This window comes from Talpa europaea (genome assembly GCF_964194135.1).
Source record: "Talpa europaea genome assembly, chromosome: 12".
Classification (NCBI taxonomy): Eukaryota; Metazoa; Chordata; class Mammalia; order Eulipotyphla; family Talpidae; genus Talpa; species Talpa europaea.
In genome coordinates this window covers 78,686,252-78,830,430 of record NC_140079.1, presented here as the reverse complement: position 1 = coordinate 78,830,430, position 144,179 = coordinate 78,686,252, and the positions used below count along the sequence as shown (strand labels likewise).

At 44.6% G+C, this 144,179-nt stretch overlaps 3 protein-coding genes across 4 annotated transcripts; 1 reads left to right on the top strand and 2 right to left on the bottom strand.

Moving 5' to 3' along the window:
• Positions 1-33,014: 33,014 nt before the first annotated feature.
• FZD9 (frizzled class receptor 9) lies at positions 33,015-34,790 on the top strand (the record flags this gene model as incomplete). Its single annotated transcript, XM_084250880.1, has 1 exon — positions 33,015-34,790. One exon carries the CDS (start codon positions 33,015-33,017, stop codon positions 34,788-34,790), a length of 1,776 nt encoding a protein of 591 aa, XP_084107006.1.
• Positions 34,791-39,054: 4,264 nt separating this feature from the next.
• BAZ1B (bromodomain adjacent to zinc finger domain 1B) lies at positions 39,055-109,139 on the bottom strand (the record flags this gene model as incomplete). Its single annotated transcript, XM_084250488.1, has 20 exons — positions 39,055-39,380; positions 39,836-40,206; positions 40,489-40,592; positions 41,688-41,833; positions 43,948-44,063; positions 46,441-46,588; positions 49,007-49,154; positions 57,134-57,316; positions 59,195-59,372; positions 63,832-63,930; positions 64,667-64,763; positions 65,448-65,581; positions 66,330-66,468; positions 74,398-76,096; positions 84,652-84,849; positions 86,934-87,055; positions 88,937-89,138; positions 94,896-95,040; positions 97,833-97,949; positions 109,033-109,139. 19 exons carry the CDS (start codon positions 109,137-109,139, stop codon positions 39,849-39,851), a joined length of 4,440 nt encoding a protein of 1,479 aa, XP_084106614.1. The 3' UTR covers positions 39,055-39,380; positions 39,836-39,848.
• A 7,847-nt stretch (positions 109,140-116,986) lies between these two features.
• BCL7B (BAF chromatin remodeling complex subunit BCL7B) lies at positions 116,987-133,604 on the bottom strand (the record flags this gene model as incomplete). 2 transcript variants are annotated; one of them, XM_084250878.1, is made up of 6 exons in its annotated part: positions 116,987-117,079; positions 117,344-117,423; positions 117,956-118,126; positions 120,328-120,424; positions 129,663-129,738; positions 133,513-133,604. In XM_084250878.1, the coding sequence occupies 6 exons, from the start codon at positions 133,602-133,604 to the stop codon at positions 116,987-116,989; spliced, it is 609 nt and encodes a 202-aa protein (XP_084107004.1). The 2 variants fall into 2 exon arrangements, with proteins under 2 accessions (XP_084107004.1, XP_084107005.1); XM_084250879.1 differs by lacking the exon at positions 117,956-118,126.
• Between the last annotated feature and the right edge of the window lie 10,575 nt (positions 133,605-144,179).

Genomic DNA, 144,179 nt, shown 5'->3' with positions numbered 1-144,179 from the left:
AGGACTCTCTCCTTTACCTTGTCTACTCGGATCATAGATATCCTGCATCTGTCCTTCCTGCTGTTACAGCTGTCACCCCTACAGTGCACACCATCCCTTTGAGAGGAAGTCGTGGGGACCCAAGGGAGGAGGCCGCACCCAGGTCACACACTGGAGCTGAGCTGGGACCAGGTTCTCCCGAATGGGCTCTTTCTACTAGGTCGTCAAGGACCTCCCCACTCTGCTGCCATTTTCTCAGAGGATTTGAGCTCCCCTCTTCCTCTCCAGGAAGGCCAGAAGGCCCTAGCTGCCTTTTGCTGAGAAAACTGGGCAATAGGTGGCGACATAACCCACTTTTTGCTGTCCTGGAAGGCCGGGTGGGCGTCTGTGTCTTCCTGTAGAGGCGGTGGTGACTTGGTGAGGCTGGCACTCAGCCTCTCCCCCCTCCCTACCGCACAGCATGACCATTCAGTAAGGACTGGCCTTTACTGGTTGTCAGGACCCTCGGGGAAAGGCAACAGTGTGCTCCATCCTGGCACGCGGCAGAGGTTAGGGAGGCTGCGGAGGCTGCAGTGACTAAAGCAGCTGGAAGAAGGGGCCAGGTACAGTGCCCAGGAGCAGGGGCCCAGCCGGACCCTGCCTGCATATTTGAGCAAGTGTGGCCCACGTGTGGACAGAGGGACCAGACCCCCAGAGGGCTGTGCGAGTTGGGGAGAAAGTTGGACCCTCCTGCTGCAATGAGGAGCCCAGAAGACCCTTGCCCCAAGGAAAAGCTGACCTGCAGGGCTGGCTGCAGGGGCTGCACCTTCCGTTGGCCCTTCCTCTCATCTGACCTTACAGAGCTCATTCATGTTCACCTCCCCGGCAGCTGAGGGCAGTTCTGTCATGATCACGATATGAAGCTGAGCAATCAGACTTAATCCAAAGTATTAAGTATTAGATCAGGGCCTCCCTGGTGACGGAAGGGTTTAAGTCTCAGCACTATGAAGCTTTCGCCAGCCACTGCGGCATGAGTTCGATCCCCAGCCAGGGAGCTGACCCATTTAGTGCAGCAGACTTCTCCTGTCTCATACAATGCTGCTCCCCTCAGCAGTGTATTTCAGTAGATCTGCCTGTTCCGCACTCTGTCTCTACTGAGTCCTCTCACCCCCCACACCTCTAGCCTACACCCCAGCTCTTGTATGCATAAATAAATAAAAATATAAAAACAAATCTTTAGGGCCTCCCCTCGTGGTGCAGCGGTTGAGCGCTGGGCTGCAAAGTTGCCTGCAGCCTCGGCAGCACCGGCTGGATCCCCGGCCACCGGCGAGGGTCCCACGTGGCACCTCTCCTGCCGCCCGCTGCTCCCCTCAGCAGTGTACTTCGGTCCTTCTGCCTGCTCTGCTCCCCGCTCTGGCTCTGGTGAATTCTCTCACCCTCCCGCGCTTCTGACTGTACCCAGTGCTTGTATAAATAAATAATCTTTAAAAAAAAAAGAAAAAAAGACCTACAGTAAAATATTTAAAAAAATAAAAATAAACCCTTAAAAAAACCAAAGTATCAGATCAGTGAAGCAAAAATGCCTCTGTGTGTATGTGTACACTCCTCTTTGTGTCCTAGTAGGCAGACACTCTACAAAGAGACCTATGTCAACAGATCACAATACCATACAAACATTGTGAAAGACCAGTGTTTTGCCTTTCTTGTAAACGTGATATTCTTAAGCACAACCCTTCAAGCCCGCAGTGGCAGCAAGGCGGGGAGGGCCAGGAGTCCAATCTCCATCTGCCCACCACTCCCTTTGTCCAAGCTGAGCTGCTGAGCTTGCCCTCCCCGCTCAGATCCAGGTAGAGACACCCTCGCAGGAAGAATAAGCTTTCAGACCCAGGAAATTCACCATCCCAAAAGAGAGTTTGGGGAGTTAATGTGGACTTTATAACTGCTCTTTTTGAGAAATCCCAAGAAACAATGGCACCAGGAGACAGACTCTGGCTAACGACAAATGACTACTTGGGAAAAGTTAGATCTTGGAAAAAGGGTCCCATGACACCCCAGAAAGAGCCCAAACTTACTCCAACCAAGTGACTCGGTCACTGCAGTGCCCTGTGGGCGCCCGTGCCAGGAGGACGCTTCTGTGGAGGTGGGTGGGCGTTCACCAGGGGCGGCTGAATCTGACTCCCTATTTCTGAAGTGATACTCAGGTCGGTTTCTAAGGCCCTTTTGAGAGAAATTGAGATGGATAAGTAAGTGGAGATGGTCTGCTCTTGAATAGGCTTGTCAAGCCCATGTTTGTTTTGTTTTTTATTTGCTTGGTATTGAAAGGACACCTGTTGTAGCCCGGAGACTCTCTCCCCACATATAGAGGACCTGAAAGCCCTCGAGTGAGGCAAACCAGTCATTGCCCTCAACCTGCTCTGCTCCCCCACCCAGGCCCCTGTGCCAGTCTCTAAGGGGTCCTGCTGCCCCCCTCCTCTACTCAGCCTCAACCCCCTGCATCATCCCCTCCTCTTCCTCTCTCTCTGGATCAGGTGCTAATAACTTCTCACCTTGATCAACTCAACACCTCCCAGCAGCCTCCCCAACGCCAGGCTGGCTCCACCACGCCTCCTCACCTGCCAGCCCTGTCTTGCCCCATCTGAAATCCTCTCATAACTCCCAGCAGCCTTGGAGATAAAGTTCAAACACCTTAAATTAGCCCAGAAGTCTGGTCCCCCTCCAGACACTCTACCCCGTTCCCTGCTTCCAGCCACTGAGCCACTTGTGGCTGCTTAGTGCCCACAGCATCCACACCGCCGCGCCTCCCCCTCCACGCGGCTCCCAGGCAGGACTTCATGGCCGCTCCCTCCCCCAAGCTGAGCTTGACACAGGGTCCTGAGGGGAAGCCCCCGAGCCTCAGAGCCTACAGCGGCAGAACTGGGAGTCAAGGTGCGTGTGCCCAGCTAACCTCCAACTAACAATCATGGAAAAGGGGACACTCGGCGCAAGAGTGAATTTCACCATCCCCAATTCAGCAAATCACGCCTCACCTGCTTTCCTCTTTACTTGGTTTTCAAATATTTTTCTCGTTTTTAAAAAAAATTAATTTTTTTAAAAAAAACTCACACATGAGCACGCATGAACCTGAAGAGAGCAAAAGAACTTAAGCTCCATCTCCTCCAGGCAGCCTTCCCTGGCCACCCTGACATAGCTGCCTCTCAGCAGCTGTCAGCGGCTCAAGGGCAGGGACAGTATTTCACAAGCTTTAGTTCTCCATGCCTGGCCCGGGATGACAGATAGGAGTCCCAGTTTGTTGAATGAATAATGCATCTTACTTAAGAGGTATGTCCACACGTGTCATGAAATTCTTATGGACATGCCAGAAAGATAATGTGGAAATAGGTGGCTTGGGGTGAGGTCTTCCTTCGTCTGGCATGTGAAGGAAATCTTGATGAGGGCTCAGGACCCTTGATGAAAAAAATAAAAGCTGAGCCCCAGGGTGAGACTGAGCTCTGCGTGAACTGAGTGTGTGTGTGTGTGTGTGTGTGTGTGTGTGTGTGTGCTTGCGCGTGCGCACACACACATGCATGTACTGCTTGCTATAAAGACAAGGCAGGTGCTGGTGGGAATAATTTGGGGGACAGCATGCATCAAAGCAGGTGGGGGTCTATGGTTTCTGCTGGCTCACACCCCAGTCATGTGACCTTACGTCTTCAGGCTGCAAATCTGAGGACAGTCACTAACCCAGAGACAGGCCAAGGACACGTGGCCAAAACTGTATACAATGGGGCTACCTCCTTCCATGCTGGTTGTGAAAGCCAAATCCAGTGACACCCTTGGGTGCACCCTGAACATGGCCGGATGCACAGTGGGTGCTGGGAGAGCCCTAGCGGCACAGCTGTCAGCAACTAATTGACCAGAAACACAGTGAGGGTTTCAAACTCAGCTGTGAATAGTTGAGAAACTTGGAGTCGACCAGGCGGACAGAAGGTGACAGCAGTGGCAGCCACTTCTTCTCATGGCCTGACCCAGTTCCATCCCCACCTCGGAGATGTGCAACTCCCAGGCCGGGGATCAGTCCCCAGGACCCATACACCCATCCTCTGCCAGGTGTGCCCTCCACCCCGCTTCTGGCACACCCCACAAGGTACCTGGCCCCACACACTCCCTGGGGGCATTGGAAGGCCCACTGACCCCACTCAGGCTTTTGGAGCGCAGAGCAGGCGCTGAGGTGGGCCAGCCCCTGCAGGGCCACAGCCTATAGCTAGCAGCCATCAATAACACAGTGTCCCCCGGAGCACAAAGAGCCTCACTCAATCTCCAAGGTGTGTTTCCAACCTCAGAATTACTCAGCAGCCCTTTCATGCGTCACTGGTGCCTTTTTTGATTCCACGAAGAGGCCCTTTCCAACCTTGCCCTTCACGCTCAGCTCCTTCCCGTCCATACTCCCCTCTCCCCATTCCTTTCCCCAGGTCCTGTGACCTAAACTCCTCCGCTACAGAGAAAAATAAAGACCACTGGGCAGGAAATAGGCCTCCTTTCCTCTCGCCCCACCTCTCTGTATCTTTGTCCACCCTGCCTCTTTCCCTGGGCCCTGGGGGGTAGAGTTGTCCAGCCCTTTGTCTGCATTCTTCCTCTGGGCAGGTGGTCCTGGTGCCCGGCTCATCAGCTCATCATGACTTAACATTTCTTCCTTTTGCCTCCAAACCTGGCCTGTCTCTATGCTCTGATGTAACACTCCTGTCCTGCCCCCTCCTTATACCCATAACCAACCTCTTTTATTCCTTATTTACTTCTTTTTTTTTTTAAGATTTATTTATCTATGCATACAAGAGCTGGGGTGCAGTCCAGAGATGCGGGGAGTAAGAGGACTCATCAGAGACAGAGTGGGGAAAAGAACAGGCAGACTGATTGAAATACACTGCTGAGGGGAGCAGCAGGCGGGCAAGACAAGAGAGGTCTGCTGCGCCATGTGAGTAACAACCTGGCAGGCGGGGGATCGAATTCGTGCTGCAGAGGCTGCGGCCTGCTTCACAGTGCAGTGCTTAACATCTTGCGCCAACAGGGAGACCCTCCATCTTTCTTTTTTTTTTTTTCAAAGATTTATTTATACAAGAACAGGGGTACAGGCCAGATGCGCGGGAGGGTGAGAGGATTCACCAGAGACAGAGCGGGGAACAGAACATGCAGACCGATGAAATACACTGCTGAGGGGAGCAGCGGGTGGCAGGAGAGGTCTGCTGCGCCATGTGGGACCCTCGCCAGCCACCGGGATCAAACCGGCGCTGCAGAGGCTACAGACAGCTTCACAGCGCAGCGCCCAACCTCCTGCGCCACCAGGGGAGGCCCCATCTTTCATTTTTTAAGGAACAGTCCATACTGTTTCCACAGTGGCTGCCCCATGTTACATTCCCACCAGACATGTGTGAGCGTTCTAATTTCTCCACTCCTCACTAACACTCATGATTTTCTTTCTTATAGCCTTATAGCCGTGCTAGTGCGTGTGGGGTGGGATCCCATCATGGTGTTGATTTGCATTGCCCTATAACAATGGAAGTCAAGCATCTTTTCACATACTCACTGGCCACTTGAATAGCATCGTTGAAGCAATGTCTAGTTAGCTCTTTTTTTTTTTTTTAAGATTTATTTATTTATTTATACAAGCACTGGGTGCAGTCAGAAGTGCGGGAGGGTGAGAGAATTCACCAGAGCCAGAGCGGGGAGCAGAGCAGGCAGAAGGACTGAAGTACACTGCTGAGGGGAGCAGCGGGCGGCAGGAGAGGTCTGCGCGCCATGCGGGACCCTCCTCCGGTGGCCGGGGAGCAGCCGGGGATCGAACCGGGCGCTGCAGAGGCTGCAGGCAGCTTTGCAACCCAGCGCTCTACCGCTGCGCCACCGGGGAGGCCCTAGTTAGCTCTTTTGGCCATTTTTTTAAACCGTCTCATTTGGGTGGTAAGAGTTCTTTATATGTCCTGAAACGACATCCCATCTCAGATTTATGATTTGCAGAATTTCCTCCCATTCTGTAGCTTGCCTCTTGGCTTTCTTGATGGGGTTCTTTGAAACACAAATGTTTTGATGAAATCCTGTTGCCTCGCAGTGCGGCAGCATTGGGAGCTGCATGGGTCGAGGGAAAGATTACTCAAAGCCCATGTGGAGCAATGAAAGGCCGAGAGGGGCTGCACAGGGATGTAATGAGCAGCCCTGGTCCAAAGGCAGTCTCGTAATTATTAGCATCAAGTACAAAGGTGGGGCAAGTACGTAGGGAGTGTACGTGCATTATTGGGGATGAAGCTGGGTGGAGTGACCAGGAGCTATTTCCTGGGGGGCTCTATTGCTCCTGCTGGTCAAAGCATATTGTCTGTCCGCCTGCTGTTTTCAGCAGATCCTGGTTTCCCAGTATGTTCCTCATACCAGAACTTTTGCCCTTGGCGAGAGGCCCCCTGCATGACCCTCGCTAACAAGCATTCTGGGCACCAAGACAATATCCCTGAGAAGAGGGCCTGGGGATCCCACAAAATCTGATTTTAACTAACTTTTTTGTTGTTGCTTATGCTATTGATGTCCCATATAAGAAACCATTGGCAAATCCAAGGTCATGAAGAATTACCCATGTTTTCTTTTAAGAATTTTGTGGCTTTAATTCATAGTTTTGATTATTGATCCATTTCAAGTTAATTTTATATACTTCCCCAGCACTGTTTGTAGGGTAGACTATTCAAGACCCACTGAATGGTCTTGGCACCCTTGTCAGATATTAGTTGACATAAATACATGCAGTTGTTTCAAAGACCTATGTGTCTACCCTTATGCCACTGCTACTCTGTCTTGATTACTATCACTTGTAATCACTTTTATAATCAGGAACCATGGGTCCTTCAACTGCTTCTTCTTTTTCAATTTTGTTTTAGCTGTTCTGGGTTCCTTGCATTTTTCCACATGGGTTTTTGAGACGTTCCGCTAAGCTAAGAAGGCAGCTGTGGGGGGAATTATGGTAAGCACTGACTTGACTCTGTGGACACATTTGGGGAGTATTGTCATGTTCACAATATTGAATCTAATCCATGAACATGAATGTCTTTCCAGCCATCTAAGTCTTTAACTTCTTTCAATGATGTTTCAGAGTTTTCAGCGTATCACCTCCTTTTTGGCAAACCCATGTTTGCCAGGCTTTTGGCAGAGTTTTCTGCCCTTGCTTCCTGCAGTCTCCACCGCCGGTTGCCCCTTGGCTCATTACTGCCACCACACTGTGGACACCACGCCGCTGTAGTCCTCAGTGATGGCCTAGTCGACTGCCTTGAGCAACTTCCTTCCGAATGCAGGCGTTATCCTGCGACCTCCAAGATCATGGCCATTTTGGAACGCTCCTCTCTTAAACTTCCTTCTCGTGTGGCCCTAACAAAGCACTCTCCTCTTTCTGTTTCCTCCCCTGACTCTCCTCCTCTTCCCCCTTCCTCTTCCTCTGTCAGTCCCTTAAATGTTGGGGTTCTGTTCTTGATCTTTTCTTCTACACGAATGAGTCCATTTAGGGTAAACTGACTCCCAAGGCCTCCGCCTCTGTCTTTCCACCAGAGCCTCCTGATCCTCCTCCTCCAGCCCCACCGTCTCCGAATCTTCAGCTCTGTACCCAGGAGCCTCTCCACCATCCTCTCTGGTCACTCCTAGGTAAACTTGGCCCCCTCTCATGTTCCTGCGGTTGATTAATGATCACACCCCAACCAGCAGCAAACCTGGGGTCACAGTGCTTGACTCTCTTCTCACCCTCACTTCCCAAATCTTATCCATCATCACATCCTGGGGCTTCTGCCCCCTGCATATTCCAAAGGCCTCTGTAAAGAGGGTAGGCGCCTGTCATTGGCCCCTGACTGCACCACGTGGGCAAGGGAAAGATGCAGCAGCCCAGCCCATGGCTTCCAAGATGCAAGTGACGACATGAGTGTGGGAGTGGGAGGTGAGGGCGGTGCGGGATGCGGGCACACTGAGCTGTGAAGAACTCAGGTCAGCAGAATGGAGGAGAGATGCCCGCCCAGTGTGGGGCTAGGAGCAGCCAGTCTCAGGCGAGTGGGAGGGAGGACACAGGAGGGCAGAGGGAGTAGTGTGGGTGCGGTTGGCCACGGTTCTGAGATGACTCAGCTGCAACTCATCCGTACCACTTATACCTATGTGACCTTGGACACAATACTTGATAGTGGAGCCTCAGTTTCCTTTTCTGACACTGGCTTGTGATCGGTGTCACCGCTGGTCATGCTTAATAAATGGAAAAGTGGGGCTTCCCTTGTGGCACAAGGCTTAAAGTCTCAGTGCTGTCAAGCTATCACCAGACACTGTGGACTCAGTTTGATCCCCGGCCAGGGAGCTACCCACATGGTGCAGCAGACCTCTCCTGACTCGCCCGCTGCTCCCCTCAGCAGTGTACTTCAGTCACTCCGCCTGTTCTGCTCCTCACTCTGTCTCTGGTGAATCCTCTCTCTCTCTCTCTCTCACACACACACACACACACACACACACACACACGCACGCACCTCTGGCCTAGACCCCAGTTCTTGTATGCATAAATAAATAAAATAAATCATTTTTTTTAAAAAATGGGACGTGTTGGGCAAGCATAAGGAGCAAGGCCAGAAAGGAAGGCGGGTCGCCCGTCGTGAGGGCCACGAATACCAAGTGCAAGGGCTCAAGCGTCACGTCTCGGATGCGGTGAAGGCATTAGGTGGACGTGTTCCATTCTAACTGACAAAAGTGCTACTTAACTGTTCCAGACAAAAAGACGAGTTGGCTGTTGTCATGGGTGGTCCAGGCGTGGCTGCCCAGCGGGACCCTGGGGTCCCAGGATGTCTTCCCTGTCTGTCTCTCTGGGTTTTCATCTTTCTCGCTCGCCTCCTCACTCACTGCAGCTGTCACTTACATTTCCTTGGGGGTGCTGGGAGGGGTAGGGGAGGTGCAGCAGCCCCAATCCCACCCCTTCCAGACACCGAAATCCAGAGCCTCACTGGGTCTCACAGGAAAGGCTGATTGCCTTAGTGCGGGTGGCCGGGTCTTCAGAGGTCAAGCTGTGGGTCAACATCATTTCTGCTACAGGGAGTCCGGGAGCTTCTGAACACAGATTAATCCTCCTGTGAGGTGTAGGAGGCAGCCCGTGGAGAGGGCTGAGGAGGGCAGATCCAGGCAGTGACCAGCAGGGGCTCACAGAGAAAGGCCCTGGGCCCCCCTCATCTCTCTCCTGCCTCTTCCTCTCCCCAGGCGTCCTGAGAAGGGGAGATGACGGCCCGTTTTCCAGAGGGGAGTGAAAGCCTTTCCCAATATGAGTGGGAGCTGGTCACCAATTCCCAAACCAACAAAGGATCCTGCCGGGAGGGCTTCCCTGGGGGGCCGCTTTTTTCGGTCCTCCCTCACGCCCCGGGGGTGGAGCCGATGGCTCTGCCTGAGGAACAAGGACGCCCAGGCAGGCCCGTGGAGCACAGCGCGGGGCTAACCCAGGCAGGCTTCACGGAGAAGGCCGCCTTCGGCCCACTGGGCGCCCGCGTCGAGCGGGGCCTGGGGCGAGGATAAGCTGCTCAAGGGCAGCGGGACCTGCCCTGCAACGGGCGGCGACGGGGAGGCGGCCCCAGCGCGGCCGGGGAGACTCCGGGTCGCGCTCCGCTCAGGGGAAGCCCGCGCCGGCCCCGCCCGGCCCCGCCAGGGGCGCTCTCCCCGCGCGGCGCTCGGGATCCCCGCCGCCCCGCGATTTCGGCGCGTCAGCAGAGCGGAAACGGGGAGCGGCGCCAGCCCGGGAACGGGGGACACGGCCTGGCAGCGCGGCCTGCGGCTCCGCAGTTTCTGTTCCGCCCGCGTTTGTGTTGGCAGCGGCCCGCGGCGCGCGGCCGGGCGCCATGAAAGGGCCTTCTGTCTGCGCCCGAGCGGCCCCGCTCGACTTTCATTCTTAATATAATCTTCACTTCATTTTTAACCGAGCAGAGGTTCTTTTGGAATTTTTCCCCTTCTTCCAAAAATACATGTGCGTGTGTGTTTGCAAAAGGCCCTTCACGGTGAAGGTCGGGATTGTCCTGGAGAAGGGAAGTGCGAAACCCGAGGCCGATGCAGAGCCAGACAGAAATGCCTTTCTTCCCGCGCGGGGGCCGCCCTGGGGGTCGCGCCTCCCGCCGCCCGGGTGTCCCCCATCCGGGCCTGGGTTTGGGAGACGCGGAGGGGGATCCTTCTCCGCTCACCCCAGGGTGAAGGGGTTGTTTGGAAATAGAGGTCAGTGGGGAGCGGAGGAGGTGCCTTCTCAAGGGGTCTCTGTCAGAGGTGATCAGAGCGCACTGTCATCAGGTGTGGAACCCCTGGCTGTCCCCCCCAAAATGGACAGAAAATGACCCCAGGGTCCCAGGTTCTGCTTGGGGAAACCATAGTTTGTCCTGATGCCCGCAAGCAGGCTTAAAACCACCAGCAACAGTGCCTGTCTCCAGCCAGCCCTCCACCCAACTGACTGGCAGAAAGATGTTCCAGGTGAGGGAATTTTCCAGATAATACTACAAACGTGCTTTTGAGAGACTCCCACCTCAAGTATCAGGGCTTTCCATACATATTCCCAGGCAAGCCTCTGTGTGGCGGGTGAGTGAGGTATGCTTACCAAACAGAAGGGGAAAGGCAGGCTCTGCCTGTTAAGTAACTTGCTGGGCATCCCAGGGTTTGAGGGGGTTAGGGCTGGAACTGTGGGAGCAGGTGGCAGGAAGCTGAGTTCTCCCTACTGTATGAGCAGCTCTCAAATTGCCTTGTGCAGGATTCCTCCCAACTGTGAGGACCCTGAAAATCTGATAACGATTCTTATAAAATTTAATTTGTGTTTATATTTGGACTTGTTTTGAGCAGTATACATTAGATAGCATGAAAACCAGCCTCATCTAGGAAAGCTTGGTTGAAAAAACAAAATCAAAAACCAACGAACAAACAAAAGGGTTGAAAATGAAGATGACAGAGATCTATTGACACAGCTGCCCTAATTGGGGCAAAAAGGAATAGTGCAGGCACAGGTAGAAAGTGGGGGCATCCATCCTAGGATGCACTAAAGTGGGGATTAAAACAGACACCCAACAATAGATGTTCAGCAAAATAATGAGCCAGAGGTGTGGGCGGAGGAAGAAAGAAAAGACCTGTAGGCACAGAAAAATGGAAATTTGTCTCTACTTGAATTTTTTTTAATCCCTCCTGAGGGCTTGTTGCTATGAGCCAGTGCTCACTCAAGTTTTAGATTAAAATTGACCCTGTAACCCTAAAGCTGAGAGATTAACATAAATAATGGCCCCAGGCTTAGTAATATCTGTGCGTATATAGTTAACAAACTCAAAACTTACACTCTAATGGAACAGGTCCTCATCTGAGGTCATGCAGGACTCCCACAGATTAAGCCCTTCTGAAGATAAATTCACAGTGCACAGAAGAAAACCATCAACACAAAAGGCAAGATTAAGCAGCTGAGAACAATCTGATAGTGACTATAAAATAAGTATGTTTAATATGATAAAGGAAGGAATGAAGACATGAGAAATAATGCATTGAAGAAATAGATGTGGGAAAAATCAAGTAGAACTTCTTCAAATGAAAAATTTAATGAAGAAATTGAAATTTGAGTGGATGGTTAAATAGTAATTAACCATTGCTAGAGAGAGATTTATTTTTTCTAAAAGATTTATTTATTTATGCATACAAGAGCAAGAACTGGGGTACAGGCCAGAGATGTGGGGGGTGAGGATTCACCAGAGACGGAGTGGGGAACAGAACAGACAGACTGACCGAAGTACACTGCTGAGGGGAACAGCGGGCGAGCCTAGAGAGAGATTTAATGATTTAGTTTATCCACAGAGAATTAGATCTGAGAATTTCTCCAGAGGAGTACATTAAAAAAAAAGTAACCATGACAGAAAATATTATAGGTTGCTTATAAAAATGGTCAAAAGTATTCTACTCTTATCCCAGTTTATTATCTGGAATAGTGGCTTATTCTCTAAAACACAATCATGCACAGGCCACAAATATAGGAGTATAATAAACATCACTTTAATGAAATTCATTTTCTTCCATGTGATTCTGTAGCTATAGCTTCTACCACTGAGAAGTGGAGTTTCCCCCATATCCCTTGCATCAAGGCTGCCTTTGCAGCTTCCTTTGACCAGAAGTGATGTTGATTCCGGGCTATAGCCTCGAGTGAGGCCTTGTGCACATCCATTCACTCTCTTAAAATCCTTAAAGAATAAGCCCAGATTAATCTGCTGCAGAAAGTGCACCCTTCACCAGTCTTGACCAGCCAGCCCCAGGCTGACCACATATACATGAGTGACCTCAGTCAGGACTAGAAGAACCATCCAGCTGAACCTAGTCCAAATCAGTGATGCACAGGAGATAAACAGTTATCTCAAGCCAGCACATTTTGGAAAACCAAGGCTTAGGGAACTTGAAATTCTCCCCTAGGGCCTCCCTGGTGGTGCAAGGGGTTAAGTCACAACCTGTGAAGCTGGCCATAGCCACTGCAGCCCAAGTTCGATCCCCGACCAGGAAGCTACCCACATGGCGCAGCAGACCTCTCCTGTCTCGCCCGCTGCTCCCCTTAGCAGTGTAATTCAGTCAGTCTGCCTGTTCTGTTCCCCACTCTGTCTCTGGTGAATCCTCTTGCCCCCTGCAACTCTGGCCTGTACCCCAGTTCCTGTATGTATAAATAAATCTTAAAGAAAGACTCCCCCAGATTCACCAGGTTATTCCAAGCTTTTGCCTAAGGTCTGATTTCTAGGATTGATTACCTCAGATTCTGCCCCATGAACCTACCATCATTCCTACTCAAAGGAGCACTGGGAAATGGATGTGGGTAGGCACATGTAGTGGCAGGAATGGGCCACTGATCAGGTTTTCTGATCCAGCAGACTGGGTAAAGAGGGAGTTCTAGAGCCCTCAGTGGCTTTTTAGGGTTTTATTGGGCTTTACCAGCTACACAGCTGCCAGGCCTCCCAGCCCCCAGCAAGTCTTCACTCTGGGCTCTCCGGCATTCTCCGGTGGCCTTGTTCTCTGCTGCTCTTGTGGTTCTGCTTGTGGTTCTGCTTCTATTTGTTCTGCTTCTCTGCTAGCGTCCCCATGATGCCGCCCTTATAAGCCCAGTCTTAGCCCAGGTGAATCCAATCTACCTATGCCCACACCCTACTCCAGGTGCCCGCCATCAGGCATGCATTCAGGACCACAGGGTTCCGTCATCTATCCTAATGGCAGGAGGGCAGAAAAGCCTGATGCTTTTTACCTTACCCTACGGCATATTAGGTGGGCACAGTGGGGAGGACACCTGGCAGCTGGTAAACAAATCTTCTAGGTGCTACTGAGCAGGACAATCCATCCAGCACAGTAGAGAATTGTTTCACCCCAAATAGGAAGGGAAATTCACAGAAAATATTTAGTGTTTAAATAAGTAAATAAATACAAACTCCCTTTTTGATAAATACATTTCTATATGTTATAAGCATAAGATATATACATATTTGTTATCTACTATTGCTTTTAAATCAGTTTACAGAAGAAATGAGAAGATATTTGCATTTACACTGCTTCCTGTTTATTCATGTGAATTATTGTCATTTATTGTGAGGTTACTCACTTTCAGCCTGAAAAACTTCCTTTAGTGCTTACAAATCACTAAATTATCTCAGTTTTTGTTCGTTGCGAATGTCTTAATTTTGCCTTGATTGTTGATAGTTTTGCTGAATATGTGCTTCTTAGTTGACCCCTTTTTAAAAAAATCATTAGAATACAGATTTTGGAGACTTACCCCTGAAGTTCTGACTCAGCAGGTCTGGGTTCAGGCCAGAGAATTCACATTTACAACAAGCTCCTAGGGAAAGGCGATGCTGCTGATCCAGGGACCACACTTTGAGAACCTCTGCTCCAGCTCTGTTCTACTGGGGACAAATACTAGTACAACAGCATTTACCTCATTAAAGAGTAGTAAGAATTATTGCATTAACATTTGGAAAGCACTTAGAACAGTGTGTGGCAGACAGCATGATGATGATGAAGGTGAAGATGATGATGATGTTGTTCCAAGGTTTGCTTACTATAAAGACACTCTCAGGTGTTTAAACTTTAATACTATTTGACCTTTTACTCTGATAATCCAGATGACAAGACTGTCCAGCATTTTCAGCTGTGTCTTTTTATTACTTCTTGATCCACTTATAGTTCATACCAATTGCTGAGGAATCCAGGCAGGAATGTTAACTGGACCCCATAATCTTACCACCTGTCTGAGTCAGCACACTCACTGCCAGAGATCTAGAGTGGCTTCACCTCCGTGTACAAACATGCTTTGCACTTTGTGGCTGCAGTTCCTCTCTGTGCCCATCAGGACAGGGGTAGGTGTCCCCCTTTTTGATGAACTAGCAGCACCCACTACAAAACCTTGAAGTGAAGCTAATGGGAAGGGAGAAGAAGATAAACAAATGGCTGCTTCATTTCCTTGTGAGCAGATTGAGGAAAGAGGAAAGACACCAGCTAAACAAATCAGGGAGAAGTGTTGGGGGTCCCTGTTTTCTGCCACTTCCTCTATGCCCTTCTTCAGTGGCATGAGGCTGTGGCTCAAGGGGAAACAACTATAGGAGAAGGCAAGTGTGGGGGCCCTTTCAACTCGTAAGAGAGAAAGAAGGCTGGGCTGCCACAGGTGAAATCACTCATACTCGATGCCTCATATCTGATCATCAACCTCCCAAGCTCCCTATGAGGTCCTCGGGTCAGGCACGGACTCCGACAGCAGCCAACCTTCTATGTCATGTGCCATTGACTCACTTAACCCTCCCAACAGCAAGGCAGGTCAGATTATTACTCCACATTACAGATGGGGGTACCTGAAGCACAAAGAGGTTAAGTTTTTTTCAAGGTCACTTAGTTAGTCGAGAGTCAGAGGCAGGATCCAAACCCAGATGGCGCTAGAGTTTCTCTCCTGTGACTGTGGCACTATCATAGTGCCATGTAAGAGCCATGTGGACAGGCTTGTCCTGTCTTGTCCCTACTGTAGCCCCAGCCTTGCCCTGGGAGGTGTTCTATAAACATTTGTGGAATGAATGAAGCGCCCCCTGTTTGGAGTTGGTAAGCAGTAAGTGCTCATCCAGCATTCGTTGTACAAAGGCAGCTCAGAGAAGAGGGACTCCTCTGAGGTCTCCTGGGGCGTGGTGTGGCCGGAACCACTGCCCTCATCTAATTAGGTGAATTAAGTGACTGCAGCCAGTGCCAGAGTGAGAGACTCTGCCCTCAGTGCAGGGCATGGAGAAGTTCTGCCAGGCAGAGGCTCCTGCCCAGGAAGAAGGGCCAGGCTCCAGGGAGGCAGTGCCCAATGAAGGGGGGGCACAGGGGAGGTCACCCTCAGGGGTGCTGGACACCCATATCCTGGGCATCACGGGAGAGAGACACTGAAGGAAGCCTTGCGACAATGCTAAACTTGGACACAAGAAAGAATTGGGGGTTTCCATGGGTTGTGGTTAGAGACATCCCAGTGCAAATCCCAGCTGCCACCTCCTCATTTATAAAACCAGAAACCTTCTGGGAAAGCTTGTTATGCAGATTGATGGGTGTGATGGTGACTAGCATGAAGCAGCTCCTTCCCTGGAGATCTGGCCCCCAACCCTCATCCCCAGGAAGGCTGTTGCCCCCTACCAGCTCTGAGTGGGTTTCCCAGAGAGACCCGTGACCTGGTAGGGTGTAATGGTGCCTCAAACAGTGCACTTTTCCAGCCGGTCACTTTTTTCCTCTGTTGCATGCAGCTGGAGACTGGCCTGCACACGGAAGAGAGGCAGGGCAGTGGGGAGAGTCCTGGCCTGCACCCTGGCCTGCCTCCTACCCCCCAGGCACTGGTCTGTGGTGAGGGTGCATCTTAGTGGGGGGGGCTGGGGCTTAAAAACAGGGTCAATGAGGCCCAGGAATGGGGCCTTGTTGAAAATGCAGTGCAGCCTCACGCTGTGAAGCCATGTCCTGAAATCTCCACTGTGAGGAGCTCCCCAAATTTCTCTGTTGAGAACTCAGACTGACCTTTGGGACCTCCCAGCTGAGGTGTCTTCCCACATTCCCAGTTCCAACCCCAGGTCAGGATCACCCTAAGTTCCTTCTTCCCATGCCACCTCAGTTTCACCCGGTGTCCAATAATAGAAGGTCTAATGATGCATAGGATGCTTTTCTAGGGTTCTTACATGCCCCTTGCCCTGTCCCTTTGTCCTCAGCCGCTGCCTGGCTGAGCCCTTCCCTGCCTTGACTTGGCAGAGGTTGCACACTGGCCCCTCTGTGGCGAGCCTAAGGCAGCGGGAGAACCAGCCTCCTCACCCTGGTGGACAGGGCTGCAGGGGGCCCAGCCAGCATCTCCGTGTGGGGGACACTCCCCTCCAAGGAGATGAGGGGAAGGCGGCAAGCCTGGTGTCTGGTGGGGAGGAAGAGGTGGAAACTTCGCCTGATGGTCAGATGAGACACAGCTGGGGCGGGGCCTGGAATGGGGGCTGGCGGCAGCTTGGTTCCATGTACAAGCATGTGCAGGATGCCATGAGGCTATTTTTACTCCTGCCAAGGAAACAGTGTGATTTATGTGAGGCCTGGTCCCCTTTGGGGCTATGTTATAAATACACCTGGCCACGCACTCTGGCTCACTTGGAGAGGAGGCTCAGGTCCTCCCCTGTGTGGTGTCCCTCCTGCTTCCCTCCCTGCTTCTTAGTCATGTCCACAGGTGGACTTTTGGGGTGTCCCCTTCCTCTCTGTAGCTGTCTTCCTGTAGAGACATCAGCTGTCCCTCGTCATCAGGGTCCTGTGTGAGTTCATCAGCTGTTTTCAGGAGTGACAGTTTGGGAGCTGGCCCTGATGAGGGGATAACAGGAGAGAGGCTTTGAATTTGGGGTTCACACTTCCTTTAAGGGCAGGCCTGGAGAAGGACAGGGAACACAGGCAGTGTCCCTCTTGGAAAGACTTCCTGCAAGATGGCAGTGTGACTGTAGGCCGTGCTGCAGGGCCTCTGGGAGCCCAGGACTTGTCCCTGCCGGCAGCCCCATCCCACAGGGCCAGGCAGTCCTTGTCATGGAAACGTGCAGCTCGGGCTGGGCTGTTCCACTTGACAGCTACATGGTCTTGGCTGAGTCCCTCGATTTCTCTGACCACCAATTTTTTTCTTCTGAAAATGGGCATAAGGAGGCCTGCCTTCTCGCTCGCTGTGTGTGGAATTCAGGTCGGGCTGGACTGACCAGGGAGCCATTCCGGCAGACAGTGCCTGTCTGCTATCATCCAAGGAACTCTGGCCTCTCCCACTGTGAATCAGGCAAAAGCCCAGCACTGATCAGGGGATCCCACCTCTGCTCTACCCCAGAGGGAGATCCGGAAGCCTCTCACTTCCTGGGACCCTTAGATCCTTTGCCTGTGGGAGGTAGCAATCATTCATGGGTGTCCTAACCTGGCTGATCCGGGCCAGGACCAGCCCCCTCCATGCACTCTGAGCCACAAGGGCTTCCGAGTTCACCTAATAGCACAGGTCAGCGATGGCCACAGTAAGGCTAACAACCTTCTCGAAAACCCAGCAGCTTCGAAAACCCACATATTTCTTGCTCATGCTTCTGCCTGGCAGCTCAGGGCTCCACGCCCAGCTGGGGCCAGGACTGCTCCATCTCTCAAGCTCCTTGACCAGGAGGAACGTGTTTCCTGTGGCTAAGGCAGGAGCCCAGCAAGGGCAAGCCCGATCCGCAAACACTTCCAAACGTCTGCTCACCTCACATCTACATCCCACTGGCCAAAGCAAGTCCCACGGCCAAGCCCAGCCTAGGGGGGTGGGGACACACGCCTGCGGAAGGGAGTGGGAGGGGAGGGAGACACCACTGCAGACCAGCTTGCTAGTTTACCAACAGTCTCGTGAACTGTGTCTCCAGCTCTGCCCTGCACAATTGTAGGGGAGCCTGGAGATATGTTGGGGCAGGGGAGGGAAAGGAGCGGGTAGGCTACGACATCCCCATGCAGATCCGTCCAGAGTTGAGGCCTTTGTCCTGAAGGTGGGGAACAAAGGAAAGGCTTAGCGACTCTTCTGAGCGGGGTCCTTTGTCTGGTCAGTCTAGGGGAGACTAGGATTATGTCCCCGAGCCACACAAACCAGAACAGGAGCCACGAGGGGTCCGTCCCCCTATGTCCAAACGTGCAATTCTGCCATCTTTGAAGAAGCATGAACTTAACGACAATATCTCCCACTGCAACTTACCAGGGTCTGGGCTTGGTGAATTCTGGATGGTCGGGTTCCTTGTAAGTAAATAAGCCAGACCAGAAGAAGTGGGCGGAGTCCTCTGAGACCTCAAGCCAGAGCGTTGTGGGAGAGGTGGAAGAGGCAGCAACCAACTGGATTGGGGGTCCTGATCTCCTCTTCCTGCAGTAGTGGTGAGGCATAAATGGGAAGGAGCTCAGGGACTGGGTCTACCTGCATATCACTATCTGGAATGTGGGGTGACCGCTGGGATGCCTGGGTTTTGGCTGGCCATGTAGCCACCTAGAAAAAACTCTTGGTTCTCCTTGCAGCAAGGGGGTTCCAAACCAAGTTCTAGTTATAAACTGTCACCTTCAGCTCCTGAAAGCTTCCTTCAACACATTCGCTTCTATGCTTTGCCCGCTCCTCGCCTCTACCTGCATACCATTATCTGGAATGTGGGCGTGATGGCGGGGCTGTTTGGGGTCAAGAGGTCAAAAACCATATCCAGGGGTATGTGGTAGAAGGTGTGATGAGCTGGGAAAAGCCTTGGTCCTTGAGGCGTGCATGGAGCTGAGAGGACATCCACCCTGATGATGACAGGGAGGGTGGGGCAGAAGCTCCCGTGCGGCTGAAGCGCTGTCGTCACACGTCTCTGTGACTAACATATTGGAGTTTTCGTCTTTCCAGCATGTGCCATATTCATTCACACCTGCAGGCCTTTGTACTTGTTGGTCTCTTTTTGCAATGTATTTCCCCTCTCCCCACCATTGGCGGGATGTAGGCGACACCCTTACAAGCTGAGAAATGTATCTCAGCCATCATCATCCCTGAAAGTCTTCCCAAAGTCACAGAATTAGCTGTTTCTGGCTGTGGGTCCCTGACTCAGGCTCACCCAGCCGTCAGAGGCCGGCCTAAGGGTACCCCTCCTGATCCTTCATGGAGATCCATTCAGACGTGGGATCCGGTGGGTAAGATGCAGGTAGGGGTGATTCTGAGCCCCAATCCCAGCCCTTTTCTAACCACCCTGTCCCCCTCACACCATCCCCAGCTGACAGGAAAGTGAGGGGAGAACCCAGGCTCAGCTGTGCGGAGCATGCACAGTGGGAGGGGAGGGAGCTTCATTCTGTCCTCAGGCGGCCACAGAAGGGGTTCTGGACAGAGAGGACCAAGACCAAGGACGAGGGCTGTAGGTGATGGGCCCAGCTGTCAGGGCTGCTGGGGAAGAAAAGGCCCCGGGACTGTGGGTTCCCTTCCCCAGAACCTTACACTGCCGAGCCTGGCAGAGAGGAGCTGTTGCTCCAGCTGCGGGAGGGTCTCCACTCCCAACACTCCTGGGCCTTGACCAACAAGTGCCCTCTTCGTGGTCAGTCTTCTTCGTAGCGGGGACACTGGGCACTGGGTCCCTCCCGGCCCCCCAGCTTCCCTGCCTCTTCCTTGCTCTGGGCCCAGGAAGTGCCCCAGCCTGGGGCAGGGGAGGGCCTGGCTATCTCAGTGGGCCCCCAGCGTCTGGTTTCCCAGGCAAGTCTTGAGAACAAAGCCCCCACTTCAGATTGAGCCCTGCTAGCCCAAACATGTCTGGGGGCGGGGTGGGGGGGGGCAACAGCTAAGGGTCTGATACTCCCTCCTTTCTAGATGAGAGAGCCAGGAGAAGAACTGACTGGGCAGCTCAGCCCCATCCCAATGGCAGGGAGTGTACCGGCTCTTGTGAAAAGGGAATGTTCCTATTTTAAAGCTGTGGAAACTAAGGCCCAGGGAGCTTCAGCAACAAGTCCAGGCCAGGCAGCTGCAGAGAGGGCCACGCAGCCCCTCCCCCGCCCTCCCTTTTGCAGCTGGCCGCTGTTTCCCTCCCCTAGGTCTGAGGTCGTGGCCCTCGAAGGTGGCACAACTGGGATGGGGGGCCCTGGAATCACATCCACCCCAGTCTGCTGCTATCTCCTCTGCCTCGGGTTCCCTGCCAGGGGTCGGGGGTCATGACTCCTGGGCTTCCTCTCTGGGGGCAGCCCCTGACAGAGGGCAGGATGGGCTGTACAGACTGGCCCAAACCAGGGGTCAATAAAACTCGGGCATGGGGGAGACCGAGCTTCTACATCCCACCCCTGTGGCCACACAGCACTGTGGCTATGGGGTTGGGGTGGGGGGGGAAAAAACCCTAACACCCCGCTTTCCACCCCAGGCCCCAATTTCTCTGTATTTGTTTATTTACCTTGGAAAAGGCCCCATGGCCCAGGCAGGAAATGGGCCAATTCCAGGAGGCTTGGCCGGGCTGGGGAACAAGGAGCCACATTGTGCTCCGTGCAGGCTGCTCCCCACCCTGGGCCTGCCGCAGGAGCCCGGAGAGGGGGATCTGCGTGGGGGCCAAGGCAGGAAGGAGGCCAGGGGCCGAGGGGCTGCCAGCACTCCCGGCCAACCTGCCCATGAAAGGGCTTCTGTGCGGGGGCGGGTTGGGGGGCTGCACCCCACTCCATCCTGGGCATGGTGGAGGGACACCAGGTGGGGGATGGCCCCTCATCATGGCCTGGAACTCACCTGGCACTGACCTACCAGCCTAGGGAAGAGCTACCTGATTTGGGCACCCCCAAATTCTCAGGGACAAATGCCCCCCTTGAAGGGAGGACATCCTGGCTTCAGCCTCCCCTCTGGGTCCCAACTCCTGCCAGTCAGCTTACAGCCCTCAGGCCTCCCTGTGGTCAGAGCCCTGCCCTGGCTGATGAGGCCCAGGCTGGCATGGGGCTTGATGCCGTCATGGGGGCACTTGAGGAGTACTGACCCCTCCCTAACGCTGGCCTCTTCCGTAGAACAGGCTGAGTCCACACAGTCTGGTCTTTTATTCATCTCTTCATTCACTCATCTATTCAGCACATGGCGCCCTGTCTGTCACACACACACTCCCTCCCTCTGTGTTCTGTTGCCCTGACTTACTGCAACAGCCTCTTCCAATCCCCCCCACTCACACCCCCAACCCTGTTCCCAGGGTGCCATTTGAGAAATGCAGATCCAATTACGTCACTCCTGTCTCTGCAGGTCCTCAAAGATTTCCTACTGCCTTTTGGGTAAAGACCTCATAGGCTCTGCAGGCTCAGCCCCACCAGCCCCTCACACCCCAGAGCACCAATGCCTGGGCATGGGGATGGGCAGTTAGAGGAGAAATGGATTGCTCCTACCTCGCACTGAGCGGGGCTTCAGGCTAGACATGTCCTTCCAGATGAGAGAACAGCGTCTGAGGGAGCTCCATCCCAGGGGTGGAGACCTGGGGGTGAGTTTCAGAGTCCTCCCAGCACAGCCCCTCCCAGCTGAGCCACCTCCTCCCATCCCTGCTGTCCTCCCCACCACTGGATCATCCACTGCGGGACCAGCTCTGTCTCCTTCACCATCCTGAGCGCGGGTCATCAGTGACTACAGCAAGGCCTCGAATAACATCACTTCATTCGTTACAACACTGATGAGAAAAATAAAATCAGCTCCTGGGTGGGGCCGCTGTTGGCACCTTCTCCCATGTCTGCATGGGTTTCCCCGGGGACTCGGTTTCCCCCCCCCACATCCCAGGGATGGGCACGCTGGATTCACTCAATTGTCCCAGTTTGAATGTGTGCATGTGACTGCCCCTGTGATGGAGGGCGCCTGCCAGACTAGGGGTCCACCTCTTGCCCTGAGCTGCCTGGTGAGCTCTAGTCATCTAGTCTCGACCCTAAATTGGAGCAAGCAGGTTGGAAAATGAATGAATGAATATAAATGATTTTTCCATATTAGAAGTGCTTGAGATCTTTATTTGGAAATTTGGTGATGTTTTTGTGGCCAGAATATGCCATAGAAAATTAGTCTTGTGTATATCAATTAGTTTCTGATGTTAGGGTCTCCCTGGTGATGCAGGGGTTAAAGCCACAGCACTATCAAGCTATTGCCAGCCACCATGGCATGAGTTCAATCCCCAGCCAGGGAGATGCCAACATGTCTCGCCCACTGCTCCCCTCAGCAGTGTATTTCAGTCAGTCTGCCTGTTCTGTTTCCCACTTTGTCTCTGGTGAATCCTCTCACCTCCTGCATCTCTGCCCTTTACCCCAGTTCTTGTATGCATAAATAAATCTGAAAAAAAAAAAAAAGAAGGAATTATCTTATCTGCTTCCATTGCCAGAGGGCTCAATGTGTTGAAGATGTCAGTTTTTCCCAAACTAATCTATTACATCAACAAATTAATGTCTAAATCCAATAGGATTATATCTGGACCCCAACAGCACTAGAGAAAAAGTGAGGAAGGAGAGTCAAGACCATCAAAATAAAAAACAGAGGGCGTCTACCCTCCAGGCGTTAGAGCGAAAAGGGCCAGTCTACTGCAGTTGTACGAGCGGCCCTGCACACTCAGCCCTGTCATGGCAAGCCGTGTGCACCTGCACACATCAGGCCCTGCTGGGCACACACATGTCCTGTGTTGACCCATCTGAACCCCGCATGAATCCCATTTTATAGCTACTGTCACTTCCAGATACGGAAACTGAGGCACAAAGGAGCTGAATAGCTGAAGGCGAGAAGACCCGGGGTTAGCGCTGCAGCAGGAGAGAGGTGAGGCTCTGACTGCCTCACACACTTCATGTGCCTTTCCCCCCAGATGTAGTAAAATATAACACAGAAAGATGCACAAAATATAAGTGTTCACATTTAGACGTGTTATCAAATGAACACCCACGTCATTCCACCCGGCCAAGAAGCAGAACGTCAGAGGGCTTGGGGGATAAGTCTCCCACCGCCCAGGTCAGATAGATTATTTGTGTGTGAATGTGTCTGACTTCCTGGAGTATTTGAGAAGAATTAGCCATACCATTGAAAACATTTAAGCCAATGATTGTATGTGGGGGGCAGAGAGGACACCATAGTTATTAAGTTCAGAAGAAACAGAAGTTACCTAAGACATCTAATGCTATACCAGCCTGCCTCCTGCCTCAGAGACCACCAGCTTCTCACTGCACCTTCACAAGGTGGAAGCAGGAGGGAGCTCTGTGGGGCCTCTTTAGAGGGGGCTAGTCCCACTCATGAGGCTCCATGCTTACGACCTAATCACCCCCCCATAGACCCCACCTTCTAACACTATCACCTTGGAAATTGGGTTTCAACGTATAAATTTGGGGGTGGGGGAGAGGACCCAAATATTCAGTCTATAGAAAACCACAAAAGGAAATAACCTAAATGTTCATCAACAAAAGGAATAACCAAACTGTGCTGTGTGGGTACAATGGAATGTGTCTTAGCAATGAGCACGAAGAAGCCAGATACACCCAACAACACGGGTGAGTCCCATGGGTGACGAGGAGCCAAAGAAGCCGGGCACAGAGTTAATATCACAGGATTGCATTTATACAACTCTTGAGAGCAGGTGCAGCTGGTCCAGATGGAGCAGGGGGAACAGTGGGGCTGGAAAGGGACAGAGGTGCCTTCTGGGGGCCCAATCCATGTCTCCATCTGAATGGTGGTTATACAAGCTTGTCACTTTATTAATAATTCATCCAGCTGAACACCCAAACTCCCAAGACTTGTGCATTTTAATAAATTATATCTCAATTAAAAGATGCATGTTTTAACCCAAATGCCCAAAAATAGATGGCTGGATCAAGAAGATGTGGTACATATACACAATGGGATATTACTCAGCAATCAAAAAAGATAAACTCATGCAATTTGCAGCAACATGGATGGAGCCTGAAGGGATCATGCTCAGCGAAGTAAGCCAGAAAGAAAAAGAAATATACTGGATGGGGCCTCCCCGGTGTCGCAGCGGTTGAGCAATGGGTTGTGAAGCTGCCCGCAGCCTCTGCAGCGCTGGTTCAATCCCCGGCTGCTCCCCGGCCACCAGAGGAGGGTCCCACATGGTGCGCAGACCTCTCCTGCCGCCCGCTGCTCCCCTCAGCAGTGTACCTCGGTCCTTCTGCCTGCTCTGCTCCCTGCTTTGGCTCTGGTGAATTCTCTCACCTTCCTGCGCTTCTGACTGTACCCACTGCTTGTATAAATAAATAAATAAATAAATAAATAAATAAATAAATAAATAAATAAATAAATCTTTAAAAAAAAAAAAAAGAAAAAGAAATATACCAGATGGTCTCACTCATAGAAGGAATTTAGAAAACCTAAATAAGGGACCAGGAAAAAGACTATTTATAATAAAGAAAAAATCAAAATCAACAAGCAACTATAAACCAGAGACACACAATGAGAGGAGGGGGGAGAGAAGAGGGATTAGGGTCAAAATAAGGGGGGGTGCAATTGTATGGGGAATATAACCAAAATGAAAATGCCTACATTGTGCAAAAATGAAAAATGATGTAAGAAAATGATGAAAAAATGATGAAAAAGATGATATATTTTAACATAAAATAAAATATATTAAACATAAAAACAAAAGATTCATGTTGTACTTTAGTTACAAAATTAAATTACAAAAAAAGCACCCCAGTTTTACTCATTTATAATTGAACTTGTGAGTCTTATTGGTAAAGGTCTGGAGGGGTACACCCCCAACAGCCAATGGAGGCCCCTCCTAGAGATGGAAGGGAGGGACAAGGAATATAGAATTTCATTTTTTATTACTTAAGCTCATGTATAGTTTATTTATTTATTTTTAAAGATTTATTTATTTATGCATAGAAGAACTGGAGTGTAGGCTAGACATGTGGTGGGGGTGAGAGGATCCACCAGTGACAGAGTGGGGAGCAGAAGAGGCCAATCCACTGATACACACTGCCAAGAGGTCTGCTGCACCATGTGGGTCAGCTCCCTGGCCAGGGATCGAACTCAGGCTACAGCGCTGAGACTTAAGCTCCATGCCACCAGGGAGGCCCTCATATATAGTTCAATGTTTGCATGGAATATAATGCTTCTTATCCTAAGACATGTGATTATAAGTGTGTGTGTGTGTGTGTGTGTGTGTGTGTGTATACTCTTTCTCTTTAAAGCAAGGGTTATAAAGGGTACACAGAGGGACTCTCTTGAGCAAAGGATTTCGGAGTATATTTGGGGCCTGTGAAGAGCAGAGTGTTCCCTGAATGTGAAGCTGAGTCAGGAAGGCTCACCAGGCTGAGTCACTTGGGTCAGCAGAAGGTGGGAGGCAGCGAAGGCTCTGGAGCAGAGTAGATGTACTGTGTCAGAAAGCGCTGGCCTCTCCTCAGGGAAGCTGCTTGGGGTCAGGAGACGGGGAGGGGACTGCAGCAACATAGGCTGGAGTTGCCCCCAGAGAGGAAGGAGGCCCTGAGCAAGCAATGGTGGAGGGCTGCCATCTGCAGAGACCTGCGGAGGTTGCTGAGGCTCTCCCATGCGACGAAGAAGGAAGGGAATTCCAGGAAAGAGAAGAAGAAAGACAAGCCCCTGTCAGTGTGTCTGCCCATCCCAGGGAAGCACATGGCTGTGCAGACAGGAAACTGGGCCAGATGACCAGCAGGGACAACATCAGGCCGAGTGGGGCACCAGGCCTGTCACTCTGCAGGGGCCAGCAAGATGCTTTCTCTCTTCAGAAGAAAAAATAAGCTTTTCAGTGAAAAAGAGTTTTTGTATATAACATCACTACATCCATCTCTATGTTAATATAGTCATAAAACAATTTTTCAATCTTTATTTTGAAAAAAGGAAGGCCCAGAAGGCACACGTGCCGAAGGAGCACGGAAGTGAAAGCACAGCCTGGACAACAGGGCTCCCGTGATAACTGGAGGAGGCGGCTTACCCCCAGTCCTGGCGACCCTGAATGAAGGTGTGAGAGGTGAGGAGACAGGGCAGGGAGTTTGGGAGTGAGGAAATGTGACCTTGCAATTAGGGGCATCCTGGACCAGCTTTGAACAGATTGTCAAGCTCTCCGAAGCCCTGAAGACGGGCCTCAGTGGTGTTCCTTCAGCTGGTGAGAGGACCAACCCAGCGGTCCCCGGGACCATCTCGGATGAGGGCGGCAGGGCAAGATTGAACCCACAGGGCCTCTCCTGGTGGCACAGCGGTTGAGCGCTGGGCTGCAAAGCTGCCCGCAGCCTCTGCAGCACTGGTTCAATCCCCAGCCACCTGCGAGGGTCCCACATGGCGCGCAGACCTCTCCTGCCGCCCGCTGCTCCCCTCAGCAGTGTACTTCGGTCCTTCTGTCTGCTCTGCTCCCTGCTCTGGCTCTGGTGAATTCTCTCACCCTCCCGTGCTTCTGACTGTACCCAGTGCTTGTATAAATAATTAAATAAATCTTATTTAAAAAAAAAAAAAAGATTGAACCCACAAGCTGAACGCAGAGCTCTGTGTTCTGAACTGTCGTGTGACTTCTCCTCCCAGGTCCTGAGCCACTCGGATACACTGGAGGTTTTCCCTGTGGTGCAACAACAGAAAAGACCAAGATAAACTCCCCCTTGCCTGTCCCCACAGCACACCCAGGACAGGCCAGAACCGCCGCAAAGACTGGGGGTGGCCGAGACCAATGGACACGGCCTCTGCCAGTGGCGCTCCTGTGAGCCCTGTGGGAGAGAGGAAGGAGATCTCAGACATGCTGACAGGCAGGGGCGGGGGGGTGGGGGGGTCAGGTCCCCAGGCTCAGCCAGGCCAGCCAGGCCACCCTCTCAGTGGATAGTGTGACGCCCACAACTGTTCCGAGAACCTGGGAGTCTCGCTCAGAGGCCTTTCACTGGGCTAGGTAGGGTGACGAGGATGCAGAGGGCCAGGCAGGGGCCAAGCAGGGGCCTCTTTCCTCCTTGCTCAGCGGCAGCTGAGGTTATTTTTTTCCTCTCGGCTGCTGCTGAGTTTCCCTTCGAGTTGGATAAATAAGCAGCAGGTTCCAACGTCAACGAAACAGGAGCTTGAGCTGCTGCACAAAAGCGGCTTTCAACAGTGGCAGGCGCCTCGGGGCCTGTCCTGGGCTGCAGGGCGGCCCCAGCAGGGCTAGGGCTGGACACAGGATGGGGGCTCCCTGGAGACGGGATGTCCCTTTGCCCCAGCAAACACAGATGCCACACCCCTTCCCGGGAGCTCACCAGTCCTCCACTGAAAGGGCCTGGAGTGTCAGCTCTGCTGCCCCTCCACCTCAGATGCCCTCCCTCCCTCTTTGCTGAAAGCACCTCCCTCTCCAGAACTCACACTTGTCACCTCTTCCAATCCCTGCCTGTCCCTGGCAGAGCCCACACTTCTCCTTGGCCTTCCACAATGCTCTGCAGGATGGTATAAATCTCTCCTGCTCTTAAAACTGCCTATGGCTCCCCCTTGCGGGGGGGTGAGGGGTGGGGGTGTGGAGGGATGGGGGAATCCTTCACTCTGGCCTCTGGCCCAGGTTGTTCCCATTTTCTCTCCAAAGTTTTACATAGACTGTTCCCTCCATCTAGACTACCCTTCTCTCTCTTCTACGTGGCTCATCCTATTTTGACACCACTCTTACATCTCCTTGTCTGACACCCGCCCTCAACTTCTCAAATCACAGACACCTGCTGACACTATGGTGGTCTGTTCTGCCACTTCGGCTGACCATGAGCAGCCAGAGGGTAGGTGCCCTGTCTTACTCATTTTGTGTGTCTTCCATTCCCAAGGGGGGACATAAGTCTGTGCTGTGTTCTACAGGAGGACATAAAAGAGGCAGGACCAGGTGCAGAATAAGTACATTCCAAAATTCCCCATTAATGTTTGCTCCCCAAAATTCCCATAAAAATCACACAAACATGGTAACTAAATGCACATTAAGCAACAGCAACATTAATTAAGTGGTCTCCTGGGGAGTAAAGAGAAGGTACAAGAAAAGTTTGGTAGAAGAATATATTTTTTAAAAAATTCTGGTCCTATCTCTTGCCCTTAGTTGCTTAAAGTCACTCAAAGCCTATGTCCTCAACTGAAAATTCGAATAAACAATAACCATCTCATAAGATATTATGAGGATTAAATGAGAAATAAATTATAATTATTACTAAGCTCATTTGAACTATATTGACCAGTTATTAAATATGCCAGTTATATAGATACCAGTTATTAACATTTTAAAGTGCTATTTCCCACTAAGATACTTGCATTTTACCTAAAAGATATTCATTATCTGGATAATGTGAGATTTCACAAGCATATACATATGTCAAAACTAGTTGAATGTACATTTTAAATACATGCAGGCTTATTGTACATCAATAATGTATCCCAATACTGTACTGCTGTAAAAAATATCAAGTGTCCATTGACCCAGCAACCCAAGATCTCTGATTTAGGTGCTATAGAAACAAAACCATAAATATACTCAGGGGTAATATAAAACACCATGATTTATAAATCATGTAAACGACCACAGGGTCTCTGTCACCACTGCTCAGATCTGCCTGGTAGCTGGAGATGCTATGGTAACGAATGAACATGTCTGTGTTTCAATAAAACTTTATTTACAAAATCAGGCAGGATTTAGGTCAGATTTGGCCTATGGACTGTCAGGGTAGCAGAGTAGCATTTAATAAGGTTTAAAAGCAAGCCCCCACTCCTTGCCCAGCAGCCAAGGTTGGGAGTCTTGAATAGATAAGGGAATCGATAAGGCTGCCATGGGAACTGACCTGAAAAAACAGCCCAGCTCCAGGAATACTGAAGCAGGGCCAGGACGCAAAGGCCAGCCCCAGCAAGTAACTGGTACAAAACAGCGGCCCAAGTCAGAAAGTGCGCAGAAAAAAAATATATATATAAAAGAAAACCTCAAGTCTTTCCCATGCTGACATCCCCCATTTCAGCCCTTGCTCCCTTGCAGGGTAATCAATAAATCCAACTTTTCTGTTCTCCACTCTGTCTCTGGTGAATTCTTTCACCCCCACACCTCCTCAAACCACAGTCTGAGATCCCAAACATGGAGCCAAATACCCATGGATCTTCAGGGGGGATGTAAGTCCTAACAGATACCACCTAAATGTCTCTCCACAGGGTACTAGCTGAATAATTTATAATAAATCCATATTGTAAACTTGAAGAGTGATATTTCAAAGAACAATTAGGACCTGTGTGTTCACATGGAAAGACATTCATGAGAACTATTTTCCAAATACTTTATTTTGAAAATATAATCAAAATTTATAGTCAACACCTGAACATCCATCATATAGATTCTATCACTCACTGCACTGATTTTTATCGCCTACCTTGATCAATTTTGAGATGTAAAAGGTGCTATATTGATTATCTTTTAACAAAAGACATACGTTACCTGTGTATGTGTTTGTAAAGTCTAGAAAAAAAGCATGAAAAGAGATACCTGAGCTTTTAATATGGATGCCCCGAGAGCTAGGATCATAAGGAGAGGGGAAATGATTATGCTCATTTCTAATGTTGAATTAGTTGTGACAGTTGCAAAAACCCTAATAAGCAATTTTGGAAATACTTTTCTTTCACAGCATGAAACAGTCTAGTCCAGCCTGTGATGTGCCCGTCAAGGGAAACGAAGTCAGAACCAAGCTGTGGGGATGTGAGCCCAGGCCTTGAGCCCCACCACGGGGCTCACCAAGCCCTGCCTGACACAGGGGCACATGTGCACACACGCAGGAGTAACCAGGCCCCTGCATGGCTTTCTGTGTTCACACACACTGAACGCACTTCATACTCCCCCACTCCCACCCCCCCCCCCACACACACACACAGAGCCCACAAGCCACTGCTTACCTGCCAGGCGGCAGGGTCCCTCCACACCTGCCCTGCCAAAAGTAGGTGTGTCGGTGCACCTTCTGGGTCCCCATCACCACCACACCCCTCCTGAGGACTGTCTTCCTTCTGGTTCCTGTCTTCCCAGACACCTCAGTCCCCCAGTGTCCAATCAATACCCCAACCCCAGGCCCCACTTGCATTCAGCTTCTTCCAGAAGGCTCTATGACTCCCTCCTCAGGACACTCTTTTCATTCAACAAACATTTACAGGCGCCTCCTCCAGCCAGCACTGGGCACACTCGGAGGAGCGCAGCCTGTCTGTCCCCTGACCTCCAGAAGCTCCCACGCTTGTGCAGGGACAGGCACAGAGGTGGGCCCGGGGACCCCAAGAGGGGTCATACTGGAGGTGAGGGCAGGAGGGACAGGGCCAGTTTTGAGGGGCAGCCCGTCTGGTGGGGTGAGTAGTGGCTATCATCAGGGAGGACGTTGTAAGAAAGGCCTCTGGGAGTGTGGGGACGGAGGAGACGAGAGGGTGGTGAGTGACACAGGTCAGGAGGTGTCCCTTCCCACTCGTACAGGACAACTTGTCCACCGCCACGGCTCCAGGAAGGAGGACTCCCCCCTGGGAGGAGTTGTTGAGAGGGGTTCTGTTCCCAGCTCACCCATCTCAGACCCCTCTGCCCAGTGGAGCAGGAAGGGGGGTGTGTGTGGCATTGATGGTAATCTCCTCCTCCAACCCCCTCCGGTCCTCCTCATAGTCTCCCTTTCAGTGAGGCCTCCGGTATTGTTCCGCCTTTGTAAAGAGGGGGATCGAGTGACAAAGCCCGGTGGGTGGGCAGGCGGCCCAAGAGGCCTCTTCTCTCCCAGGCAGCATCTGCATGGGGGAGGGGCTGCTCCATACCCCCCAACTTTGGCTTCCCAGGAGCAGCTGTTGCCAAGGTGACAGGCCTGGCATCCTGGGCTCCTAGGGCAGCAGCCCCACTGTGGCTGCCAGAGGAAGGCCCCCAGTTCTTCCCATCCTGGCTGCGGAGGCAGGGGCAAAAAAATCCTGGTTCCTAGGCCCATCCATCCTAGCAGTGGGAAGCCTGCACAGCCTGAGCCTCTCAATCTGGCTGCCTGGAGAGGGGGCAGCCTGGGAGCCTCCCTCCACCTCCTGTCCTCCATTGGCATCCATGCACCTCTGCTCACTTGGAACAAGTTACAGAGACATCAAGTGATCTCCTTAACCTTGATGCCTACTGGTAGTGATGTCCCCAGCTCACCCACCTCAGGTCCCCAGGGAGGGAACAGACAAATGGCTAACAATGTGAGTGCTCAGTTGGGAAACAGGGGGGCAAGAACTCTGGGCCCACAGAGCAGAGCCTCCTGCCAGGATAGTGGGGAGTAGTCCTGGCGGCTCATCTGCCAGAGCAGAAGAGGAGGCCAGGAGCAGAAGAGAAGGCTAGGGAGCTTGGAGACCTGGTATCTCCAAAGAATAAGGGTGTGGCTGATCAGCCTTTTCAGGAAATAAAGAGGTGAGTAGAGTGGGGGGCTTTGCACAAAAAGGGCTTCTGCTTCCATTCCCAGGGGCATGAGCTTCGCCATGGGTAAGAGGAAGCAGCCGCTGGCATTTTGGAACCATCTGTCAAAGCCAGGACCTTTACCCGAAGGTGCCCTACTCCTGTGCTACCTCCTTGGAAAGCCAGGCACTTGCCATCCCAGCCCCCTCAGCTCACACGGACCAGGTGTGTGTCATGTGTGGGGCACAGGACTCGCTGCCTCGACACCAAAGCCCAGGGGGTCAGGGCTTCTTGGAGTGCCAGAGGCTGCATGCACACCCATAGCCAGCTGTCCCCCTTATCAGCTCCAGCATACTCCAAGGGCATGAGTACCCATCTCAGGGTGCCACAACTCCTTCCTTCCTGACCCTCCCCAGCCCCTCGCATGCACACACACACGCATGCACACATACACATGCTCTACCACAGGCTAGTTTTGGCTGAGCTGGGCAGTGTCCTTCCTCTGGTGAGACAGGCAGCTTCCTATGGTAGAAGAAACTGAATGTCAGCCCTTATCCCTTGCTGTGTAAACCTGGGCAAGTATCTGGAGTTTTCTGAGCCCCAATGTCTCATCTGTAAAATGGGCACAGATTTCCATGGAGGGTAATAATCGTAATAATCCAGCTTCAGCCTGACAGCATGGTGCGAGGGTATGAGGTGAACTCCTGAAAAGCTCCATGGGATATCACTGTACTCAGGCCCTCAGTTCTGCAGGCAGGGGCTCTCTGGGGCCCTGGCAGGAGGGTGGTGTTGGTGTGAGCAGCTCCAGAGAGCTGTGGATTCCCAGCTTGAGAGGAATTCTTGGGGCACGAAGCCCTGTGCCAAGGGAGCTCAGTGGAGAGGTGGGGAGAGGTGTGGAGGGTGAGCCCTAGCTAGCAGGGCCTGGGGGCTGATACAGTGGCGCACAAGCGCCCTTTGCAAGGAATATGGGGTCTGGAGTCAGACCCTCACAAATGCAACGCTTCATAGCTCTGTCTTGGATATGTACTACTCTCTGCGCCTCCGTTTCCCCACCAGGGAAAGGGAGAGGCACCATTCCTGATGGACAGAGAGGATGCACGTGTGTGGTGTGACTGATAAGCAGCACGTGCACAACAAATCGTTCATTTTCACAAGCTCGTCAGCCTGTTTGACGGTAAACGAAACAGCCAGAATCACACCCAACGAGTGACAGGTAGAGGCTGCCCCTGACCTCTGTTGCTGAGTATCAGGCCGAGGGAGGCTCCTCCCGCATGGAAGCTTTAAAAGCGGTCTCCCTCCCCGCGGGCTAAAAAGCAGAGCCCCAGCATGGGGTGCTCGGGGGCAACCTTCCCGTTTGGCGAGGCCAGGATGCGCAGCAGGGTTGGGGGCAGAAGGAGCGCGCGCGGGCCGACGGTCGCACCTCCACGCGCGGGTGGCGTCCCAGCGCGGCTTCAGGACGCGGCTCCTTTAAAGCCGGGCGGGAGGCGTGTCGGGCGCGGGCCCCGCCCCTGGGCGTGGCCTCCCGGAGCCCCGCCCCGAGGCTAGTAGCGGCGGCCCCGGGAGGCGGCGCCGGCTCTGGCTCAGCGGCCGCTGGAGCGGCTGCGGCGGTGGCGACTCGGCGGGCTCGGCGCCTCCTGCCCCTCGGGCGACCTGCCGGCGCGCTGCCCAGGGCGCCCGGCCGCCGGCGGGCGGCTCGGCGATGGCTCGCGCCCCGCGACGTGGCGGGCAGGCGCCCGGGCGCGGGACCGCGCGGCCGGAGTGAGCCGGGGCCGCCCTCTGCCCTGGCCGGGGCCGCCCGGGATGGCCGTGCGGCCGCTGCGCGGGGCGCTGCTGCTGTGGCAGCTGCTGGCGGCGGGCGGCGCGGCGCTGGAGATCGGCCGCTTCGACCCCGAGCGCGGGCGCGGGCCGGCGCCGTGCCAGGCGGTGGAGATCCCCATGTGCCGCGGCATCGGCTACAACCTGACCCGCATGCCCAACATCCTGGGCCACGCGTCGCAGGGCGAGGCGGCCGCCGAGCTGGCCGAGTTCGCGCCGCTGGTGCAGTACGGCTGCCACAGCCACCTGCGCTTCTTCCTGTGCTCGCTCTACGCGCCCATGTGCACCGACCAGGTCTCGACGCCCATCCCCGCCTGCCGGCCCATGTGCGAGCAGGCGCGCCTGCGCTGCGCGCCCATCATGGAGCAGTTCAACTTCGGGTGGCCGGACTCGCTGGACTGCGCCCGGCTGCCCACGCGCAACGACCCGCACGCCCTCTGCATGGAGGCCCCCGAGAACGCCACGGTCGGCCCCGCCGAGCCCCACAAGGGCCTGGGCATGTTGCCCGTGGCGCCGCGGCCCGCGAGGCCCCCCGGGGACGCAGCCCTGGGCCCGGCGGCGGGGGGCACCTGCGAGAACCCCGAGAAGTTCCAGTACGTGGAGAAGAGTCGCTCGTGCGCGCCGCGCTGCGGCCCCGGCGTCGAGGTGTTCTGGTCCCGGCGCGACAAGGACTTCGCGCTCATCTGGATGGCTGTGTGGTCAGCGCTGTGCTTCTTCTCCACGGCCTTCACTGTGCTCACCTTCCTGCTGGAGCCTCACCGTTTCCAGTACCCCGAGCGCCCCATCATCTTCTTGTCCATGTGCTACAACGTCTACTCGCTGGCCTTCCTCATCCGCGCGGTGGCTGGGGCCCAGAGCGTGGCCTGCGACCAGGAGGCTGGCACGCTCTATGTGATCCAGGAGGGCCTGGAGAACACGGGCTGCACCCTGGTCTTCCTGCTGCTCTACTACTTCGGCATGGCTAGTTCGCTCTGGTGGGTGGTCCTGACACTCACCTGGTTCCTGGCCGCGGGCAAGAAATGGGGCCACGAGGCCATTGAGGCCCATGGCAGCTACTTCCACCTGGCCGCGTGGGGGCTGCCAGCCCTCAAGACCATCATCATCCTGACCCTGCGCAAGGTGGCGGGGGATGAGCTGACTGGGCTCTGCTACGTAGCCAGCATGGATGCAGCTGCGCTCACGGGCTTCGTGCTGGTGCCCCTCTCCTGCTACCTGGTGCTGGGCACCAGCTTCCTCCTGACTGGCTTTGTGGCCCTCTTTCATATCCGCAAGATCATGAAGACAGGCGGCACCAACACAGAGAAGCTGGAGAAGCTCATGGTCAAGATCGGGGTCTTCTCCATCCTCTACACTGTGCCTGCCACCTGTGTCATTGTTTGCTACGTCTATGAACGCCTCAACATGGACTTCTGGCGCCTTCGGGCCACAGAGCAGCCGTGCACAGCAGCCAGCGTGCCAGGGGGGCGGAGGGACTGCTCACTGCAAGGGGGCTCGGTGCCCACTGTGGCTGTGTTTATGCTCAAAATCTTCATGTCGCTGGTGGTGGGCATCACCAGTGGCGTCTGGGTGTGGAGCTCCAAGACTTTCCAGACCTGGCAAAGCCTGTGCCACCGCAAGATGACAGCAGGACGGGCACGGGTAAAGGCCTACCGGGCACCTGGGGGCTATGGCCGTGGCACCCACTGCCACTATAAGGCCCCCACTGTGGTCTTGCACATGACTAAGACAGATCCCTCTCTAGAGAACCCCACACACCTCTAGGGACACAAGCCTGTGCAGGGCGGCTGTTGCCCCGCCTCACCTCTCCCCCTCCTGAGGAGACAGCTGACTAGCAGCTGCCCAGCTGTCAAGGTCAGGCAAGTGAGTGTGAGGGGGCCCGACGACCAGGGTGGGGAGACGCCTTCCACCCTTGTCAGAAGCCAGTGAGGCTCACTCCCCTATTGCCCAGTGCAGGGAGTGAGCCTGGCTGATTCCCCATGGGTCTTGGGGGAGCATGTGAGAGGAGGAGGGGGCAGGCGGGTGCATGGTCCAGCAGGGAGTTTATTTAATGATGTAATTTATTGTTGCGTTTCTCTGGAAGCTGTGACTGGAATAAACCCCCCATGTGGCACTGCTGAGTCCTGTCTGGGCTGGGAAGGGAGTCTCGGTAGGAGGGTAAGGGCCCTGCAGGAGCCTCCCGGTGAGCAGAGCTGGGTGTAGATGCCAGGCTTGTACCCTCGCCCAGCCCCATTCTCTGGCTCCCCACCAGTCACTGAGCAGCTCTGTTTTGCAAGAGTCCCAGATTCTGTGTTTTTCTCTGGCCTGTCTTTGCTCCCTTTGGCAACTGAAGCCGTGGTTCTTGCTTTCCACAGGAATGCCTGTGGGGGCTCACAGGGGATTCCCTGGGAGGACACCCCCACCTCTAGCCTGTTTAGGGGCTGCAGGTAAACCTTCCCTTTCTTAGACTGCTTTCCTCACTTGTGTAGAAAATAGGAGATGCTGGCTCAGTCCACTCCAGGGAGTGTGTGGCCAGCAACTTGTGGTTAGACACCTAGGGCCAGGCTGTTCTCTGCTTTGGGCACGGTGGCTCTAGCCAGTTGAGAAGTCCCTTGCTTACTGTTCCTGATGCATAATGCACACGCCCAGCAGTGATATTGTCACAGCCAGGTGGTCCCGAGGGTCCAGCCCCACTGCCAACCTCATTTAGAGCCCTGGGGAAGCCCCACAGACGACGGCTTCATTTATCGGCAGTGGGGCTGAACCTCGAGCCCAGGGCCTCCCCGGTCAGAGCTCTGTGCCCTGCGTCAACCACCAACCTCACAAACCTGATGAAAGTCGAGTATGTTGAGTCAAATTCCCAGAAGGTAACTCCATCTGCAGTTGAGGGGGTTTAGGATCCCTCACAAGGAAGTGTACCCACACCCCGTGGAGTTTTGCAACACTTGCACCTTTGCTTATGCAGTTTCTTGCAAGCAGAGTGTGCTCCCCATCTCTTCTCTTCTCCGTAGGCACACGGTGCCCCCAGGCCTTGCAATGAAGTCAAGTGACCCTATCACCTCTCTCCCTAGAAGGATCCTTGTGTGAGAAACAGATGAACTTATTGAAGGTGGCAGTGGCCCAAGCTGGGAAGGGGAGGAGCAGAAGCAGCACTGAGCTGGGCTGACAGGCCAGGCTTACAGAGAGCAGAGCTGGAACTAAGGACCTGCCCCAGGGCAGTGGACAGCCCAGACAAATCAATGTTCTAGAGCGATCTGGAGACCGAGGAAGAGAAGGGCAAGCAAGGTGTGGAGGGGAAGGTGAACACCATGGGAAGATGGCCCGGTTCACCCTTTTCCTAGCCAGTAGGTGGGTGGGGGAAGGGGTTGCCGGGCTGTGTCCAGCTGGTAGGGAAAAGGCTGGCTTTTGGGACAACCGGGACGGGAGGCAGGAGGTGAGGAAAGACAGTGCAGTTAAGATGGCCCTCAACAGGGCCCTGCATTCGAGGTGGGGAGGGTTCACATAGACCAGAACCTGGGAGGGAGAGCAGGTGGAGGGAGCGGCTTGCCAGCGAGGGCTTCTCAGCCTAGAAGACACTATGGAAAAGCCCCAGACCCTGGAGGAAGAAAACATTCACCGAAGACCTTTCAGGGGTCCTCCACTTGCTCTCCTCCCCATTTTAAAGACGGGGAAGTGCTCAGTCTGTAGTCCCCACTGCTTCAGTAACTTCCGTACCGTGGATTCTATCAGTCAGCAGGGGGACAGCAGGTGTTACAACCTAGTGTTTTTTTTCCAGAGAACCCCTCCCACAGTAGAAGTTCCCACACCCCCAAAAGAAATTTTAGACTCAGCAACAATTGTCTGAGAAAGCAACACCTGCTGAGCACTGTGCGCCCAGCCCTCCCCTCACTGGCCCTGGTGACGCGGCAATGTGGACCTTCGGAGCAGCGTGTCCCCAGGGGCTGGGCCTGTCCACATGGTCTGAGGTGGTGGGTGGCAGGCTGGGGCCAGAGGAACTTCTCAAGAGCACAGGGGTGCTCTTGACCGAGGTCAGATGGGGAAGTGGGAAGGAGTCAGAAGCTGCTCAGTCCAACCCTGAAGGAGGCAGCCGCAATACTCAGCAGGGCTCTCTGAGGTGTACAAAGGCCTCAAGGCCACGAGCAAGGGTAATAACGTAAGGGTGACCGAAGGGCAACCCTCTCTTCCTACCTGGCTTCTCACTGAACATCCTAAGGAGACTGGCTCCCCAGCAAGCAGGAGACGTGGTTTCTCAGTAGAAGGGGCGAGGTAGCACAGCTGCCTTCTCTGGAGCTTGAGGTCTGCTCAAATAGTTTGACCTAGGGACAAACCACTTCCTCCCCGGCAGGACTGAAAAACGCCATGTGCATGCTCGGCGTAGCCTGGCTTGAAGCCCTCGCGCACCAGGCCCACAAAGCAGGTCAGTGACAGCGCCCTCACCCAGGGCTTTGGTTTCTCAATTCTTTCTGCTTCCCCTTCTGCTGTCCACGGCCCCAGTGGTAAGGAGCCGGCAGTTTCATTTCTTAGCAAATGGGATCCTACCAGTGGCTGCCTCCACGCAGCGACAACCCGTGCCTTGATTAAAAACTCCCAGATTAAAAAAAGCATACATAAAACATGACGCGGCAGAACTGTTGAAGCTGAGCGTACATGGGAATGCATCGCAGTTTTCACTTTTTTGTGTATGTTTGAAATTTTCTTAAAAGTGTCAGGAGTTTTCTCAAGTCTGACGTTTAGGATTATATAAATCTGTACAGCGGAGCCTTAAAAAGTACTTTCCCCTAGTTCCTGGACATTTCAAATGAAATTTTGGGGGGTTTTAGACAAGACAGGCCAGGAGCGGCCTGAAGGTGATGCTTCGATTATCCAAGGCCTCACTAACACTCCTGTAAGAAGCCCTGCAGTGTTGGCCTGCAGCATCCCTGGCTGGTCAGCATCCCCCCCAACAGAACTGGTTCAGGAGTAGATGTGGAAACAGTGCTCAGGACATCACTGCCCACCACCAAGAGCATTGAGAAAGATTCACCAGAGTTATTTCTTCTTTATAAACACATAATGTTTATTTGAAATTCCAATTTATTACAAGTTTACCCTTTAATGGGGCCCTTCCTCCTTAAAGACAATTAAAAAAAAAAAAACAACAAACAATTCAGGTGTCACTGAAGTGGGGACACAGGATTCTCACTGTTAACAAGAACAGACTGGCTCTAGGATGAGAGGCAGGGGAGGTGTCAGCAGCCGGGATTATGAACTTGTCCTATCAGTGCTAACGCCAAACCTGTGGGGGAGGGGACGGTGCACCTATCCACCAACCACTGGCGCAAATTCCCTGTCCTCGGGCGAAGAGGACAGGGGAGAGTAGGGACCACACCTTGAAGTTTAATATTAAGAGGCTTTATTCTCAAGGTCTGTGAGTTGCAATCCCCTTGGTGGACTTCTTTTCCCTTAATTTAAATAGGTACGTAAGAGCTCAGGTGCTCAAATTTCCAAATTCAAAGTTGATAGAAAAGAAAATTAAACCCTGTTTTGTATTTTTATCAAAATCTGCCATAAAAGGCAAAGACTACACGTTTTGCCTAAATGTAACTACTAGCGCTAGACTCCTTGTGGGTCGGGGCTTTCAGTTTCTCCTCCTGTCCCTCCTTCCGCCCCCGCCTGCCCCAGCCCCTCCCTGCCCCGGCACCCGAGAGGCAGGTGCTTGGGAGTCCCAAGGCTGATGCAGAAATGCGATGGGAGGCGGCTGTACACGGAGGAGATGCAGACAGCCACCAGGGCAGGCAGGGTGACGCCTCTTCCCTACCAAATCCCACTGCTGGCCCCGAAGAGCCTCCAACCCCACTTCTTGAAGGAGAATGGCCCGAGGGAGAAGATGGGGCAAAGTAAAGCAAACACGTTATCATATAAATTGTACTGTACATGTGCCAAAGCAAGATGACAAATATTTTACAAGATGTTCTTTATACAATATCACTGCTGAAACAAGCAACTTTTAATAACTAGAAAAGTCAATTAAAAAAATTAAACATTTAAATTCTTCCTGCTTTTCTTCTGCTCCCTAAGAGCTTGTCTGGTATGTGGGTGGGCTGGGCTCCAACACCCCTCTGGCCAGATCCATCAAAGGAAAGGTTATATGCATGATTATAAGCAGGACTCCAGTCTCTAAGTGAAGTGCCTTAGTTTTTTTTTTTTTTTTTCCTTTTTCTTTTTTAGGGGGTGAGGTGGAGCAGGACCGGGGAGAGTTGTCACAAAGAAGGGGAGGGTATTCAGGAATGGCTCCAGGACATGTCCCTTTACTCTGCCAAGATCAACTCAAGACCACAACTGTTTCATGATGCTGGTGAATACAGAATTCTGTATGGCACTCACTGATACCGTCACCTGAGGGAGAGGAAGAGACAGAGTGCGGGTTTAAAGAAATAAAATGAAATATCACCCTGATCCTTCCATGGAACACAGTAACCCCTCCCCTGGAGACCAGAGGGCTTGGCCCTGTTGTGATAGGCAAAGTGGGAGGGATCCTAGGAAGGATGAAAGTAAAGGAGCTGGGCTCGCAGGAAAGTCCTATCCTTGGACTCTTCCTGGAAACTCAGAAGGGGGTTAAGGCCATCTATGGCCCATAATATTTCTGCGTGGAGACTACCCAACCAATACCAGGCTTTCCAAAGAGTTCTGCTGGAAGGTGGCCTTATGGAAAGTTTGTAACAGCAGCACGGGGCTTGGGGTGACAGGGGTCTCTGTGGTCTCCCTTCCACATTCTACAACTTTCTCTCTCCACCACCTCCCACCTCCCTCCTTTATTCTCTCCCTCAATGACCCAACCTCAGCTCCCTTACCAGGGCCCTGCCTCTATTTCTTCTGTCTTCGTCCCCTAGACTGTCCAATGGGCTCTGACTCACTGTCCCCTTCATCTTCAGCAAGCCGATCAGGAAACTTCTTGCGTTTCCTACGGACATATGGGTGGCCAGGAAGGTGTTTATGCAACAGAGCCACCAGACACTGTTCTGTCTTCACCATGCAGTTCAGCACATGGCTGCCTCGACAGTTGTAAAGCTCAGCATTGGTAAACACTTGCTTCATGTCGGTGAGAAACTCCTGCACAGAGCGATAGCTCCCACAGGAACATTTGTTCTGCATTGTCTGAAAGTCCATGGGGTGAGTGATCACATCATAGTAGTCCTCAGCCTCGTCTCTGGTCACAGGCTCCCTGTAGAGAAGAACCACATGGAGATATTAGCACAGGCTTGAATGCAACTGACATTGTTCTCAAACCGCCTGCCTCAGAATACCCAGTCCTGCTGAGATCAGCCAGTGGCAGGCAATGGAGGAAAGCGAATTCCTCCACCACTGAGAAACATCCTGAAAGGAAAGGGAGCAGGGTAGCTCCTAAGCGCTCAGCTTAGACTCCCTTTCCCACTGTCATACTTGGATGTTCTTAGGACATACAAAGTTGGTCCTAGGCCTCTGTGCTGGAGGACACCAAGCTCACCTGAAGGGCCAGCTGAAGCGGTACTTCACAATCTTGTGGAGGATCTCTTCACACTTATGTAACTCCAGGCTTTGCCTCCGGGAGCTCCGCTTGGTCTGAAGTACCTGGTGCCAAAGGAAAGATGACATGTTATTACAGGCCAAGAGAGGACTGGGCAGAAAATGCATATATCTGCTTTAAAAAAGGGGGGAAAAAGAGTTCAACCTTTTCTTGGAGCAGAGACAAATTCATGGGACATTTGAGTCAGAGTGTGTACTCGGCCAGGAGGCAGGTGCTCAGCCCACTTGCCCTGGCTCCTCATGGATGACGATCAAAGTAGCAGAGGGCAGGGCGGTTACCATATTACAGTCCTGCTAGAGGTCGGGGAGGGAGGGCCACTGTCAACAGGACACTAGCCCTCTGATGGCAGATGGACCTGGGATTATGCTAAGACCGTGGATGAGTATTATAAAAAGCAATTGCGGAAAGCCGGCTAGGTTACAGGGACCACCACATTTGTGGGGGCGGGGAATGTCAGGGAAGAAAAGCAGGAATTCTCTTCCTGGCTCTCCCACAGCACAAATGTGGGAGCTGAGTGGCCTCCTTCACAGGCTCTAGGCTGCGCTACAGCCAGAGGTGAAGTATGAGGGCTGAGCAAGTGGGTAGATCTCAGTGCCCTGTGATCCCCCAATGCTTTGCTTTATACCCCCAACCCAATTTAATCTGTCAAAACAAGGAAATTTTCAATAGCCTCTTTTTATTCCTGATCACTCAAGTGAAATCTAAGGCAAGACCACTAATACACTGGCAAGGAGGTGGGGAGAGGGCAAAGGGGAGAAAATATGTCCCTCCCATAACAACTGTGGGCAAAAGACCCAGCAGTGAGACGCCAACATAGCTGACATTCCCACAACAGAGACCCAGCCCCTCGGAGGCCACTGGAAACACATGAGGACTATTTTAAAATCCTTCACAAGTTGCAGGCTGCCTATTAACTAGAGGAGACGATGTCTGCAGGCTCCAGCAGGGGAATGCCGGACATAGCTGTTCCTGGAGGGCCTGCTGGCTTGTCCATCTCCAGGACAACCCATCTGCTTCATCAGTCTCCCAAGTCAGGGAGGAGAGAGGGAGGTTCCCACCTGTTGCCCGATAAATTCCTAATGCTGGTGTGGGGGGGGGCAAGAAATAGAAACGTTAGAGGGAGGACACATAATTCTTACCAGCTCATCCACCTCAACATCATCCACAGGTGGTGCCTTCGGCCTCGACCTCCTGGTAGGATGCGGCTTCTTACCTGGTCGTCGGCCTGGTCTTGCTGCAGGGGGAATGACACCCTGCTTGCCTCTGACAGTCTTCCGAGGTCTCACTGAAATAAGAAATTTGAACTCAGAGCAGAGAAACTGAAGGTGAAGGAAGCATATCTGTGGCATGGGGAGTTATCAGGACAGGCAAAGCAATGGTCTCTGTTGGCTATAAGGGACTCTTGCAGTCTCTCTCTTACCTTAATAGGAGACGGTAAATGGATATCTTTCATCAACTGCCAAAGACCTCTGAAGAGTCTTCAGAAGGTCTGCATTTGAGAACTTCTATTCTGCCCCCACCCTGCTCAGTTACTCCAGCAATGAGGCCCTTTGAGGGAGTCCACTGTAAACTCACTAACTCTGGAGAAACCATTTGCTAACAGGTCTGCCTGGAATTCCTACAGTCTAAACTCTGCCTGAGTGTATATAATTTACATATAAGGTAGAACTTGATTGCAGAATTATCAATTATCCTATATTCACCACCACAATCGTTTTAGAGAAAAGCTGTTACTTATGTGAAGTTTTCCTTGAATTAATTTGAAAGCTAGCGCAGTCCTGTTTCCTGGTTTTCACTTCTGAAAACCAGACAGTGAGCTAGGTCACATCCATAAGAGTTCTGCCCAGAATGCCCAAAAGAAGATAAACAATACAAGAGTATCCAGCTACTTATGTTTATAACAGGTACTCAATGTCAGACAAACCAACCCTCCTCAGCATGTCCTTAGGGTGCAATGTTCCATAGCTCAAGGTTTCTCCACTGAACTAGTTTCCTTGGGAAATGGAGAGGTAACAATTTGGACAGAGATAGCAGTATACAGAGAACAAAGAGTTTTATGGTCTACTTCAGGACCAAGACAACTTTTCATTGGCTATTTTAAGGTGTAGCCAAGACCAGGCTAGTATGAGAGAAACTAGCTAAAGGCAAGGATGAATCTTGGGACACTAGTGACAGTCACCAACCCAGGGTCTTGAGCTGAACAAGGGAATTACAACTTTAGTGGCCAAAATGGCAGAGCGAAGGGCTCTGAACACCAAATACTTCCTAGAGTCTTTTGGAAGGCAGGCAGACAAGAGAGTGAGTAATTCCAGAGAGTGAATAATTCCTCGGAAAGAGAGTAATAGCTCAGAAGTGGAAAGCCACCACTAGTTTGAATATAAACAAAATCATGACATGGCTATATTAACAGCTGCTCTCAAAGTGCATCCAAATCATGATTCTCCAATTAGTAGAACAACAGTCTCTAGAATGGTTAATAGATTACTTTGTCTCCTCACCTGGATATACGGAAAATCATGTCTAGTGAACAAAAGACGCCTATGGGAAAGGGGGAAATTAAGGTGCCCCAAATTAAAACCCCATGATTGGGGAGATGGGAGCGGTATGCAAGCCCTCAGGTTTCAGCAGCAGCACTGAAAAGAATGATCAAGGCAAACATCCTCGCTCTCTCTCCTTATGTCAAGTACTATAGTTCAGAGCGCTACAATCTTCTGACCATTTCTTTAAAAGTTTATTAGTCCTGATGTGCTCTCTTTACTATTATCCTATAAAAAAGGGTCTATTTTGTAAAGAGGAAGGCTGGTAGACTAGGTTTAATCATGAAAATAACAAGACTCAAGAAAAATGAACATGAGATGAAATGAGTGCAAATAATGAGGACTTCCTCCCTCTACTGGTACCGAATGAGAATCAAATCAAATGATCTAACTTTATACTTAAGTCAGAGAAAACCAGCCTTCTCTTCTCAACTAGCTACATAGGCCTGCACACTAGAGGAAAGAAAATCATTGTAACCAGAGAATCGATAGCCTTTCTGGAAGCAGCACTGTAGTAGAGGCCAAAGAATTGTTTGGAGATGGCAGAGGACCTAGACCTTCCTTCCTTCTTATCCCCCTGCACTGACAGGTTCAGAACCAGCAGACCTGTCCCAAACATCCCTCGGTCCTGAAGTCCACTAAATTTTAGACCAAATGGATCAATCATAGGTTGATGTTCTTGAGACTAAGACCCAACCACCTACATCTTCAAAACCCACTTAAACCATGGCAGAATTCCAAAGCTACTATACGTGAGAAAGGATGATGGCCTGAAAGCAACCCTGTGTCTACTGGCCACACAGTCTGTGCACCTCAGTGTGGTAGACTGTAAGATTAACTAGAGAAGGCAAACGATACTTACATCGCAAACCAGCCACCTCATAATCTTCTTCCTCCTCCTCTTCCTCTTCCTCCTCTTCCTCTTCATCACTCTCATCATCTTCACTGTCTTCAGAGGCAGACTCCTCAGTATAATTCCTGTGAGGAGGAAAAGCACGCAGGGAACACAGTTTTAGGCTAAAGTAGTCCTAAAAAGAAAGTCTCTCAGGGACATTTCTTCTTCACAGACTAGCTGAGTTTGTCGGTGAGGAGAGGGGACACAGGACACAGGAAACAGTGAAAAGCTAAGCTTCAGCAGCATGCCTCCTTCACCAGGCCCCAAACACCTTGATAAGACACCAAAAGCAACAGACATAAAGACCAAAATTCAACCCCATCCCCCCCTTCACAAACCTATACCCCTGCATACTACAGGGGAAATAACTGAAACCAGAGGAAAAAAATATGGAATATTTGGAACACAGAGGGACAACTAATTCTAAAGATATAAAAATGTTTCTATTCCTTTTGTCTCATAAAATCAGTCTGATAATGTAACATTTCAGGTATTAAAAACTGTCCCCAACTCTGGGGTGGACTATAAGGAGATCAACAGTCCAGACAGGTGTTACTCCACCTTGATGGCCCCCTTCCAGGAGCTGAAACAGCTTGCAGATGACCATTAACATCAAAGCAATAGTAATCCCAGCTCAGAGCAGCTGGTCCAAGCCCCACCACCCCAGAGTAGCATGCCTCATCTCTTCAAGTGGAGCTGGAAATAACCAGAGTGAGAAATAACCAAGTAATACTGTTAGATGGGGTCAGGATCAAACAGCTCTGCCCTTTCAAAGAGAGATCAAGCCAGAGTGTCTTTAAGCTACCCTTTTACAACCTCAAATTTCAACATGGAAAACAACGGTATTAAGTTGGCAAATATTAGGCAGCTCCACTTTACAAGGCACTATGTTGGGCCTGTTTGGCCTTACTGGGTGGGACTGAGTGAAGAACAAAGCACCACCTCTACTCTCAGGGCACTACCAATCTCATGGAAAGACAGTCATGCATAAAACTAACCATAAAGGCAAAATACTATTTTAGAAATCAAAAGCTCAATTGGAACACAGAGGAACAACTAATTCTAAAGATATAAAAATGCTTCAACAAGCAGTGCAATTTTAGGTAGGCAGGGGCATTATACCCAGGTGGGAGATCTGCAGGACTGGAAAAATTCCCAGCTGGGAGGAAAGCAAAAAGGGGAGGATGAACAATGAACAGTCTGTAACAAGCACACAAATATGGGAACAAAGATTCATAAAAACATGGGTGAGTATTATATAAGAGTCTCAAAAAGCCAGATTAGGGAGTTTGAACTTCACCCTAGAAGCAAGGGTACACTGGAAGTTTTGAACAGGAAAAGTAACATAAGCAGATCTTTGCCTTATGTAAATCACAAAAGCTGAATGGGGCAGGGGGGAAGATAGGAGGTAAGGGAGAAGAGTTTAGAAGCCACTGAAGGACCCCATATAAGAAATGAAGGAAGGACAAGGGATAGCAGGGGCCACTGAGAATGGACCGCAGAAGTTTGACTGGTAAGATGTGGACATCAAACTGGTAACACCTGGCAACTAATGACTATGGAAAATGAGGGGAAGATGTCCCGTTGACACCAAAGTTCTAATCATGAAAAGGGGGCCTCCCTGGCGGCGCAGCAGTTGAGCGCTGGGTTGCGAAGCTGCCCGCAGCCTCTGCAGCGCCGGTTCGATCCCCAGCTGCTCCCTGGCCACCGGAGGAGGGTCCTGCATGGCGCGCAGACCTCTCCTGCCCGCCCGCTGCTCCCCTCAGCAGTGTACTTCGGTCCTTCTGCCTGCTCTGCTCCCTGCTCTGGCTCTGGTGAATTCTCTCACCCTCCTGTGCTTCTGACTGTACCCAGTGCTTGTATGTATGTATGTATGTATGTATGTATGTATAAATAAATAAATCTTTAAAAATATATAAAAAATTAAAAAAAATAAAATAAAAGGAAGAATAGCAATAGGTATGAGTAAGCTAATGAATAAGAATTTTTAGCAGTAGGTAGTTGCAAAAGTAATCATGAACTAAGTGGGAAAGGTGTCTTGTCTGCCTATGACTCTGCAGGTGTTTCTTTCACAAACTCTTTCCTTTTGCAAAGCAGCAGTTCTCCTGCCCACCTGTGACTATGCAGGTGCCTCACTTTTTCTCCTTTTCCTAATATGCATGTCCTTTTAAAATGTTCAAAAAAAAAGAAGTGGAGAGAGTGGAAGTAAATGGCAGAAACAGATATATTGTTATCCGAGGAGAAGGTACAGATAATGGCTGGTAGTGAAAGTCAGAAATGTTACCACTGAGCTGAAAGTAAATCAGAGCCCTTTGAGCTGTACTGTAATACCTTAAATAACCAGGTTCTGTACCCCTATGATGAACTTTAAGTTTCTTAAAATCATTCAGCCTGAATAAGTAAAGCTTAATCTTAATAGCTATTTATTAATTTATTTGCTTAAAAAAAAAAAATTCTCACCTGCCACGGGAGTTACGCCTGGCAGTAGCAGGCTGGCAAGCTGGGCACTGCCACTCACCATCTGGTACTTCATAGAGGGCCGGCCTCAGACAAAACAGGTGGAAGGCTTTATTACACTCGTCACACAAGATTAGTTTGTCATCCTCACCTGTAAGGAGATAAACTTGTATAGCATTGTCGGGAGCATGGCAACAATCAGTGAGTTGTAAGAAAGAGCCGCTCACCTTCAATTAGCACCATGGAAGAACAAACATTCTACTATACTGCTACTCCATTTAAAAAGGAAAAAAAGCCTTTCTCTGAAAAGAAAGGTAGTGTAAACGAGACTACAGGTTAACTTAAGGATCAAGTCTTATGACTTACATCCCAAAAACCTACCCAGGGTTAGGACAGGACAGTTTACATTTACTAAAAGGTAGTAAATATCAAGTGAGCAAGAAGTTTTGCTGCTCCTCTCTTACTAAGAAGTGAATCCACCATGAAGCATTACATTTTCTGCCCTTTCTCATTCCTGACCCTCCAACTCATATCTGATTTTTTCTTAAACTAATAGGTTTCCCTACATTTGAAATATAGCAAACCAACTTAACCTGGTCAATTTCCCTTGCCAACCTTCATTCTAAATCAGTTTTTAGGGCAAGTGAATGGCTTTTATACAGGTCTTTCTGTCTTTGGAAATGAAATTCTAACCTAATTCACAAAATTACTTGAGCCAATGAGAATCAGTGGGAAGTTTTAAGCCATGAAGTTGCTTTTGCACATATGAACTCCGAAAGTTCTCAGTTTTAAACAGTCCCAAATGCCTTGCTCTACTGGACTCTGCTAAAGCCATGGACCAGCGGTAGTCTTCACAATGAGCAAATATTGCCCTCTGCTGGTACTACCTGCCTTACTTCACAGATGAGTCAAATTCAGGCAATAAAAAGATTTCAAAACAATAGTAACTAATTTTGTTCCCTGTAGAAAATTTAACTGAAGAGGGCAAACACTCCCATTTTATACTTGGAGTTAAGGAGCAAAGGGTCTGCTCTGATTTGCTGTTATATGATTTCAAAGACTAGCATTTTATAAATCTCTAGGAGGTAATTCTTATCACATTTAAACATTATGTACACAGCTTTTATTTTTAGACTGAACGCTGTACTTAAAAAAATACTTTTTCGGGGCTCCCTAGTGGCGCAGGCGGTTGAGCGCCACTCTGTGAAGCTGTCCGCAGCCTGTGCAGTGCCGGTTCAATCCCCGCTGGCCTTGGAGCAACCCACATGGCAAGCAGACCTCTCCTGTCTCGCCCGCTGCTCCCCTCAGCAGTGTATTTCGTCAGTCTGCCTGTTCTGTTCGCCACTCTGTCTGGTGAATCCTCTCACCCTCCCGCACCTCTGGCCTGTGCCCCAGCTCTTGTATAAATAAATCTTTAAAAAAAAAAGGGGGGGGGAACTTGAGTAATTTATGAATTCTGTACCTTATTAAATATAACCTTACTAAAAAAATTGTATGTGACAAAACAGAGCGACATTTACAGAATGTTAATACTGTAGCAAAAATACTGAGGTTAAATACTGTCAATCCCCGGCCAGGGAGATAGCCCACATGACCCAGCAGACCTCTCCTGATTCGCCCGCTACTCCCCTCAGCAGTGCATTTCGGTCAATTTGCCTGTTCTGTTTCCCACTCTGTCTCTGGTGAATCCTCTCACCCCTCCCCCCACACCTTTGGCCTGTGCCCCAGCTCCTGTATGCATAAATAAAACTTTAAAAAAAAAAAAAAGAATATTGAGGTTGACTGTTAAGAGACATATTTAAATTGTGTATTAAGTGGTTATAGCCTAATTATTTATATAGAACACTCATTTGTAACATAGAGAACAATAGATGAAAATTTATCTCATTCGATGTTCAGAGATAAAAGGGTAAATCATTCTTCCCATTATTTTCTGTAGGTAAGTTTTTTTATATCGAAGCTGATGGCAATTAAATTCTAGCATTTTTGCCAAGCTGTGCAAGGAGAATGCTGAAGGTTATCACTATACATCACATTGCTATATAAGGATTCTTCTGGAGCCTTGCTGGTGGCACAAGGGATTAAGTCTCAGCATTACGAAGCTATCCACAGCCACTGCAGCATGAGTTTGATCCCCGGCCAGGGAGCCTCATCGTGCAGCAGACCTCTCCTGTCTCACCCACTGCTCCCCTCAGCAGTGTATTTGTCAATCCGCCTGTTCTGCTCCCCACTCTGTTGCTGGTGAATCCTCTCTCCCCTCTCTGGCCTATACAACAATTCTTCTATTCACTAATTCTAGCATATTTCCAAAATATATCCAACAATCGAGTTTTATTTCTGTTCTGGTGGCAGGAAGCCAAGGATCAGATACAAGCACAGGTGTATATATAAAAGCAGCAAGATTACAGTCAACAGATTGTGACAACTGAAAATGGCGGACAGTGATGCCCATGAAATCCCAACCATATCACCCTTCCAGGTCACAGAGTTCTTTAAGGGAGAAAAGATCTTGGGAATGAAAGTCGTGGTCTCTAATACACTCAGATAAGCAACTTTAATCTAAATTTACCTTTCTTTCGGCAAACTTTGCATCTAGCATTTTCTGCTGACATATCCCACTTGATACAAGCATCAAGCATCCCAAGTAGAACATGCATTCTGGAAAAAGTCTGAGCTTCACGGATTGCTGTCTTCCATTTTTCCAAAGCAGATGCAACCTAAATAGAGACCAAACCAGACCAGCATTACTACATTTACCTCAATGACATGAAATGTAGATAATTCACATAATATTGACAATGTGTACATAATGGGGGAGAACCAGGAACAGATAAAAATATGAGAACATTCGCAGTACATTTGAATCCTAGCGTTCCTCCAATATAAGCCACTTATCTCACAGAAAAAACAAAATCAAGACTCTGAAGGATGAAAAAATTTTGTCAAAGGTCACAAAAAGAATTAAATAGGTTGGGCCTCCCTGGTGGCGCAAGGGGTTAAGATGCAACCTATGAAACTGTCCCCTGCCACTGCACGAGTTTGATCCCCGGCCAGGGAGCTGATCCACATGGTGCAGCAGACCTCTCCTGACTCGCCTGCTGCTCCCCTCAGTGGTGTATTTCAGTCAATCTGCCTGTTCTGCTCCCCATTCTGTCTCTGGTGAATCCTCTCAGGCCCCACACCTCTGGCCTGTACCCCAGCTCTTGTACGCATAAATAAATAAATCTAAAAAAAAAAAAAAAGAATTAAATAGGGAAAAACAGGTCTCTTTCCATTTTAGAGGATCTAGAAGTAGTAGTATCTACAAAACATTCTACAACCCTTAAAAATATTAAGTATCTGAGCCTCCCTGGTGGCACAGGGGTGAAAGGCTCAGCACTATGAAGCTATTGGCAGCCACTGCAGCAGGAGTTCCATCCCCGGCCAGGGAGCTAACCCATGGCACAGCAGACCTCTCCTGTTTCGCCTGCTGCTCCCCTCAGCAGTGTATTTCAGTCGATCTGCCTGACAGAGTGCTCCCCACTCTCTCTCTGGTGAATCCTCTCACTACCCCCTGGCCTACACCCCAGTTCTTCTATGCATAAATAAATAAAAATAAGTCTTTAAAAAATATATTATGTATCCAATAAGAAAGATTCCTCTTGACTTTACTACCAACTACTAATTAAGGTGAAAAATTTAAAGCCCAGGGGTTAGCCTAACTCCATTCTGGGCAGTTACTTTTAGCATCCTTCCATCATAAGAAAATGCAAACTAACTTAGAATCAACTCAAGCAAAATATAGTTTGGATGGCAGAAAATACAATTGGAAATTTCAATAATAAACACAACCCTCTCCCCTATAAAAAACACATTCTGAGGAACAGAAATATCATTTTAGGGTAAATCATTTCTTTATATTATTTACCTTATTAGTCCAAAGATTTTTTCAAAGCTTTTCTTCTCCCTAATGATTAGCTGAGCATCCACATAAGCAAATGCCAATATACAGGGTATTGTTCTCAGACAGTGAGAAAATGCACCAGAGATGTACAAGGAAAAGCTTATGCGATCCACCAAAAGCTGAGACTCGGTTATCTTAGTGCCATCAACCTTGTGGAAGTCACTTGTCTTACAGTCATGACTGAACTAAACATCAGGTTAGCAATGAATAACCTTGCTACTTATACAACTAAGCTAGCTCTAGTTGACACAATCACACTGAATTTCACTGTCCTAACCTACGAAAAGAGACTTAAGTCTTCCTTCTTTAGGAAAGGTCGGTTATTCTTTAAAATAGAGCTGCCAAAGAAAAAGGATAATTGAGATATTTTTGAAACTACGGTGTACAGGTTAAGGGAGGGGATTAAAAGCTGACCTTGCTCTTTCCTACAGATACAGAAAGCCTTGTATACATTTATGCATAACAAGAAATAATACAAGCACAATCAAAAATCTATTTAAAAGGCTGTTGCAGTTCTAGTGGAAACTCATTCCTTACTCTGAACCCCACTGCAGGTATTTCAACATCTGCCTTCAAAACACATCACAATTTCCTTCCTTCCCTATTCAGAACTCCTTAATAAGTGGGAGTTCAAAATCATAGCTGCCTCACTGATACTCTCCATGATGTAATGGAGAGCTGACACACAGCACCACAGATTGTCTTATTGAAAGAATAACCCAAGTATCTTCAATGAGATATAATTTAGTAATTTTAGGTTCTTAAAAAGTTCTTTAAGGGCCTGCCTGGTGGCGCAAGGGGTTAAGCACCGCACTATGAAGTAATCCGCAGCCTCTACGCACGAGTGTAATCCCCAGCTGGTCAGGGAACAACCCACATAATGAAGCAGACCTCTCCTGACTCCCCCGCTGCTCCCCTCAGCAGTGTACTTCGGTCCATCTGCCTGTTCTGTTCCCCATTCTGTCTCTGGGGAATCCTCTCATCCCCAGCATCTCTGGCTTGTACCCCCATTCTTGTATGAATAAATAAATAAATAAATCTTAAAAAAAAAAAAGTTCTTTGAAAGAGTGTTATTGAGGGCCTCCCCGGGGGCGCAGCGGTTGAGCGCTGGGCTGCGAAGCTGCCCACAGCCTCTGCAGCACCGGTTCAATCCCTGGCCGCCGGCAAGGGTCCCACATGGTGTGGCAGACCTCTCCTGCCACGCCCACTGCTCCCCTCAGCAGTGTACTTTGTCAGTCTGCCTGTTCTGCTCCCCGCTCTGGCTCTGGTGAATTCTCTCACCCTCCTGCGCTTCTGACTGTACCCAGTGCTTGTATAAAAAGAAGGAAAAAAAAAGTGTTATTGAGAAGAGGCAGGGAATAAGTTCAAATGGGCTTTGCTGTCCTCTAGTGGATAGTCAGATACACAAATATTAAAAAAAAAAAAAGTCCTATCAGCACACAGCATGAATTTTACTTATTCCCTACAAATTATAAGTTAAGTACTCAATAGCTCATCTGACCTCATTAAGATAAAATAACTATTTGAGAGCTTAGAAATAAACTTATTTAACCTCATTTAAATAACATTTGAGATACAATTTATATATTAATAAGTTCACCATGTGAAGTACAGTCAATGGTTTTTCATATATTTGCAGGGTTGTGCAACTATATTTTGCAATATAATCTTAAATTTAGAATATTTTCATCACTCCCCCACCCCAAAAATAAAAGAAACCCTGACCCCATTAACAGTCATTCCTCATTCCTTACCCTAAGCCACCACACTTCTTCAGTGCTAGGCAACCCCCAATCTACTTTTGGTCTAGGCAATCTAATCTGCCTATTCTGGACATTTTATGTAACACGAATATGGTCGCTGTGACTGGTTTCTTCTCAGTTTTCTAGGTTCGCCCACTCTGTTACATGTAGCACATATAGCAGCATTTCTTTTTTTCTTTTTTTTTTTTAAGATTTATTTATTTATTTATGCAGAGAAGAAATGGGGCATAGGCTAGAGGTGCGGGGCACAGAGGGGTGGTAAGAGGACTCACCAGAGACAGAGTGGGGAGCAGAACAGGCAGATCTACTGAAATACACTACTAAGGGGAGCAGCGGGCGATAGATGGGAGTGATCTGTGGCACCATATGTGGGTTAGCAACCTGGTCAGGGATCAAACTCAGGCCACAGAGGTGATGGTGTGATAGCACCAAGACGTAACACCTACACCACCAGGGAGGCCGACTTCATTCCACCTTAATTGCTGAGTAATGTCCACTGAATGAATATATTACATTTTGTTTATCCATTCATTGGTCAACTGGGGGGGGGGGGCAGGTTCCATTTTTTGGCTATTCTGAGTAACACTGCTATGAACACTTGCACATGCTTGTATAAAGTTTATTTTTCATGGAAAAGAAAATTTGCCCAAGGTCTCATAGCAATTTAGCATCATGTCTCCTCTCCAGGCACCAGACTCCCAATCCATTGCTCCTCACATTATACATATTGAACAATCATTAGCATCCTATTGTATCCTGAGGTTTCCACTTAGATTAGCCTAGATTCCAATCAGCCTAGATTCTAACAGTCTCTAACAACAAGGACTCAAGATTTGAAAGAACATCCTGGTCTCCTCCCCCAGCATAAAATTCCACAGTCCAGCACATTAAAAATAAAAACCAAAAACGACTACCATATTCAGACAGTTTTTTTTAAAACAAACAGCATCAAGATAAAATTCTGACATTCAACACTGGTGTCATTCAATAAAATTTTCTCTCTTGCAGTGTCATTGACATGCTAGACACTTCTGATAGAAAATTCAAATTCTCTGTTTAAATAAAGGAGAAGCCAGCTTATATGTAAGTCATCATTTGTCCCTTTGCCTAACAATAAAAAGACATATTATCTTGACAAAAATATGAGGATTCAAGTCATATTCTCCAAAAAAGAACGTTAAGATGGAAAAACAGATAAATGGGTTGTCAGGACAATACATCCAAAGTAAACAGAGAGCCTAACAGAATCTATGATTTTTCCAAAGCATATATCACCTTTCCTATTTAACACAAGATAATGAAATCAACATTAAATATTTGAATTATCAACTATTACAAAGAGATTGGAAAGATAATTTACTTTTATAAATAAGAAAACTGAGGCCCAGATTAGAGACCAGTTTTGGTTCACTGAACAACCTAGTGCCAGCTGAAAAACCCTGGCTGTGCTAAGTGGAACCCTTCAAAGCAAAAGACAGTGGAAAATTTCAGAATTGTGGCAAAGCTGACCTTTGGCAGGGAACCACAGGGCATAATGCCATTTTAATGGAGAACATTGTTGACCTACTTAGTAGGCAACCTAATTGATTTTCCAAGAAACTCTTTCATGCTTTCCACTTGTGGACTTATGTCTGGGCCCCAAGGTTAAATCTACAACTGCTCTTATTTTCCTTCTCAACTAAGCTGAGAATCAGTCTCCGACAGCATTTATCTAAGTGAATCCTACTTTTCTTTTCTGCTTATTACCCAAATCATCTTCCCTGTATCACTGACCCTCGACCTCAGGGAAAACCTCAGAGGAAATATGACAACTGGCATACAAATATCTAAGGAGCTTTAGAGAGTAGACTCATCCTGTGTAAACTAAGAGGACAAAACATGACGTAGTTGTCAATGATGCCAATTTCAGCTCAATCTAACAAAGCTTAATTCCTACTTTATTCTTCAAAATGTAATTGAGAGTATTCTCGCCTTTGGGAAGTTTTACTTGTCATCGGTGAGCCAAGTACTCTTTCTCATCAGTACTGCCACATTACTATAACCATTTTTCACACTCCAACAAAGTTCCTTGAAAGTGAGGGCTTCTAATTTTTACTCATGGCTGTAAGCCAGATACTTGTGAAGGGAAAGAAAGAGAGAAGCCACAAGTTAGGGGAAAGTACTCTATTGGATAATGTTGGGACTCCCTTAAATGCAGTTTTCAAATCCTTTTCTTCATTTAATCTTAAGCAGAAATCTATTACACAGACAAAAATGGAACTGCTATTTATTATAATAAGGAAAAATTGAAGATAACATAATATTCAGTAGTAAAGAATTGAGATGTTAAAATAACATAGTATTAGGAAAATCTATTTGGACTGACAAGGAAAAGGGAACAGATGTTCAGAACATGCTGATAACAAAGGGCACCTGCACTCGATGTTTATAGCAGCACTATTTACAATAGCTAAGCTTTGGAAACACCCCAAATGGCCAAAAATAGATGACTGGCTCAAGAAGATGTGGCGCATATACACAATGGAGTATTACTCAGCAATCAAAAAAGATAAACGCATGCAATTTGCAGCAACATGGATGGAGCTGGAAGGGATTATGCTCAGTGAAATAAGCCAGAAAGAAAAAGAAAAATACTGGATGGTCTCACTCACAGCAGGAATCTAGAAAACCTAAATAAGGGACCAGGAAAAGGAATAATTGTAAGAAAGAAAAAATCGAAATCAACAAACAACTATATTTTGGGGCCAAAATAAGGAGGGTGCAATTGTATGGGGAATCTAAAAATAAAAAAAAAAAAATCTAATATTAATACCATGGAGGTGGGGGGGTGGGGGGGGATGGAGAACATGCTAAAAATGAAAAATTGCAGAACATCACATTGTGCAAAAACCTAGCAAAAATATCTTTGTATATAGGAAACACATCAAAGCTATTAAATTATATCCTTAGAGGGAAACTACGATGAGAATTCTTTCACATTTTAGTTACCTCTCACACTTGATTTACTTATATGCTCTTAAAAAACAAAAAACAAAAACACAGAAAACTGAATAGCCACACACCAAAGCATGAAGTTTGACCCTTACTTTATACTACTTACAAAAATTAATTTAAAATGGATCAAAAATCTAGAAAGAACTAAAACTGTAAAACTTCTAGAAAGAAACGCAAGGGGGAAAGCTTCATACCACTGGATCTGACAACGTTTACTGGATATGACACCAAAAACAGAAGCAAGTAAAAAAAAATAATAAACATGAACTTCAAAATTCAAAACTTTTTTATAATTAAAAAAAAATGAATGAAAAGGCAGCTCATTTAATGGAAGATATTTGCAAATCACCATTTATAAAGGATGATTATCCAGAATATGTAAAGAATCCAGAGAGCTCAATAACAACAAAAAAAACCCAAGCAGCCCAATTAAAAAATAGTCAAAGGACTTGAGTAGACATATCCCCAAATGGTCAAAATAAGTACATGAAAAGCTGTTCAACAGTACTAATCACTAGGGAAATGCAATTCACTCACACCCACTACCAAAGAAACAAACCAGTAAGTACTGATGTGTACATACTGGCAGTGTGAAGAAATCAGAAATGCAGTCACTGTGGGAAGTGTTAGAGTACATCCCCAGAAATTCAGTAGAATTACTATATGATCCAAAAATTCTACTGGGCATATATCCAAGAAAACTAAAAGTAGGGACTGGGGGCCTCCCTGGTGGCGCAAGGGGTTAAGACGCAACCTATCAAGCTGTCCGCAGCCACTGCAGCATGAGTTCGATCCCCCGACAGGGAGTACCCACATGGCGCAGCAGACCTCTCCTGACTCGCCCGCTGCTCCCCTCAGCAGTGTATTTCAGTCAATCTGCCTTTTCTGTAACCCCACTCTGTCTTTGGTGAACCCTCTCACCCCCTGCACCTCTGGCCTGTACCCCAGTTCTCATATGCATGAATAAATAAATCTTTTTTATTTATTTATTTATTTATTTATTTATTTATTTATTTATTTGTTTGTTTGTTTGTTTGTTTTTGTTTATACATGCACTGGGCACAGTCAGAAGTGCGGGAGGGTGAGAGAATTCACCAGAGCCAGAGCGGGGAGCAGAGCAGGCAGAAGGACAGAAGGACAGAAGTACACCGCTGAGGGGAGCAGCGGGCGGCAGGAGAGGTCTGCGCGCCATGCGGGACCCTCCTCTGGTGGCCGGGGAGCAGCCGCCGGGGAGCAGCGGGCGGCAGGAGAGGTCTGCGCGCCATGCGGGACCCTCCTCTGGTGGCCGGGGAGCAGCCATGCGGGACCCTCCTCTGGTGGCCGTAAATAAATCTTTTAAAAAAAAAAAAAAAAAAAAAGGAGGGACTGGAACATATTTATACACTCATGTTCACAGTTAAAAGGTAGAAGTGACTCAACTGTCCACTGGGGGATGAATAAATAATGTGCCATATTCATATAATGGAATATTACTGTCTTAAAAAAGAAGGAAATTCTGGCACATGCTACATGTCAAACCCACAGACACAGAAAACGGTCTTGAGGAATTATGGAGAAAGAGAAATAGGTAGTGAAGACAGGGTATATCAATTTGGGAAGATGAAAACATTCTGGAGATGGATGGTGGTGACAGCTGCAGAACATGTGAATGTAGTGGTATGTACCTATATATAGAAAAATGAGTAGAACATTAATTTGTACATTATTTGTATTTTACCACAATTTTTAACATTTAATAACTACTACCACGTTAAAAAAGAAAAAAACAATCAGTTCTGGTAAAGGGAGATGGGTCACTGTGACCCATTATTCAGTCCTAAAGGCAGGGGCGTTGTGCTCCGCACAATAGTTCACAAATCACAAATTCTAGTAAGAGAGATAAAAATGGGAACACTGGCTCAGGAATTAGTGCTTAGAGGCTAAAAATCATAGGGCTACACTTTTAAAACCAAATCACACTTTTCTACAAAGTCATAACTACATCTTCACTAAATACCTTAGCTTCCTCTGCCATTTTCTTCTCTTCATCTACTTCTTCAGTCTTTGCTGAATCTTCACTTTGGAGTTTTCTTCTCTTCTGCTTGGGAGCCATGAAGCCTTGGAGAAATTTCTTTATGACACTGGCTTGAAGGGCAATCACACACTCACCAAAATCCTTAAGTTTCTCTAACGAGATCACCTAAAGGAAATAATATAAAAACCAGATTGAGGCCAAGAGAAAAATGAAACAAGATTATCCTTCAACTAAATTCAAATCAACTTAGATCCAAAGGGTCACATAACATTTTAACTGGGTTCCTGAATCCAACAGATGGTTTAGGTATTTAAAAGGAGCTGACTACTCCATTTTCCCAGGAAAGGATAATCAGGATGCTAAAACTTGCTCTAAGGAAGGGGCACAACTCACTAATACACTCTTATGAGTTTGGAACTCATGTGTGCAAACTAAAGTCTCAAGGCAAAGAAAATCTGAAAAGAAAAGTAAAAATTTACTGAACTAATGACTTATATAATAAGTCAGATAGTATGCTTCACAAACAATCTAATTTAAGCCTCATTTTTTATTTTATGGATGAAAAATCAGAAGCGATTTCACCTGAATTCAATTCATGCTCTTACATACCAAACACTACCTTGTTAATGAAGTAGCACAAAGAAGGCAACTGATAAATAACTAAGTAAACAAAAAAAAGGTGTAATATTTGAAATTGGCCAAATCTTTTGGTTGAATAATTCTTCAGAAAAGCACCAAGAACTCAAAAGATGCTTAAATTCTTTTCCCCAAGAAATTAGCAAGAATTCATGACCAGGCTAATTAAAAAGAAAATCAGAGGGGAGGAAAAAGAAGGGAGGGAGGGAGGGAGGGAGGGAGGGAGGGAGGGAGGGAGGGAGGGAGGGAGGAAGAGTTGCATACATAAGATGCATATATAATTTGCTAAATCTAACAGCAAAGGAAATAAAAAGGAAACACAAAATTCTAACAATAAAAGATTTTTCATATGAATTCCATGGGTCTTTATGTACCCCCAAAGTGGTATAAAGACTAAAAGAAATGGAAAGTTTTATAAACTGGGAAAAACTTATAAAAAAATATATAAATGCTGACAAAATAAAAATCAAACAAGTATAGTGCATAAGCTACAATGCACATCAATAAGTTGAAAAGACCCACAAATATCAACATGCGTAGAATTATATGGACTTTGATTTAAATTTAGTAAAAACAAAAAAAATTACAGTAACTGTATAGTATACTCCAATCTTCTCTCCAGCTTTTACACCTAAACCTAACTAATGTGGGGCATGGATCCTTTTCAATTGTTTCATCTAGAGTAGGTCTTTAAGGCCCTTTAAAGCAGTAAATGATAGTACTATAAACAAGCCAGAGGATGTACCCAATTAACATAAAAAATGTTATCCAACATAAGCATAATTATACTGAGCGGATGAGATGTAAAGAATGGACAAAAACAGGATATACAAACATGTCTCATACTTTAAAACAACTTAAATAATCATCAAGAGAGTAGATACATTGGGGTTAGAGTCACAGAACAGGATACAGAAAGAAAAATAATGGAGTTCAGTTATAAAACATAGTTATAAAAATAATGCTCAATAAAGATAGTAAAAGACTACGTATTACCTGGTAGTCCTTTAAAAGTTCAAAACCAAGCAAAACAAAATAACAAAGAAAAAATTGTAAGTTTTGTTTTGATTCCTACCAGACAATCTAACCTTTGACTGGAAGGATTACTCTGTTCACATTTAGAGAATAGAATTCCCATCTATTCACATGAGAATAGATATGTTAAATAATGTTATGTAACTAAGGCTCCAGAACCACAGTTCTGGGTCATTAGATTTTTTTGGATACCAGCATAAGACTGCAGAGGAAAAATAAACTATGTATATAATGAATTTTTGATTCTGCATGTGTTTCAAGACACACCCCAAAAGATTTCAGGGTCATCTGAGAAAATAAAAAGCAGTATCACTTTTAAATTGTGTCTCCATGAGTAACAGCTTTCAGAGGGTGATTTTTTAATATTCTCACCCGAGCTTCAAAATCTGATGTTTCCTCCACATAACCAAGTCCCCCTTTTTGTAACCTTGTTGCAACTTCAATGAGATCACTACGAAGAAAGTTTAAGAGTTCCTGGTTGCCATCACAGGATTTTAGACCCAAATTTGGCTTCCGGGCCAGATGAATAGAATGAATAATGTCTTGGTACCTAGAAAAGTTGGGGCAAGGGGAAGGAAGAATAAAGAAAATGTTCAATAAATGTCAATTATTTGAATGCCATGTTTTATTTCTACAAGACAGATCTAAACGATTTCATCTCTTGGTGTTTAATAGTTCTGTTTCTTTTGTATTTCTTGCATAAATCTTCAAATTTCTCTTCTTTCTAAACTGAAGAGATACATAACTTACTTACTGACTCACTTAAAAAACACATATTCTGGGGGCCTCCCTGGTGGCACAGGCGGTTGAGCGCAGCATTGTCTGCAGTGCTGGTTGGACCCCCACTGGCCAGGGAGCAACCCACATGGCTCAGCAGACCTCTCCTGTCTCGGCCGCTGCTCCCCTTGGCAGTGTATTTCAGTCATTCTGCCTGTTCATTTCCCTGCTCTATCTCTAGTGAATCTTCTCAACCTCCCGCACATCTGGTCTGTAACCCAGTTCTTGTATAAATAAATAAATCTTAAAAAAAAAACCAAAACACACTGGGCCTCCCCAGTGGCGCAGCGGTTGAGCGCTGGGTTGTGAAGCTGCCCGCAGCCTCTGCAGCGCCGGTTCGATCCCCAGCTGCTCCCCGGCCACCAGGGAAGTGTCCCACATGGCGCGCAGACCTCTCCTGCCGCCTGCTGCTCCCCTCAGCAGTGTACTTCATCAGTCTGCCTGTTCTGCTCCCTGCTCTGGCTCTGGTGAATTCTCTCACCCTCCCACACTTCTGACTGTACCCAGTGCTTGTATAAACAAATACATAAATCTTAAAAAATAAATAAATAAAAATAAAGTGTACAAGTCTTTAAAAAAAATACATTCTGTATTTGATAATTCAGTGTCTGAAGAATACTGCTTTTTCCTAGTTCTCATTCATGTTACCATCTGGTTCCATGTTTATTTTGTGACTATTTTTGCCATGAGTTTCATGAAATTTTATCAACGAGAATTCTTTGAGGCCTGATTTGAAGTGGTGTTCCTCCAGTGAGAAATTGCACTTGCTTATGTCAGCTGCCAGGAATTGCTACCAACCTGAGACAACTTTAGATCAGCTATCTGCCTGGAATTCTTCACAATACAGAGTAAGAATCTGAGATGAAAACCCACACAAGGATGTTCAAGTTCACTCTCACACTAATGATTAACCCTCTGAAGTCCCAGCAACAAAAATCTCTACCCTAGGTAAGCCATAACCTTCACTGAAAAGTAAAGCTCAAGGTTATCTAAGTACTTTCTTCTTTCTTAATAATAAGGGTTTTATTTTTTTTTAAAGTATGTTTTATCAGTTATTTATTTATTTTTTAAAAAGATTCACTTATTTTTATTTATTTATACAAGCACTGGGTACAGTCAGAAGCACGGGAGGTTGAGAGAATTCACCAGAGCCAGAGCGGGGAGCAGAGCAGGCAGAGGGACCGAAGTACACTGCTGAGGGGAGCAGCGGGCAGCAGGAGAGGTCTGCGCGCCATGTGGGACCCTCCTCCGGCGGCCGGGGAGCAGCCGGGGATTGAACCAGCGCTGCAGAGGCTGCGTGCAGCCCCGCAACCCAGAGCTCAACCGCTGCGCTACTGGGGAGGCCCAATAATAAGGGTTTTTAAAAAAAATTATTGTCCTCTGGTTTTCTTTCACTACTTTTTAGATACATCATTTCCCTTTTATTTTCTCCTTTGATCTCAGTGTTATCTAGAATATAACTTACTACCAGTTAAGATCTTTTTGAACATCTTTAAGGAATTTGTTTATAATTTTACTGTCATCAATCAGAGACTCTATCCTGCAGTTCATTACCTTTTTAAATCTGCTGAGATTGTTTTTATGGCTAAGCAGATGCCAATTTTATAAATGTTCAATGGATATAATAAAAACTTTGTTTCCAATTGGCCTGGCCTTTTTTTTGTACACTCATTTTTAATTATTCTTTTAAAATTGAGATATATTTAACATACCCTTTCTATATTCATCAGTTTACATAGTTTCTTACCTAAAGCATATACATTTCTGTGTTATAAATTTGAACCTCAAATGCTTCATGATATATTATCCTATCTCCCTGGCCACCTGAGAGGAAGCAACTCAAAATAATCAACAACAGCAACAAAGATACATAACATGGGGTTAGAGTCACAGTACAATATAGAGAAAGGAAAATGATGGAGTTCTGTTAGGAAAAAAAAAAAAAAACACAAAAATGGCTCTTTGGTAAAATAATGCTTAGTAAAAAACAGTGGGTCCCAGACTACCTAATACTTAACAGTCAAGTTCAAAAATAAGTTTTGCGCCCCATGTTCAATAAAGCAAAAAAAAAAAAAAGTATTAAGTTTTGTTTTGAATTCTGACAATCTCTAACCCTCAAAGGAAAGATTAAATATGTTCACATTTAAAGAATGAAAGAATACAACATATGAAACATATGAGGCTATCAAATACTTTAACCAAATTGCAGAAACATAGAACTGTATGCCTTTCCTGTTTTGTGTACTAACATCCACCCTCACCTTACTTTGCCTAGTCACATCTGTATTAAAGACAGTAGGATTCTGGGGCCTCCCTGGTGGCGCAAGAGGTTAAGTCTCAGCACTATTAAGCTATCAGCAGCCACTGCAGCAAGAGTTTGATGCCTGGCCAGGGAGACAGCCCACATGGCTCAGCAGACCTCTCCTGTCTCACCTGCTATTCCTCTCAGCAGTGTATTTCAGTCAACCCGCCTTTTCTGCTCCCCACTCTGTCTCTGGTGAATCCTCTTGTCCCCTCCAAATCTCTGGTCTACACCCCAGCCCTTATATACATAAATAAATCTTAAAAAAAAAAAAAAATCAACAAAAAAAACAGGGCCTCCCCTAGTGGCGCAGCGGTTGAGCACTGGCCTGCGAAGCTGCCTGCAGCCTCTGCAGCACCGGTTCGATCCCTGGCCACCGGCGAGGGTCCCACATGGCGCGATAGACCTCTCCTGCCTCTCCCGCTGCTCCCCTCAAGCAGTGTATTTCTTCGTCAGTCTGCCTGTTCTGCTCCCCGCTCTGGCTCTGGTGAATTCTCTCACCCTCCCACGCTTCTGACTGTACCCCAATGCTTGTATAAATAAATAAATATTTAAACAAAACAAAACAAAACAGTAGGATTCTGAATACAATTTTAATGTATGCATGCAGCAAACTAAAACCAACATGACATATCTATTATTATTCATAAAAATTTGGCAAAGTTGCAGAGTATGTGCTGAGCTTATTTCCCTTCTCGCTTCAAACAAATTCAACTGTAAACACATGAAGCCAGAATTTAAGTGATCTTGACTGAAACTTTACCCTACCTTTGTTAGAAACAGAGGCTATAAGGAGGACACAAGCAATCTGCAAAGAAGAGTTTCTGATTTGGGTGGCCCTTTTTTTTTTTTTGAGATATAATTCACATAACATTAAACTTACCATTTTAAAGCATACATTTTCATTGATTTTTATGCTGTAGAAACATTAAAACTACCTAATTTCAAAACATTTCAATACCACAGAAAGAAATTCCATACCTGTGAAGAGTCACTCACAATTCTACCCTTCCTCTATATTCTGGCAAACACTAATCTACTTTTTGTCTCTATGGACTTGCCTATTCCATTGGCTGTCTCACATAAATAGAATTACACAATATGCAGCTGCAAGTCAGGAGAGGACTGCTGTGCCATGTGGGTAGCTCCCTGGCCGGGGATCAAACTCGTGCTGCAGTGGTTGCAGATAGCTTCGTAGTGCTATGTCTTTACCCACTGTGCCACTAAGGAGGCCCCTGCATTTCTTTTTATGGCTGAATTTGTGGATATACAACATTTTGTTTATCCATCCATCAGCTGATAGATATTTAGAATGTTTTCATGTTTTGGCTACTCTGAATATTCATAAAAAAATTTTGAACATTGGGCCTACCTGGTGGCAAGCACCGCACTATGAAGCAATCCGCAGCATCTGCAGCACGAGTTCGATCCCCAGCCGGCCAGGGAGCAACTCACGTGGCGATGCAGACCTCTCCTATCTTGCTCGCTGCTCCCCTCAGCAGTGTACTTCGGTCAATCTGCCTGTTCTGTTTCCCACTGTCTCTGGTGAATCCTCTCACACCACCGCCTAACCGCCCCCCGCCCCCCGCATCTCTGGCCTGTACCCCAGCTCTTGTATGCATAAATAAATAATAAAAAATTTTTTTGAACATCAACTAATGTGGAGTTGTATTTATAAGGCTGCCTAACTACAATGAGGTTGCCAGCTTGAAGGTGGGTGTGCTACCCTCTATATACATGGCTTGAAAGACTATTTTCCCAAGTAAGCTCTTATTTCTTCCATTAAACAAAGAAAACACCAAGCTACAGAAACATCAAAAATTACATTGTTTATAATTACTTGAATAGCTTTACAGATAAGCAAAAGTATCTAAGACACTTATATCTAATGTTGAAGAGAAGATGTGAGGAACAAGATGAAAATCCTTACCTCTTCTCTAGTCTCTCTTTGAGTTGACTTTCTCTAATTCCCTGAGGATGAAGGCAATTTAGCAGCTCATCCAGTTCTTTCTGACTATCACATAAAAACCTGCAGGGACAAAACAGACCTGATCACTAGGGAGGAAAAACAAAAATCCCCCAAACACTAAAGGGATCTAGGCTTGATGGTGGGATTTAGAAGAGCAAAAATTCCAAACTCTCTCACAAGCAGAACAAATAATTTACTGTTTCATGAAGCCTAAAGTTAACTTTATCCTAGGCCACCGAAGCCAATGTTTCCTACTAAAATTCAGATGAGTTTTAGGACATTAATAAGCACATTTGTCCATTAAACCTTCAAAGAGTAAGCTTATATCCAAAAAATAAAAGATGAAAGTCATTAAGCCAAAGATAATCATAACTAAAGCAGTAAAAGCAATCACAAAGTAGAAAAAAATCATTTTAAAAAACCTAGCTCCCTGCCTACAAAAGCAGAATCAACACAAAGGGAGAGCAATGGCTATGTAAACAAATTTGTATTTCTTAATAAAGATAAAAATCCTAAATACTTCCATTCCCAAAGTTAATACACAGTATACCAAAAGTTACATGAGGGGGCAGCATGGAAATAAAATCCCACACCTTAGAAAAAAACAAGAATTTTCTTATTAAGAAAAAAATACAGCTCTGCTTTTAAAGCAATGAATGAATTTACATATCTAAGAAACTGAAGTCACACAAAAAGAATCTCAGCTAAATAATCACTCACTGGTATTGCCAGGTTAAATACTTTCTTAACAATGAAAAGGAAAAAGAATGAGCAACCACATGAATGCTCACATTACCATAAGTTCTGTCCTTGTTTGGGAGTTGTAGTCTCTACAGCAACTTCTGGTACATGTGTGTTCATGCTTACATTTTTGCCTAGGTTTGCTTTCTTACCTGTGAAAAATGTACACATTAGGTTGAATGTACTAAACATGTGATTCCAAGTTTCAAGCCTAAGCAACACACAGCGCCAAATCTAACAACCAGTATCATAGATACTGGTCATTAATTATATTCATGTGTCAAATAGGTGATAATTTACCTTAAACATCTCATAGCACATTATCTGAGATATTCTCTATACACTTGAATAATTATATAATTGAAGGTGACTGTCTCACTTATTTTTAGCTAGGTATTTGCTATGTTCCTCCTCACCAGAATCATCCAAGACCTCAACTGTCTTGTATCACAGATGAAAAATTGGTCAGCACATAAGAAATACTGCAGAAATATCAATACATTTTAAAAGTGTAAAAGGATGAGTTTTACTTCAATTTAGCCCCTGACATCCTGACATTTCTAGAGCACAAAAGCTTGAAAACAACTTGTATAAAATTTAAGATCCAAACAGTCTAATATTCAAGCTCTTTATACACTAGGCCTAGAGCAAAGTTGGTAATCAAATATTAGTTTCCTTCCTTCTTTTTATGTATTTCACATCCTCCCACTCCACTCAAATATATCTACCTAATAAAACATAAAGACACTTTGTAAATGGAAAAGGTGACAGAGTAATGACAGTCCTAAATATTGACCCCTCTTGAGTAGTATAAAATAAATAATAGATATACATACTACGGGGACAGTAGTCCTCATCAGGAGAATCTGCATGGTCTTTGCGGTGATGGCTGAATCGGTAATCAATGCTGTCATGTACCCAGCCTTTTTCAATGAACAATCCTGGAACTTCATCTGAGAAGAGCCAGTATCTATAAATCACAACCACGTGTTAATAAAATGATAGCTCACGAATGCAGGATGACTTTACTGTTGATGAAGATGATTATAGCATTCAAACATAAATTATAAAGCAAAAAGTACAAATTTTTTAAATTTAAAACTTATTTCGGGCCTCCCGAGGTGGTGCAGCAGGTGAGCCCTGGGCTGCAAAGCTGCCTGCAGCCTCTGCAGCGCTGGTTTGATCCCTGGCCACCCACAAGGGCCCCACATGGCGCGACAGACCTCTCCTGCCGCACTCGCTGCTCCCCTCAGCAGTGTATTTTGTCAGTCTGCCTGTTCTGTTCCCCACTCTGGCTCTGGTGAATTCTCTCACCCTCCAGCGTTTCTGACTGTACTCAGTACTTGCATAAATAAATAAATAAATCTTTTTTTAAAAAAAAAAAAAACTTATTGAATAGCTATAATTTTTGTAACTTTTAATACTTCTCTACTTTAGGTTTCATACATTGTATCTATTTAAAATATAATTTTTAAAGACCTTTAGTACCATAATTTAAGCTTTATATTTGGATTATCTTCAAAAACAGGATCAGGTCTTCTTTAAATTTGTAATCCTAGGATTTGGCACAGTAAATAGTCGATCAAGGGTAACAAGCAATTTAGGTTCTAAGATCCACAAATAGGGATGTTTATCTATCTTTAAGTACTTTTGACAATTTCGTAACTAGTAGCAATATAATGGCCCTACAATGGCAGAAATTAAGCTTACTAACTTACCTATTATGGTTTCGATCTGTACCAATAGGGGTCCTTCTCATGACTAGTTTTGCCTTGGCAATTCCTTCCTGGAAAGCCTTCTCAGCAGCTGCTTTGTGCTTTCGTATTCGTTCTTCTTCTGCTTCGCGTTCTAATTTCACTGGTAAAGATAAAAAGAATTAACTAGATTTTTTTTTTCTAGTGAATTCCACTCTTACAAATTAAATTAGACATTGAATGAAAATGCCTGGTTTAAAGTAGATTTTATAGAAATGCAGTTTCCTCCTAATTCTAATCTGCTTTTAGAAATGACATATAAGGCAGCAATTTCTACCAGGTTCCCAAATGTTCTTTGATTTTGCCATCAACTCAATGCAAAATCTCTCCTCTCCAAAATTTACCTACTTAATATTTTTAAATATTAATCTTACTAATTATTAATTTTAATCTTAAAATAGCCCTAAAATGAAACTAACTGAAACATTTTCTGACAGGACCAGTCACAGAAAGATCAAGGTGAGTAAAACAATAGCTATTTCAAATGAAACACATTTCAGTGGTAAGGAATTTGACAGTAAATCAGCTTATTAGTCTTGGTTAAAAACAACAAAAAATAAGGGCAGGAAAGTACTTTGGATAGTCACCATTACTGCATACCGAATACTATTCTATTTCTGTTGATTCACCACATTGATTTATTTATCTAGACAGAAATTTTCCTCAACAACAAAAGTACAGTAATTTTGCCTTTTAAGTTTTTCCATAACTATCACAAAATTTGATACTGTAAGTAACAGAGCACTGCTAATTACAATGCCAGAATTTTTAACCTTGATACCTTACTGATAATTCCATCTACATACAATATGGTAAGTACCTGAAAAATTTATCAGTCTAAAGACATTACCTTAAAAAATCAGGACAAATCTTTTTTAAAACCAAAATGGTACTTGTTACCTTTAATAAACAGTTTTCTAGTATGAATGAAACTATGTTTGCAAGTGTTTACAGCAGAGTACAGAATAAGATAAACAATAACAAGTATATAATAGTTGCATCCCTGCCCTCAATCACAGGTTATATGTCTGGCAGTTTTTATAGTACAAATGGGATACACAGTACGTTTTTCCCCTTACATACATATACACGATAAGGCTTAATTTATAAATTAAGCACAATAAGAGACTAATAACACTAACAAAATAGGCCATTTATAACAATATGCTGTAATATAAGTCAAACTATCTCAAAATATCTTATTGTACATATTTTCAGGCCACGGTTAATGATGAGTAACTAAAACTACAGTGATCAAAATTGCAGATAAGGGGAAACTAATGTAATGGTCAAATCACAACATAGGAAAAGCTTTCTCAAACAGCTACAAACAAAAACAATCTGGGGGAAGTCATCAAAAGGCCAGGTTTCCTCCCTGGTGGTGCAATGGGTCAATTCTCAGCACTATGAAGCAATCAGCAGCTACTGCAAGCAAGAGTTCGATCCCCTGCTAGGGAGCTAACCCACATGGTGCAGCAGACCTCTCCAGTCTCACCTGCTGCTCGCCTCAGCAATGTATTTCAGTCAATCCACTGTTCTGCTCCCTACTCTGTCTCTGGTGAATCCTCTTACCCCTTCCGTGCCCCCGCACCTCTGGCCTACACCCCAGCTCTTGTATGCATAAATAAATCTTTATTTTTTTAAAGATTTATTTATGCATACAAGAACTGGGGTACAGGCCAGAGGTGGGGGAGGAGGGTGAGAGGATTCACCAGGGACAGAGTGGGGAGCAGAACAGGCAGATCTATTGAAATACATGGCTGAGGGGAGCAGCAGGTGAGACAGGAGAGGTCTGCTGCGCCATGTGGGTCACTTCCCTGGCTGGCCATGGATCGAACTCCATAGTGCTGCAGTGGCTGGCAGTAGCTTGATAGCGCTGTCTTTAACCCCTGTGCCACCAGGGAGGCCCTAAATAAATCTTTAAAAAAAAAAAAAAAAAAGTACACCAGGTTTAATTTCAGAGCTTATAGCACTAAACTAAATAAATAGCAAAAGACCTGAACTCTAATCAAATACTGGACTGGGCAAAATAATATTTTTTTTCCTTTAATTCCCCATATAAATAACAGAGCATCACATGCTTTTCCTTTTTCCTATGTTAAAGATTAATCCTAACACAGAGGAACACTTCAAAAAATTTAACAAATTATTATACATTATGTAAAATATAGCTGAAGTTATATATACAGTTAGATTATTATTTCAAATACAATTAGACTTTCTGTATAGGTATTTAAAATTAAAAGCACATATACACACATACACACAAGATATATATGTAAAAACATTTCGGTGGCCTTAAGGAGTATAAACAAAAATCTACTTTAAAAAGAAATTTTGTATATTTTCTAATGAAAGAACTTCTCAAGTAAAAAAATTGTCTAACTTAACCTAAAATCTCTCATACAAAATTTAAGACAATTTATTTCTAGGTATCTGCCCATCTCTCTTTAGTCTCCACTTCTGCAAATAAATGGTATTTACCCATTTACATTTCATAAGCTAAAAAGTTTCATGTGGTTAGACACTTTAACAGTAATCAATACAATTTAGTCTTAAAGGAAAAACAAAAACTGCAGGGGAAACACAAACTTAATTTACTAGGAAGATTCTTTTGCAACTAATAGCAACCCTGAAACTAATATTTTACTAAGATTGATGAATTAAACAAATGTACTGACTGGTGCCAGGGTCTTCACAATGCAAGAAGCGAGATAAAAACATGAATGAAGGATGGCAAAGAAGAATTCTTGGGTGCTAAGAATTAATTAGGAATAAATTTAACAAAGTACCAAATTTTTACTCTAAATTATTGAAACATATTAAAAATCCAAATAAATTGAAAATATCTTGTGTTCATGGATCAGACAAAATATTAAGTAAGATGGCAAGAATCTCAAAATTGAGCTATAAGGGTTTTTTATTAATTTATATATATTTTACATCACTGTTCATTTTTGTACAATGTTTGCTTTCTCCTGTCAGGTGTAGCCCATAAAATCCCCACCACTAATTAATTCACCTGTGCACATCACCATAGTCCCTCTCCCTCCCCCTCCCCCTCCCCTGCAGAATGTCTCTGATTTACAGTTGTTTGTAAATTTTGTTATTTTTTTATTATTGTTATTTTTCTGATCCCTTATTTGATTCCCCTATATTCCTGCTATAAGTGAAACCATTGATATTTTTCTTTTTCCTTCTGACTTATTTCACTGAGCATAATCCCTCCCATCTCCATCCATGTTGCCACAAATGGCCAGAGTTTATCTTATTTGATTGCAAAATAGTATTCCATTGTGTATATATGCACATCTTGTTGCTCTATAGGTTTAACACAGTCCCTTATCAGACTCCCAGCTGACTTCTTTGAAGAAATTAAACAGATTCTAAAATTACTGTGAAACCTCAAAAGGATCCCAAGAGTCAAAACAATCCAGAAAAGAACAAGTTAGGGGGTTCACTCTTCCCCAATTTAAAATTTATCCCTTACAGTAACATAAGACACTGTGGTATTGTCGTTAGGAGATACAATCAATGAAATAGAAATTGAGAGCTGAGAAGAAATAAATCAATGTTGTCTATGTCAAATAACTTTCAAGGAGGGCACCAAGATCATTCAATGGAGAAAGAATAGTCTTTATAACAAATGACAGTGGGATACAGCATGCAAAAGAATGTAGCCAGACCCTCACTTACATCATTTCATGAGATATCTATATATGTACCTATGTATAAATACAAAAATTAAATCAAAATAAACCAAAGGCCTTAATGTAAAAGTTTAAACTACCAGAGTTTCAGAAGACACACAGAGGTAAATCTTCATGACCCTAGATGTGCTCACAGGTTTCTAAATATGACACCAAAATCAAGAGCAACACCACCCCCCTCCCCAAAAAATATATATATAAATTAGGTTTCATCAAAAAAGTTTAAATTTCCAAGGCCATGAACACTATCAAAGTGAAAAGACAATACACAAAATGGAAAAAAATATTTCTGGATTACATATGTGATAAGGGATTTGTATCATAATATATAAAGAATACTTATGATTCAATAATTTAAAAAAAAATTGAGGGGCCTCCCTGGTGGTCTAGGGGTTAAGTCTCAGAGTTACCACCCCTACGGGAGTTCAGGAGTTCAATCCCTGGCAAGGGAGCACCCACATATGGCACAGCAGACCTCTCCTTGCCTGCTGTCTTGCCTGCTGCTCCCCTTAGCAGTGCATTTCAATAGAGCTCCCTGTTCTGCTCCCCATACTGTCTCTGTTGAATCCGCTCACCCCACATTTCTGGCCTACGCCCCAATTCTTCTATGCACAAATGAATATTTTTTAAAATACAAGGAAAAAAGGGGCCTCCCCGGTGGCGCAGCGGTTGAGCGCTGGGTTGCGAAGCTGCCCGCGGCCTCTGCGGCGCCGGTTCGATCCCTGGCTGCTCCCCGGCCACCAGAGGAGGGTCCCACATGGCGCGCAGAACTCTCCTGCCGCCCGCTGCTCCCCTCAGCAGTGTACTTCGGTCCTTCTGCCTGCTCTGCTCCCTGCTCTGGCTCTGGTGAATTCTCTCACCCTCCCGCACTTCTGACTGTACCCAGTGCATGTATAAACAAAAACAAACAAACAAGCCAGCAAACAAATAAATAAAGCATGCCTCTATTAAAAAAAAAAAAATACAAGGAAAAAAACCCCAATTTGAAAGTTGACAAAGGATCTAAATTAACATTCTACAACAATGACATACATATGACCAACTGGCACATGAAAAGATGCTCCACATCATTAGTCATCAAAGAAATGAATGTCAAAACCACAATGAGAGGTTTCACAGTGATGTCTTTGGAGACCCAACTACAATGGCATGGGGAACAGCAAAAATAAACAAATATACAACAAACATCTGTACAGCAAAATTAACTAATCATTAAAACAAAAAGACACCCCTACCCAAACGGGAGATAATATTTGCACTTCACACATCCAATGAAGGGCTAATAGCCAAGGTCTACAGAGAATTCATACAACTCAACAAGAAAACAAATAACCCAATCAAAAATGGGCAGAGCAGTTAAACAGATACTTTTTTGGGGAGATATATAGGAAGACAGCCAAAAGGCACATGAAAAATACTTATCATAACTTACCATCAAGGAAATGCAAACTAAAACCACGAGCTACCACCTCACATCGAGTGGCCCATTATTAAAAAAAAAAAAAGACAGAAACCAAGTACTGGCAATAAATATCCATCAATTGGACAACTGGATCAGGAAGATACGGTACACTCACACTATGGAGTACTATTCGGTCACAAGAAGGGATGTAATGCAGCCATGTGCAACAAAATGGAGGGAGTTAGACAGAATTGGGTAAAGCAAGTCAAAACAATAAAAATATTGGACATTTACAAAGCAGGTAATCCAATAATGTAAAATTATTTTCAAAAGTCAGTGGACACCAAATACCATGATAGCTCTGAGGTTAGGAAGGAGGGAGAGGGCCTCCCCAGTAGTGCTGCGGGTTGAGCTACAGGTTGATCACAGCTCCAGAGAGATTCCCACATGGCGCAGCAGACCTCTCCTTTCTCACCTGCTGCTCCCCTCAGCAGTGTCTTCAGTCCGTCTGCCTGTTCTGCTCCCTGCTCTCTCTCAGGTGAATTCTCTCACCCTCCCGCGCCTCTGGCCTGTACCCCGGTTCTTCTATAAATAAATAAAATCTTTTTTAAAAAAAAGGAGCGAGGGCCTCCCAGGTGGCACAGTGATTGAGCGCTGGGCTGCGAAGCTGCCCGCAGCCTCTGCAGCGTCGGTTCGATCCCCAGCCACAGGCGAGGGTCCCACATGGCGCACCGATCTCTCCTGCTGCGCCCGCAGCTCTCCTCAGCAGTGTGCTTCAGTCCTTCTGCCTGCTCTGCTACCCGCTCTGGCTCGGTGAATTCTCTCACCCTCCCGCGCTTCTGACTGTACCCAGTGCTTATACAGATAAATAAATAAATCTTAAAAAAATAATAATTAAAAAAAATAAAATAAAATAAAGGCTATACGCACTTGTGTTCATTGCAGCACTATTTACAACAGCCAAGGTACTGAAATACCACAAGTGCCTGACAGATAAAATGAATTAAGATGATGTGGTATATATATATAATGGAATACTACTCAGCTATAAAAAAAAAAACTACTCTAAGTGCAAAAAGTCTGATAGAAAAACGGATTGATTGATTTCACTCACGTAAGATATAAAGACACAAAACAAAGGAAAAAATAAAACTAAACCAAAAAAAACTTGAAATCTGACTGTAAAATTAAGGCTACCAGTCTGTAAAATTAAGGGGTGAGAGTGGTGGCAGGGAAGAAAGAGTAGAGGGGTCCAATGGACCTCCTCCATGATGGAGGATTATGGATATCTTGGTGGTGGGTACAGTAGGGTAACACACACCTAAAAGGGTGTGAATCTATACCTCGAGTTCATGTACGATGCTGTAAACCCATGTTACCTCAATAAAAAACACACATACAAAAAACCCCCAAAACTACCAAAAAATTTGAAGCCACAATGAGATATCAATTTACAAGCACTAGGAGGATGGCCTAAATTAAAGTGTCATACAGTAACAAGTACTGGTGAGGATGCAAGGAAGTGGAGGAATCCAAACCTTCATACATTGTTGGCAGGAATGGAAAACCCTGCAGCCACTTTGAACAATCTAGCAGTTCCTCAAATGGTTAAATATAGTTACTATATGACTCAGAATTCCATTTCTAGATATATATTCAAGAAAGGAAAACATACATCTACACACAAGCATGTACAACAATGTTTAAGCAGCATTATAAGGGCCAAAATGTCCATCAATTGATGAATGGATAAACAAAATGTTTTTTATATATATGTTATATATATATATAAAACAATGGAATATTATTCAGTCATACATAAAAAGTGATGAAGTACTGAAATGTTATGACATGGAGGAACCTTGAAAACATTCTAAGTGAAGACAGTCACAAAAGACCCCATTTTTATTATACAATTCCATTTATATAGTAAGTTATAATAGGCAAATCTATAAAGACTGTTTAGGATTGGGAAGAATGGGCTGATGACAACTAAAGGGTACAGGGTTTCTTTTTAAGGTAAAGAAATGTCCTAAAATTGACTGCAGTGAAGATTATACATATCTATGAATATGTCAAAAAATACTGAATTTTTGTATACTATAAACAGATGAATTGTATGTCAACTACTTCTTAATAAAGCTATTTAAAAAGGTCAGATTTGATAGTGCCATCAAAGCCCCCAATTTTTATGTTCTCAGATTATTATCTGAGTAGGCAACTATGAGGGCTTCAAATACCTTGTCATTGAATTGTTAGAATAATCTTAAAAAGCATAAAAGAAATTGAGGCATGGGCCTCCCCGGTGGTGCAGCGGTTGAGTGCAGGATTGCGAAGCTGCTCACGGCCTCTGAGGTGCCGGTTTGATCCCCGGCTGCTCCCGGGCCACTGGAGGAGGATCCCGCATGGCGCGCAGACCTCTCCTGACTCCCGCTGCTCCCCTCAGCAGTGTACTTCGGTCCTTCTGCCTGCTCTGCTCCCCTCTCTGGTGAATTCTCTCACCCTCCCACACTTCTGACTGTACCCAGTGCTTATATAAATAAATAAATCTTAAAGAAAAAAAAAAAAGAAAGAAATTGAGGCATGGATGAGCAACTTGCCCAAAGGAATACAGCTAAAATTAGAGATAGGATTTAAATCCAGGTCAGCAATTTCCAAATCAAAAGTTACTTCTATTATGTGTATTTGTAAATTTGGTCCTTTACTTCACCTAGAAAGGATGCCAACATCGCATTAATAGTTACACTATCACTGACTGAAGAATACCAGGCTAAACAACCCTGCTAGAGTATTCCATACCTCACTATTATATACAGAAATAATTAAAACAGTTATGACAAATATAAGACTTTACTACTAATTTCTATCCCTTCACTATCTTCTAAACAACTTTTACATTTCTCTCAACAAGAGAGTTTACCTTTCATTTCTCTCTCCTGGATTTCTCGCTCCTTCTTAGCCTGAATGGCAAGCAGCCGTCTGCTCTTTACAGCACTAATCATATCTTCTGCTTCCATATCTACTTGGGGCTCAAACTTCACAATTTCTTTTTTTCTATCAGATTTGCCTAACCCATTCTCCTCTTTTCCATTTTCTTTATTTCTGGCTTCCATTTCCTTCCTTTTCTGTTTCTCTGCTCTCTTCTTATCATTTTCTTCCTTCAATACAGCAAGTCGTTCCTTCCACAACTCTGCAGACATCTGCTGTCTGGTTTCCATATGGTCTTGCACCGAGTATGTCATGAGAATCCGGTGACAGAGTGCTGTCAAGATCTGTAGCTTTTCTTCTGAGGTTAGCTCAAAAAATTCAGAAGTCTCCAGTTTTTCTAAGAACTCATCTTGTACCTCATTGTCCTCAAATGATGCTGAATCTTTATTGTCCTCTGTGTCTGAGGCCTCACTTTCCTCCTGAACATCAGATTTGCGCAAACAGAGTCGCACCAACTCTGAAACAGAATGCAGAGTTAGAGGAATTTCCGACAGCTTCATTCCCAATTCACCATAGTCTTCTGCTATTTCATCTTGTAATAAGGTCTGTAAGAGGATGACCAACACTCTATTCAGGTATAAAAAGCCACCCTTTTCTGCGCTCAAGGCTTCCATGAGGGACACAGCAGTAATAGGATACTGAGCATCCGGTAAGAGTAGCCCAGAATAACAGCTCAAAAACTCAACCACCATGGCCACATCCCCAAAGAGTGTGTTAGGCAGTCCTTCGGGGGTATCCACTAATCTAAATGCTGGAAGATTTTTGCCAGCTATCTCTTGGTCCTCATATCGCTTCTGTTTTTCTAGTTTCTCAAGCATTTCTTTCTCTCTTCGTTCCTTGGCCTTCTCCTTCAACTTTTCTTTCAGCTCCTCTCGCTTCTTTTTCAAATATTCTTTGCGTTGCTCCTCAGACATAGAGGCCCACCTCTTTTTGTGCTCAAGAAGTTCAAAGCGTTTTTGAACAATACTACGCAATTCTTCTGGGAGACGAGCTCTATCCTCACTAGAAAGAAGACGAGCAGTTTTGGAGATAACACAGGACAGGGCACTCTTCTTGTCCTCCCTGTCTTTGTTTTCTTTGTAGTAGGCAATAAGGTGTAGGGCAGCAGGAGGCAGATGTTTGTGAGGTTTACTAGAGGACCTAGGTGTACCCCCCGAATTCCGTGGGGCTCGGTTCATCTTCTGAGTGCCTTTGGCCATATCCAACAAAGTCATCTGTTTCATTTTGGTTTTAGGTGTCTTCAACCCCTTTTTGGGAGATTTAGAATTCCCTGTGGATTTCTGTCCATTCAGGATGCCTTTGCTCCTGCCCTTTGCTTTCAAAGGTTTGTCACTGTGCTTCCCTGGTTTCTTGGCACCTGGGCCTTTCTTAGGAATGTGAAAGTTAGCATGTAGTTTGTTAGGTGACATCATCTTCATCACTTCCTCCAGATGCTGTTCTGGAGATTTGGAATTCTTTGAGTTCTTTACTTTGAGTGGCGAGCCATTCAAAGATTTCTTCAAGTGTACATGACACCATAGTTTAGGATTTAGTGGTGAACTCAAAGAGTTGTCTGTCTTGGATTTCTTTGAGGGCTTCCTGTCTGGGGAAGCAGCATTCTTCCTCTTAGTAGAAGGGTTGAGGGTCATGTACTAAAATTTAAGAACAGGAGCAATTTTAAAAAATTAATTTAATGAAGCAATATTTAAGCATCCTAAGACCTCTTCCCCCAGCTATTCAGATAAAGTTACATATTAATTTGTTTTCATTTCCCTGAAACAAATGAAAATCAGGAATGTTAGCTATGTCTTAAGCTATAGAACACAAAATTCTCTTGATATTCAGATTTTAAAATCTATACTCAAACATTATATATCTTTCCTATGCAATTACTTTTTGTCTATATATAGATCAGCAGTTCTTAAATACTTTAATACAATCCATGAACACTTCCCCAGAAATCCTTTTGCACGCATACAAATATTATACACATGGGGTCTCCCTGGTGGCACAAGGCGTTAAGTCCCAGCACCATCAAGCTATCAGCAGTCACTATGACATAAGTTTGATTCCCGGCCAGGGAGCTAAACCACATGGTGCAGCAGACCTTTCCTGTCTCACCTGCTGCTTCCCTCAGCAATATATTTCAGTCAGTCTGCCTGTTCTGTTCCCCTGTTAGTCTATGGTGAAGCCTCTTCACCCCATACCTCTGGCCTATACCCCAGTTCTTCTATGCAGAAATAAAAATAAATCTTTAAAAAAAATTATACACGATTTCAGGGTCTCCCCGGTGGCGCAGCGGTTGAGGGCTGGGTTGCGAAGCTGCCCGCGCCCTCTGCGGCGCTGGTTTGATCCCCGGCTGCTCCCCGGCCACCAGAGGAGGGTCCCACATGGCGCGCAGACCTCTCCTGCCGCCCGCTGCTCCCCTCAGCAGTGTACTTCGGTCCTTCTGCCTGCTCTGCTCCCCGCTCTGGCTCTGGTGAATTCTCTCACCCTTCCACGCTTCTGACTGTACCCAGTGCTTGTATAAATAAATAAATAAATCTTAAAAAAAAAAATTATACACGATTTCAGAGTCCATCCATGGGTCCCAGATTAAGGATACCTAATCCAGATAATGGCAACATCTGAGAAGTTTACTCTTGAGATAGGACTGAATATACATCCTTTAAATCTTTGTTTCAACTGGGGGTATTCTATACTGTTAAGTAGAAAGTATACCATTTAAGTACTTCTGCCTAAATTCAGAGGCATATTTTCTTTTCTTTTCTTAGATTTATTCATTTATGCATACAAGAGCTGGGGCACAGACCAGAGATGCGGGGGCGGGTGTGTGTGTGTGTGTGTGTGTGTGTGTGTGAGAGAGATGATCCACCAGAGACAGAGCGGAGAACAGAACAGACAGATTGACCGAAATACACTGCTGAGGGGAGCAGTGGGTGAGACAGAAGAGGTCTGCCTTGCCATTCGGTTTCTCCCTGGCTGGCCGGGGATCAAACCTGCAGAGGCTGTGGATTGCTTCATAGTGCGGTGCTTAACCCCTTGCGCCACCAGGGAGGCCCAGAATATTTTCTTATTAAAAGAATCAATGACTATACTAACAACAAAAATACTACTCACAAGTAAGAAGCCCTCCTGTCCTTGGTCTCCTGGTTACTCAAAGTCCTCTTTGTCCTTTCCCCATAACTCAAGAACTCATTTCCAGAAATATATTAACTATCAAGCCCTCTCAATTCTCAGTTTCATACAATTCTTTGATTATTCCCTCACATCTTTCAAATTCATTCCCCCTAATACCCCAACTCCACAATCCTTCAGTCTCACCAGGACCTTAACTCCATTGATTCTATCACCTTTATAACACTCTCTCATTTCTTGTCCTTCTTTAGCCACACTAAATTCCAATCAATCATTATAATCAATCTTGAGTAAACCTACATTTCCCATCTCTCTTGCTTTATCTGTTTACTCTAGCCTGTATGTGTTCAATTTTAATATGGTTAGACTAAGAGACACAATGACAGTATGTGGTTTCACATTTTTCACCTCAAGCGCATCTTGAACCCTACCCAGTAATCAGTCTATTCCTTTAGTACATTCACATTCCCTCTCTCCTATACACACATTGTCTGTCCCCTTTATCATATTCCTGTGATACAGAATTAGTTAATATGTTAGAACATAGTCAATTTGTCATGCTATCATTGTTTTTCTGATTAATTGTGGATTGCCCCAAACACCACCACTTGATTCTGTTGCATCAAAGACTAGCAGCTAAAACACAAACTAATAGCCAATTTGAAAAAACCATGTTTCAACTAATTAGGATAAAGATTAAATAGCCTCTAAAATACTTGACTCTATTATCAAAAGCTGCTAAAAACACAGAGGATTAAGCATATAAGCATTAAGTTCTGACACTTGGGGCCACCTTGGTGGCCTAGGGGTTAAGTCTCTGAGAGACCATGGCTATGGCCTGAGGGCCAGAGTTTGATCCCTGGCCAGCGAGCTAACCCACCCATGGTGCAGCAGACCTTTCCTGACCCTCGATTTGCCCTAGCAGTATATTTCAATAAATCCACCTCCTGTTTTGTTCCCCACTCTGTCTTTGGTGAAACCTCTCACTCTTCCCACCTCCCACCACAGTCCTATGCAATTAAAAAAAAAAAAGGTCCAAAACTTGCTGAACTTCAGGTTTTTGAGTGGAAGGGACTAACTTAGTAAAGCAACATGTAAAGAAGCAGTCTGGAGGCAATGAGTGGGACAGGACAGTGTGAGGTAAGACTACAGGCAAGCAAACATCCAAAGACTATCCAATATGAAATTATGAGTACTAAAGAAAGGCTACGGTAAAATAAATCCCAGAGATGACATAGAATACCTATGTTCTTTTTAGGAGTAAAGAGGTATACTAAATTTAATAAACTATACTTAAAGCCAAATACATTTAAATAAGGATATAATAATCAGAGGATAAACTGAGAATCAAGGCCACACAATAGGCAGAAATACTGGCTATTCTTTACAAATGTTCCTTCTGGCTAAGTTCTCTAACTTAAAATGCCAACCTGCCTCTTAAGAACTGTTTCTCTAGCTGCTGTTTTTGTTGCCTGACTGAAACTGGAAGTTTTACTCACCGATTATCACCATCAAATGGGCTAACAGATAGGTTTCATAATTTACAAGAAACAAACACTATCCATGCCTCAGGAAACTTTCTCCAGAAGCAGATTTGCCCAGTTCTACTTCCCAAGAACTAAATTTCAAAATGTTAAAAAGTATAAGCAAAGACAACTTAAGATTCCATTCTCCGTGTGGATAGTAATAGCACCAATACTCCAAAGAGCAGTATTTCAGAAACCAACTTAAAAATCATAGAAAAAGACACAATATTACCCTCGCAGGAATTAGAGACAAACATGTGTTTTCCAGACGTGAACTACACTCTTGAGGTAGCCTTGGAAAATCTTTAGGTTACAACATAACAGACTGATAGTTTTCTAATGCTTAGGATAAGCGTTAGGTTATGTTTGAAGTCATTCTAAATGAAATTTATGACTAAAAAAGACTAATGTGAGACTGTTTCAGTCTTAGAATTTTAAAAAGCTATCTTTTTAAAATAGTCTTTCATAACTGGGTCACATCTTAATTTACTGATATTCCTTTATATTCAAAAAGTCATTCAAATTAAAGATTCTTTAAATTTCTTCTGCTTAGAAACACTTTATTATACAGAAATGATCTTAAGAAAGAAGTAGAATGGCTTAGCCATGAAAGGGTCCAGCAATCCATTTTTATTTGTAAGGTGTGTTCTTCCTAGTCACACCATAAACTTTTTCCATTAAAATGAAAGAAATGAACTCACCCAACCCCCTCCCAATAGGCCGGCTCCCCGCGTGAGCAGTCCTTCAGTAACTGGATCATCTCAACATGGGGCATGCTGGGCCGTCACAGCCACATGGGAGCCGGCATGGCTGGACTCAGGGGGATCTGAAAAAGTATAAAACCACTTATGTGCTAAGGGTCTCCCTAGCCCCATTCAGCACAAGTAAAATACTAGAGTAGTGCATATGGAGGGAGAAGAGAATGGACAGCTAGATTAGCAGTATTAGTTTTCTGGCAATGGTCCTACCTAATTTCTAAACAGAAAAAAGATTATTTTTGAATGTCTCAGCAACATGAGAAGCTACAAGAAAAATATTGTACACAATTCTATACTTGTTCCCTGTCACCTAGAACAAACCAATACCACAAATAAGAAAATCTAATAGAAGATAAACATGAAAAAAAATTTATAGCATTCATTTAGATGCTAAATTTAACTTAATAAGTAGCAAGAAACCTAAATTAGAAACTTTGGTAATCAATAGTTTGACTCTATTCTCTTCTCATTCACCAAACTTATGTTGAGTTTTAAGGCAACATTCACATGGCGGGTTTCTCTCTATCTTCCTTTATCAGCAAATTTATGAAATGCATTATTACAAAATATTTTAAGTGCTTTGAAAATATAATGTATTTTTAATATGCTTCTGCCCTAGTCTCTAACTCATAAACATTAAGAGCTAAAACTTTAAAAGAAAAATCTTGTGGCTGGAAATATCAACTAGGAAAGAAAAAAAAATCTTTAAAAATATATTAATATCACTAGAAAAATAACATCATATGCCTTCTTTTGATATGATTCACTGAGACATCAACTCTATAGTAATACCAAAAATCAGAACCTGATTCTAATCATGAGGAAATAAATTCAATTTGAGAAGCACTGTATAAAATAAATGCCTTGTATTCATAAAATATGTCCTTTTTTTTTTTTTAAAGATTTATTTATTTATTTATTTATACAAGCACTGGGTACAGTCAGAAGCGCGGGAGGGTGAGAGAATTCACCAGAGCCAGAGCGGGGAGCAGAGCAGGCAGAAGGACCGAAGCACACTGCTGAGGGGAGCAGGGGGCAGCAGGAGAGGTCTGCGCGCCATGCGGGACCCTCCTCCAGTGGCCGGGTAACAGCCGGGGATCGAACCAGGCTTCGGGCAGCTTCGCAACACAGCGCTCAACCATTGCGCCACCAGGGAGGCCCATAATATGTCAGTTTTTGAAGACGAAAAAACTCATGTTGACTTTCAAGGGACTATTCTAGGTTAGGAGACTAAAGAGATATATAACAAGTAAATGTAATACATGATACACTAGATGCCATTAAAATCAAAGCAAAATCTTTTTGACTATAAGGACATGATTGGGTAAGTGGCAAAATTTGACTAAGAACTGTAACAGCATTGTTTCAATGTTAATTTCCTCACTTTGGTAACTGTACTATAGTTATATTAGAAAATAACCTTGTTTTTAGGAAACACATTTAAGTATTTTGTAAAAGAGCATTCTGTCTTGGGCCTCCCTGGTGGTGCAGGGATTAAAGTCTCAGTGCTATCAAGCTAGTCCCAGCCACTGCAGCATGAGTTCAGTCCCCAACCAGGGAGATAACCCGCATGGCGCAGCAGACCTCTCCTGTCACACCCACTGCTCCCCTCAGCAGTATATTTCAGCAGATGTGCCTGTTCTGCTCCCCACCTTGTGTCTGATGAATCCTCTCATCCTCCCTATCCTCCTAGCACCTCTGATCTACACCCCAGTTCTTACATGAATAAATAAATAAAATCTTTAAAAAAAAAAAATAAAAGAGCATCCTATCTTACAGTTTACTCTCAAATGGTTCAGAACAAAGTAATCTCCTTGTGCAAAGAGAGAAAATAGGGCCTCCCTGGTGGCGCAAGGGGTTAAGCATAGCACGGTGAAGCTATCCCCAGCCTCTGCAACACAGAGTTAGATCCTCGGGCAGCCAGGGAGCTACCCACATGGCGCAGCAGACCTCTCCTGCCTCACCCGCGGCTCACCTCAGCAGTGTATTTCAGTCAATCCCCCTGTTCTGCTCCCCACTCTGTCTCTGGTGACTCTAACCCTCCCTGCACCTCTGTCCTACATCCCAGGTCTTGTATGCATAAACAAATAAATCTTTAAAAAAAATAAATGAAAAAATAATTTTTTTTTTTAAAGAGTTACTCTCTTGTTACATCTCTACCCATAAGTTTCCCTATTAGAAGATACCAGTTCAAACACTATGGGATAAACTAATAAAGCACCAGAATTACCGCAACATATTATAAAAGGGAAATAGTAGCCAATTCATCTTGGATGACAGTTATCACCCAATTGCCTTGCAAATCCAAGTCATTCGGTCCACAAAAAAATCACGGTATACCTAAACTGAATGTCAACTGCGTTTTTTTCCAATGAAGCAAACTTCTTAAAGAAATGAATTCACTAGCCCTGTGTTATACATAACATGATATGCAAAGCATCACAGAACATAAAACAATAAAGATAATTCTATATTCAAGTAATTTATATCCCAGTTTACAAGACCACAAACACATCCTCACCAACATTCTACACTCTAAAATTCCTGTATCTCTAGATAATTTTCCTCTCTTACTAAAGCTGTTCCCTCACTGCCCTAAAACTACTGCTCAGAACTTGCCTCCTTTCTCTAGCCTTCATCTCACTCTATAGAAGCTGTATATAGCAATTTAGCAGAACATAAAATTCTAAAGAAAACAGAAGAGACAAAAAAAGAGAAAATAAACGTTAAGCCTACGACTGCCTTTGGGATGGGTGGATAATATATGGTCAACTTTAATCCCTGATGCATTATTTAAAATTTCTTTTAGATGAGAAAAAAAGTCAAAGCACCATTTTATGCTCTATCTATACCTTTACTATATTGTCCTGGCTGAGATGCTGAAAATCCATAACTAATTTTACAAAAAGGAAAAACACAACTTGTATGTAAAACTCAGGTGACAAAATCAAGTGAAGTATCAAGCAGCAAGTAACAGATATTATTTACAGCAGGGAAAATACACAGAGAGATGGCCCTTAATTTTGCAGACTGGTATTTTACATGAGTTTCAATTTCTCGTCCTAAGCAGTATCCCTCCCTTCTTATAGCAGTTTAGTGTAATTGATCTCAATCTGAATCACAGTCAGATTTCATTAACAAAGATTTGAGAGTAGTCAATTTCTTTGGAAATTGCATTTCAACAGAAAAACTAGAATTCTAGTCTCTGGCTTCTACAGAAGTATGGATCAGCTTTTCTGTTCTAATAAACTTTTACTCACAGATACGTAAAGATAATGGGGTTTTTACTCATAAATAATATCTAGTCTTTCCTTCTATCTATTCATATACTTGAAAATCACTAAAATACATGTAAGATAGCTTTAAGATTAAAAATAAAGAGGAAAATATTTGGAGACCCAAATAATCCAAGAGTCTAATTCCTATAGAAATGACTTTATATATAAGGGCTCTCATGAAGTTATGACAATAATTTCATAACCACCAAAAGTTTTATCAATTTCTTAACTCTAGAACAAACAAATGAAAGTGAATTAAAATTTCCCCTCAATACTTATGAAAAAAAATGAGAGCTACTATAGTTTCATGGAAAAATTTAGTCTTAACCTAGAAACAGCCAATTAACCATTATTTTTTTCTTCTATGCAAATCATTAAAATTTAAAGAGCATAAATGGAAGATAATGCTTGATCTTGATGGTCTAGAAGAAAATATACTGAATACTAAACTATGACTATAGGTCTTTACCAATGTTTGGAAAAATTAAAATTCGCAATATACTTTTGTCAGCAAAATTAACCGAAGATAATTGAGGTAATTCAGTTGTATGACTTATGATGTGTTTGGCTTTTACAATTAAAAGGAAGCGGGGGCGGGTGTGTGTGTGAAAAGAAACCTTGAAAGTCTGATACAGTTTTAAAGAATCAGCAGCCCAGTCCTGGTCACCTTCTGGCCCAGAGACCAAGAAGTCACTGTCAATATGCCTGTAAGTAAATTTATCAGTGTGACTTACACTGAAAAATGTATTAGAGAAAAAAAAAATGTATTAGAGAAATCCTGAGATGGAGAAGACAACTAGAAATCAAAAGCCAATGTCTTGGCTTTTGTCAACCACTTTCTGTTGCTTCTAATTATACGAGTTCCAGTTTCCCCATCCGGAAAATAAGACTATTAAAATTAGTGTACACACACACACACCCCCCATACAACTTTATGTTTTGAACATTAAAGGCGATAATTAAAGGAAAACAAACATGTTCTCACAAGGGAAATGTTAGATTTTTCTACTAACCTGTATACAAAGTAATACTCATTCCAAGATCTTTTCAAAGCTGCCATTACATCTGGTCATCTTATCTTTCTCTCTCTCTCTCTCTCTCTCTCTCTCTCTCTCTCTCTCTCTATATATATATATATATATATATAAAAATATATGACCAGCTTTCATTTTTAGGAATCGATTTGCAAAATATTTTTTTGTACTTATACCATACCTCATTCCAAAAATGATCAAGGCAAAAAAAAAAAAGATACTGCATATAATTGTGTTTTTTTTTAAATTATGCAGCCAAAGTAATAAGTAAATCCAACTAAGGATAACATTCAATGTGGTCTCTCCCCTACCAACCACACATCACAACCTATATGAAAGATATAGCTGAGATTTTTAATTCATTATTTGAGGTTAGCATTTAAAATCTGCCATAAATCTAATCCTATTGGAGACATCAGAAAAAACAAACTCATCTACTAGTGTTCTGTCCTACTGTCCAAAAGTGACCTTACCTTGTATGGATCAAGTAAAAAGTCACTGAACTTGCTAGGCAGGGAGTATTTCTTCACCAGTTCATCTTCTACCACCCAAGGTGCATTTTCACCAGTCCCAGCCCGTAATGCATTATGCCGTATAAAATATCGCAGTATCTCCTTATTTGGTGGGCGTTCTGTCCGTATCAAGCTGTCTGCTGGCACATTACTGATGATCTAGATTAGCAAATATAAATAACTGATCATTGGGATAATATGCAATTAGTCAGTGAAAACAAAGATTTGTCTTCTTCAAAAAAAGGATAATTCCATCTATAAAACAGGAACGTAAACTAGACGGAAGAAAAATTTTTAGAGACTGTGAAAAGATATCCTTAATTTGTCTATATGTATCAAAGTCCTAAAAATGTATATATCCACTGAAACAGCAATTTCCCTCGTTAAGACTTTAGGAATAAATGGACAATCATCATTAATTACTTTTACAGGTCCAAAAAGAGGGAGGATACATAAAGGTTTATCAATAAAGGATTCAATTTTGTAATTAAATACATCCATATAATGGATGGCCATGTATGGCCATGAACGAAGATGATTCTCGGGATAATTTATCAGATTCATCTAGGGTGCTATTAAAATGCAGGTGTTTGGGCATTATCCAAAACAATGAATCAGAAGAATCTCTCTCTGGTGGTAGAATCTGGGACACCATATTTTTAATAAACTTTCTTGATGAATATCATGCATACTATAATCTGAGAACACATATGCATTTTTAGAAGACAATTTAATGACATTACAGATGTTTCTACACAGTAAATGAAAAACATAAGTTACAAAACAATGATTAGAGTATTCCTACTTGTAAAAGTCAATGAAGTTAACCATCATTAAACACATCAACATTTACCAATTATTATCTCTGAGTATGGGATTAGATATGTCATTGTTTCTTATATGTATTTATATATTTCCACAAACAGTATTTACCATATGAAAAAAGCAAATTCAGACTTATCAATAAGAATACAAATGATAATTAGAACATGGTTGAGACTACCATGCAGTTTTTCAGCAAGTTTTAAGTTGCTGAACAGGAAGTAAAAAAATCAGTGAAAAGTTGTATTAAAATCCAATTTTCAGGGGCCTCCCTGGTGGCGTAAGGGGTTAAGACTTAGCACTACGAAGCTTTTGGCAGCCATTGCAGCACAAGTTTGATCCCTGGCCAGGGAAGTGACCCACATGGTGCGGCAGACCTCTCCTGTCTTGCCCGCTGCTCCCCTCAGCAGTGTATTTCAGTAGATCCACCTGCTCTGCTTCCCACTGTCTCTGATGAATCCGCTCAGCCCCCGTACTTCTGGCATACACCCCAGTTTTTGTATGCATAAACAAATAAAAAATAAATCTTTAAAAGAAATCCATTTCTCAAATGTAAAGAAATCCTAACAATACAGTCATATCCTCAGATGACTGTAAACAAATGAGACTATAAACAAATGAAATAAAATGTGCCAATATTGTGAAGTGGGAAAAAACAATATACTAAAGAAACAAAAGATCTGAATTATAATCCTTCTCAATTTCATTTCCTAAGTTAGGAGCTTTGAAAGAATTACTAAACATTCCAGGCCACAGTTGTTTCTCCTGTAATTAATAATTAAACATGAAGATAAATGTTCGCAGTACCTTCCACACCCAGCTTCTAACTTAAAATTTTACACATACAAACAGACGTATGAGTGCTTGAAATATACCATATTTCATGTACTTTAAGATGTTATCACTAAAAGACAGTATCTTCTTGACAACTTACTTTAAGATATATCCTAATTCTGGAAGTGTTAAAAAATATGAAAGGTGAATATTTCAGAATCAATTTAGTACTTCCTTAATTTAAAGGTATTTACTGTTTCAGATTACTAGTACTACATATTCTTTATAAAGCACTGATTAGTGATGACTCAATTTTTGAGTTTATTTATAAATTACTCTGCTTTTAACTGGGAATAGCTATTTCCTTGGGAAAGTCATCAGTGCTGAGAACAGATCCTTATTTTTCAAACCGACTTTGAAGCTCAAATGCAAATTATTCTTACATCCTGGTAATTCCTACAAAAAAGGAAATGTACTATCTCCTAGGAAAGAAAATATAATTTAACTTAAAGTCATAATAAAACCACTCAGAATTTGTTACAGAAACATTCATTTACATTTTGTAACCTATTTTCTGTGAGGAAGCTAACCCTTTCTAAACAACATCTACTACTATGGAAGTGGTTTATGCTGGAGAGCCAACTAACCTTGTCTTCATTTTGAAGTTTCACATCATATTTGTGAGGCAGAAATTTTGGAGGAGCCCATCTCCTTTCTCCTTTTTTTAATGAAGTAGGGAGTTTTCGTGGAGATCTTCGTGCTCTGTCATCTAGTCAAATCAATAGAATATTGGTGAAAATAATTATCCTTTTAATTCTATTTATTCATTAACAATAATCTTATTAGCCACTCTGCATTAGGCAATGAGGAGACACAAAGATGAATCAAAAGTTCTTACCTCAAGTAGCTAAAGCATGAGAGGAACTAACATGTGAATACAATGTGGTAAATACTATAACAGAAGCTAGTATAGAAAAATATGAGAAGAGAAGCAATGTCTAACTTAGTCTGGAAGATAGGCAGGAAAGACTTACAAAGAATATGACTTCAGAGATTGCAAGTAATGAAGTATGAGTGGATCTCATCTACAGTGAAATCTCATCTATTAGCAAAAAATCAGACTGAAGAGGTAAGAAGGGGTCAAATTATGCTGAAACTGTATACCATTTAAAGAGATCATAAATTTGTCTTGTGGGTACTAGAGAAACAGGATTTTTGGTCTAACTAAATGTACACTTTGGAAAGCCCACTAGTGTGAAAAAAGAAAATGACACTTTCAGCAGTTAGAAGCTGAATAAAATGGGAAGATGAAACTGAAGATGAAATCAGGAGATAATATGGTAAATATCTAAATGTAACTGGAATGGAAAGAATCAAGAAATACTTAGAAGACAGAATTTGGTAACAAACTAGATGTGGGAATTGTAAAGCTTTCCAACTTTAGTACCTTAGAGACTGAGCAGATGAAAGTGTCATTAACTGGCAGAGAATAATGAAAGAAAAGCTTATTTACTTGCCTTGGAGAATCAACATAAAAAGTGATATGATTAATTTAGCTTTATTTGTGTTAAATATGAATTAGGACCTCCCTGGTGGCCCAGGGGTTAAAGTCTCAGCACTATCAAGCTATGTCACCAGTCACTGCTGCACCAGTTCAATCCCAGCCAGGGAGCTACCCACACGGCACAGCAGACCTCTCCTATCTCGCCCACTGCTCCCCTCAGCAGTGTATTTCAGTAGATCCCCTGGTATGCTCCCCACTCTGTCTCTGGTGAATCTTCTCATCCCCTGCACCTCTGGCCTGCATCACAGTTCTTGCATGCATAAATAAATCTTTTAAAAAGTAAATAAATATGAATTACCTGGAACAAGTGAAAATTAGGTCTAGAATTATAGAATAGAAATTAAAGTTGATCGAGGCGTGGAAATCACCAGTCCATATATAAAGAGTCTAAACTGTTGGCATAGATGAAATACAGTAGTCCCTAGTCCCCCATCTTGTGCTTTTGCTTCCTGAAATTTCAGTTACCCTAAGGCCAAATGCTGCAGTCCAAAAATATTACATACAATAAAATTTTGAGACCACAAATTCACGTAATTTTTATTACAATGTATTGTTATAATTGTTCTACTTTATTATTATTGTTAATCTCTTACTGTGCCTAATTTATAAATTAAACTTTTTTTTAAGATGTATTTTGTAGAAGAATTGGGGTGTAGGCCAGAGATGCGGGGGGGGGGGGAGGGGAGGATTCCCCAGAGTGGAGAGCAGGACATGCAGATCTACTGAAATCCACTGCTAAGGGGAGCAGTGGGCAAACGAGGAGAGGTCTGCTACAACGTATGTGGGTTAACTTCCTGGCTGGGAACTCAATGCAGGCCGTCTTGGTGATAGCACTGAGACTTAACCCCTAGGCCACCAGGGAGGCCCCATAAATTAAACTTGATCATAATCATGTATGTACAAGAAAGTATCAAGATTTAAGTTTGGATCCAATTTGTGGATACTTCCATTGTTTTCTGAATTATAAATGAACAAAAGTATGTCTACAAAGTCAATGACAAATTTAATTGCTAAAGAATTCAGTAAGATTTGGGTACAAAAGATAGAGTCACATAACTCACTAAGAAAAACTAGCATCATACATACTAATACTCTCTCTCCTTCCTTCATCCTCTTTCACAATTGCCTCCTTCTTCTGATGTTCCTGAGCAATTTGGCTAGAATTCTCTTTGTCACTTGAGGGAGAATCACAGGCACCATCAGATTTCTTCTCAGTGGACTCTTCATCCACTTTCTCTAGAGGATGAATCTTCACAATCCTCACCTTGAGCATTTTTTCCTTCCCAACCTATAAAGGGGACAGGAGAAGAAATCACATATAACAAATAAGAACTAAAAACCCAATGATAGTATTTAGGATATATTATCCAATATATACCCCACCTCACTTCAAAAAAACTCATGGAAACTCTAAATAGTCAAATATGTTTTCTTCTATCTTTATTTCTCAAACCTCTAGATTGAAGTATGACATCTTAAAAAGTAAAATGGTGGGCCTCCCCTGGTGGCGCAGCGGTTGAGCGCTGGGCTGCGAAGCTGCCTGCAGCCTCTGCAGTGGCGGTTCGATCCCCGGGCCCAGGCAAGGTTTCCACATGGTGCGCAGACTTCTCCTGCCATGCCTGCTGCTCCCCTCAGCAGTGTATTTCGTCAGTCTGCCTGTTCTGCTTCCCGCTCTGGTGAATTCTCTCACCCTGCCGTGCTTCTGACTGTACCCAGTGCTTGTATAAATAAATAAATATTTAAAAAAATAAAATAAGACTCAAGGGCGTCCCTGATGGCCTAGGGGTTGAGTCTCAGCACTAACACCCCTAAGGTCTCAGCCTGATCCCCAGCAGGAAGCTAACCCACAGTGCTCCGCAGACCTCTCCTGTCTCACCCACTGCTCCCCTCAGCAGTATATTTCAGTAAATCTGCCTGTTCTGCTCCCTACTCTGTCTCTGATAAATCCTCTCACCACCACGACCCCCATCCCCTGGCACCTCTGGCCTGCACCCCAGCTATATGTATAAATCTTTTTTTAAAAAGTCACTGGAATTTTATTACAACTGTGTTGTAATTAAACCTATTCAAGAAGAGTTAACATCTATTTGGGAAGACCTGACATCTCAGCAATATAATTTTTTGGTTTTTTAAAAAGATTTTATTTATTTTCGTGTAGAACTGGGGTGCAGGTCAGAGATGGGGGCAGGGTGGTGAGAGAATTCACCAGAGACAGAGTGGGGAGCAGAACAGGCAGATCTACTGAAATACAGTGTTAATGGGATCAGTGGGCAAAACAGGAGGTCTGCTGCGCCATGTGTGTCAGCTCCCTGGCTGGGATCAAACTCAGGCCTTTGCGGTGGTAGCGCTGAGACTTAACCTGTAGGTCACCAGGGAGGCCCAATATAGTTTTGACATCCATACATAAGGTATACCTCTTTATTTTCAGCAATAATTTATAATTTTTAGTGTATAAGTTTTACATATCTTTTTATCAGATTTATCCCCAGGGTTCTCATATTTTTTGATATTATAAATGGTACTGAAATTGTTGCTAACAGACAGAAATATGATTTTGTGTATTTGTCCAGTATCCTGATGCCTTGCTAAACTCACTTTAGTAAGTGCTAGTAGATTTTTGGTGGATTCCATGACTTTTTCTACATAGACAATAATGTTGTCTACAAGTTAAAACAACTTTACTTCCAGGGCCTCCCTAGTGGCACAAGGGGTTAAGCGTCAGCACTATGAATCTATCTGCAACTACTGAAGCACGAGTTCAATCCCCAGCAGGGAGGTGACCCACATGGAGGAGCAGACATCTCCTGTCTTGCTCATTGCTCCCCTCAGCAGTGTATTTGAGTCAGTCTGCCTGTTCTGCTCCCCAATCTGTCTCTGGTGAATCCTCTCACATCTCCCTCCCCACACTGCTGGCCTGCACCCCAGTTCTTGTATGCATAAATAAATCTTTAAAAAAAAAAAAAACTTTACTTCCTTTTCAATCTAGATGCCTTTTACTCTTTATTTTTTAAATTGTTTTTCTTGAGTATATACCAGGCTAGATCCTCTAAGACAAGAGACCATACATTCAGTTTAAAAAAAAGAAAAAAATTATTTATTTATTTATACAAGCACTGGGTACAGTCAGAAGGGCAGGAGGGTGAGAGAATTCACCAGAGCCAGAGCAGGGAACAGAACAGGCAGACTGACGAAATACACTGCTGAGGAGAGCAGCGGGCGCAGCAGGAGAGGTCTGCGAGCCATGTGGGACCCTTGCCGGCGGCCGGGTATCAAATCAGCGCTGCAGAGGCTGCGGGTAGCTTCGCAGCCCAGCGCTCAACCGCTGCGCCACCAGGGGAGGCCCTATTTTTTTTTTTTAAGATTTATTTTATTTATACAAAAGCCGGGGTACAGGCCAGATGTGCAGGAGGGTGAGAAGATTCACCAGAGACAGAGAAGGAAACAAAACAGGCAGAATGACCAAAATACAGTGCTGAGGGGAGCAGCAGGTGAGACAGGAAAGGTCTGCTGCGCTATGTGGGTTGCTCCAGCACTACAGAGGCTACAGACAGCTGCACAGCGCTGTGCTCAACCGCCTGCACCACCAGGGAGGCCCCATTCAGTTTTTAACTACTAAGACTGCTGTTTGCTGAAAATCATTCTGTAAATATCTTTTATCAAATCGAGTAAGTTTCTAATTGCAGTTTGTGAGTTTTATTCGGAATTGATTGATGATACATTCTGTCAGATGCTTTTCATGTGTAAATTGAAGCAATCATATTGCTGTTCTTGTTTATCAATAAGAATTACAAAATTCAGATAAGCCCCACTTGGTCATGATGTCTTTTCTTTTAATGTGTTAAAATTTGAAGTTGGGTTTCATTTGTTACACCTTAATTAAAATTTTCAAATCAATGACCATAGAGGAGTTTTATAAACACAGACTTTTTTCTTAAGTCTGTAGATTTCTGTTGTAATGAGTTTATAAGTGGCTTTTCTATCAGGGTAATGCCGATTTCATAAAATGAGTCACAAAGAATTCCCTCCTCTTCTATTTTCTGGAATAGTTTATACAGAATTGGTATTATCTGTTCCTTTAATGTCTGGAGACTTTACTAGTGAAGACATCTGGGCCTCTGGTTTTCTTTGTTTGGTCATTTCACTCAACACGTTAGGACTGATTTTAACCAATTTTTTAAAAAACATTTATTTATTTATGCATACAAGAACTGGGGTACAGGCCAGAGATTTGGTGGGGTGAAAGGATTCACCAGAGACAGAGTGGGCAACAGAACAGGAAGACTGATTGAAATACACTGCTGAGGGGAGCAGCGGTTGAGACAGGAGAGGTCTGCTGCACCATGTGGGTTGCTCCCTGGCCAGCCGGGGATTGAACTTGTGCTGCAGAGGCTACAGATTGCTTCACAGTGCGTTGTTTAACCCCTTGCGCCAGCAGGGAGGCCCGATTTTAAACAATACTGTTGAGCCAAAAGATGTTTTACAAGGACCTATATCTCACTACAATTTTTTCAACTACATTACTCTTTTCTCATTCCAGTATGTACCCAGTACCTCCTATTTCCTTGGGGTTTAGAAGTAGTAAAGTCTCTCCATTGTTTTTTTTTTTAAAGATTTATTTATTTATTTATACAAGCACTGCGTACAGTCAGAAGCGCGGGAGGGTGAGAGAATTCACCAGAGCCAGAGCGGGGAACAGATCAGACAGAGTGACGAAATACACTGCTGAGGAGAGCAGCAGGCGCGGCAGGAGAGGTCTGCATGCCATGTGGGACCCTCGCCGGTGGCCCGGGCTTGAACCTGCGCTGCAGAGACTGCAGGCAGCTTCGCAGCCCAGCGCTCAACCGCTGTGCTACCAGGGAGGTCCTAAAGTCTCTCCATTGTTGATAGCCATGGAATATTTAACCTTTCCTTATTCGTTTTCCTTTACCCACATCAGACTGTTGTTTGTTGTCTCTAGTCCCTTTATTAAACTCAATTCAATTATGCTATTTGAATATGCCATCTGTTTCCTGCCAGGATGCTGACTGATTTAAAATGTATGTAAAACCCTTCTGTGATCGCACAGACATTAAAAATATAAGCAGCAGCTAGGAGATACAGGGAGTCACAGTAAATTAAAGAACAAGGACTTCGGAAAGAGACAGACATAGAGACAAACATTTGAATCCTTGTCCTACCAATTACTAGTTCTTCTTGGGCTACTTACACTATACCCTCTTATCTCCTGACTCTTAAGAGGCTTAAAAAAGGCGTACTTGCTTTCTCAGTCTCCTTGCAGCTAAAGAATGGTTATGTAAGTCATGGTCTAGCATTAACATGAAAAGATAGAAAAGGGAGCATAACAGAGATATGCTTTTGGTAAAAATTCTTACTTTGCTTAGTTAAGCATTTTCTCACAGAATAGTCACAATTTCACACAAAGAAGCAACAAAGGTAAGGACAAAAACCTAAGAGGGTGGAGAGAGGAGAAGTGGCAAAAAAAAAAAAAAAAAAAATCACTAAAGCTATAAAGTCCCTGCAATATTTTTCAGGCTCTATATCAAACTTAGAACTGCCTATCTCTAAGACTTATTATGTAAGATAATCAAATATCTTCCCTGCTTATTAAGCCAATATAACTCAAAGTGCTCTCGCCAGAGTATTTGCATTAGCATAACCTGGAGCTTTTTAGAACCACAAAATTTTAGGACCTCTCCTAGACCTTCTGAACTAAACTCTCAGGGAATGAAGCCCAAGGATGTATATTCCGGGGCCTCCCTGGTGGCGCAAGAGTTAAGACGCAACCTATGAAGCTGTCCGCAGTCACTGCAGCATGAGTTCGATTCCTGGCCAGCCAGGGAGAAACCCATATGACAGCGCAGACCTCTCCTGACTCGCCCACTACTCCCCTCAGCAGTGTACTTTGGTCAATCTGCCTGTTCTGTTCCCCACTCTGTCTCTGGTGAATCCTCTCACCCCCCACACCTCTGGCCTGTACCCCAGTTCTTGTATGCATAAATAAATAAATCTTAAAAAAAAAAAAAGAATGTATATTCTCAGGCCCTCCAAGTGAATTTATTTAGGATGAAATTTGAGACATAAAGGCCATTATTAGTCAGCTACTAAATTACATAAAGCTGGAATCACTCCTTCCTACCTAGTCCATTATATCAACGTGAGCAAGTTACCTGAATGTGTTTACCACCAGCATTTCTGTGCAGATTCTATAAGATTATAAACACTATCCCAGTATTCTATACATATTGATATTAACAAATGCAAGCTCCTAAATCTTTGTTTTTTAATTAATTACACAGGGGTTGTTTTAGAATTATCTTTTAGTAACAGTTATCCTTGAGCTATTTGGCTGGAAAAGCAAAAAAACAAGTTAAAAAAAGAAAAAAGTCAACTTGCTCACTATTGTAGCAGAATGAAATACTTTTGCTTATTCGTACCATAGATTTAGATTAAACACATCTAAAAAGTCTTTTAAGGGCCTCCCTGGGGGTACAGGGGTTAAAGTTTCAGTGTTATCAAGTTGTTGCCAGCCACTGCAGCATGAATTTGATCCCTGGCCAGGGAGCTAACCCACATGGCACAGGACACCTCTCCTCTCTCACCCCTCAGCAGTGTATTTCAGTAGATCCCCCTGTTCTGCTCCCCACTCTGTCTCTGGTGAATCCTCTCAACCTTTGCACCTCTGGCCTACAACCCAGTTCTTGTATGCATAAATAAAGAAAATAAATCTTAAAAAAGTCTTTTAAATAAAGTATGAAAAAAAGTACAGGGAAAAAAAAAAAGCCCAAATGGCAGTCATCAAAGAGGGACAGAACAAGGAAAACAAGGGCACAAATGCACACACAGTGTAGCAATTTTTGTATTAAACATCCTCAATAATGAATATGGTTTAAAATTTGTCGCTTCTATAGTATTTGATATTAAGTAAAGCAGACTTCAAATGTAACAGTTTTACATACAGATAAATGCAGTTTTTAACATGCTGGAAGTTCCAATCCTAACATATGACTAATGAGTCAAATCAATTAAAAAAAAAGTAGATGTTTACCTCAAAGTCACATTCTTCTCCCACAGCATATTTGGTCATGATCTCTAACCAAGCAGAATCTACTAATTTCTCTAAGGAAGCTGTGTTATGGTGAACCATTTCCAGAACAAGTTTTTCATACCAGGCAGGGAACTCCTCCTTCAAACTAAACAAATATGTTTTTAGTTACCAAGAAAATGCACAAAACTTATCCAAAGATTTAATGCAGGTCAATTCAAACACTTCTTTAGTAAATATATACAAGGTATCAGGGAATACAAAAATTAAAGACTATGTGGGGTACACAGGAGAAAGAAAGAACTTTTAAATAATTTTATCAGATTGAGCTAGCCAGTTAAATTTTTCAGCTGTAAAATTAAAATAGACATGTAATTTGTAAGGTTAAACATGTTCCTATTCATTTAGCCTTTAAAGATTTTTTTCTTGCTAGGTATGAACTGCTTAGTCATATCTTTTGACCATTTTTTTGAATAGGAGGAAAGAACTTGTTATATTTGTATTATGTCTCAATCAATTAAATGTTTTCATATGCATTCAGTCACTTAATTCTCACAAAATCTTATATCTAGAATTTTATGAGTAAGGAAATAAATCAGTCATGGCCAACAAGTTAAAAACATAACTTGAATTCGAAAGCCCTTTGCAAAGTAAAAAAACAGTAATAAGCCACTTTTTAATGACCAAAATAGCACAAATGAATTTTAATTATTGTATCTACTATGAGCAAATGAATACTACAAAGTAATTGTAGTAGTAGTAGTAGTAGTAGTAGTAGTAGTAGTAGTAGTAGTCTGTTTCAACTCTTTTGGTAAATAGTTTGACAATTACCAAAACTTTCATATAGACTCAGAGATATTTATTGCAGATGACTTACTGTAGCAGAAAATTGGATACAACCCAAAACGTATCTGACTTGACGAGATAGTCTGATATTTATGTTGCAGGATTATGAAGGGAAGTTTCAGGCATGACAACATTCACAAGTACAAGTATTAAGTTTATTAACATATTACAATGTGGTATATAAGGAAAAATTCTCACTGTGCTATTTAAAACTACAAACTTCCTCCTCATTAATTACAATTAATTAAGTCACCAGGTTATCTGCTATTCCTCAGTCAAGACCTAGTCTCCCTGCCTTTGTTAAAGTTATTACCTCTGCCCCCTTTTCCACTATCTCCCCCACAATCCCCCTCCCCTGGCTTAATCATCCTTCTAAAATGTCTTCAGACTTTAACTCCATGAGCGCTTTTCTTGGCCCCTGTAAACTTATTCTCTTTCCATTAAGCCTCCCAATCACTTAGCCTACAGATTTCCTTAACTCATTCATACACTACTTCCAGATAAATCTTTGCAAAGCTCAATTCCAATCATCAAAATCATGTGCCTCTCATGTCCACACAGTTGCCCTCATAATGTTCGCTGAATTAAATACAAATGTCTGATCTTGTCTTCTATTATTGGATAAACTATCCTTCAAGTACTAGGAGGAATGTAGTCTTCTTCATGAAGTCCCATAAAGTTTTCCCTAAAAAGTCCAGGTTAGTCTCTCTAGTCACTAAACTCCCACTGCACTTTTATTTCTTTTTTTGATTTTGAAACTGAATTCTCTTATTTGCTCATAACAATTTTTCATTTGATTCTCTCTAGGTTTTTCAGGTATATAACCACATTTCATCCAACAGTAACTGACTTCTTCCTTACTACTCTTTATATTCTTTAATTGTTGTAGATTAATGGTGTTTAATTTACGTAAAATTTTCACACATATACTTTTTTGTCCCAAAAGATATCTCAAGAGGGTGACACTATCTCTATCTGCAAAGAACAGTAAATGCTTTTATAGTGCAAAGGATTGTGCCTAAACACTGTAACCAATACAAGAATAAATCAAGTATGAGTCATGCCTTCAAGAAGTTGATAGGCTATTTCCTACAGAGGTCCTAACAGCCACGAGACAACTCCAGAGTGCCGCCCAATTTTACATAAACATTTTACTGGAGCACTGCTACCTCCATTTGTTTACATCTTATCAATGTCCACTTTCACTATACAACCTCAGAGTTGAACAGCTGAAGCAAAGACCACATGGCTACAAACTGAGATATTTACAAACTGGCACTTTACAGAAATGGCTAGCCAACTTCTGTTCTAGTAAATTAAACAAGGCATACACATAAACAACAATAATTCAAAATGGAACAATGTAAGGAACCCAAACAAAGAAGAAACAGGAGTCAGGTTAACAGACTTAACTCATTATTATTCAGCAATGGAGCCATTACTAGAACCCAGGTCTCAACTGAACTTACAACAGCAAAAGAGCGGAACAGTATTAGATTACTGAACTGTATGTTCTCTGCTTATCTGCTATCAAGAGAAGTCAATGACAAGTCTACAGAAAAAAACTTCTATTTCAAACTCCCCAAAATAGTAGTTTAATTATCCTTAATTCCTGCTTATCTTTTGAATACTCCTATTGCCCAAATTTTGTGTTTTCTTTGAGCAAATACTCAATTAGGCACTTTGTACATATATAGGAATTTTTAAAACACGTAATTCAACCATCCCACTCATAAACTGTCTTTAAGCTGTGTAATTTTTTGATAGCTGCTGTAAATACCATTTTAAATTTTAAATAACCACAACTAAAGAAAACTTTCTGTTATTTCCATATTACTTCTAGCTTGTATCAGTTACCTTTACCTAGAACCACATTTCCAGAGTATTTAAAAGGTAAAAAGTGCAAATACTTAAAAAGTCTAGAAAATACCTAATTAAGTACACACACAATTATATACACATTCCACATGCTTTGTAGAACATATGCAACATGCCATAAGATAAAGGCACTGGGGCACCAATATATCATATGATTATAGGGTATTCCAATTTATGTGAAGATAGTGCTTGAAGGACAATGTTTCTGTTACTTACAGTTCAGCAACTTCCTGTTCCTCTTCCCAGGCCTCCTTGTGTGTTAGCTGACTGCTTCCAGTACTCTTACATGTCCAAATGCGCTCACTGTACCTTTCCAAGCGGGCTTCATACTCTCTGTTAGCAGTAGTTCAGGAAAACAATATTCAAGCAACAGAGATAAATAATCCACACATAAAAATGTTTATCACAGATATTAAGAAATATTTAGTGTCCTTTCTATAATGTATATCATGAGAAGATAAAACTGAAATAAAAGTCTTCAATTGGCAAATCCAAATGCTGTCCACAGACTCTGCAGTGCAGGTTCGATCCTGGGGGCCAGCTGGGGAGAAATCCACATGGTGCGGCAGACCTTTCCTGTCTTGCCCACTGTGCCCCTCAGCAGTGTATTTCAGTAGATTTGCCTGTTCTGTTCCCTGATCTGTCTCTGGTGAATCCTCTCACCCTCCCGCACATCTGTCCTGTACCCTGGTTATAAATAAATAAATCTTTAAAAAATAAATATAAATCAATCAAGCTTTAAAATTTATAATAATTTTATAAATAAATAAATCTTAAAAAAAAAGATGATTAGAAGTAAAGTATGATTAGAATGGTTTGTCCTCTTTCTGTCCTCATTGCCTCAGTGACCAAGAGAAGGAACAAATGGTTGTGCCCAAAAACCTGAAGCTTATTTGCTATACCAACTGAACCCCCTGTGTGCCCAAGAATAAGACCACAAAGAAGCTTGTCATTCAAAACATAGCAGAGGCTAGAGTCATCAGGGAGATTACCTAAGTGTCTTTGCCTATGTGCTTCCCAAGCTGAATGCACAATCATAATACTACGTGAGCTATGCCACATACAGCAAGGTACTCAGGATCATTCTCATGAACGACTGAACACCGTCCAATTTAGATCTGCAGGGGCTGCATTATAACCTCTACCAAAGCCCATATAAAGTAGCTAAGTTTCCAAGAACTGAAGAAAAACTGTCCTCTGGGAAAAAATAAAATGGAAATTATACTTAAAAAGTATAGCATGTCATGTTTACAAATACAATATTAATATTTTAGCACAAATGTAGTTTCTTAAATTCACCCAAGTTTCATTTCACAAGACACGTGCGGTACTAAAATTTTCCCCCAAAATATGACATATATGTCAAAATACAAGTAAGAATTTAAGGTCGGGGGCCTCCCCTGGTGGCGCAGCAGTTGAGCACTGGGCTGTGAAGCTGCCCGCAGCCTCTGCAGAGCCGGTTTGATCCCCGGCCACCAGCAAGGGTCCCACATGGCGCGAAGACCTCTTCTGTCGCGCCCACTGCTCCCCTCAGCAGTGTATTTCGTCAGTCTGCCTGTTCTGTTCCCTGCTCTGGCTCTGGTGAATTCTCTCACCCTCCCACACTTCTGGCTGTACCCAGTGCTTGCATAAATAAATAAATCTTAAAAAAAAAAAGAATTTAAGGTCAGGACCTCCCCTGGTGGTGCAGTGGGTTGAGCGCAGCACTGTGAAGCTGTCCGCAGCCTCTGCAGCGCAGGTTCAATCCAGGCCAGCCTGTGAGAATCCCACATGGCGCAGCAGACCTCTCCTGTCTCGCCCCCTGCTCCCCTCAGCAGTGTAGTTTGTCAGTCTGCCTGTTCTGTTCCTCGCTGTCTCTGGTAAATCCTCTCACCTCCCACACCTCTGGCCTATATCCCAGCTCTTGCATGCATAAATAAATAAAATAAAAGTAAATTCCAGGAGATGGGGGAAAATAAAAAACAAATTCGATAAAGCCCTAAAAATAATTCTGTTATAATACCTAGTCTTTATGTTGTCCCCAATAATACTGCATTCATAAGCCATTTACCAGTCATTGTTGGAGGGGAGGGGGAGAGACAGAAAAGAGGAAAGATACAGGATGCAAACATCACTTAAGTTAATGCCATATATATGGTAACTCTCCATATAATCTTTTTTTTAAAAGATTCATTTTATTTATACATTTTATTTATGCCAGAGTACAGGCCAGACGTGCGGGAGGGTAAGGATTCACCAGAGACAGAGTAGGGAACATAACAGACAGAACAACCGAAATACACTGCTGAGAGGAGTGTAGTGCATGGTTGCTAGTGAATTCCACTTAAGATTGTTTGGAAAGCAGACCCCCCTGTTGGCGCAGGTGGTTGAGCACAGCGCTGTTAAACTGTCCGCTGCCTCTGCAGTGCCAGTTCTATCCCCGCTAGCCCCAGAGCAACCCACATGGCAACCCACATGGTGCGGCAGTAGTGTAGGCCAGAGGTGTGGGAGGTGAGAGGATTTACCAGAGACAGCGAGGAACAGAACAGGCAGACTGACACTGCTGAGAGGAGGCGAGACAGGAGAGCTCTGCCGCACCATGTGGGTTGCCATGTGAGTTGCTCTGGGGCTAGCGGGGATAGAACTGGCACTGCAGAGGCAGCGGACAGTTTAACAGCGCTGTGCTCAACCACCTGCGCCAACAGGGGGGTCTGCTTTCCAAACAATCTTAAGTGGAATTCACTAGCAACCATGCATATTCAAATACAAATGACAACATAATTTTATTTTATGCAGGGCAACAGATGTTATGCAAGGAAACAAAAATGATATCACAACTAGAGAATTGGCTGCCAATCTCTACACTTTCCAAGCAACATTTTGCTTGGAAATAAAAGTATTGTAATATTACCTTCACAACTAAACAAGTAACTCATTTTTAATACATGAATAATTTTGGTTTCCCAGGATTATGATCAGTGAAAATACAAACTATAAGGACAAATCCACAGACAATCCAAAGTAGTATTTTTTGCTAATTGTACAAGTACCTTCCCTCACTTTATCAATCTCAGACTCTGCCCAAAGCAATCATCTATTTTTCATAGCAGCTAGTGCTAATATTTAAATGATAAAACAAAGCAGAGCAACAGTAAAAATTAGTAATCACTTTCATATAAAGGGATGTAAATCCAATCACTAAAAAATTATTAAAATCTATAAAGAGAAAAGAAAATAATAGCATGTCTTCCATAGGGAACTATAATCAACAAGATGCATCTATTTTTATTTATGTGTTTGCATTGAGGAATAGAAAGTAAAATAAAGACAGAATCAGTAAAGGGATTTACTTAAAACATTCAAAAAGTTTAATAACATTCTAATACAGTATTTAGTAACATTTAAGAAATTCACTATGTAATTAGAGAGAACGCAAGATTAACAAGTATGTCCTAAAAACAGTGAGTTCTTATTAGTCGTCATTTTTAAAAGTAGTAATGTGCCCATGTAAGCCAACAGCATACAAGACTGGTATCACTTGAATGCCTCAAAGATATCTCAATTCCGGTCCTCCCTGGTGGCACAAGGGTAAGACGTAACCTACAAAGCTATCCACAGCATGAGTTCGATCCCCAGCCCGGGAGCTACCCACATGGCACAGCAGACCTCTACTGTCTTGCCCAATGTTCCTCTCAGCAGTGTATTTCAGTCAGTCTGCCTGTTCTGCTCCCCACTCTGCCTCTGGTGAATCCTCTCACCCCCCACACCTCTGGCCTGTCCCCTAGCTCTTGTTTGCATAAATAAATCAATCTTTTTAAAAAAAAGGTATCTCAACTCCAACTTTTTCTAAATTAAACATTTATGACCTCTCCTCTCCCTCCCAAACTTCCTCCTCAACAGACATTTCCAGCCTCACTGAATGGTCCTAGTGTCCAAGACAGAAATCATGAAATAATCCTCATCTCTTCAGTTCCTAACTAAAACCACTTATATATTTCTCAATCCAGTCCTTGTTCTCCAGTAACAGTCATTATCTAAATCCAGTCCCTGATCCTCACTTCCTCACCCAGTCAAAACATTTCAAAACATTTTAATTGGCCTCACTTGTAATCCTCTTCTCTCATCCTTTGTGCTTCTCACCCTAATATCCATTTTCTTCTCAATATTGTTTGCTTTTTAAAATCATTTTCTCCAATTACTTAAAAATCTCATTTGCCCTCAGGCCCCTAAAATGCAAGTATATTCCCACTGGGAAGAAATCTTCTGGCTTCCAAAGTACTGAAAATCACTCCAAGATTTTGGTAAGCTTTAATTTCTGTGGTTTTTATTATTTTAAAAGGAAAAAAGGGGGGTTGTAGAATTGAGGCTACCAGAAAAAGGGGAAAGAGAGTGCAAAGTGGGGAGTGGGCACAATGGACTATGGTAGAGGACTCTGGATGCCTTGGTGGTGGGAGTAAACTACATGTTATGAAGATACACTACTCAAGAGCCTATACCTCCCGTGAGCCTATGACTCTAAAACATACAGCACTGTAAGCCAATGTTGCCTCAATTAAAAAAAAAAAACCTGCAAAAAAGGAAAAAATATGCTAATTAAGTGCTTAAATATTAAGTATTCATCAATACTGATTACAGGTTTCGAGGAGACTCTTCTATACTGATATGTATCTTTCCCAGATTCCTTTGAATATCCCTGCTCTCAGCATAGCATTCTCATCCTGGATGACCGCAGCCATCCCTAGAACTTCAGTTATGATCTATCTGCTAAGACTGTCTGTCATCACTTCAGTATCCTCCCCCTGAACTCCAGGCCCACACACCCACTACCTATACGAACCCCTCCATATGGCAATATACACAAATAACAACACAACATCTTACACTTCCTATTCAACCCCATGCTGCCACTCTTAGTCAAAACAAAACACTTGGTCTTCCAGGATTTTCTATATCAGAGAATGACACTAACCAAGTGAAAACCAAAATAATATCCTTGACTCCGCCCCAATCAATCACCAAGTTCTGTCAAATCTACTTTATTTATTTAAACTTTATTTTTTTTATTTATTTAAACTTCTTTAAACTACTTTATTTATTTAAACTTCTCTCTACCTCAAAGGCTAGTAAATTTATTCAGACCCCCACCACCTATTGCCTAATTATTTAATGATGGCCTCACTAGTCTAGTTCCCTCTAATCTTAAGGCAGCAGTTTCATTATCAATACTGAAGTCAAGTGCTCTTCCTAACCTAAAACCCTGCTCCTTTCCTATTCAAATTTTTCTTTTTTTTTTTTTAATAGAGGCATGTTTTACTTATTTATTTATTTGTTTGTTTGTTTTGTTTATACATGCACTGGGTACAGTCAGAAGCGCGGGAGGGTGAGAGAATTCACCAGAGCCAGAGCGGGGAGCAGAGCAGGCAGAAGGACCGAAGTACACTGCTGAGGGGAGCAGCGGGCGGCAGGAGAGGTCTGCGCGCCATGTGGGACCCTCCTCCTCTGGTGGCCGGGGAACAGCCGGGGATCGAACCGGCGCCACAGAGGCTGCGGGCAGCTTCGCAACCCAGCGCTCAACCGCTGCGCCACCGGGGAGGCCCCTATTCAAATTTTTCAACAGCCTCCACTAAAATTAAGGCAAAATCCAAACTCCTCAATCTATATCACAAGGACCTGCCCTTTTCTGTATATACCCTCATCATTAAGCAACCTCATTGCCAAATCTTCACTCTAGCCTTATGAAACTTCCTTCAATTTTCTAAAGTCAAGAACCTTCAAACTCACAAACCTGTCAAAGAATATATACGCTATTCTTCACCTAACAAAATTCTAATCATCTTTAGATCTCAATTTATTTTTTTAAAGATTTATTTATGCATGCAAGAACTGGGGTACAGGCCCAAGATATGGGGGGTGAGAGGATTCACCAGAGACAGAGTGACAGAGAACAGGGGGACTGACTGAAGTACACTGCTGAGGGGAGTAGCAGGCCAGTCAGGAGCGGTCTGCTGCACCATGTGGGTAGCTCCCTGGCCAGGGATTGAACTTGTGCTGCAGTGGCTGTGGATAGTTTCATAGGTTGTATCTTAACCCCATGAGCCACCAGGGAGGCCCTAGATCTCAATTTAAAAATAACTTTTCAGGGCCTCCCTGGTGGCACAGGGGTTAAAGTCTCATAGCTATTAAGCTATTTCTAGCCACAGCAACATGAGTTCAATCCCCGGCCAGAGAGCTACTACCCACATGGCGCAGCAGACCTCTCCTGATTTGCCCGCTGCTCCCCTCAGGCGTGTATTTCGGTAGATCTACCTGTTCTGCTCCCCATTCTATCTCTGGTAAATCCTCTCACCCCTTCTATCCCCCCACACCTCTGGCCTACACTCCAGTTCCTGTATGCATTAAATGAAAATAAATTTAAAAAAAAAAATAAAAGTAACTTTCCACAGGAAACATTCCTTGAAGGTAGACTGTATTACTCTTCTGTATCGCCACCCACTGCCCAGTTGCTTATAATGCCTCCATAAAAAGGAATGCACATTCCCTCCCCACTGATGTTGAGCTTGGTCACAAGACTCACTTTGACCAATAAAGCAGCAGAGAAAGCTTAAGAAGGTCATCATGGTTTCCTTTAGCCCTTTCTGCCACTATAAAAGCACACTGCAGACAAGGACTGTACCTTCAGCCTAGGTTTTGGAACGAGAAAAAATTGTATCATTCCTATTTTTCGCTGTTTTCCCTTTTCCCAAATGTAGTCACAAGACAACCTTAATTACATGTGGCTCACATTTTATTTCTACTGTACTGCACTATAAACCTAAGACTTACATCTCAGAATGAATGGCTTCTGAAAAATAACTCAAAAATGTTGATTAGTCATCCAAATAAATTTCTTAAGTCTAAAACTGAAATCCCAGGCCTCCCAGGAGGCACAGCGGGTTGAGCACAGTGCTGTGTAGCTGTCCGCAAGCCTCTGTGGCACGGGTTCGATTCCTGGCCGGCCAGGGAGAACCCACATGGCACAGCAGACCTCTCCTGCCTTGCCCGCTGCTCCCCTCAGCAGCGTCTTCAGTCCATCTACCAGTTCTGCTCCCCGCTCTGTCTCTGGTGAATTCTCTCACCCTCCCATGCCTCTGACTGTACCCCAGCTCTTGTATAAATAAATCTGTTTAAAAAAAAAACTGACTTTAAAATTGAAATCCCTAAAAACCCCTATGATTGGATATTTTTTAAGTTTATATAACTCTATTCTGGTTATTACCTTAATTTATATTAGGAGAAAGCAAGAGGGGAAAAAAATGGGGAAAAAGCCCATTAGGAGAATATCTAGTCAGCTATCTCTTAAATTCTATTTCCGATTTTAGGTTACCAAAATAAGTCACTCACTCTCAAATAACAAGTCAGAGCAAATGCCAGTTGAGCCTTTTCTTATGTCCCAGGGACTGCTGCACATGTAATTACAGAGAAAATGTCAAAGCAATTCTCCAAAGGTTGTGTAAGCTATAAATGATAAAATATTTTCAAATTCTAGACTATCTCATTATGCATCTACCTTTTCAGGAGTTCAAGAGTTACTTCCGTACTATAACATGCTCCATTTTTTGTTTCCGCTAGCTTTATAAAGATTGTTTCATAAAGCACCTGACAGCTTGCAAGAAAGTGGTCCAGAAAAGTTTGGAGGTTAAACATAACTATAACCTTACCAGTTCTAAATGAAATGACAAAGTGCCAACTCAAGATTTGTGTTTTCTCCTATTTTTTCTCATTAGACTAGTTTGCATCAAGCTAAAAACAACTCTAATCTGGTATACCTTGTTACTTTAAAAAAAATTGAATTACAAAAATCTACATAAGGGGGACTCCCTGGTGGCACAGGGGTTAAAGACATAGCGCAACCAAGCTATGGCCAGCCATTGCAGAATGGGTTCGATCCTGCCCAGTCAGGGAGCTAACCCAGATGCAGAAGACCTCTCCTGTCTCAGCAGACCTCTCCTGTCTCACCTGCTGCTCCCCTCAGCAGTGTATTTCAGTACATCCTCCTGTTGCTCCCCACTCTCTCTGGTGAATCCTCTTACCCCCCACCCCAAACCTTTGGCTTACAACCCAGTTCTTGTATGCATAAATAAACCTTAAAAAAAAAAAAAAAACTACGTAAGGACTCAGTATTCCAACTGTCCATAAATAAAATCCTGTTTTGCAACTACAACTCTTACCACAAAACGCTCCAGTCTCTGCCTACAGCCAATGTGTATATTTTCATAGCCCCTCTTCTTTACACCATATACTGATGCTACAAAAGTTATGAACTAGTTGTTTCTAACCTTTAGAAACTAGGTTAAAGCAAGTTAACAAAAATATTAATCTGTAGCTGGTTGCTTGCAGCTTCAGTTCCTCCTTAAGACCCATTTTGACTTAAAAAGAGTCAGTAGATCAACCTATTGTCAAATAATCACATCAAGAATTGATTCTGGAGCCTCCTAGGTGGCGCAAGGGGTTAAGACGCAACCTATGAAGCTATCTGCAGCCACTGCAGCACAAGTTCAATCCCCAGCCAGGGAGCTACCCACATGGCAAAACAGACCTCTCCTGTCTCACCCGCTGCTCCCCTCAGCAGTGTACTTCAGCCAGTCCACCTGTTCTGTTCCCCACTCTGTCTCTGGTGAATCCTCTCACCCCCTACACCTCGGGCCTGTACCCCAGTTCTTGTATGCATAAATAAATAAATCTTTAAAAAAAATTGATTCTGACAGTTAATTTTTCCAACTAAGCTCTACAGTCCTACCCTAGAAAGCAATGTACCATAGATTCAATAAACATCATCAATATATAAGACCTCATTAAATGTGGACATTATTCACAGCCACCACTTCTAAGTTTAATGAAGATGTACAATAATGCCTTCAGGAATATACCAAAACTCACAGCTTTTAAGTCAATAAAATATCATACAAATTTGCTGTACAATCAAAAGGCACTGGGAGAAAATTTAAAGTATCAAATTCTATTAAAAACATAATTGCAAATATAAATTAAGAACTGGAAATAGCAACACTTCAAAATGCAGCTGTCACCCAACTCAAGCTTGTTCTTTTCTATGAAATCACTAATAGCCTAATAAAGAAACATACCAACCTACCAACCACATAGTGCTTAAAAACCATTCTCCATCCTCCAAGTGCTTCCATTTGCAGAAATTCCCAAAGGAGCAATCCCCCACCCCCAATGTAACACAATTTAAGAGCTACTTTGTTAAAAGGATTCTAAATACTAATATGGTAAATTTTAAAATGAATTTCTATGAAATACACATTTACTAGAACGTCTCAGACTTCAGTTTTCAACCGTCATCAAGAGAAATTTCTCAGGCCTCTCTGGTGGCACAAGGGGTTAAGATGCAACCCATGAAGCTATCCCCAGCCAGGGAGCTACCCACATGGTGCAGCAGACCTCTCCTGATTCACCTGCTGCTCCCCTCAGCAGTGTATTTCAGTCAGCCTGTTCTGCTCCCGGCTATCTCTCTGGTGAATCCTCTCAGCCCCCACACCTCTGGCCTATATGCTCTTGTATGCATAAATAAATATATCTTTAAAAAAAAGATAGAGAAATTTCTCCTATATTTCATGACCTCAGTAAATGATATGAAAGTCTATATTGCCAGTTCTTAAAAATTAGCCATCTAATGCCATTTTTATAGGGCTCAGTACCTATTACAGAACTAGAACTTTCCTCTATCCCACTAGAATTAAATCTGAAAAATAACATCTGATATTAGTGTGTAAGTAACCATCAATGGCTCAAAAAATGACATTTGAATGACATTTTAAAAGGATGAGATTCCCACATGCAATTTTTTACTCCATTTATGTTTCTGGACTGTTACTTAAAAAAAAAAAAAAAAGTATTGCACCTATAGACTAATACTGTATTTAGAAGAGGGAGATGACTTCTCCAAAGCATTTAAAAAGTCCTAACAGAACAAGAACCAGAATACCACCCTTACACTCTATTAAATGCGCCTTATATGACAAACTGAAACAAAAAGTGGGCCAGCATTCAAGTGAAGAGTAGCGGCAGTCCACGTGCCTTTCCAGATTTTACTTACAGGGATCAGGTAGAAGAGCACTACATTCTACTCCAGTCTCTCAACATTTACAGGCTGTGACCTTTAACAAGTCAACCTCAACGCTCTGGGCCCACTCGACAAAAGAGGCAGAAAACTCCAACTCTCCAAGATCTATTTCAGTTTCAAGATGCTTAGTTATATTTCTTCAAGAGCCTTCCTAAAGCATGAACTCACGTTCCAGGTACCTTCGTATATAAACACCCAACCATCCACACAATTGCAAACTAGAATGAGGTTATCCTACAAAGTACTAAAGAGAGAAAGAGAAATGAAATCAAGAGAGATCACTCACATGGGTACTTCCTCCTATAAGGAAGCAAGCAAGCAGAAACATTAAGAAATCTAGTCCTTCCAACGGGATGACCTGATAAGACGAATTTGTCAGCCTTTACCCTTGAAGCTTTCTGTACACTAAAGAAAGTCTGAATCAGAATCAACTTTTCAACATTGAAGCTTCAAGAGGACTCATCTGACATCCATTAAAAAAAGTAAATAAAAGCCGTCCAACTTTTAACTGAAAGACTAAGCTCGTGCAAAAACCCTTAATGATTAAAAGGATGCTTCTTAAAACATCCGCCTCGTGCTCCGAAAGCACAGCATAAAAACCAAGGCTGTAATGGTATTTTTAAAAATGTATTAACAAATATCAATCTCCTTCTAAAATCGTCGTAATTTCCAACCTGTGAAGAAGAGGCATCAGCTTCTCCCAGGTATCTCTTCCCCCTTCCTTTTCACTAAGTCTGGAAATTCATTCTTGGTTTTGTGCCACTCAATCCTGTCAGTGGATAGCCAGCCTCAAGTCCGTGCCCGAGAAGAAAACCACCACTGCCCCCGCAGAGATTCGGGGAAAACGCAGAGAGACTTGTACAAGCCGGATCACGAGGCCGCGGGGGTACAATTTCAAAAACTTAAGTTGAAAGCTTCAATTAAAATAAATAAATAAATAAATAAATAAATAAATAAATAAATAAGCAGCTGCCAAGGAACTCCCTGCTCCCCCTGCTACTTTCGGGCCTAAGCGACGGCGGGAGGTGGTTCGCTCCCCGCCGGCGAGGCCCGGGGACAAAGCGCGGCGCAGGGGAAAGGATGCAGGACGCAGGGCTTCGGGGTGGCCTTAGCGGGACCGGCTCGCGCCCCCGCCCGCCCCCGGAACAGCGAGCGCCGACTAGGGCTCGGGCTCCGCGTCCAGGCCCCGCGGCGATTCGGCGCGCTGACAGCTGCCACCGGCGCCGACTGCGCGGCCCGCCCGGCCCGGAAAGCCCCCGGCCCTCCCCGCCCCACCCCGCGGGCGGCCAGAACGGCGCGGCTGGAAAAGGATACTCCCGGGTGCGGAAGGCCTCCTGAGTGTGTGCGATGGTGAAGAGCGGCTCCTCGCCGGGAAGCGGCTTCACCAGCGGGAAGGGCTTGCGGCCCAGCAGCGGCGCCATCGCGGCGGCAGTGGCGCGGCGGGGCGGGCGGCGGCTCCTCGGCGAGCCCGCGGCGCCACACTAGGCCCAGCGGCCCGGAGCGAGCGCCTGGCTCCCGGGGTGGGTGGGGGAGGGGAGGGGTGAGAGGGCGGCGCGAACTCGGCTCCCTCACTGCCGGCGCGGCCGCGAGAGCGCCATGGAGCCGGACGCAAGGACGCAGAACTCCCACGCACACGGCCGCGCCGCCCGGCAGCCTCCGGCCGACCTTCGCCACGGGTCCCCGCGTCCGGCAGTCACGACTCCTTCTCAGCTGCACCGGAGGAAATTATTGAAAAATGGCGGGAGATTCCCCTCCTCCCCCCCACCCGGCCGACGCGCACACTAACTTGCTCCCCTGTGGCGCCGGTGGAGAAAGCGCCAATAGGCGGAGAGCTGGTCAGCGCCCGCAGCCTATTGGCTTAGAGGAGCTGCCGCTCTGTGCTTGGGTCCGGCCCCCTTCCCCTGCCGCGTAGTTGGGTTGCAGCGCACTAGAGGGCAGTATGAAGAGGTGAAAGGTCACGTTATGTAAGCGCCGGTGACAGGCGTGCGGGCCTCCAACCGCGGAGTTGAAAGTGGGGGACAGCGGGGGACCAAAAGGCTGGGAATTCAAGGAGGTCAGGACTGAGAAGCCCCCTAACATAGACAGACACTGCGCCATCTGTCACCGAGGGCGACACCGACATCCGGGCACCACTGTCCGTGCGGTGCGCCGGAGGGGGAGGGGGAGCGCGCGGCCAGGGGCTTTGTCTTTCCACTGTGCGCCGCCCCTTTCTTAAAGGCGTCGCGCTCTGCCACGCCCGGGAGTGCGCGGTTGGGGCAGATGGGAGGAATGTTTGGCGGGAAGTAACCCCAAGATCTTGCCCAAGCAAAGATTTTTTTTTCTACTGAAAGCTAATTTGAGTCCCAGCCTTGCTCACCCCAGAGTTAACTTATTCTGGACGAAAGTGTGGTTGAGGTGTGAATGTTAGTACGATGCTTGTTCCTAGAGGGGTGCTGCAAAGGATAACGTAGAAGATTCTTTGGAAAATGTATTAAAGGACGTGTGTAGTAAAAATACATCCATCCATTCAAATAGTGTTAACACCTGCGATACTCTGGGCCCTATGCTGAGTACTGGGGGGGGGGGGGGTGAGGGGGGGCGGAGAAGGACCCAGATTGCCCTGTAAAAATAAGACAAATAATTACAGCTCTGTGTGATGAATGTTGTACAAAGCACATACAATAACTGTGCCTGGGAAATGAGAACATTTGAGTTGTTTCTCCAAGCAAATTATATCCACGTAAATAAAAAAAAAAAAAAAGTTTGCCTATCCAGTACAATTAGAAATATACTCAATTCTCTCCCAACTAAATTGGCTCCAGATCTTCTAAATATCCCTTTCCAGCCTGGGCTAGACTGTTATGTGTCACTAACTGCCAATGCCAGACCCTTTTCTCCTTTTTCTTCTCAAGGGTTACCTCCAGTAAAAATAAAAGTATATTTCTGCTAAGTTCTGGGTCAGACACCTCCCTGAAACCTCTCTGATCACCTAGCAAAGATGGGAGCTCATGTTGCTTCAGTAGCCATTTTCTTCCAAGAGGATTAGGAGAAACCTAGGGATGTGAAACCTGGTGACTGAAAAGATCAAGAAGCACTTCACTAAGAGAAATGAGGGGTGAACATATAGACAGAGGGAGCAATGGGTAGACTTGGTAAATTCAGGACAATGTGTCTAAATCAAATGGGTTTTGAGGCAGAAAGTATCAAGAGATGAGGGTGGCAAAAGAAGTGATCATTGTGGCATGTGATGGTTTAATTGGAGTGACCACTTAGAAGAGAATTGCAGTAAGCAATTTGTGGCAGTGATACCCAGGGTCTCAAATGCAACAAAATCAGAAGAGACAGGTTGGATAGATCTGAGAGGCCCAGACTAGGTGACTCATGACAAACCTGTCAGCAGACTACATACAGAGTGAGTTCTCCAAAAACAGTAAGGAACAAAATTTGAGAAATTTTTGATGTTTGAGAAAGGCCTGGTGGTGCAAGTGGTTAAGCATCGCACTATAAAGCAATCCTGAGCTTCTGCAGCACAAGTTCAATCCCCAGTTGGCCAGGGAGCAACCCACATGGAGCAGCAGACCTCTCCTGATTCGCCAGCGGCTTCCCTCAGCAGTGTAGTTGGGTCAATCTGCCTGTTCCCCACTCTGTCTCTGGTGTATCCTCTCACCGCCCCACCCCACCCCCGTATCTCTGGCCTGTACCCCAGCTCTTGTATGCATAAATAAATAAATCTTTAAAAAAAAAAAGGCATTTAATTGCACATGAGAATGGGCAGCATAATTTCAGTTCTTAGGGCTGCTATGAGCTGGAATATGCCATGGTGTTGGTGAAGCAGAGATCTAAAATAGGAAAATCAATGATAGGCTCAATTTCAGCCACAAGAATCGGTGGTACCCAGGAGAGCCAACCAGAGCACAATTGGAAATTCTAAAGAGGGAAGTGGAAGCTGGAGGTGGAGCTTTGTGACCACAGCCTATCAGCTAGAACCCCAGAAAAGAATCTGATGAGGGCCTCCCATAATCAAAAACAGTTGCCTTACAGAGATAGAATTATGGTTAGTTTTATATTTTTCAATTCATTTCCTTACAGTGATTACATATTAGTTTTACAATATAAAAAGTAATCAATTTTAGTGTTTAGTGTGACTTTTGTTTGGTGGATGTCTTCCATTTCTATGACTCAAATTTATAATGAAACTGATTAACGAAAGAACTTAACACCTTGTTCTGAAGATGTAAAAACAAAAAGGGAGGGGGAACTAAGTTAATGTAAGTTAATACTGCAACTATCAGTTTCCTGCTCTAATACTTTCATTGACTTCTTTTGCTGAAAAACCTATTTGCGTTTAATCTTCTACTCCAGTCTTAAAGCTCCTAACTCCTAGTAAGGAACCAAATGGACCATTTCTACTTAATTCCAGTATTCACTGGGTTATTCCTACCCACCCCCAAAATGTACTTTTTTTATGTATCCGAATACCCACTCTTTTCCTTAATGCCTTTTCCAAATTGTTCCAACCTACATCCTCTTTCATTGGAATTCTCAAAGACCTTTTTAAATCATAATTTCAACAAAATTTGTTATTCAATTTCTCTCCCAACATTGTAACATTATTATAAAATAATGAAAGAGATTAAAATGTGTAGTTTCTAGTATCTACACCAGACCCACTGCTCGGTCATCTGTGGCTGCCTACCTGCCGGAATAACACTGTCTGCAAATCCAAAGCACATTTCCCTATGCTGCTCACCCATGGGTAGTTACATTTCTATAGCTTGGTGAGCAGTACCTATTTATTTAGGTCATCTGTGTCTTGTGGCCCTGTGCCCTACCACTCACCCGGCCATCGTGGATGCAGACACAACCCTTACTTCAACAGTTCCAGCTTTGGGTTGGTCTTCTCCTGCCTGTTGGTTCCTCAAATTCAAACGTCCCAAAACCAGTTTACTATTTCCTTCCATCCATCATCTGCTCTGTCTGGGTGTTTTTTGTTTCTATTTATGACCTTACCTACTCCCTTTCCCTGCCCCCCCAACCCCGCAGGCTCAGCTTTGACTTCTCTTGAGCTCTGCAGCTATAGGATCAATTAGATAACATCAATTTGCCTACCTGAAAATCTTGAGCTGTTTCCTCTTCCTGACATCCCACAGTATTCTACTTCAGGCCTTTATTATTTCTGGCCAAATAAAGATTTACTATGCATACAAGAACGGGGGTGTAGGCCAGAGGTGAGGGGGTGGTGGTGAGAGGATTCACCAGGGACAGAGTGGGGAGCAGAACAGGCAGATCTATTAAAATACACTGCTGAGGGGAGCAGCAGACAAGACAGGAGAGGTCTGCTGCGCCATGTGGGTTAGCTTCCAGGCTGGAGATCGAACTCATGCTGCAGTGGCTGGTGATGGCTTGATAGTACTGAGACTTTAACCCCCACACCACCAGGGAGGCCCTAATGACTTTCTTCTTTTAAAATGTTTTAAACTACATTAAAATCACATATATTTTCATGGTAAAATGAACACAGTCCAAAAAAAGGGAACATAAAAATGGCCTATTAAGAAACAATAGTTTTACCCACAAAAAAAACCTACTACACCTTTCCATCTACTTCCTGCTCCAAGCAACAATTTCAATTTAAGGTAGTTCCACTGGTATTTACCTCCTTATTTCTAAATAACATATATAGTTTCAGTTTTTCAGTTTTATTAGCTGTTGACTTCCTTCAATGAGAGATGAGGACTTAACCCTCTTACATTCCCCCAAAGAACATATACAAGCATATTCCCCAAAATGATTGAATTGCAATTAATCAGTATTCAGTGTCTAAATTGTTTATATATTAATCTCAGATGATCCACCTGGTAAACCAATTACAATTCCTTTCTTAATAACTCATGTTCATATGTGTTGGGCCTACCACTGTCAAGAGGAAATTTACAAGTTATTTGTGAGTAATTTGTGGTCATCCTTCATTTCCCTCCTCATTCTCCTAACCCTTACCCCAGCAAGATTTGGGGATGATGGTGGAGTGCTGCCTAGAATTTCTTTTTTTTTTTTTTAATTTATTTATTTATACAAGCATTGGGTACAGTCAGAAGCGCGGGAGGGTGAGAGAATTCACCAAACCCAGAGCAGGGAGCAGAACAGGCAGTGTCGAAGTACACTGCTGAGGGGAGCAGCGGGCGGCAGGAGAGGTCTTAGCGCCACGTGGGACCCTCGCCGGCAGCCCGGGATCAAACCAGCGCTTCAGAGGCTGCGAGCAGCTTCGCAACCCAGCGCTCAACCGCTGCACCACCAGGGAGGCCCTACAGAGAATTTCTTAGGCGAATATTAACGAAGTGGTGCCAACATGTCAGTCAACGAAAGAGAATGGTTTCTGCTATGGCTTCTGCATCATGCCGTATTCCATGCAGACCTCCATGCAGAGGCCCAGCCCCCTTCCTCATTCCTCAACCTCCAGGGGCAGTGTGTCTGCACTCCCAGTTCAGCACCTGGTCATGAAGTAATCCCGAATGCCAACTGCCCTCTCCCCTTATTAGTTTTCTCTCCAGCTCACTTTACAATACTGGATTTCAAATTGTTTTTCCACGGGCCTCCCTGGTGGCAGACGGGTTGTTTCAGCACTGTGAAGCTATCCACATCCTCTGCAGCAGGAGTTCAATCCCCCCGATTCCTGGCCAGCCAGGGAGCTACCCACATGGTGCAGCAGACCTCTCCTGTCTCACCGGCTGTGCCCCTCAGCAGTGTATTTCAGTAGATCTGCCTGTTCTGCTCCCCACTCTGTCTCTGGTGAATCCTTTCACACACACCCCGCCCCCCACACCTCTGGCCTGTACCTCAGTTCTTGTATAAATTTTTTTAAAAGTTAAAAAATATATATTTTAAAAAACCCACATAATTTATGTACCATATACAATAATCCAGGTATCTGAGACTTTTTTTTTAAAGATTGATTTATTAATATATACAAGAACAGGGGTACAGGCCAGAGTTGTGGGGGGTGAGAGGGTTCACCAGAGACAGAGTGGGGAGCAGAACTGGGGAATGACTGAAATACACTGCTGAGGCAAGGCAGGAGAGGTCTGCTGTGCCATGTGGGTCACCTCCCTGGCCAGGGATCCAACTGCTGCAGTGGCTGCGGCGAGCTTCATAGGTTGCGTCTTAACGCCTTGCGCCACAAGGGAGGCCCTCAGACTTTCACTTGACAACTTAGTTATACATGCAATGTTAGATTTTTTTTTTTTTAATATGGAACATTTCATGAATTGTGTGTCATCTTTGAGCAGGAGCCATGCTAATCTTCTCTGTATTGTTCCAATTTTAATATACGTGCTGCCAAAACGAGCACTGTTAGGTATTTAAGAAAAAACAAAGTAGGGATCATAAGAAATGGCAACAGAACTCAGATTCAAGTCTTATCCATGACCTCTGGAACCCCTAAGAAAAATGAATCTTTTTAGGGAATACTGAAATGAAATTTTTTTTAAATTTATTTTGTTAATTTTTGCATGTTTGATTTCTCTCCCGAGGTGTAAGCCCCATAAAATTCCCACCACCAAATCACTCATGAACCGTCACCAGTCTCTTGTGCTCTTCTCTTGTTCTGACCCCTCTCCCCGCCCCTCCCCTGCTATCAATATATGTCTTGGATTTATAGTTTGCCTGCTAGTTTTGTCTTTTTCTTCTGACCTCTTGTTTGGTGTCCCGATATTCCTCATATAAGTGAAACCATTTGATATTTTTCCCTTTCCTTCTGACTTACAAAATGCAATTCTTGAACATGTTCAATGTAGATTTCTTTTCAACTATGATCCTACTTGCTCTAGGAATGAGGAGCAAAAAAGAACTCAAGTAAAGACAGCAGATTCGTGACTACCAGTCTTGGAAGAGAGACAAATGGGAAGTGACTGCTTAATAGATACAAGGACGCCACTTGGGGTAATGAAAAAGGCTGGCACTAGATAAGTGGGGATGATGGCACAATGTCACCATTGTACTAAGTGCCACTGAGCCATATACTCTGAATGGGTTAAAGTCTAAATCTTACGTGTATTTTACCATACTAAACTCATGAACACCTCCTAAGGACCTCAGGGTAAGGAAAACATCCACTGGTTGTGTTTAGTGTATACAGGAACATAAGTATAATTTGAATTCATGACAACTTCAAAGGGAGTCTCCAAATAATTTTCTTCAGTAAGCCACTGTGGGAGAGTAAGATAATTGACAGGCCCAGCCCACTGTGACTTCACAAGCACTCAGTCACCACCACCCCCAACCTCAGCCCCCTCAATCTGTAAGAATGAAGCATTCAGATTACCATAGGACATATTTCAAATAGTTTAATTTTAAAAATATTCTATTCAGTGCTAAAATATGTCTTCACTCACTGTTGCCCATTTCCATTTTCTTAAACTTTTTGAAACAAAAAATAAAATCACAAAGTTCAATTAAACATGCAGATTTCAAAGAAAAGTAAACTTTCTAGAAAGTCTGAGCTGAAGGAGTACTGTGGGCAATGGGTACTGTCCTCAAATTCTTGCTGGGGCAGCGTTTGTGGCAGAAGGGAACTGAGGCGGGGGTGCTGGAATGAAAGGTACAGGTGAAAATGGGGAAAGCTGCGTATGTGTGTATGTGTGTGTTGGAAGGGAATGGTTATGGCGGGAAACAAAGGACTGTCACCAGCTAAAAAGCCCACGAGAGGCGGCATAACCTCAGGAATGGGCAGAAGTGCCAAAACAGCAAGAAATCTATATGGACTTTCCTACCCTCATGGGCAGAAAGGCCCATCCCATCCTAGAGGAGGTCCTTCTCCCCTCCAAAGTCTCTACCCACTCCTTCTCCAACAGCAACTGACAGGGCCCTGGCCCTATGGGAAAGGCCATGAATCAATCTACAGTCTCCATTCAAATTCAAGTAACCCTAGGCATGCTCTTCTCCAGAAGGTGCCTTCCACATCTCTTTCCTCTCGTAGAAGCGCCAGCAGCTCAGTCTAGGGATCCTGGAGCAGAGACTGCTACCTGGAGGTGACAGAATGGCTGATAACTCCAGCTGCTTGGGTTGCAAAAAGGACATGAATGCTCCTCTTCTCAGGAGCAAGCAGACACAGGTGTCAAGGATGGGAAGATGATGCTACAGCCTCAAGTCCTACGTCAGCCTTCCAGTCCAGAAGGCCCCTAGGTGCAGACTCTGGACCCCGGTGCTTGCCCTTACCCCAGCAACACAGCACGGCCAGAACCAGAATGCAATAAATAGAGGCAGGGGCCAGGAGGCGAAGATCACCAAGGCGGTGCTAGCTTTCTGAAGCTGTCTGCGGCACTGCGGCTTGGTCCACACAGACGCGTTTCAGGGGCGGGGCACCTGAGTCTTCCTCTTCCTCAGTAATCTATGAGCAGTCAGAACATGGAATTATAGGCCATCCCTCTGAGCCAGAACTTACCCATCCACCCTAATTATAATCCTAAAGCCCACTTTTAACTTCCTCCAGATGACCAAACTTCTTTCCTTCTTTCCTTACAACCTGAAGATACTGGTTTCCCTTGCTGCCTCTGCACCCTGCTAAGGACATCTGATGCTAGTGAGCCAGTTCACATCAATAAAGTCCTTTTTTTTTTTTTTTTTTTTTCTTAGAAATGGGGAAACTCCTTACCTGTGTCTCTAGTGGAACTGGTTCTTCCTTTGTAAGGGTAGGAGGTTCATCGGCAACTTCTGAGGCAGGCAGGGAAGGCTCTGAAAAAACACCAAGGTCAGCATTACTGCAGGATGTCCTGAGATGGAGATTCCTACCTCTCTCTCCTCCTGGGGGAGCATTTCTATGAGCCATGTGGAGGTCCCTGGAGGAGAAGCTACAATGGCTGGAGAATCAATATATTACTCATAGGATATAATGTGAAGAACATAAACTCTGACATCCAGATCCACCAACTAATATCTATGTGGTCTTGGACAAGCAATGTGAGGTTTCTCCTTCCTCATCAGTAAAGTGGAGATAATAGCTGCTCTCCCACAGGGGTTTTGAGGGAATTATACCCAATGTCAAATATAAAAAGAGCCTTACAGACAGCTAAGCAGTCAATTGTGTTGCTAGTTTTCTTCATTATGTTACAGGGTAAAATACAACACATCTCCCCAAATGCCCCAAGCTGTTAGCAAATGGCCGCAAGACTGCTAGGCCCAGGGATACACTCTCTAAAGAAGAGAAACCTCAAGAGCAAAAGGGAGGGCCCTCCCAAGAGGCTGCCCTGGGTCAAAAGAAACTCACCCTCAAGGATCTCCTGACCCAGTGTAGGGGGCTGGGAGTCATCTGTGCGGAAGTCAGAGGTGTGTGCTGGGCTCAGGGACTCGCTCTGTTGGGGGCTGGGGCTTGAGTTGGTGCTGCTGTCCACCTTGAGCTGATAGACATCAGATACAGAACTCTGGTTGCTGTTTTCATCTGAAAATCAAACATGACAAAGGCATCAGCTGAGGATGGTAATTTTCCTCCAGAATAACTCAGTAGAGAGCCAAGGGCCTTGCATCTCCTTAGGCAGTATGGATACAATCCAGCACAATGATCCCTGCTGCAGACACTCCCTGAATTGAAGAAGACCTTCCTCAGGGCTTCTGTGAACTACAAACTACCAAGTCTACAATGAAGTGTATGTTTCATAGAGTGTATTCTAAGCACCAGATACAGTCAGAATCCTTAAGTTTATGCAGTATTTGTAGTTTAGGAAAGTGGGGAGATGCTATTTAATCCCTTCTTTTTAACCAACCAAATACAAAGTGAATCTGGTATTTTCTCACTGCCCAATGAAAGAGAGAGACATAGCTATGCCTCCCAATCCTTCTCGTATCACATGTATAGAAAATGATGTGATCTGTCTGGCACTTAAGGATGTTTGAAGAGGGTGGTAGTGTCTGGAGGTGGTCAATTCAAGCCCTCCAGCTGCCCAGACTCCACCTGCCTCAAGGCTCAAGGGATTACCACTCCAGAAGCTCTGTCTTGAAGGCTAAAAATCACCAGCTAAAACCATAGTTAACAACTTCCTCTCCCTTACTTCCAGCAGCAGTCACCTAATCTGATCCATCTCACCCTCTGATAATACCTGTGTTCTTTCATTCCTCTCCTAGTGCCTTAGTTCAGACCTCATTATCCCTGGTCTGGCCTCCTACAACAGTCACCTAACTACCCCCTTTTCAGTCTCAGACATTCCAGCTGTACATTACGACACTGCCAGAGTGATCTAACGTCAGTGGTTCCTCCTTGCCTAAAGGATAAATTTCAAATTCCAGTCCTTACTGGGTCAGATGTTAGATAGCCCTATCGCTATCTACAAAGTCCCTTCAAACTCTAGCTCACTCCCTGCAATTTTTCCCCAAATACCTTAGATTCCATCTGAGCTTGACCCTAACCCAAGAACAACTTCAGGTATAGGCATTGCTGCCCATCTGCTCCTTCTACTGGTATGACTAGCTCTTTCTGGTCTTCTGGGAAAAGTCCCTACACCAGCCAAAAATACAGCCTGAGTACTACATCCTCCCCAGAGCCCTGTGTCCCATGGTCCCCCAGGTGCATATGACTACTCTCTTTTAAGATCCTGCTGTATCTTGTGCACACCTACATTTACTATTTTACACACCAGTTTCCTTTCAATACATTCTCTGTAGGCAGGCTCTGTGGCTTACTGGTCCTTGAAATCTCCAGTGCAGTATATACATATATGACATGGCACACAGTAGGAATTCATTAAATGTTCACTGAAGGAATGAAAAGGATGAGATGGTAACCACACTAAGGAACTGGAGCTTCAGGTCTCCTAGAGATTTATGACAGCTGAACACCCCACCCACAGCTAAAGAGAAAGTTCCTCTTGTATGCTCCATCCTACATTTAATTAATCTTGGTGGGGTTGGGGAAAAGGAGAAGAGGAGCTAACAGCCTGCTCCTGGTGTAATCAGGAAGAGAAAATCATAAGCCCTTTCCAGTTTTTCCTTCTACAAAGACCACTATCTCCTACACTAAAATGGAAGTACCTTTTCATTATGAAAAAGAATAAAGCTCAGTCACTTCTGAGTTTGGGCAAACATTTTTCTCCTGAGCATCAGTCCCCTTCAATAGGGATGACAATAACTGTCTGGTAAGGCTAACAATGAGAAACTGAAGTGGCCATGCTCTGTAAACAGTAACTGCCATGTAGGTGTAAGAAAGGTAATATGGGACTGCAGAGCTGAATCAGGCAGGACGTTTAGTGAAGACTAGCTGAGGAAGCAGAATTTGGACTAACAGTGGCTAGGCAGATGCCTGGTTTTAGGGAGACTATTCTAAGACACTCTCACAAAATACACAGTGTAAAGAAAGAGTTTTTGATCCAGAAAATCAGGACCTAGCAAGGGGTCTGTCACTTACTAGTTAAATGACTTTAGATACCTAATTTCACATCTCTAAGTCTCAGATTCCTTAAATGGAAATACTTGAGGACAGTATTATCTACCTTGCAGGGTAATTTGAAGTTTAAATGAAAAGACTTATGTAAAGTGCCTAGCAAGATATCAGCAAAACTTAGGCACTGAAATGATATACAGAACTATTCTTATTAATGGGTTCATCTAAGTTTTCAATTTCCTGCAAGGAAGAGTAAGGACGCAACTCACCCTGGAATTCAAGAAGGAGAGAGGAATTGGCTGAGGCATCAGAGGGAAAGCCATTAGGTTCCCGGGCTGCTGAACTGTTCGATTTTGACTTTTCTTTCTAGAAAAGGAAAAAAAGAGGAATATGACAGAGCCAAGCAGGAGACTCATAGGAAGGGAGGATACTATCTGAGACCTCCAGAGAGGTCCGGATTAGGTTGGAATAGGAATAATGACAGTGGTTTGAGAATCCAGGATCAAAAGGAGTAACAGAATCCCAGACAAGGTATCCCGAAGCCTCAGTGTCTCTATCTGTAAAATGAACCTGTCTGGCTCTAAAAGCATGAAAAGGTGAGAGATAGATACATATACATCTACTGGAGCTACTAGTGGCATTCTGCTTTCTGCCCTCATCAAAAAGCTTCCCATCCATTCCATGGGTGGATAAGCAAGAATCTTAACATACTCATTTGAGAAAGATTCCTTTTTCAGTAGCATAGCAGGAAAAAAAAAAGTGAAAGACCTCTGAGTAGACAAAGGAAGAAGTCACTTTACATGTAACGCAGGCAAGGACAGGAGAAAGGGGCCCCTACTAACTCTTTTCCTGACCAATCAGCCCCATTGAAAATGATCACCTCAAGTCTACCTTTGCCTGTAACATTTCTTTCAAGCAGGCCGCAGATCACTCAAGCAGGGGAACCATAGTGGGAAGAGAAATACTAGTATGCCTCAAGCAAGCTATCCCATCAAGAAAAGAAACAATCCAAGCATTTGCAAATTAGAGCAACCCAAAAGCCAAAAGTTTAAATCTGGGAAATCTCAAACTTACTAATTCCTAATTTTTATACATACCGGTGCATTGTACATGCATTGTACTAGTAATACAATTTACTGTTAATAACTTTCAGTTGTACCTCTGCAATAAATTATACATGTTTATACATGTCTTTCCCTTAGTTTATCATATGCAGATATGTTTAATGTAATTATCTGTTACCATTCTACTACATAAGCAATATAACCATAATTTTTATCTGCATAGTATCCCATGTCCCTTAATTACTTCTCAACATTAGACGTTTAGTTTTAGCTTATTTAGGGTTGTGTTTATTGCCACTACGAATAAAGTCACAACACTCAACTATCACTTTTTCTTGGAATTTTTATTTGGATAAATTTGCAAAAATACCAAAACTTCTAGATCAATAAGTATAAACATGTTTTTCTTGAAATACTTGTACCTTATCACTTTCTAAAAGTATGGTGGTAATATATATGGTGTACTATTACAGCAGCCATGCCAACATTTAGCTTTATTATTATTTTTCTGAGAATCACTTATATATTTTTTTAAATTTATTTTTATTTTTATTTTTTTTAAATAGAGGCATGTTTTATTTATTTATTTATTTGTTTGTTTGTTTTGTTTATACATGCACTGGGTACAGTCAGAAGCACGGGAGGGTGAGAGAATTCACCAGAGCCAGAGCGGGGAGCAGAGCAGGCAGAAGGACCGAAGTACACTGCTGAGGGGAGCAGCGGGCGGCAGGAGGGGTCTGTGCGCCATGTGGGACCCTCCTCCGGTGGCCGGGGAGCAGCTGGGGATTGAACTGGCGCCGCAGAGGCCGCGGGCAGCTTCGCAACCCAGCGCTCTACCGCTGCACCACCGGGGAGGCCCAGAATCACTTATATTTATCTTAGTGATTCTGTGTTCATGTAAAGTAAGTATTCACTACAGGGAATTATGAAAATACAGAAAATTGCCTGTACAACTAAAGACGACCTTACATGTATTTGTAGGAAAATGGATCAAGATAAATTATTCGAACTTGCTTCCCCTCTCCCATTCATCAATATTCAAAACACTACACCAGATGTAGATGTCCCTTGTATATTACCTTCTGAGCATAAATTCCTATCCTAGAGATAAAACTTTAGAGCAAAGGGATAAAGACTTTAAATGCTTCTTTTTCCCCCCTCAGCTTTATTCTGGTACAACTGACAAAATCATAGAATATTTAAAGTATACAGTGTGGTGATCTGATATATGTATACATTGTGAAAGGACTCTCACCATCTAGTTAAGTAACACATTCCTCACTAAAAGCATTTAAATATACTTTTCCAATCAACTTCACCTGTATAAAATAAAATTGTGCCAATTTATTTTCCATAAGCAATGACCCACTCTCTAGCCTTCACATTTTTCCTTTACCAATTCAGCCATCATTATTTTCCATTTTTCCTAATCCAACAGGTTAATGCTAGTAACTGACAAGATGGCACTTTACCATGGACAGTGGAGGGTAAACTGATACTAATGGACCTTAGCACCCAGTTGAGCAACCAACACTGTGAGATGTCTTTGGGGACCAAGGGCTGTGTCCTAAGGAGGAAAAATATGAAATAGGAAAGGGCTAAGAGCTCTTAAGTGCAAAATACATCCTACCCAAGAGATTTAACTGCCTGACCTCTGGCCCTTATGGTAAAGACATCACTAAGGCTAGGGTTGGATGAAGAATAAAGAGTGGCTTTAACTCCCCCACAACTTTCATCTTTCAATTCCCTGGGCCAAATTAGAGCAACCCAAGTGATAAGAAAGGAAGCTGTTTCCAGGAAAATATGGCAGTTCCATGGGAGGCAGAAGGTGAAACTGGGAAAAAGGGAAAGGTTCAACTTTGAAGCTACCCCACCCCCAAAATTCTTTCAGCAGAGGAAAAAAACAGAGTTCAGGCTCCTATCCTCCTCTCAAGTTTTGTATTACTAAAACCAAGGCAGCTGAGAGTCCCAAGGGAATAAAAGATGAGGAAACAGAAAAAGCTAACAGACATTAGGGAAAAACAAGCATCATGAATAGCAGAGTAAGCTGTAGCAGAAGCAGACTAGTGGGACAAAAGAATTTAAACACATTCAAAGCTCCTCAGAAAGACAAAATGATACTGAAAAGATTTTTTTTAAAAAAACATTTATTTATATATTCATACAAGCACTGGGTGCAGTCAGAAGCATGGGAGGGTGAGAGAATTCGCCACATCGGGGAACAGAACAGGCAGACTGATGAAATACACTGCTGAGGGGAGCAGCAGGCACTGCAGGAGAGGTCTGCATGCCATGTGGGACCCTCTCCGGCGGCCAGGGATCGAACCGGCGCTGCAGAGGCTGCGGGCAGCTTCGCAGCCCAGCGCTCAACCACTGCACCACCAGGGGAGGCCTGTGAAAAGATGTTTTGAGCCAACTGAAGAAATATGGTATAATAAATATAATAGTTCAGGGCCTCCCTGGTGGTGCAGAGATTAAAGTCTCAGCGCTATCCAGCTATCACCAGCCACTGCCACATGAGCGATCCCCAGCTGGGGAGTTAACCCACAGGGAACAGCAGACTTCTGTCTTGCCCACTGTTCCCCTCAGCAGCATATTTCAGTAGATCCACCTGTTTTTGTTTTTTTTTAAGATTTATTTATTTATACAGGAACTGGGGTATAGGCCAGAGACATAGGAAGGTGAGAGAATTCACCAGAGACAGAGCGGGGAGCAGAACAGGCAGAAGAACCAAAAGCACCGCTGATGGGAGCAGCGGGTGAGACAGGAGAGGTCTGCTGCGTCATGTGGGTATCTCCCTGGCTGGCCGGGAATTGAACCTGCATTGCAGAGGCTGTGGACAGCTTCACAGCGTTGTACTCAACCCACTGCACCACTGGGAAGGCCCTAGATCCACCTGTTCTTCTCCCCACTCTGTCTTTGGTACATTCTCTCACCCCAGGCACTTCTGGCCTACCCTCCAGCTCTTGTATGCATAAACAAACAAACAAACAAAATAATTCAAAGTAATTAAATGAATGAGTATAATAGCAGAAATAGATACACCTAGAGATGATTTTTTTTTTCCGAGGAAGAATAGGGCTGCAGGTCAGAAGTACAGGGGTGAGAGGATTCAGAGACACAGTGGGGTGTATGGGTGAGACAAGAGACATCTGCAGTGCCATATATGGGTTAGCTCCCTGGCCAGGGATCCAACTCAGGCTGTAGAGGTGATAGCTAGATACAGCTGAGATTAATAAGGAAAAAATGGGTAGAGCTATCAGAATGCATCAGGAAAAGGATAAAAATGAAATGAATGGGAGAAAAGCTATGAATACAGAAGCTAATATATTAGCATTACAGGATATCCATTCTTACAGAAGTCCTAGAAGTTCAAAAATTCTAGAAGAAATTCTAAAAGATAACAGGAATACTGAAGGTTACCTACAAAACAAGGATTAGACTGACATCAGTTTTCTCAACACCACCAGAAGCATAATTGAGTAATAGCTCTAAAATGCTGAAAGTATTTTGAAACTAGAATTTCATATACAGATACAATGATCAATTAAACATGAAATTAAAACAAATATATTTTCAGGAATAAAAAAAGATATTTTCAGAAAGTTTTCTCCACAAAAGTCCTCTTTGACAAAATTCTTGAAGAATGTATGCCAGCAAGAAGAGAAAATAATCTAGAAAGCAGTAAGAATTAAGTTGCAAAGGGTTAGTAAATAATCAGTAAAGTTTACTTTGTCTAAATAAGCGGTGATTGGACCTCCCTGGTGGCACAAAGGGTTGAGCGCAGCGCTGTGAAGCTGTCCGCAGCCTCTGCAGCGCAGGTTTGAATCCCGGCCGGCCAGAAAGCAACCCACAAGGCGCAGAAGATCTCTCCTATTTCGCATGCTGCTCCCCTCAGCAGTGTATTTCAATCTGCCTGTTCTGTTCCCCACTCTGTCTCTGGTGAATCCTCTTACCCCCCGCACCTATGGCCTGTACCCCAGTTCTTGTATGCATAAATAAATCTTTAAAAAAAAATCCTAATTCTAAAAAAAATAATAATAATAAAGCGGTGACTAAAACAAGAAATATCTATAAAATTCTGAACAGAATTCCAGTCAAAACTAAGGATAGGAAAGGGAGAAAAGTGGGGGAAGGACGGAAGCCAGAGGTGTTTAAAATATATTATGGGTTATCAGAGTCACAAGGAAAACACAGATTTTGAATAAGCTTTATATATTGACAGGGAAAAACAGTAAATATAAACTTTTAAGTGAGAAGTAGCCAACAGAAAAAAAAATAGAATGTAGGATTTTCAAATCAGGAACAGAAAACCCATCCATTCAACATGAGATAGAGATTTTTAAAAAGTACGTTACAGCAGAAATCATAGTTCTTGTTAGTATAACTTTTAGGTGGTCACATTTTCCCAGATTCCTGACAATTAAATGTGTCACACAAGCTATTCTGAATAAGCACAGTAGTAAGTATACATGGTCTGAGACAATTTCTAAGAAGCTCCTTCAATACCATCTGCCTGCACAACAACTCCTGCTGCCCAGAACCTGAATGTGTTGAATGAATGAACCTTAACTTTGAAATTTAAGGTAAAAATGGAGCAGAGGAATAGGAAGCTGCTATGTAAAAAGTATAAGAGAGTTTTAGTTCTGCAGATGAAGCATTTTGGAGACTGGTGGCACAACAATGTGAATGTACTTATCACTACTGAACTTAAAAAATGGCTAGGATTAAAAATGGAAATCCCACATAACCCAGCAATACCTCTATTAGGTATTTATACAAGTACTTTGAAAACCTTAATATGAATATTTTTCTACACCCTTATACACAGTGGCATTGTCCACAATTGCCAAGTCATGGAATCAATCTAAATGTTCTTCAAGAGACAAGTGGATAAAGAAATCATGGAATATTACACAGCTGAATACTCAATATTACACAGTTGAATACTCAGTATTACACAACTGGAAAAAAAAGATGAAATAGTGGCATCTGGACAAAATGGCTAGACCTTGAGGTGATTTTATGAAGTGAAATAAATCAAAAAGTGAAACACAGGTATCAGATGGCTTTACTCATCTACAGAATATAAATAACCAAAATAACATACACAGGCAAAACACAGTAGAAATATATCTTGAACTCAGTTAAAGAGTATAATGGTTGGGCCTCCACGGTGGCCTAGCAGTTAAGTCTCAGCGCTATCATTGCTAAGGCCTGAGGTTGATCCCAGCCAGGGAGTTAACCTGTATATGGGGCAGCAGACCTCTCCTCTCTCTTGCCTGCTGCTCTCCTCAGCAGTGTATTTCAGTAGATCTGCCTGTTCTGCTCCCCACTCTCCCGGTGAATCCTTTCACGCACACCCCCACACCTCTGGCTCACATCCCAGTTCTTGTATGCACAAATAAATAAATCTTAAAAAATATATATATATATATAATATATATATATATATAAAATATATATATACGACAAAGACTCATCAACTCCACACCCAGAAATATATCCACATACTGATTAAGAATGTTCACACTGGGCCTCCCCGGTGGCGCAGCGGTTGAGCGCTGGGTTGCGAAGCTGCTGGCGACCTCTGTGGCGCCGGCTCGATTCCAGGCTGCTCCCCGGCCACCGGAGGAGGGTCCCACATGGCGCGCAGACCTCTCCTGCTGCCCGCTGCTCTCCTCAGCAGTGTACTTCGGTCCTTCTGCCTGCTCTGCTCCCCGCTCTGGCTCTGGTGAATTCTCTCACCCTCCCGCGCTTCTGACTGTACCCAGTGCATGTATAAACAAAACAAAACAAAACAAAAAAGCCTCTATTTAAAAAAAAAAAAAAAAAAGAATGTTCACACTATTCCTATTGCCATAAACTGGGAACAACCAAGAACATCAAACTGTAGAAGAATGAGAAAAATTATACTATAGTTCTATAAAGACATTCCATATAGCAATGAGAGGAAACAAACAGCTCCGAAGACAACATGCATAAATTTTACAGGGATGAATTTATAAACATAATGCTGAGCAACATAAGATACACAAAATAGATACATTATGATGCTGTTTATATAAAGCTAACAGTGTTTACAAATGACTAATAAGTGCTAAGAAAAACAAAAGTAGGAGAGATTATGTCTAGAGGGAGACAGGGGGATGTTGGGAAGAGTTGCACAGAGGGCTCTGGGGGAGTGGCAATGCTCTACCTTTTTTTATGGGGAGGTTTGCAAGGGTATTAGTTTTATTTTTTTTAAAAAGATTTATTTATTTATACAAGCACTGGGTATAGTCAGAAGCACAGGAGGGTGAGAGGATTCACCAGAACCAGAGCCAGAGCGGGGAAGCAGAACAGGCAGAAGGACCGAAGTACACTGCTGAGGGGAGCAACAGGCATGGCAGGAGAGGTCTGCACGCCATGTGGAACCCTCGCCCGTTGGCCGGAGATCAAACTGGCACTGCAGAGGCTGTGGACAACTTCACAGCCCAGCGCTCAACCGCTGCACCACCGGGGAGGCCGGGTATTAGTTTTATATTAGATATACTATATATTTATGTTTTATATACTTTTATTTGTTTTATATTTTATATTCTTTTTTAAAAAAAGATTTAGTTATTTATGCATACAAGAACTGAGGTACAGGCCAGAGGTGTGGGGGGGGGGAGAGGATTCACCAGAGACAGAGTGAGGAACAGAACAGGCAGACTGACTGAAATACACTGCTGAGGGGGGCAGCGGGCCATCAGGAGAGGTCTGCTGTGCCATGTGGGTAGCTCCCTGGCCAGGGATTGAACTTGTGCTGCAGTGGCTGCAGCAAGCTTCATAGGTTGCGTCCTAACCCCTTGTGCCACCAGGGAGGCCCTATATTTTATATACTTAAAAACAATTCAAAAAAAGGATTTCCCTGGTTGTGCAGGGGTTAAAGTCTCAGCACTATCAGCTGTTACCAGCCACAGCAGCATGAATTCAATCCCCAGCCAGGGAGCTGACCCACATGGCGCAGTAGATCTCTCCTGTCTTGCCAGCTGCTCCCCTCAGCAGTGTATTTCAGTAGATCTGCCTGTTCTGCTCCCCACTGTCTCTGGTGAATCCTCTAACACACATCCACCCCCACCCCTGCCTACCCCAGTTCTTGTATGCATAAATAAATAAAATAAATTTTCAAAAAAATTTAGGAAAAAGTCAGAGACAATCTTGTTGTTTATAACCTAGGGATGTATATAGATAAATGTAGTGGCCACTGCATATAAACAGAATATAATGCAAAAGTCAAAGGTAATAACTATTCACAATTACAGAAACATGAAGAATTCTCAAAAACAAAAGAATAGAGGGTCACAGTAATAGGTTTATTGCACAATTCTATAAACAGATATAATTTTTTTTTAACTGCACTTGAAACAATACTATGTTTTTTTTTTTTTTTCCAAGAATACACAGGTGTCAAATAAACCCATAAAAGAGTAATTGATAAAGGGCCTCCCTGGTGGTACAAGGGGTTAAGACACAACCTATGAAGCTGTCTGCAGCCTCTCCAGCGTGAGTTCAATTCCCTGGCCAGCCAGGGAGCAGTTGCCCACATGGCACAGCAGACCTCTCCTGACTCGCCCGCTGCTCCCCTCAGCAGTGTACTTCGGTCAATCTGCCTGTTCTGTCTCTGGTGAAGCCTCTCACCCCTAAACCTCTGGCTTGAACCGCAGTTCTTGTACCCATAAATAAATAAATCTTTAAAAAAAAAGAAATTGTCTTATATAAAAAAGAGTAATTGATAAAGGCATATACATATTAAACACAATACACTACAGTGGGTAGCTAACTAAAAAAAAGTAGGAATCAGGGCCTCCCTGGTGGTGCAAGGGGTTAAATCTCAGCACAATTAAGCTATTGCCAGCCACTGCAGCACAAGTTCGAGCCCGGCCAGGGAGCTAACCCACATGGCACAGAAGACCTCTCCTGTTTGCCTGCTGCTCCCCTCAGTAGTGTATTTCAGTCAATCCACCTGTTCTGCTCCCCACTCTATCTCTGGTGAATCCTCTCATCCCCCAACTCCCCGCACCTCTGGCCTACACCCCAGTTCTTGTATGCATGAACAAATAAATCTTAAAAAAAAAAAAAAAAGCAGCAATCAGCAAATTTCTTTCTTTTAAGGCCCTTTAGGGCCAGAAAATATTTTAGGCTCTGTGGACCATTAGGTCTTATGGCCACTACCCAACTCTGCCATTACAACTCAAAAGCTGACACAGGCAACAAGGAAACCAAATGGGCACTGCAGTATTCCAATAAAACTATGCTGACAACCACAAGGAATAGACCTGGGCTGTAGCTTGCCAGGTCCTGGAAAACAGGAATGGGTTAAGGAAAGGGAATGGGGTGTGAGGGGGTGGGGGAATAATAAAGAAAGAGGATTTGCATTAACCAAAGAAAGCAGGTGCTTTTAATTACTTTCAATTCAATTCTGATGAAACAAATCCTTTTTAATTAAGAAGATGATGAATGAAGGAAGGGAAGGAAGAAAAGGGTGCCTTTTGTTTTGATTTTCTTCTACTTACCTCCTTGCTGTCTGTCACAGGAACCCACTTAAATATCCTAAGGGATGTGTCACCTACAGTCACCCACTTTTTCTCCCTAAAAGAAAAAAACACTTTTTAGAACTAATAAAACAATACATTTTCTGTGGGTTTTTTTTAAGATTTATTTATTTATGCATTGTAGGGTAAAGAAAATATCAGGCTTTTCTGCCCTTCCGCCATCAGGATAGATGATGGATCCTTGTCCTGAATGCATGCCTGATGGCGGGCACCTGGAATAGGGTGTGGGCAAAGGTAGATGGGATTCAGCTGAGTTAAGACTGTGCTTTTTAAGGGCGGCGTCACGGGGAGCCAGCAGGAGCAGCAGCACCAGTAGCAGCAGCAGAAGCCGAAGCCGAAAGAGAAGCCGAGAAGTAACAGAACGAACGCTAGAGAGCCCAGAAAGAGTGAAGATTTGCTGGGGGCTGGGAGGCCTGCCAGCCTCCCAGCCCTCCAGCCAGCACCCCTGCCTGCCATATGCCTGGTGAACCCCAAATAAAAAACCTGCAAAACTACTGAGGACTCTGACTCCTCCTTTACCCGGTCTGCATGGGATCAGAAAACCTGCACCTGTGTCCAGTCCTGACCTTACATGCATACAAGAACTGGGGTACAGGCCAGAGGTGTGGGGGTGAGAGGATTCACCAGAGACAGAGTGGGGAACAGAACAGGCAGACTGACTGAAATACACTGCTGAGGGGAGCAGCAAGTGAGTCAGGAGAGGTCTGCTGCATCATGTGGGTAGCTCCCTGGCCAGGGATTGAACTCATGCTTCAGTGGCTGTGGCGAGCTTCATAGGTTGCATCTTAACCCCCTGTGCCACCAACGAGGCCCCACATTTTCTATTCTTTTTTTTTTGAAGCTGTTTTATTTTTTAAATTTATTTATTTATTTATACAAGAACCAGGGTACAGGCCAGATGCACGGGAGGGTGAGAGCATTCACCAGCGACAGAGCGGGAAACAGGCAGACTGACAAAATACACTTCTGAGGGGAGCAGCGGGCAAGACAGGAGAGGTCTGCCGTACCACGTGGGACCCTTGCCGGCCGGTGGGGATAGAACCAGCGCTGCAGAGGCTGCGAATAGCTTCACAGCGCGGCGCTCAACCGCCTGCGCCACCAGGGGAGGCCCACATTTTCTGCTCTTAACTTTTGCTTTTCTACTTTTCAGCATATCACTCCTTAAGTCTTAAATTGACTTCTAAACTTCTCCAACAAATTGCCTTGTAGCTTTCAGTGCAAAATCATCCTGAAAGTAATCATCCCTTCCTGAAAGTATTCACTATGAAATTCCTTTGGCTCTGAACCCTCTCCTTGCCATCCGTCCTCATGTATAGTGTACCAAAGCCTTTTTTTCTCACAGACTATACCAACAGAATGCTAGCACATTTTCAAACCCAGATATTTACCTAACACCATTTTTTTATTTTCCAAAAATTTAGTTCAGGAGATACAGGATATATAGGAATGAAAAATACCCTGGAGCTCATAGGAATGAAAAATAAGGAGATGATTTTAACACTTGAAAGTAGCAAGGAAGTTAAGACAACTGAAAGAGTAAGGCTGGATACCTGATTGAGGGGAGGACTCTTGTAGAACTCTGGGTTGAAAACTACTCCATTAAAGAATAGTAACAGAAGCCAAGACAGGATGCTCCCTGATAATAGAAGGGCACATCACACTGGCTTCTGAAAGAGGTGAGGCAAAGCCATGAAAGAACTGCTTTAAGATTTACTTTCCAAAAGGAAGTAACTTTTGAGATAAGCCTTTAAAAAGTCCCCTACCCAGACCCCTTCTCACCCACCTCCCCTCAGGCATGTACCTGGGAAAGGCAAGTGACTAAGCAAATACAAGGACAAGCATAGGCAGGGAACCTACCTTATGACTTAAGGGTTTCAAGTCCAAATCTGAGGTTACAAAAAAGCAAAAATCTGATAATACTGTTCAGCAAACGAGTAAAGTATCTATGATGTAACAAAAAGAATGAACTAAAAAGATAAAAATTGGACTTCATTCCTGGGCCAGTCACTCTACTTCCTGATTTAACAAAAAATATTTAACATACATGACCCTGAGCTAGGCTCTGGACACATAAAGGACATGATGCAGCCTCACAGATCAGGTATTCCAGTTGGAGACAGACATCAAACAACTCAACTCACAATTAGTTACTTAATCATTAGGTTTAACTATATCAAATTACCATTTTTGTCCTTAAAAGGCTAAATTAGGTAATCTGTTTATGATTCAACCTAATACAACTGTAGCAAGTTCTATGAAAGGGACCTGATCTAGACTGTGAATCTTGACAGGTGTCATTGAGCAAACAATTAAAAAAAAATTATTTATTTATGCATTTAAGAGCTGGGGTGTAGGTCAGAGGTGGAGGTTGGGGAGGGAGGTGAGAGTATTCACCAGAGACAGAGTGCGGAGTACAACAGACAGATCTACTGATATACACCGCTGGGGGAGCAGCAAGCAAGACAGGAGAGGTCTGCTGCGCCTTATGGGTCAGCTCCTGGCCTGCGGATCAAATTCTGTGCTGCAGTGCCTGCTGACAGCTTCATAGTGCTGAGACTCAACCCCTTGCACCACCAGGGAGGCCTGAGGAAACAATTTTTGAGTTGAGCTCAGAGCAGAGGGAGAGGAAGGATGCCAGGCAGCAGGAACAAAAGTGTGGTTCCAATGGAAGGAGGGCCAGCAACCTGGGAAAGGCTATGTGTTGAGTCAGGCAGGTGAGGGTGGAAAGATCTTTGGTCTTTATGCTAAAAGCAAGAAAGGGTGATGAAAGCATTGTTTTCTAAGCAAGAGAGTGCAAATGGTAAGATTTACACTTAAGAACTATGAAATCATTCAGTGCAGCCTGAGGAACTAATTGGGGAATGAGCAAAAGCTAACAGCAGGTAAATCCTTAAATCCTAGGAAGGTTGGCATGGAGTTGTAGGTGAGAGGCAGGTTATCTGGTCCAGGTTGCTGGTGGGAGAAGAGAAGGCCAGAAGAGAAAATGTGTTGATTCTTGTTTCACAAAAAATACAGGCTTATATTTGGAGGGGATAATAAAGAAAGAAAGAAATTATTTAACTCATATACATGAAGCTCTTGAATACTGAGGTAAGGAACTTGGTCTTGTGGGGTAAAGACACAAAAAGTCCAAAGACACGATGGGGTGAAAAGCCTGAAATTCTCAATTAGCGGCCATCGGCTAGAGGAAAGGACTCAAAATGCTGGTCAATAGTTACAAATACAAGAAAATGTGACAATGCCACGATTGAAGGAACGCCACACGAGCCGTTCCTAAACCTGGGGTGTGGAGGGGGAACGGCGCGGGAGGGGGTAGGTCTCAATTCCTCTGCTAACAGCTCAAGCGTGAGGGTCAGCATCAGGCAGTGAGAGGCATCTGGACTCCCGTTCGCAGGCCAGCTCCCTGGCAGGTGGATACCCAGCAGCTCTCACCAAACTTGGACGAGGTAAAACGTAGAGCGCTCAGCCTGGCCGACGGTCAACACCCAGAGATAGCCGGGTACACGACAATTCAGAAGGCCAAGAAGCCCCGAGGTGAGCGGGCGAGCCGAGCAAGGCCCCCCGGGCCCGGCCGGCAGCGAGCCCCGCCAAGGGCAGGTGGGCGGGCCTCCAAGCCGGGCGGCACGCTGATTGGTCGCGGCCCGCGCGCCCTCTGACCCCACGCCGACGAGAGCGGCGCCCTCCTCCCGCCTTCTCCAGCTCCCCCCTCCCCCAGCGCCGGCCGGCCGGCTCCCACCCCGCCCGCCAGTCCGGCGCTCCGCGGGGCCTGCGCTGGCCATCCCCGCTAGCACCCTCAGGCCCGGCCCCTCACCATTTCCGCACTTTCTCGATGGCCGCCATCACCTTCTTGATGTCATCCTTGGCCCGGCTGCGGGTCTCGGCGCGGACCGACCGGCCCGACATGGCGGCGGCGGGAGCGGCGGGGGCCGGGGCACTGCTCCCAAGACACGGGGAATCGCGCGCCTCACGCGCCGCCGCCCGCCCGCTGCAGCAGCGTCACCGCGCCCGTCGCCCCCTCCGTGCGCGCGTGCGCGAGAAAGCGCGCGCACCCGCCCGCCCCTTGGGGCGCGAGGCCTCAGTGCGCTTGCGCGCCCCGCCCCGGGCGTCCGTCCCTGGGTGCCCCGGGTGTCGCCTTGGCCCCCAAGCAGGCGGGGTACGCGGCGAGCAGGTGGCACGTGCTGCAGGCAGTGCGAGGTGCGAGGCGTTGCCTGTGCGGTTCCTGGCTCTCTCCCAGGAAATTGAAGGGTTAGCACCTTCTTCCTCTGACCAGGACTGCTGAGTGCCTTTATCTTATGGCCTTGGCCCAAATGGGACCAAATTCTGACCCTCTGTCATGCTGCCTTTCCTGGCCTGTGCCCTACTCCCAGATATAAAGCTGTGCTCCAACCAAGGAGGAGTTCACACCTTTCTCCAGAAGCCTTCCAACCTTTGCACACACTTGTTCGCCACCTAGAATTCTCTTCCCTTGATGAACTAACTCTTCCAACATCCATCCAGTTCGAACTCACTTGAAATAGTCTTCCCAGGATGTCCTAGTGCTCCACTTGTGTTTACACTAAGCACTACATTATTGTCTCATTTGGTTAAACTGTTGATTAAATGATGCCTGTTTTAGGAAAGATTCTGTGCTAAGTGCTGAGGACAAAACCTAGGTATTTGCTTTCAAAGAGCTTCCAGTTTAGCACACCTGTCCAGGATACAGGCATGTAAAATGCCATTTGATAAATGCTAGGCTGAGGGAAGTACAGGTGTTATGACAACCATAATCTAGATGAGGGGTGTCCAGTGGCTTCTGGTGGTGGAGAGGAAAATCTTAAAGATGGCCTCTGAAAAAAGAACAGGTGCTATACTGCAAGCCTTACCATGATCACAGACATTATAAATGTACAATAAGGGTTCAGGTGAATGTTGAATCCAGTGCAGCTCTCTTGCTCTCTGGCCCTTCCCAGCCCACCCCTTCTATACCTCCTAGGCAGGCATTTATGCCTGCAATATGCAGGGAGGGTCCTACAGCAGTGGCTTCAGGAGACTTTGCTTTGACTGATAGTGGCTGCTGCTCTCACCTTTAGAGAAACTGCCTTCTGTATGCCCCCGGAGAAATGCCTAGTGAATCCTAAAGGTGACAGCCTCCAACTCTTAACTGTTCAGCCTTTCATGACCCACCAGCATTATGGCTTGATTAGCATGTGTCATGAGCAGCCCAGAAGTAGCATCTGTCTGACTTAAGAGCTGAACCAGCTTGTGGAGGGAAGGGATGATTGTAGAAATAATGGGATCAAAGGTGACACATCTGTTTCTCAAACCCAGTTCATTCGAAATAGCTCAGCCCAAGCACTGCCTGAGTACCTGCTATATGCCCTACAGCACTAGACACTAGGTGACTCAAAGATGAATAAGACATGCACTCTGCCTTCAAGGTAAGGATGAGGAAAGCAATAGAAAAATGCTAGACAAAATGTGGTATGTGTCCTGGAAGAAGCCAGCTCTCTAGATGTCTCCAGTTCTGTTTATAGGCGTCCTGGTCTTGGGTACATGGTCCAAAATTTAGCAGTTATGTCTAATTTCCTCTTTCATCCTTGTCCAAATCCCAACCAGTCTCCCATCTGAGGTTTCTTGCTTATAACTTCGTCAACTCCACAGACCACTGTTTCTCCCAGCTGTACTAGCCGCTTGCACCTAATTTTTCCTCCAGTTCACTGTGCCAGTTGCTCACCTTCCTCGTGCCATCACCTGCTCTAGTGTCCCATTTCCTGACAACAATTTGTTCACCTAGCCTTACATTCCCTACATTATCTCCAGTGGGGCTCACTGTGTAAGAGAGCCATTGCAGCGAGTGCCTACCAACTATTCCCAGCACAGATTCCCTCTGTTAACATTGTTTTCTTAAAAAACAAACAAAAAAATCCATGCCTTGATAATTTCGTGGTGAGAGACTCAGGCTAGATGCTGAGAGGGTTGCAGAGATGAGCCAGCCCAGACCTCTGCCTTGGGCAAATTGCATTCGAGGCAGTGGCTTCCCCTGTCACTCAGAGTAAAAGTGACAGTGGTCTACAATGTCCTACCTGTCCCTGCATGCCCCAATAATTCTTTCACTTCATCACCTGCAATTCTTCCCTTCGCTGTTTCTGCTGTTTCTGCTCCATCTAACCTCCTTGCTTATCTGAAAATACCTAATCAAACTCCTGCCTTCGCACCACAGGTCCCTCTACCTGGAATGTCTCCCCCCCCCACATATCTGAATGGGTGACTTTCACCTCCTTTGTGTCTATGCTCAAATATCTTGCTTACCATGTAGCCCTCCCAGGCTGCCTACCTAAGACTGTAATATCTGTCTACACACACACACACACACACACACACACACTGTACCTCCCCTTCCCCTATTTATTCTTCTTCAAAACATTCATCGCCTTTTGAAATACTATTTTCCGTATCTATCTTGCTTATTATCTATCATCCTTTCAATAGCTCCATGAAGGTAGCAACATGGTCCATTTTGTTCTGATCACTGATTTGCGCTGGCACCTAGAACAGAGCCTGACAGTAGCTGATCATTAAGAATTCATTGAGTGAGGCATATGAAAAAATGTTCAACATCACTTGTAATCAGGGAAATGCAAATCAAAACTACCATGAGATACCATCTTACACCAGTGAGAATGGCACATATTAAAAAACTAGCAACAACAAATGTTGGCGAGGGTGTGGAGAAAAAGGAACTCTTCTGCACTGTTGGTGGGAGTGCAAACTGGTCCAACCACTATGGAGAGCTGTGTGGAGATTTCTGGACCTACTAAACATAGAGCTTCCATATGATCCAGCAATTCCACTCCTAAGTATTTACCCAAAGGACACAGAAACATCAATTCCAAAGAACACCTGCACCCCTATGTTTGTATCAGCACTATTTACAATAGCTAAGCTTTGGAAACAACCCAAATGCCCAAAAATAGATGACTGGATGAAGAAGATGTGGTACATATAAACCATGGAATATTACTCAGCATTCAAAAAAGATAAACACATGCAATTTGCAGCAACATGGATGGCGCTGGAAGGGATCATGCTCAGCGAAATAAGTCAGAAAGAAAAAGAAAAATACCGGATGGTCTCACTCATAGCAGGAATCTAGAAAACTTAAATAAGGGACCAGGAAAATGAATAACTATAAGAAAGTGAAAATCAAAATCAACAAAAAACTATGAACCAGAGACACTCTATGGGGGGTGGGGGGTGGGGAGGGGAGGGATTGGGGTCAAAATAAGGGGGTTGCAATTGTATGGGGAATATAAAAATAAAATTTATTAAAATTAAAAAAAAAAAGAATTTGTTGAGTGAATATTCAAATACTCACCCTCAACTTCCCCCTTTCATGCGATCTCCCCAGATCATTCCAAGTCAGAGAAAGGAATCCTCTCTCTACTGGATACCCACAGGCCCCTGAACTACAGTGATTTCCAGGGCAGGCAGGCAGAAGCTACCCTGAAGACCATGACAGGTAGATGAACTCAGGTGTTCCTGAAGATCACATGCTTAATAACACTTTGAAGTTTTTTCACTTGTTCATTTGCTTTTTACTATCTGCTATCCCCTGAAAGTCAGTCCGTGAGGGAAGGGGCCCTCTAGCTTCTCATTAGGGCCCACCATCAGCTGCTTTCTTCCTCTCTGCTCTGTCCATGTTACCTGTAAATCACCCACTTTCTTTATCACAGTGATTAAGCTCCAGCATTCAGTCCTCCCCCAACCAGCCCACACGGCCCGGGCCCAGAGCACCTTTGAGAACCACACTCTTCTCAAATCCTTACAGTAGCTCCCCATTACCTAAATTCAAAGTCACGCCATAGCATTACAGGTCACTCAGGGCCCCGAGTTTGACCCTAGTCACAGAGGAAAGAAGGCTGGGAGAGAGAAACCTAGGCTGACGGCCCCAGCTCAGCCATTTCCTGGCTTTGCACAGGTCACCTAGCTACTCTGAAGCCCAGTTTTGTTTTGTTTTTCTGTGCGGTGGCTCTGGACTTTAAGGGGTTGTGTTGAGGCTCTAGGGAAGCAGGGCATAGACAAGCTTTGTAAACTATAAAAGCCTTGCAGACAAAAACAATCTTTTTGGCATCCTGTGCCACTGCTCATGTCTGTGCCCTTGGCTGCAGCTGAATAGCACCTGTTCCCAACCCCCTGAAGAGCTCAACACTTCAACCTCTTCTATGACTCATGATGACTCTTTGACTCAGATGCCTCTTCCCTGAGGAATGCCACTTCCTCTCCTAACCCTCTCACCATCCTCCTCTTGAAATACCCATCTTTCAAGACTCAACCTCCTCCATGATTATCCCGAAGGCATGCCATCTCACACCTAGACCCCCCAGTGTTGAGTTCATCTCTTTCAACACTTCCATCTTACCTCCCCAAAAGCTGAGATCCTGAGATTCCATGGAGTACAGGACCTGTCTGAGGAACCTGGTAGTTCCCAGAGGTCTAGCCAAGAACCAACCCTGTGTGTTATAGTAGCTATGAAAATCTGCTTGAAAAGAAACCTGGAGGAGTAAGAGCCTGAATTCTGCTGAAGTTTCCTGTCTTTCCTCCTTCTTGGATTGTGTTCAAAGCTCTGTCAAGAGAGAGACAGGACAGGATTAGGTCAGCCTTCTTTCTGACAGAGCAGCTGTGGAAACTTTACTCTGTGAGGTCTGAGAGGCCCAAGGAACAGTCCTGAGGAGTAAGGAAATCTATAGGTGGTTACAAAGAACTACTTCTGCCTTATTCAGCAGCAAGACTGGAATTATTTGAAAAGAGGCTGTATGGGCTCAAAATGGGAATGCTGCAAAGACCCCTTTGTCATCTTATATAGGTAGTTATAAGTTGGGCATCTGATGCTTTTTTTTTTTATTTTTTTTTAATTTTTGTACAATGTATGCTTTTTTCTTTCTTTTTTTTTTTTAATTTTATTTGTTTGTTTACTTATACAAGTAAGTTGGGTACAGTCAGAAGTGCGGGAGGGTGAGAGAATTCACCAGAGCCAGAGCGGGGAGCAGAGCAGGCAGAAGGACCGAAGGACACTGCTGAGGGGAGCAGCGGGCAGCAGGAGAGGTCTGCGTGCCATGTGGGATCCTCCTCCGGTGGCCGGGGAGCAGCCGGGGATCGAACCGGCTCCGCAGAGGCCGCGGGCAGCTTCGCAACCCAGCGCTCAACCGCTGCGCCACCGGGGAGGCCCCGGGCATCTGATGCTTTTAACTGCCCAGCATACCTATTTCTGTAACAAACCTCTTTTTTTTAATATTTTATTTTATATAATTCTTACATCATCTTTCATTTTTCCACAATGTATGCATTTTCATTTTGGTTATATTTCCCATACAATTGCACCCCCGCCCCTTATTTTGACCCTAGTCCTTCCTCTCCCCGCTCCCCATCCCTTGTAGTGTGTCTCTGGTTTATAGTTGCTTGTTGATTTTGATTTTTACCTTGTATTAATTAGTCTTTTTCCTGGTCTCTTATTTAGGTTTTCTAAATTCCTGCTATGAGTGAGACCATCCGGTATTTTTCTTTTTCTTTCTGACTTATTTCGCTGAGCATGATCCCTTCTAGCTCCATCCATGTTGCTGCAAACTGCATGTGTTTATCTTTTTTGATTGCTGAGTAATATTCCATTGTGTATATATACCACATCTTCTTCATCCAGTCATCTATTTTGGGGCATTTGGGTTGTTTCCATAGCTTAGCTATTGTAAATAGTGCTGATACAAACATAGGGATGCAGGTGACCTTTGGAATTAATGTTTCTGTGTCCTTTGGGTTAATACCAAGGAGTGGAATTGCTGGATCATATGGAAGCCCTATCTTTAATAGGTCAAGAAATCTCCACATAGCTCTCTATAGTGGTTGGACCAGTTTGCACTCCCACCAGCAATGCAGGAGAGTTCCTTTTTCTCCACAACCTTGCCAACATTTGTTGTTGCTAGTTTTTTTAATATGTGCCATTCTCACTGGTGTTGTTTTGATTTGCATTTCCCTGATTACAAGTGATGTTGAACATTTTTCATATGCCTGTTGGCCATCTGCATTTCCTCTTTGGAGAAGTTTCTTTTTAGCTCTTCTGCCCATTTTTTTGACTGGATTATTTTCTTTGTTTTTGTTGAGTCTCATCAGCTCTTTGTAGATTTTTGTGATCAGTCCTTTATCATTAGTGTTGTGTGAAAAAATTTTCTCCCAGTCGGTGGAGTTTCTCTTTGTTTTGGTTATTGTCTCTTTTGCTGCACAGAAATTCTTCAATTTGATGTAGTCCCAGCTGTTTATCTTCTTTTTCCTTTTGTGAGAGACCAGCTTCTCCTACCTTAGTACAAGGGATTTGGCTGACACTGACTCACTCTGCCCTTTCACCCAGTCTGACCAATCAGAGCACTGCATCCCATTCATCTCAGGGCTCAGCTCCTGGGTGGACACATGACCTCAGGGCTCCTCCTTCTCTGAAGTTGTGCTGAAAGTCTTCAGAAAGAGCCACTCTCCGCTCATGGCTGAGCTGAAAGACTGTAAGGCTGGAGCTGCTGAAGTCATACTGATCATCACCTGAAGACAGCCTTCCTGATAGTGAAGCCAGCACTCTAGAAAACAGCTAAGTAACACATCTGAGGAGGTATGAACCTATTCCCCTAAATCATAGTGTTGTAAACCAATGTTACCTCAATAAAGAAATATATATATAGCTTACATATATAAAGATCATATATATGCTAAAACAGCATTTTCCCCCCAAAAGAAGAAAAACAGCTGAGAAAAAGATATAGGTGGATTCCTGATGGTTAAGTATCTATATCTAGCTATGCCCAAATTCCTACATTTTCATTACATGAACCAACAAGCTCTTTTTTGTTTTGCTTAAGACAAGATTTTTTTTTTTAAGATTTATTTATTTATGCATATAAGAGCTGGGGCACAGGCCAGAGGTGTCGGGGGTGAGAGGATTCACCAGAGACATAGCGGGGAACAGAACAGGCAGACTGACCAAAGTACACTGCTGAGGGGCGCAGCGGGCGAGCCAGGAGAGTTCTGCTGCGCCACATGGGTTGCTCCCTGGCTGGCCAGGAATCAACTCATGCTGCAGTGGCTGCGGATTGCTTCATAGGTTGTGTCCCAACCCCTGCGCCACCAGGGAGGCCCCTTAATACAAGATTAATCAAGTTTTTGACACTTAAAACTGAAGGAATCCCTAGTATAGAGCTGATGAACTTATCAAAACATTTATCAAGTACCTCTTAGACATAACAAACTATGCAAGTCCTAGGAGGGAATACAAACAAGATTAAATTTTTAATATAGAATAAATTTTCCCCTACTTTGCTTACATTATGATTTTAGGAATGCACTATCTCCTGTTGTGTTGCTTCCTCTAAGGACTATGGGCCAAGCTCGTAATAGTCACTGGGGCAGGAAAGCAGCTAGAAAAAAATAAGATCTTGCTCGTGAGGTATAAATGACAGAGGAGATGAATTTGGGCAACATCTTAGGAGGCAGATGTTTCAGTTTCCTATGCTGTAGAATAAAGTGCTACAAACAGTGGCTCAAAACAACACACAATTTATTAGGTCTGTTTCTGTAGGTCAGGAGTCCAGGCATGGCTTACCTGGATCCTCTGAAAGGTTACAGTCTAGGTGTCAGCCAGGGTCCAGCTCTCATCTGCTGGCTCAATTGGCAAGGAACCCATTTTCAGGCTCACTCAGGTTGTCAATAGAATCAACTTTCTTGTACTCAAAAGACTGAAGGCCTCAGCTCAAGTCCTAGAGGCTGCCCATCTGGCTCTCCACAGGTCCTCTCATGACAAACCAGCACGTGAGTCGGCTAGCAAGGAGTCTTATATAACATGACCAAATCATGCTCCATCCTCTTGCACATATTTTGTTGATTAGAAGCAAGTTAATGGTCTTACCCCCACTTAAATAGAAGGATAAACAAAGATGGGGCTCACCAAAACACCAGAGATGGGGCTCACCAAGACCACCCATGCAGCAGCAGATACCATCCAGCTGTGCTGGTGGGAGAAACCTGAGTATTGGTCTCCTTTGTGTGACAAGTTCCTGGGTGACTTTGGGCAAAAGACTCAGTAATCTGAACCTCTATTCCCTAAGAAGAGCACTTTGGACCTGTTAGTCTCCAAGTACCCTTCTGGCCAAGAAAGACAGAACCACAGTTGTGTGTGGGGTGATGTGTGTGTCCATGTGCCATATAAGACCCTTCTCTTTGTGCAGAGAAGTAACATGTTTTTGATATTTCATAGTTAATTGGCTTTCATTTCTATCTCAGGAGCAATGTAGGCATTATAATTTCCACTATTTAGAGATGAAATTGAGGTTCAAAAGGCAAAATGAGTTGAACAAGATTGCATGTTAATATTTGCGTGAGGTACAGTCAAGATAGAACCAAAGCCTTCTTATCCTAAGTTCTGTGGGTCGTGCCCTCCTCTAGTTTCCTGTAGAACTAGCAAGGATTGGCCCTTAGACTGGAAGAGAGAATTTAACAATTCTATAATTGGGGCAGGCTAGAATAAGGCATGAAAATTTCATGGATCATGGTTGCCACACTAGTTCCATTGCCCCGAAATACAGAGGTTGTTTAGGAAATGCCTTCCTGTTTCTTCTTCTAGTACTCTCAGTTCTGGTCCCCAAATGTATGGGGGTTTATGCCAATCAAGTCTCCCACACCAGCTGACCATGCCACAATTCAGTTCAGTTCTGGTGCTATCTACCTGGAATCAGCATCAGATCCCCTTAGGGCTCAGTCCACAAACCTGCCCCCACACCCATACTTGAGAGGCCAGTTGAAGTCTAGGTGGCCACCTGTGCTTCTGACTGGTTATAAATTGAGGTTCTATGCCCTCCTCCTCAGGTTTGATTAACTTGCTAGAGCAGCTCACAAAACTCAGGAAAACATTTGCCATACTAGATTACCAGTTTATTACAAAAAGATGCAACTCAGAACCACCAGATGAAAGAGATGGATAAGGCAATGGATGCATCTCTCTCTGGGCACATCATCCTCCCAGCACCTCATGTGTTTACCCCCACCCACCTCCAAACTCCTTTAGAGATTTTTGTGGACGCTTCATTACATAGGCATGATTAATTAAATCACTGGTCATTAATGATAAGATTACTCTTGAACCTTCTTCTCCTCCCTCAGGAGGTTGAAGGATGGAGCTGCAAGTTCCAACCCTCTAATCACCAGGTTGGATCCATTGGCAACCAGTCACTATCCTCTAATTAATTAGGGGCTTTCTAAAAATCACCCCACTAAAAAATAAAATCAGCACAATAACATAAACTCGGATGTGATTGTGAATAATAAAACTGCCCTTTTTATCTTTCACCTCTGGATCTATTTCTGGAACCACCAACAAAAGCCAGATATTATAACAGAAGTTACTCCTATTGCTCTAATCACTTAAATTACAAGTATGGGAGTTGTGAGCCAGGAACTATGGGAGAAGACCAAAACATATATTTCTTATTAATCACATGGGGGTAAGTGAAGAGATATTCTGTACTAAGTGTACCACTCAGGATAAGCTAGCTGCTGTAACAATCACTACACATCCTATGGTCTACCATAATAGTGATTTATTTCTTGTTCATGCTACAGTACAATGCTGGGGTAGGAGGACCTGGTCCATACAGTCATTTGGGGCCCAGCTTCTCTCCACCTGTGAAAGGAACAATGAGGAGCCTCCTCTGAGCCAGTGGGTGGCGCTCATAGTCAACTCCCTGGTGGGAGCGAGGCTATCCAGATTCCACCCAGAGCAGGCGCTGACTGGAAACAGGCTAAGCTGGTGCTTTGGCAGTTAGACTGCTGTCTGTTGGCAGGAAAAAATGTGTTGGCACTTTGACAGTTGTCTGGCTGGGGCTTCCACAGCTGAATCCCTGGTGAGGAGGGTGTCTGTGAAGAAGCTGCCTGCTTGTCACTTACGGCTTCATCTTGTAGCTCAGTCTCAGCCCTGCGGACACTATGTAGGGTAGGATAGACAGCCTCTGCCATGTGCCAGCTTATAACCACTCTCCTCTCCCTTTCTCACTCCCTTTGTAAATACATCCTGTTGATGTTTCTCATCATGTGTCTGCTCTTGGGTCCTGTCCTGCAGTTGTATGTGAGTGAGGACCCACCAAATGGGTCAACCCCAGTCCCCTGGATTTGCTGTTTCACACCTAAGGACTGAGCCATCTCAAGCCTCAGTAACTCCACTGAATCCTCTGCTTCCAGCTAGCAGGAAAGCAAAGATAGCATGGAGAAACACAGATGGGTTTCTAGAGGCAGGCCCAGAGTAAACAGCTTTTGCCTACACTCTAGGACCCACCACATGGTCTTACCTAATTGCAACAGAGCCTGGGAAATGTTTATACTTGGATCCAGGAAAAAGAGAAGCATGGATGTGGAGGACCACCGGCAATCTCTGCCACAGTGGGCAAGTTCCTGGTAGTCCTGCCACTCTCAATGAATGAA